At 40.4% G+C, this 104,748-nt stretch overlaps 9 protein-coding genes and 1 long non-coding RNA gene across 23 annotated transcripts; 3 read left to right on the top strand and 7 right to left on the bottom strand.

Moving 5' to 3' along the window:
- Positions 1-4,999: 4,999 nt before the first annotated feature.
- On the bottom strand, positions 5,000-9,107 carry LOC103707455 (probable mitochondrial saccharopine dehydrogenase-like oxidoreductase At5g39410). The gene is made up of 2 exons (XM_008791952.2): positions 8,336-9,107; positions 5,000-5,916 (listed from the first exon to the last, which is right to left on the bottom strand). Exons 1-2 carry the CDS (start codon positions 9,002-9,004, stop codon positions 5,224-5,226), a joined length of 1,362 nt encoding a protein of 453 aa, XP_008790174.2. The 5' UTR covers positions 9,005-9,107; the 3' UTR covers positions 5,000-5,223.
- On the top strand, positions 5,931-7,801 carry LOC113462745. The gene is made up of 2 exons (XR_003385793.2): positions 5,931-6,501; positions 6,532-7,801. It is a non-coding gene; the product is annotated as an uncharacterized LOC113462745 (long non-coding RNA).
- A 6,504-nt stretch (positions 9,108-15,611) lies between the features above and the next one.
- Positions 15,612-16,455, bottom strand: LOC103707399. Its single transcript, XM_008791866.4, has one exon. It carries the CDS (start codon positions 16,428-16,430, stop codon positions 15,933-15,935), a length of 498 nt encoding a protein of 165 aa, XP_008790088.2. The 5' UTR covers positions 16,431-16,455; the 3' UTR covers positions 15,612-15,932.
- A 2,055-nt stretch (positions 16,456-18,510) lies between these two features.
- Positions 18,511-30,299, bottom strand: LOC103707454. Its single transcript, XM_039134068.1, has 5 exons — positions 29,814-30,299; positions 25,881-26,066; positions 23,925-24,151; positions 22,791-23,613; positions 18,511-20,815 (listed from the first exon to the last, which is right to left on the bottom strand). The coding sequence occupies exons 3-5, from the start codon at positions 24,147-24,149 to the stop codon at positions 18,702-18,704; spliced, it is 3,162 nt and encodes a 1,053-aa protein (XP_038989996.1). The 5' UTR covers positions 24,150-24,151; positions 25,881-26,066; positions 29,814-30,299; the 3' UTR covers positions 18,511-18,701.
- A 9,015-nt stretch (positions 30,300-39,314) lies between these two features.
- Positions 39,315-41,487, bottom strand: LOC103707398 (UPF0301 protein TC_0483). 2 transcript variants are annotated; one of them, XM_026804789.2, is made up of 2 exons: positions 41,265-41,487; positions 39,315-40,290 (listed from the first exon to the last, which is right to left on the bottom strand). In XM_026804789.2, the coding sequence occupies exons 1-2, from the start codon at positions 41,413-41,415 to the stop codon at positions 39,539-39,541; spliced, it is 903 nt and encodes a 300-aa protein (XP_026660590.2). In that variant the 5' UTR covers positions 41,416-41,487; the 3' UTR covers positions 39,315-39,538. The 2 variants fall into 2 exon arrangements, with proteins under 2 accessions (XP_026660590.2, XP_008790087.2); XM_008791865.4 differs by having other exon boundaries at positions 39,315-40,272; positions 41,265-41,486.
- An 887-nt stretch (positions 41,488-42,374) lies between these two features.
- LOC103707397 (zinc finger protein 318-like) lies at positions 42,375-69,680 on the bottom strand. 7 transcript variants are annotated; one of them, XM_039134062.1, is made up of 5 exons: positions 69,472-69,680; positions 68,344-68,659; positions 52,392-54,043; positions 43,307-51,507; positions 42,390-42,773 (listed from the first exon to the last, which is right to left on the bottom strand). In XM_039134062.1, the coding sequence occupies exons 2-3, from the start codon at positions 68,401-68,403 to the stop codon at positions 53,063-53,065; spliced, it is 1,041 nt and encodes a 346-aa protein (XP_038989990.1). In that variant the 5' UTR covers positions 68,404-68,659; positions 69,472-69,680; the 3' UTR covers positions 42,390-42,773; positions 43,307-51,507; positions 52,392-53,062. The 7 variants fall into 7 exon arrangements, with proteins under 7 accessions (XP_038989989.1, XP_038989990.1, XP_038989992.1 ...); XM_039134064.1 differs by having other exon boundaries at positions 68,344-68,621; XM_039134063.1 differs by having other exon boundaries at positions 68,344-68,606.
- A 4,182-nt stretch (positions 69,681-73,862) lies between these two features.
- LOC103707396 (cell division topological specificity factor homolog, chloroplastic-like) lies at positions 73,863-78,498 on the top strand. 2 transcript variants are annotated; one of them, XM_008791857.4, is made up of 2 exons: positions 73,863-74,055; positions 77,706-78,498. In XM_008791857.4, the coding sequence occupies exons 1-2, from the start codon at positions 73,966-73,968 to the stop codon at positions 78,300-78,302; spliced, it is 687 nt and encodes a 228-aa protein (XP_008790079.1). In that variant the 5' UTR covers positions 73,863-73,965; the 3' UTR covers positions 78,303-78,498. The 2 variants fall into 2 exon arrangements, with proteins under 2 accessions (XP_008790079.1, XP_008790078.1); XM_008791856.4 differs by having other exon boundaries at positions 77,700-78,498.
- LOC113462743 (probable ubiquitin conjugation factor E4) lies at positions 78,278-88,383 on the bottom strand. Of its 6 annotated transcripts, none has more exons than XM_039134058.1 (5): positions 88,089-88,383; positions 80,596-80,801; positions 80,292-80,420; positions 79,939-80,209; positions 78,772-79,545 (listed from the first exon to the last, which is right to left on the bottom strand). In XM_039134058.1, the coding sequence occupies exons 3-5, from the start codon at positions 80,387-80,389 to the stop codon at positions 79,426-79,428; spliced, it is 489 nt and encodes a 162-aa protein (XP_038989986.1). In that variant the 5' UTR covers positions 80,390-80,420; positions 80,596-80,801; positions 88,089-88,383; the 3' UTR covers positions 78,772-79,425. The 6 variants fall into 6 exon arrangements, with proteins under 6 accessions (XP_038989988.1, XP_038989987.1, XP_038989986.1 ...); XM_039134056.1 differs by having other exon boundaries at positions 80,292-80,447; positions 88,089-88,376; XM_039134060.1 differs by lacking the exons at positions 78,772-79,545; positions 88,089-88,383 and adding an exon at positions 78,278-78,420 and having other exon boundaries at positions 80,596-82,261.
- A 4,803-nt stretch (positions 88,384-93,186) lies between these two features.
- Positions 93,187-94,212, bottom strand: LOC120113321. Its single transcript, XM_039134460.1, has one exon. The coding sequence runs from the start codon at positions 94,210-94,212 to the stop codon at positions 93,187-93,189; it is 1,026 nt and encodes a 341-aa protein (XP_038990388.1).
- A 1,795-nt stretch (positions 94,213-96,007) lies between these two features.
- Positions 96,008-99,528, top strand: LOC103709270. Its single transcript, XM_008794540.4, has 2 exons — positions 96,008-96,259; positions 99,243-99,528. Exons 1-2 carry the CDS (start codon positions 96,042-96,044, stop codon positions 99,376-99,378), a joined length of 354 nt encoding a protein of 117 aa, XP_008792762.1. The 5' UTR covers positions 96,008-96,041; the 3' UTR covers positions 99,379-99,528.
- The last annotated feature ends 5,220 nt before the right edge of the window (positions 99,529-104,748 follow it).

Below are 104,748 nucleotides of genomic sequence, written 5' to 3'. Positions count from 1 at the left end.
TATCAGAATGCTCTTCCTCTACTCATTCCAGGGTAGTGGCAGCAGGCGGTTGCCAGTTGTTCGACATATCAGTTCCATGGGCAGAGTTGCGAGCTGCCTGGGCAGGTCTTCGCCACGCGCGGCAGGTGTTGCGGGCTTGCTCGATCATCTTGGAGGGCGATTCGGCTACAGTTATTGGGTGGATCGAGCAGGGACCGAGTGGCGAGAGCACAGACCACCCTCCGATCTGGGACATCGGGATGATGGTGAGGGATGGCGCGGCCTTTCAGGCCACGCATGTATTCAGAGAGGCCAATGGGACGGCCGACTGGGTGGCTGCATACGCAGCCCACCACTCAGGATACGCCCTGTGGGCAGGAGAGAGGGAGCTGTCATTGGCACTATGTGAGATTGTGTATTTTGACTTTTTTGGATGTATTCGGACACGTGTTGTCTGAAGAACGCGTTAAAGCAAAAAAAAAAAAAAAAAAAAAAAAGAAAAAAAAGAAAAAGAAGAAGAAGAAGAAGAAGAAGAAGAAGAAGAAGAAGAAGAAACAAGAACAATACTTGAAAGGCAGCATACTGTGCCCTTGCATGATTGTTTGGCTCGCATATTTTCAATGTATGACCCAAAAAATTGAGTCATACTTCTCTGAGGATGAACTGTACAATTTGATAGGATGTAAGTGGCAATTAGTTTTGATTTATATTTTGCTATGCTTCTGTGGTCGGTTCTTTCTTTTAGGGAAATATTTTGGTCTTTTTCTTTGTTCTATTGTGGTGTCCTAAATTTATTGAATGGATTGTTTGGTTCTTGTTACTATGTTCCTTATAATATATGACTAGTTGTCCTGCTAGCTTTTATGATCAGTCATCTTTAAAGAAAATTATTTGGTCTTCTTGTTTGGTTCGAACCAGTGACCTATATTTATGAATTGATTATTTGGTAGCAGTCACAATATTCCTTCTAATATACAAGGTTTTCATTAGATAGAATTCACGGTTAGATATGCAGAAATTTTGTCAGCTAACTATATATTATTTAGCAATAATATCCCGAATTGGAAAGTATTATTGAACCTTTAAGTGATTTTTTTCTTTTGAGAATCACAATAGGTTTGTCATCACTTGAAACTGAACCTGAGACCTCTTGGATGTGGAGAGGAATGCTAAAGAACTGAGCTAAGTCTGCTCAGCTAATTAGGCAATTTAATATTCTTTTAGTTTTTATTACACATCTAGTGGGAGCTGCTGTTGACTCTATGTCAAACAATAATGAAGGAGAAAGGTACAAGAAAATTTAGTATGTATGGAATTTAATCTGATCAATTTAGCGTAGGTTAATCAATAATAGTATTTCAATTTGGAGAGTTCAATTTAGGCATGGATCTTGTGTGCATCCACCAAGAGCTACTTATAGATGAATTGTTGATTTTCACGTATTTCAACGAATCTTGTGAAAGTTCTGTAAATTAAATTTATTTTGGCTGCAGCATATATTGACAAGCAACCATGATTTGCTTTGCAAAATATCTACTATATAGGTAGTATTCTTGTGTCCCTTGCAATGCTTGTGCCTATTGAAAGCATATAGCTCTTTTATTTCATAATAATAGTAATAGTAACAAGATTTATTCTATATTATAATGATTTATATCATACTAATCATCATATAAAATGATTATAATTATTATAATGTTATGGTATTATTTTGATATAGTGTAATAATATAATAATTGCATCATTATAATGATGCAATAATTATTATTGTATTTTTTACAATGAAACATTTATGTATATCAATAATTATTATGATAAACTATTTACTAAATTAAAAGTCTTACAGAATATGTCATTATAATGTATTATTATTATATATCTTTATGTTAGCAAGTAGATATTATAAAATGTTATTATAGGATATTACATTAATAATATATTATGTTAATTCTAATATATTAATATATAGCAAGATCATGAATGTTGTTATATATAATTATCGTTTAGTGTAATAATAAATTATAATCAAATTATATAATATTTTAATTGTAATAACATGATAAAAATTATGATTATTATATAACTATTACTAAAGTCAGTAAATTGTAATGAGTAATATTATTATATGTCAAATGTAATAAAAATTAAATAGTTTGTCCCTTATATGGGGGTTAACCTATTCAAATATTTAGAGAATTACCACATCTTTGAACACAAACAACCAAACAGCTACAAATTATTTACAATTATCAATAATAGGCAACCAAAAAAAACACCGATTTGCATTAACAATTCCGATTGCAATTGTAGTTCCAACAATTGAAATTGTAGGCAACAAAATGACCCCTCGAGCCAACTAAAGATTATTAATATTTTTAGTGCTCAACATTAAATTTATGTGGATGGAGCTTGACAAAATCAAATGAAGATTCAAGCACATATTACTATAAATCAAGATGAGAAATGTTAATGAATGCCCTAGGTGTGTTCTTTAAGGTAATTTCCCCAATTAATCATTAGTGATGTATGTTATTCTTATTGCTTGTTTAAGAATAGTTAAATATACCATTTTAATTATCAATTATGTTTCAATATTTGCTCCCTGAAATTTTCTAAAGTTTGTTCATCTCAATCACCAACCCACCACATTAGTGATTAAGATTTATTATAGGAAGTGTACGTAGTAGAACTGGAGTTGTTAAAATTAGAAAATAAAGCTTGTGACTGATTTATATTAGGAACTCTAAGTTGCCATGAAAATCTTAAAGTAATCCATTGCAAACAAGAGTACCTGTCATTTGAGATAGTGAGGGAACTATTCCTAACCAATGACTCGGGGGCATTTGTTAAGGGGAACCAATGATAATTGTAAAGTATAAACTTTTTCCTTAGAGATTCCTTGTAGTAGGTAATCATCACTTAAGATGATATTAGACAAATACAATAGAGGGCTGTATACTAAGAAAAGAAACTCTTACTAAGATATAAATGAAGATCTTTTAACACATAGAAGGTAAAATTCTTTATATGATCTTACTAAACAAATAATTTATTCATTTTTTCACTGGGAAAAAAAAGAGATGAGGGATAGCCCCTCCTCCTTTAATTTACTAAGATTAAAAAAATAAAAGAAAAGGTAGGATACAAACAACTAATTGAGAGTCAATGAAACCAATAACCAAAATGATTATCTCTATACTCTCCAATGCCCAATAGCAAGGTATGCTATACCATACCGAACCAAATGATACAGAGCATACCATACTATATTGATTCGGTACTGGTATAAGAGTTGGTAAGACGTACCAAGTGATAGTAACAGTATAGCACCGGTATAAGGTCCGGTACCAAGATGGCGTATCTTGCTCTATGGTAAGCTTTCAGCCAAAACCTTTATACCTTTTTGAGTTACAAAGCACCCCTGAATCCTTGAAAAGACAAAAAAATAGTGGGCTCTTCTTAGCAAGTTTAGTTCTGCTCTTTCCAAATAGCCCAACAAACCACTATCAAGTGATCCCTCCGCAACTTAAACGAAACGGGCCCCCTTCTCCTTGACATGCTATCATGTAAGGAAGGATGTATAAGGTCAACATTTTGGGAATATTTTTATGGTTAAGTGAAGGAAATTTTGAAGAGAAAAAAGATACTCCACAAAAAAGATTAAAAGGATAGACGGAACTAAAAGAAAATATTTCCCAACTTCAAAACTTCCTTACTATGACATAACACAAATTATGGAATATTGGGGCCATACTGAATTTATTGTGTGTCAAGAAATTTTTCACAAAATCTCGGTTTGTATTGATATTGGACATCCATCAATATTTTCCTGTATCATTTTGATAGATGTTTTTACAAGTTATAAATTAATATTTTCCTGAATTTTAATATTTTCATCTTAAAATATTGGCTAAGATCCTGAAAAACCTTAGTTTTTTCCATATTCTCCATTTTCCCATCTAGGCCAAAATAAATTGACATAGTGGTTAATCTCGATCTGGGTCCTCTGTCAGAATAACCATTATCTCAGTTTTTAATAACATGGTGGGCACGGAGACGCCCCACCCAATTTATTCGGTTAATAATTTTTTAAGTAATATAGGGTGGGCTCAAATTAAAGGTGTCAGTAATAATCTAACTTTCATCAACTTTATAAACTGAACTGTTCACATATACAAGCTATAGGCTTAGCTGTTGCTGTTTTCTTTGAGCTTTTATCTTCATGATTTTGTAATCTGATAGAAAGAAAGAAATAAACAGATTCTAGTATACTTACTAGTTAGAAATTTAAGACAATGCAAAAAAATACATTTGCAAGTGAAGCTGAAGTAGATACATCAAACTGGTTACAACATATTACAAGGGCTTGAAGATTATCAGGATTATTTTCTGCCACGAGCAAATAGAAAAGATGAGATATTGTGGGAGCAAACTGAGGATCTTACCAGTATGGTTTCAAATCCTGGTGGGACATTCGGTGGGATGTGGATACCATCGAGCATAGGGATGCCATCATCCCACCATATTGTCTCAAACTTTCAAGACAGGATGGAACCACGGCATGTTCCGTTCCATAGAATGCAATCAGAAAAGCTGGCTCACGAGATTTAAAACCTTGCATATCAATGAGATTAGTAAATGTTACTAGAACTTTCATAGTGAGGCAGCATTAGAGAGAGTCACTTCCAAGCAATAATAATATTGACAATGGAAGTTAGAATGGCTTTGGTGAAGCTGTTTCTGGAGATTTACATCCTGTTTGAGATTGCTGTTGATAGTAAAACTTTTGGAAGTACGAGTTGGGAACTTGGTCCAAACTCGACTTGATTATTATCCTGGTCTTGCTTCCATGTCCTTACTATAGTATCCAAGACCCGCTTATCCATGGTCCGCTGTTATTCCCAGCTACCACCTGATTTGTTCTCACTCCATCTTTAGTATTTACACGGTGCCTTCCATGGTCACCATTATTATGGCCATGAAACAGCTTACCTCCTCTCTAATTAGATAGCACATGAGATTTAACAACACTATGGACCTCATGGCCCTGCAGCTGCTTCAAATATGGTAATAGCATCAACAGTAGCATTCCATTGCATAATATAACAACGCATCCCTAACATAGTTTAGGATTGAGTCCCATTGCAACATCATTACCTATAGGATTATAACAAGCTACCAGCATTATAACATAAACAAAAACGACATTGGCAAAGACTGACCTTTAAACTCTGAAACATGAGGTCAACGTGAGAGGCTCTTCTTTGAGATGATTTCAAAAGATATCCCATTTTCTTGGAGCCGTTCTTGGAGATCGGTTGGACCAAAAACAATCCCTGGTGGATAGACACCTCCTTTGGGTAAGTTAGCGCGCTGGTGCAGCACAATAAGAGCACATTGAACTAGGATAATTGGAGTGGTCAGGTATCCAATCTCGGGGCCTGATATTCTGGTGATTATTTCAGTATCTGGTTTTCCACCACCTTGTGATGCAAGGCTGCCATTGCTGTAGCCACTTCCAATGAACCACATCTTGAAAGAAGCACTTCTCACCTCTTCCTCTGTCGGTCCTGTCTTTCTGAACCACCCGAGAGAGAATATTTCAGGGAATTTTAGAAGCAGCGATCTCCCAAAAGCAAATGTACCAAAGAGGCCGATGAACAATCCAGTTACGATGAACCGCACGATGCCCAACAGAGATTTTGTGCCAATCTTCACACCAAAATGAGCAGGCTTCACCGTTGGCCAGAAATTCTTCCTCTTCTCAATGTGCTCTTCACTTTCATCAACACCCTGGAGACCATATGGGTTCTCTGTTAGAGCAGAAAGTGTTCTGCGGACAACAATGGCATCAGCAGAGGGGAGCTTGATTGCCCAAAGTCCAACTGACTTTTGGTGCTCTATTAATGGTCCTTTGGGAGGTGGGGGGCCTGGAATCTGCAATAAGAGTAGCATCTCAGAAATAGACACTAAATTTCTCATTTTATTTATTTTTTCCCTGCTCTCCAATTTTATTAACTTAGCATCTAATGCATGTTTGTTAAAAGATAAAAACATTATTGCATCAAAAATTTGACAAATAAATCTGATTGCATTGAAGTACCTTTCTGAACAGATTTTCGATCTTGTGAGTTAAATTTCCTTTCTTATATATGACCCAAAACAAACATAATTTTGCAGACATTGCATAAACCTTTTGTCAATTTAAATCAATATATGAACACGACCAAAAGGAGCTAATTCGAGCATATAGTCTGTAAAGCATCTAATGCATCTATTTTATGTAATTTGAGAAACAAGCTTTATAAAGACCTGAAAATTTATGCAGATCATGTGAATGACCGTGAGGAAGAGTACAGTGCTTGCACAAGGTAACCATCCGCCAGGCTTCTATTTATCTTTTCTAAGCAACCGATAATGTTTTTCTGGGACTTTTGTCACTAAGAAGCAAGCCCCAGTAGGGAACAAGCTAGTCTTGGAATTCATAATCCTAGACAAATAATCAGCTTCAAATGGTTCCAGGTTAATACACACAAGAAAGCTCTTATAAAGGTTACATTTAAGGCTGGAAATAATCTCAAAATTCAACAATAAGGCCGTTGCAGCTGACAAGCAGGAGGGTGTGGCACTGCAGAAAAGGAGGGAATCATCGATTAATTGTAGGCTTAAGAAGTTATCGAAGAGTCCACCAACATAATGGCCGACTTGTTAGAAGAGCTTGGTAAGGAAGTCAACGGTCAGGATGAAGAGGCTTGGAGACAATGGGTCGCCTCGACCTGTGAACCGGTTACTTAGGCATCTATCAACGAAGACATCAATGGAGGAGGAAATAAGGATTTAATCCACTAGATCCAAGTCTCAAGGAAGCTGCAAGCTTGGAGGAGGGAAAAGAGGTTCCAGTTTGAGGTTATCAAATGCTTTTTCGAAATCAAGCTTACAAAGAGCACCTTTGGTACCTGATTCTTTGTAGTATGAGATGACTTCATGTGCAAACAGGAAGTTCACAAGGATGAGTGACTCATGAGTCTGTCCTTGATGAAGGCAGACTCGGCTTCATCAACAAGAGAAAGAAAAAGTAGATTTAGACAACCTGCCATCAATTTTGTGATTCATCTTATATAACCATTAAGCAAATTAATGGGTCAAAAATCCTTAGGACAGACAGAGCCTTCCTTCTAAGGTATAAGGGATGGGCAAGCAAAGTTGAAAGGAGAGACGCTGAAGCTACCATTATAAAAATGCATAAAAAATTCACCAACAAATCATCCTTAACCAAATCCCAATAAGAATAACCTTCAGGGCAGACCTTCATGCTACCAAATCCAAAGACGACGCTTTTATTTTCTTCAAAGGTGAAAGGATCAAGGTCATGCAGCTGAGGCCCAAGGAGCTGCTCTCAGTTCAGAGAAACAGGCAGTTTGTTCTGGTCCTCGAACAGGTGTCTGAAGTAGGAGCCGAGATTCTGAGAGATCCCTTGATTGAAATATTCAAGACCATCCACCAACAATGACAAGATCTGGATCCTAGTCTTCCTAGCCAACGCAACCTTAGGGGAATACAAAGTGTTTCAATCGCCTTCCTTAAGCCGCTGGGACTCCTTCTTTCCGCTAGAGTTCCTCCTTGCCTAATATATCATCAACAGATGATTGAGATTGCTTCTAAGATTTAATTCCTCAATGGAGAGATCCAAAGCCTCTTCCTTCTTTTCAAGGTCTTCGCTGTCCAGCAGAATTTTCGACTTGGAATCATGGAGGCCTTTAAATGTCCAGACAGAAAGTTAACAGCAAAAGGAGTTAACAGTGTGCTTGACTGCTTCTGAAGAGCCTTGTTCAAAAAACCTAAAATGGGTATTATAAAAATTGGGCTCCTACAGCAGGGAAAACAATAAGAAAGGAATGATTAGTTGATTCTATCAATGGAGGAGAGTTGTAGCTGTACCAGCCAGATTGCACAGGATGAATAAATATAGAGATTACTGGGTGATTGCAAAGATGTATTTTGTTCAAGGTATGAAGAAACATGGAAGTGGAGTTTGAGGACATGAGAGAAGGAAATGACCTGGGCACGGTAATCAGTGCTATGTAACTCTGTCTAGATTACAGTGGATAAGAAGTAGAGGATTTGCATAAAAAAGCAATGAAGGCATGATGATGAAACAGCTGCTGCAGAAACATCCTCCTGTTATTTGCAAAATTTCCATTCCCCGCATGACACAAAGAAGCAGATACAAAGATATAAGCTTTAAAAAGAAGATCAGATTCCTCCGCTTTTTCCTACTTATAATATCTATTAGTCATAATACCAATCGAAATTTCGGTGTAGGTTTAACACTGATAGAGGTGAAGAATTGTCTTACCGCAGGCCTAGCTCTTTTGGGCCTAGACCTTCTGAGCTCCTGCAATTGCCCAGCATTGGCCACCCCGAGCACCGCCGACTCGTAGGTCCCCACGTTCCCAACAATCCTCGTCTCCGACTCCAAGCTCAGGTACGCCTCCACCAGATTCGGCACCGCCGGCGAGACCCACTGCCTCGAATTGAACATCAGCCCCATCTCCGCCGGCACCGAGTCGAACCCGCAGGCCGAAACCACCAAAGATCCCACCTTTACGGCCTTCTCTTGGTATTTAGCCTCCATCCTCTCCATGAACTCGGGCTCCCCGGAGATGTCGAGGTAGTCGACGCCGGCCTCGACGCAGGCGGCGACGACGGGGTCGCCATAGAGGCGGAAGGGGCCGACGCAGTTGAGGAGGAGCTTGGTGCGACGGCAGAGGGCGAGGAGGGAGGAAGGGTCGGAGACGTCGGCGGAGATGAGGGGGATGGTGGGAGGAGGGGAGGGGGCGACGGCCCAGGCGAGGGATTGGGCGAGCTTGGAGGGGTTGCGGCCGGCGAGGGCGAGGGTTTTGAGAGGGGAATTCGGAGCGCCGAGGAACTTGAGGGCTTCCCGGACGACGTATTTTCCCGTGAAGCCGGAGGCGCCGAGGATGACGAGATCGAAGGCTTGAGTTTGGGGGGCGGAGTCCGCCATGAATAGACGCGTACGAGCTCGGAGAAGAGAGCGCGAGGGCTCAGCCTCGGTTATATCGGGGGGTTGGGGAAGGGGAGCGAGACAGGTGTTAGGGGGAGACCGCGGACAGGCTTCTTGTGAAATAATAGGAACGCGACGCGTGGGGATTTGGATACAGGTGTCACAGTGGCTTCACGTTCAGCTGCGTGCAGATCGGGTTTTGCTTCCTGGGAAGCGCGGTTTTGATGAGCCAACTGCAAACGAAATTTGGTGGAAATTGGTGGGGTTTTGACAAGCTTCAGAGTCCCAATCTCAAAGATCAGCCCTGCTGCAATCATAAAATTATTTTATTATAACTTAGATATTATAGATCCAAAACATTATAGATCTCAAATATGAAGGTAACTTTTCTTTATGCATAAGGTTACATTTAATCCTTTCCATACCTTATATATGCTTGTTGTGGTTGAAATTTGGCCTGAGGGTGACCACGCCGGAGGAGGACGAGCTACCGTACGAGATGGAGAAGGGGAGCCACCTCCTGCGCTCTTGGGACCTGCACAAAGCCTTCGTCGGAATCTCGGCGAAGCCCTCCAATGGCTAAGTTAGTAGAGTTTTTGAAGAGTCTTTTTTGTAGGGAAGAAGAAAAAATGTTCTTGAGTGTTGTTGGTGTGGCCTATTTATAGTCCTCACAAGGACGACCAGGTGGCTGCTGTATAGATCATCCTTATCATGAGAAGGAATGATCTTGGCCAGGTGTGACAGAGTATCGCTTCTAGCAGGTGTGGCAGGATATGGCCCTTGGCAGGTGTGGCAGGATATGGCCCTTGGCATGTACTTGGTGAGGTCGGCTCGGCCCTTAGTGAAGTCCGAGGTCGGCCGGGCCTCTGGCCGAGATTGGTTCGGTCTTTGATAGGACCCGAGGTCAGCTCTGGCTGAGGTCGGCTCGATCTTCGGTAGGATCCAAGGTCGGTTCGATATTCGGTAAGACCCGAGGTCGGCTTTGGCTCTTGGCGGGGTCGAGGTCTGCTTGGCTCTTGGCGAGGCTGAGGTCAGCCTGGCTCTTGACGGGGCTGAAGCGAGGTCGTTGCCTGCAGTCGAGGGAGCCTCTTCGGCCTACTCAGTTCTAAAATTTGCTTGGCCGGAGTTGGGTGACTCTGTGCCGGAATAGAATAATCCATTTTGCCTCCCATCAATGCTAATATCATATGAGCCGATGAAGCTTTAAATAGATCGGCGAAGATTTGGAAGGTCAATACTCAATGCTTAAATTGTAAGCACACAAGTTATTCAAACTTGTGTCACCCTACAATTCGGCTTGACTACAGTTGTTGAAACCTAAATGATCCTGTTATCAAGTGGAGCCTAGGTTTTTGCTTTCACAAACTGAAACTCGCAACATTTCAGAATTGCCTCGTTTATAAACAAACCAAAACTTAAATGAGACTTGAACTTGAGCTTAGATGAGCTTGTTATTTTGTTGAACTCGAATTGTTTATGAACTAACTTCGGAGTGGGATGTTCTGAAAAGTATCATTCCTCTTTTTAGACAGAAAATTCTGTCCATATGAGGAATTTTCGAGGGCGATATCACTACGCATGCGGATGAGGCTACAAGCATCCAATGATTTACCTAAAGCAGAATGAATTAGAATAAAAGGGAAGATGAGGTACAAACGTTCCATGGAACTATGAAACCTGCGTAAGTGTGGGCCTTAATTATCATCGAATCACAGAAGTTTTATAGTTTCGAAATCTGTCTCAATATTTCAACATCAGTTCATTTAATCACTAAAACATGCCATTTAGAGAGTCAAACGGAAAAGAACATCAAAGCCTGCTTAATTAATGATCAGACACAATGGAGGAGTTTTCTTCTTTTCCTTTGACAACCATGAATCATAAATTTCAGGCAACAGTAGGATCCCAATGTTGTGCCCTCACAAAGAAGCATGTTGCATAAAACCTACCAGTATCTTCTCACAGGAAAGAATAACTTAGACAAAGAAATTTATGCTCATTTTTCTGATTAATGATTTCTACAATGAATGGCTTGCAGCCATCAAACTTATAGCATCTTTGGCCAAGAAAGGCATGCTTGCTACTGCAAGAGTCTCAATTATATGGATACAGTAATTAAATTTTCTTTTACATATTTTATCTCCTGGACAAGTTTCATTTAATTTTATCAAGAAATGCAATATCAACAACTTCCAGTCTCTATCCTAGAGCACTTATGAGGTAACCATTTGCATAATTTCAGAGGTAGATCCTACTCACCTAAATTAACAGAACTTCCTGTAACAATCTACAAGGTTGCTTTGCAAATTTATAACATAATGAGGCAGACCATATTTTAGTACATATTAGTGTTGCACGCCAGTGAAGAAACGCAAGGAAATATTATCATATTAACTTATGAACTTCATCACATTTTGTTGTGCGCACAAAAATTAAAATAACATAAAGTGAGAGTAATTATCAGAAGATTAAATAGTTCGTAGTGTTTGCGATGCATGCACACAAGAGAAACCAGGAAGTAAGATGAGGGATAAAGCACCAGTTACCTGTTGGTTCCCCCTGTCAAATATGCAATTGAAAAGAATAGCAACAAGTTCTACTTGGCTAGAAGATCTCAAGCAAAGAAATTCAGGACAGGATCAGGCAGTGCTGCTAATAAGAAACAATCTGAGCTGCATATATTGATAAAATTAAAGTGCCAAGAAGACCTTATTTATCTTCAAGTTTCAATTAATCAATAGATATTAAAATATAACACTTAAGACTATAATGTGCAGTATTCTATCTCACCTCAACCTTTTCTTTTACAAAATCCAAAGGAAAGATGATTCGCAACTGATGGAAATTCCAGCATGGTTGCACAATTTTAATCTAGCAGCTGTTTTTTCAAGGGCTTCATATCCCACAGACATTCTTCTGATTCTATTAGGCTATAACCAGGAATTTTTCTCAACCCTCTTTCTTTAGCTATGGTTCTCATTTCTCAAATTAACCGCTTCACCCACTTGCCAGCCTGAGCATATATATTTGAAACCAGTACTCATAATTGCTGGAGTTCACAGGCTCTAGATCTAGGAGCTGTCTTTCACTAAACTCCCCAAGTTTTGTGTTTCTATGAATTAATCCTGCAAGCAGCAAGTAAAGAACAAAATGCACTGGCCTTGCCTCTCAAAGGACAGCACTTCACATAGTCATATGCTTCTCAAGTTGACCCTCTCGACCCAATAAATCAACCATGCAACCTAGTGCTCTTCCATGTGAAGCAATGGAATACTCTAGCATTCATGGATTTGAAGACATGCCAACCCTCTTCAATAAACCAGCATGGGTGCAAGCTGAAACCACAGTAAGGCCCTGTTTGGGGGAGCTGTTGGCAATAGAGCTGTTGGAAGTAGAGCTGTCTGAAGTAGAGCTGTTATAAAAAGCTGTTTGTTGTTTGGTAACTATATTTTTAAAGTGCTGTGGCACTTTAACATATGTTTGGTAAACAAACTGAGAAAGTACTTTTATATGACAAAATTACCATAAAAGAAATTGCATAGTATTATACAATAGAGCATGATAAAACATAACATATATTAATACATAATATACGATATAGTATAATATTACTGTAATATAAAATATTATTATTATAATATAGTAATATGATATTGCATAGCATAGCATAATGGTAATATAATTATTAGAGTAAATTAATTTTCTATTATATAACATAATATTAAATTATTTAACATAACATATTAATGTATTATGATATAATGTAATATAGATTATATTTATAGTATAATACAATAATAAAGATATAAAATATTATAATTATTAGTATTAATTAATTTCTCATAATATAACATAATATTAAATTATTTAAAATAACATATTAATGTATTATGATATAAGGTAATATAATATAATATGTATAGTATAATACAATAATAAAGGTATAAAATAATATATTATTAGTATAAATTAATTTCTCATAATATAACATAATATTAAATTATTTAACATTACATATTAATGTATTATGATATAATGTAATATAATAATATATTTATAGTATAATACAACAATAAATAACCATTTATCTGTTTAACAGATTATCTCTTTATTTAACTATTTGCAATGGCGACAAATTCACTATACTTATCAATATCATAAGGATCAGATTATTTGCCACTCACTCATTATTTTTCTTTTTATTTATTTATTTATACGTTCATTCGTATATATATTTTTATTTATGCATTTATTTATTTATTATTTTATCCATTGAAATGTATTTATTTATTATCTTATTTATTTATTCATTCATTCATTTATTTATATAAATATTTATTTATTTATTTATTTATTCTTTTCTTTTCATTTATTTTATTTTATTTTCTTCTTTTTTTTTCTTTTCTTTTTTTCTTCTCTTCTTCTCCTTCCTTCCTCTGCCCCCTTCTACGTTCTTCTCCTCCCGCGCGACCGGCAGCACCGAAAGGGGGCTAGGCCGCGGCGGCCGCGGGAGGGGGCCGGGCCGTGGCCGGCGGCAGTCTCGGTGGCCGACGGCGCCGGAGGGGGTGCGGCACTACGGCGGCGGGGGAGAGGGAGGGGGTGCGGCGGCGGCGGGGGAGAGGGAGGCACAGCAGCGGCGGCGGCGGCAGTGCGGGGGGGAGGGGGGTGCGGGTGGGTTGGGAGGTGGGTTGGGAGAGGAACAGGCGGGCGGGGGGGGGGGGGGTGCGGGTGGGTTGGGAGGTGGGTTGGGAGAGGAACAGGAGGGGAGAGGAACAGGCGGTGAGACGGTTTTGGGGGAGGAATTTTTTTTTAAATAGGGGTATTTTGGTCAAAAATATAGCTTTCCGAAAAAGCTAAAACAGCTTTCTCCCAAAAGCTGTTTCAGCTTTTCACAAAAGCTGAAACAGCTTTCTCCCAAAAGCTGTTTTCAGCTTTCCGCAAAAGCTGAAACAGCTTTTTAAAAAATTTACCAAATACAGTTTTTCATCTAAAAGTACTTTTGGAGGGCCAGAAAGTGCTTTCTGGCCCTCCAAAAGCTCCCCCAAACAGGGCCTAAGTGAATGTTAACTTATCCAGCTTCAGATTTTTCGTTTTGCATTTGATTAAACAAATCAAGCACCTCTTTGCAGTATCCATGCATCCCATATGCTGTAATTATTGTGTTTGTTATTATAGAGATCTTTATTTGGCTAATAGGTATGGTTCTTATTTAATATGATTCTTTATCAAAATATAATAATATAATATCATTAATAAGAAGCACATTAGCTTATTAAGCTGTATTAAATAAAAAATTTATTAGTCTACTAAATTAATACAAAAATTAATGATACATTAATAAACATATTTGCTTGATATATACTAATATACACTTAATATTTGCTTATTAAATAAACAAATCAAGCACCTCTTCTATGGATACGTGTGACCTGGTGGGCATAATTTAAGTCAGAACAAGCTGAAAGGGCATTTGCTAAAGCGATTGAATCAGAGTATATGCTTACTTCTTGTTGCATAAGTGATAAAAAAGTTTGAGAGCCGCAGAAGTCTGCCCACAATGTATGAGTCCAGCAATCATGACATTCCATGAAGCATCATTTCTTCTTTCCATTTGCCTCTATACAGAAGCAGCAGAGGCCCTAGCACAATCTAGCATACCTATCTATTAGACTGGTCTGAAGAACTTCATCCGAAATACTTATTTCTCTCATGAGGGCATAACAATGGACTCATCAACCCTCTTTGACTGCTTCTGACTTCCTTCTGCCTGCAGCAAGCTCACCAATGTCACCCGGTTGGCATCCAATCCTTCTCTCTAAATGTCACAAGCTATTCAAACTGCCTTGCATGTACCGGGAAGCAGACATTTGTGCGTACCCTGTAACAATTGCTGTATAAGAAACAACATCCTTATCCAGGATCACTTCAAATGCTTGCTATGCATCCTCCATATTCCAACAGCTGGAGAAGAAACCCACAAGAGAAACCCGACAAATTAGTCTTCGTTAGACCAATCTTGAAAGCATCCACATGAACTCCTCTTCCGAAATCTACATTCCTGAGCTCAATACACAACTTCAAACCAAATGTAACAGCTGAACTATCAATACTCATCACCTGAGACTTCAAATTTAAATATAAACAAAGAGCTTCCTCGAAATAACTAGCTTCAAAATATCCAATGATGGCTGAATTGCAAAGAGAAAGGTTTCAGTTAATGAAATACCCATTCAGGTAAACCACCAAAACTAGCATACAAATTCAACAGCTTGGACCCCAGATAGATTCTATCTCCAAATCCATGCACTATGATGCGAGTATGAAGCCTCTGTAGAGATCTGATATCTAAACATGATTGCATACGAGAAGCAAACCTCTCCGCAGTATAGAGTTCTTAGAATGCTGACTCCTCTCCATGATATCAACATAGTATCCTTGGATGAAATCTACTGGGCACCAAAGGAAACATCTTTTTCATTGACAATCGAAAGCCAGATGGAAAAAAAAGGCATCTTTCATTCCATCACTGATGAAAATTAACTTGTTTGATCGAAATGATATGCTGACAAAGCTTTTCCTTGAGGAATGAACTGGATTTCTCAACAACTACACAAAATTCTAGCTTCTGTAACTGGAATCTGGTTTTCTTGACAAGGATTTATACATTACCTCAAAAAAGAAAATCATTTGGAACGCAACTAAAACCCAAACGGAAGAAGGAGGTATCTAATATCAATTGCACCAAATTCCATAAAAAAAAAATCAATTGCACCAAAAGAAGCAACTTTTTTATTAAAACGGACAAATTAGAAGCCAAGAAACTGTAAAAAACCCAAATTTTATCTGGTTATTACGAAAAGAAAATCCAAGATTTCCGACCAAATTAGGTCGAAAAACCCGGAGAATTCGGGATGACCACGGTAGGGAGTCACAGGGGAGCCTCCCTCCCCTTAATCCCCTTGATCCCCTTTCCCTCCCAGGCCTTATCGAAAGGGACCCCGACCGTCCGAAAGGGCGACGCCGGGAGCCGGGACGAGAAGCACCGATACCGGAGGTCCTCGGCGTTGGCAGCGAACTCGCTCTCCAACCCCTCGTCGAAGTTGAGGGCGTAGCTGAGTGGGTCGTACGTGAAGTCCGACGAGTGGTGACGGCGGTGGTGCTTTCCCGCGGCGTGGGAGGAAACGAGGGCGCGGCACTTCCCCCGGAGCTCCGGCAGCTCGTGAGTCTTGAAGCGGAGCCACGTGGAGGGGGAGCGGAGCAGCGACGCCCCCTGCCTCTCGCCAACGCCGTCGGGAGAGCCTGGCGCCCCGCCATCGCCGGCGGCGCCGAAGCAGGCGGAGAGGCAGAACGAGGAGCGGTTGTGGTGCTTCGACCTCAGAGCCCGCGGAGGCGAAGGAGAGTCGGAGCAGCGGTTGTCGGAGTCCATCCCGCTTCCTTAGGGCATTAGAATTCCCGAGGCATTAGAAAATATATTAAAAAAATTAAATATTAGATGCTATTTATAATTTACCAGCAAAAATTACAAATATTTTATACAAAATAAAATTATCTTGATGAGTCTGTGCTAATCCTATTTAAGGATCTGATGTCTGATTTAGAAATCCTCCTTTTATCTTTCACTCGTGTTAAGGGCAATCTCTAATTTGATATCCATTTTTGAATTAGTTAGAGGATTTTGCAACAAAAACATGATTAGTTTTATTATTTTTATTTTAATCTTTGAAAATAATTTTTTTTCTTCCATTGCATTTTTTTCTATCTACTGGTCATATATATATATATATATATATATATATATATATATATATATATATATATATATATATATATATATATATATATATATTAAATTACCTAATTTAAATTTAGAATTAACTTTCAATAAGTTTTTCCAATTGACCATCCAAATTTGTGTAACCCTTGCTAATGCCACAATAGCCAAAAAGGTGGCCTCCTAGCACTATTTTCCTTGGAACTCACTTGTTGCAAGTACCATGATGGCTGAATTGGCCACAAGACCAAATGTAGCAAGTTGGCAAGGGAGCGAGAGGGGCTTCCCTTCCACTCATTGCGTCGGTTGGGGTTTCTATTTGTGTTGCGGTTGCTATCTTTTGAGTTTACCTACCACCTTCGCTCATAGTATGCAATAATAGTAGTGTATCAAACACTCTATGATAACAGTTGGAATAGCTTAGGATGGGATCTTAGTTGCTGCAATGGGTACTTGTCTATGTTCATTGTTGCAATACTATTGTATTGCCATGATATAATTATTGATTTGTGTTTCTTTTTCTTAGTCAATTTTGACATGCATATCATAATTTTTAGGGCTATGGTTGTTGCTTTTATGTGGCTGTTAGATGAAAGCCCTTGAAACTACTTTTGATTTTAAAACTCTTCGATTGTTGCTGAGGAAGTATATAGGAAAGATCTCCGGATGCATAATTTGAATTTAGTCATGAGGCGATAATAGAATGACGCCTCCTTTAATAGTAGGTTTGGGACCAAAATGAATCCAAAAAGATTGAAAACAAGATCTATCTCGCATCCTTCATCATCTCCTTCCTTTCTCATCCCATTTAGGATGAGAAATGAACTTCTATTTTGAATATCGGCCTCGCACAATGCACATGTTATAGTTTTGTTCTTTTTTTTCAATTATTTTCAAATTTTAGTATAATAATATAAAAATTATGATAAATAAAAGAATTTAATAGATAAATTTCTATTACATATTAAGAAATAAACTTTAATAGTGGAGGAGCACATCAAAAGCGTCGTCACTAATATATGTTATATATTAAGCAATGAACTTTAATGATGATTAGCCCATTAATATCAGTATCCACATGACAAATGGAGAACTTTGCACTGAGTACAAACTCCCATCACCCATCATTAATACGGATATCATTGGTACCAACATTCACATAATAAACAAAGAACTCTGCACAAGTAGCTGAGCCTCTGTTGAAAAACTCCCATCATTAATACAAGCTTTGCACGATGCATGAGGTAGGATTTTTTTACCTTTTTCCAAATGTTCTTAAATTGCAGTATAACAATATAACTAATTATAATAAATAGAAGCTTTGGATAATCAAATTTCCACTGTACAATAGCCAATGAATTTTAATAATGATTGAGTACATTAATACCAAGTTGCATATTAAAAAAGAAACTGACCGGCATATTAAAATCAACATCATTAATACCGATATTCATATATATGGTGGATAGAGAGCTAGACATAAGCTGAGGCTATATTTTAGAAACATAAAATAAAATTCTTTATGTTTATGCACAAATATGAATTAACCATCTGAGACATATAAGCAAACTGCAATGCCAGAATTGATCATGAGGATGCATAGAATAATAATGCAGGGTTCCCAGACCCTTGCTCTAAGTTTATTATAGTCATCCCTATTCACCCAGACCCTTGCCTTTATAGCTTTCATAAAACATGTTCTGAGCATAAATTTCAGGTAAGTTATATGCTCTAATTCATATGAAAATAATTCGGCATTTATTACTATGAAATGTACAAGCTGTTTAACTCCAAAGCACTTAATCAAGGGCCCAAATTAGTGCCAACATGTACAAGACATTCCCTGTCTCTAACAACCAAACACTCAGAAAATTGCTATTCTGATGACTCTATAAAATTATGATCACATATGCAGCCCTCTAAGCTCTACTTCTGAGGAGCAGAGGCATTTCCTGAGGGAAATCGCTGCCTACGACATCGTCTTGTGGTCCTTCCCCACCCCATCATGCTCGTCCCTCCAAGCGGTACTTCAGTATAAGTAGGTTGTGCTGGCAGGTGACTCACATGAACCTCTTCCACAGTAACAGCCAAACTTCTTGGCCTCCTCCCCCTTGTTTGCCCGTTTCGACCTGTGCTCTGTCTAGCTGAACAAGTCTGCCAAGGCTTGCCTGATGCTCTCATCAGACCTCCAAGAATTTGAAGATCTTCTGCCACTTCATGCCTTGACAATGATGCAAGGCCGGGTAGAATATCTTTCTGGAAATCCTTCCTTTGCCTTCTCTTTCTTGCCTGGCCCCTCCGAGACCTTGTTAGAAGCAGTGGAGCAGTGCCTGATTGCTCATCCTTTGGTTTCTCTTGCTCCCATGTTCTGCACATGTATTCATCTTCCTTCATTGCCTCAAGCTTCAATGTCAAGGACTCGAACGAATCCGTCCCATCATCTGAATGTTCAGAGCAACCGTCTCCTCTTCCTTTTGGCACTCCTTCACTCCTTGCACTGGATAAAACTGCATCTGCAAACCATTGCAAGGAATCGCATGATGCTGGGGCCGATAAGCAAAATGTGATGCCATCGGAATGGCTGGAAACATCTAATGACATGGAAATGATAATCTCTGCTGCCACTCTAAGAGGTATATCACAAGAGAATTCTGTTTCGTGTGAACCATCTTTGCTCAAAGAAATTTCAACAGGCTTCTTGAGGTGATTCATCCCTATGATTTTACCCTGAGAACATATACTACCTCCTTCCCATGCATTGATTGGTGTTTCCAAGTCAATGTTGCAAGCAATTTTTGCAGTTACACCTGTAATGTAAAGTGATGATGGAGCCTCTGCCCCATATGTAGCACAGTTCAAATTAATGTTGCTTTCATTACCTAGACTATGATTTGTAGCACCCTTGCCTTTTTCACGGAACTTTGCATCATCATCTAAAGATTGTTTGTAACATGAGACAGGCGAGTAGTTAGCACTCGGTCGGATCATATCAAGAATAGAAGAGACAGGAATTCTTTTGCTATTCAGGCCATCAGATGCCTCATGCCTATGAATTTTGCTCTCCTTGATCTGAGAAGGCAATAGAGAATGCCGTGGAACACACAGAGAAAAACCTTTCTCCTTGTCTATTTTACTTGCATATTCTGGAGCCACATTTTCACATCTGGACATCAGCTGGGAACAATCCTTTGTGAAGCCCAACTCCATTTGAGGGGCACACAGTTCTTTGCCAGAAGATCCATTACAGGCTGACTTTGTTTTGAGCCAAGGCAACCCATTTGATGATCCATCGTGCTTCCCTGCTAGATGTTGTTTGGCAGTGAGGTCATCTATAATTCCATTCAGACTACTCCGATTCAAATTCACACCCCTTCCAGATTTATTGTCTATGCCCTGCAAATCCTCGAAGCACTTTTGCACTCCATGATTTTCAGGGGTCTGATATTCCGAATTATCACCACTATTATTGGGGTCTGGCTGATCCAGGGTGACTGATGGCAGCAGTGAACGTGTTGAAGATTCAGATTGCAAACCATGGCGAAAGCCATTCAGGAAGGAGGATTTACTCCCCAGTTGCGAGTGTGACTTCAAATTCCCATTGCATTGCAGTTTGCCAGAAGCATTACTAGGGTGTTGAGCATTAGAACTCTTCTGTTCATTCATCGTTACAGGTCCGTTGAAGCATGGAAGTGCTTGAACTGCAATTGGAATGTGGCTTATACTATGGGCTGGCTTTCTCCAAGATGAAGCTGGTGGAGATGCAACACTAGAACAGGCTGATTGAGAAACAACTGAAAGTGGACCGGTCATTTGAGGATACATCACAGCTGAATGGTTTGAGTTAACAAGGTGTGGAATTCTTCCAGAGATTTCAATAGATTGTGATGTTTTCTCCCTGAACCACCTATTTGTTTTTTTCTGATCAGGTAACTGAGTTTCATGAGCTTTCTTAAGCTTCAATTGAATTGACTCAGATGACATTGGGTATTTCTCATTGCATGAACCAGAATTAAAAGAATTCCCATTGCTTCTACTTCGGCCTATGACAAGCAAGAGCCACAAAAGAAAAGTCAACTGTCACGGTACCATCATCCTGAACCTAAGATCTTAACAGAAGATTGAAAAGGGGCTAAAATTTAGAATATGCGGTAGAATATAATAGCAATGAAGAAGAAGGGAAGGGGGGGGGGGGGGAGCACATAATCTAAAGTCCTCACTGCAGTATGGCAATAGTAATTTTAATCAATTAAGTTACCAAACTCAACACAGATTCATGCTAGCTGAGACAATAATTCTACAACATAGAGTATTCTAAAGCAACCAAACAAATATCTTAGATGTAAAGAACAAAAGCAATCATACCTTCAGCTGATCATCTCATTTTCTTCTTGTTCCTTTTTGCAACTTTGTTGACTAAATTGTTAACATATAAAATTATAAATGGGTCAATGCCATAGTAACCTAGCAGCATGACATCAAGAACCAGTGTTGTTCAACATACATCTCAGATCCTTCAGCAAAAGCATTCACCACTGTTATATGAACTACGATGAAAAAACTTGACTCTTCACCGAAACCTCTAAGGATCGCCACATTAAGCAACTAATAAACTTAAAGCTTACAATTAATTCTACAGGAAATTTGAAGCTCCAAACAGCAACATCTTTCAAATTCTTAAACCATTTTAGAATTTCATAAAGCCAATATGATTTTTCAATTCAACTCGAACCATCCTTCAATCACCTCTTTAAATTGGTAAAATTTTAAATCCAGGGAGCACTCTTGAGAAAGGAATTATCATGATAATGTCATTCAGTATAATACAAAACATATGTCATCATTTGATCAAGGCCAGGTCCGTTGAGACAATAGAAGGTGAAAAACCTATCAAGTTAAAACCCAATACAAATTCAAGCTCTTAAAATGTATACTCGGGCAGCAACAACTAGAAGCATGATCAGATTAGTTGTCCCCAGAACCCATTGAGTAAAGCTCAAGTTTGATCAAGATAATTTTTATGTCAAGAATTGGTTTAATTATTCTTTCTTTTTCTTGTCAAGTGGTCTATAAGATGTTGAACAAAGCAACAATGTCACACTCGAAGCATATCTGGTACAAAAGGCAGTCAAAAGGGGACTCATGTCTTCCATGAGTACTCTGCCATCTAAGGAGATAGGCGGCCAAGGAAGTGCCTCCACAGGAAAAGCAGATTTAAGTAATAAGACAAATGTTGAAATAGTTCCTACAAAACACTTAGTTGGAGACCATCATTCTTAACCAATAAAAGATATTTCCAGTTTGAGGCAATAATTTTGTTCATGCACATCAAAGTGCTTATGAGTTGGCAAATCAGCTAGCTACTTCATTTCATGGGTGTAATTGACTATTGGTGACAATTTATCATAAGCAACTTCATATTCCTCCACTCCCTGTGATCAACAATTTTGCCCTCGGTCCTAAAACTAATAGATGATCATGAGTGGAATCTTTATTTAGAGTTTGATGTGCTCCGTAACACCATCAAAGCTAGTCCAAACCCAGATGAAAAGGTGGAGTGTTGAAGCTAGGTTAATGGCCAGTCGTAGAAAGCATGTCGAACTAGGACAACCGTATTCCTGAATAGGTTCAGGAATACATGCCAAATGAGGATCCTTAAGGCTGACTCCAAAAAGTTGGGAAAGGGCTTGACGGTTGTGGTTATGGTCATGATCATTTGCTCTCCATATGTACACTTGAGGTAACCTATAACTTGGCAAAAGTGAAACAACTACATGCTTTTGACAAAGGGAATCATCATATACATGCTCAAAAGGACAAAATCATTATTAATGCTTTGGAGCCCAAAACATGTGGAGTTTGTACTCCTGAGAAAATGCATAAATGCAAGGTATCAAAACAACTGACATAAATAATATGCTGATGTAGACAATGTAAAATATCAGTTCAATTTGAAAAAAGTATTACTCACAGACATGATAATGATAAGTATCACTAATGTTGCCATAAAAGTCTTACCAGCATTATGTAAAGGTTGCCATTCTTCTATAATTTCCTGCTTTTCTGTGTTAAAAAAGTTTGAGCAACTTCCTTCATTTCCATATCCATCTATGAAAAAATCCCTGTGTACAAAATTTGTTCTCGATTTCATTGGTAACAGATGCCCTTGAACTTCTTTATGCTGGGTTCTCAAACCATTAGAAACTGAACCTGCAGCTCCCTTGCCATCTAAATCTTTGATGGGTTCATTTAAATCAGCCAAATGGTGAATAGAATGACCACCTCGTGAATGCAAATATGACTTCCAGCTACCTTCCCTGCAACTACCGTCATCACCGGTGACAAGAGTTAGCTTCACATTGTTCTCAGGCTCAACACCATGAATCTTGTTAAGAGTATCAGCAACCCTAACACATGAATCAGCAACAATTTCCTTTTCTGTTCTTTCAGCATCTTCACTATCAATATACACATCAGCAGGGAGATGAAGGTCAAACATTTTCTTTGGAAACCTTTGGAGTTTAGGGTCCAATGGTCTATCATCAAGAGATCCTCTATTTTCAGGTGAAATTGGATTGTACCGCATATCATTTTCCTTCAGAAAATTCAGAGTGGACTTCTTATTATCAGCATCTGGCGCAGTTGCCCTCCTATAACCGGTGTTCGCCAAAGGTTGATGAGGCATCTGCCATATCTTCCCACAAATTTCATGTGGCATGTGAGATGAAAATATATTTGAGTGGGATGCCCCCATTGGTGCAGAATATCTGTATGACTGTTTTCTCTTAAGCTCATCCATCAAGTACTTTTGTACTCTATAAAGACGGTGAAGTTCATAAATCTGGATTTGAACAAAGAATTACAATCGTGAAAAGAATCCAAAACATTAGCAAGACAAATGGAAGACATTGATTTTTCATCCTTAGAATACATGAAACACATAAGCAAGTATATCATCGTCTCATATGCCTCATAAAATGAAAAGCAAGATTTTCTGATCCAAAAGTTTCTGAACAAAACATCCAAAAAACGTGCCAATCAAGCTGCGCATCTAAAAGTTAGTAATGAAAAACCTAAGAAAAAGAAATGCCCTATGACCAGGTTTGTCATATTATTTTTATGATAAAAATATGTGGAAATATGAAAACCTACCTGCTTCCTAAACACTGCTTCATGTTCAAGCATTGTTCTCTTCAACAATTCTTTATCATATTCTGAATATTCATTCACTGGCCTCATCTTGAAACTATTGTAGATTTGCCCATTAAATGTTTTATGTTCATGATAAAGAGAGCAACTACTGTTTGAGTCATTGTTTAAATCCTTCATTGCATAGTATCCAGGAATGTAGCTTTTACACTGCACTTTTGCTCCCATTCCTGCAAAATTCCAGAGTAAAAGGAGAACATGATACTATTAAAAGAAGTCAGGAGAAAGAATACTACAAAAGATTCTTTAGTTCCAATCACTGTAGCCCAATTATTATTTATTACTCTGCAATTGTAAACACTGAAAGCCACCAGAAATATTATGCCTATACATATGATAACACTTCAAAAAACACAATTCAGTTTTGCTTATAGATAAGAAGCAAGCTGCTCAAGATAACAGTAGAAAATGCCTATTTATTAGGAGGATTTCAAGAGGCAGGATAGGGGAGAAGTTGAAAACCTATGATGGTCATCACAATGATTCTCCTTGCCATTTTCTACATCATCCTCAGCAAGAAATATGAAACAGAATCAGCAATGGGGAATAATCCGCAGGATTACAGTCATATTCTTGCAGTGATAATCCGAGATTATAGAATCATACTAAAAAAATAGTATTTAGATCATTTCTGTAAACATATAGCAATTTTCAATCTTATGCTACTTAAATTCTTTTACTTGGTTGAGGGTCCAATGATGGAAATAATATTCACATCTGTTATGGAGCATATTCTTGCATACATCTTCTGTATTTTGGGACTCTAAAACCTAATCCTAACAGAACTGGCATTGTGTCTTTTATGAAACCAACTAGATTCTTAAATACATTAGAGATGTTGCTATGCAAATCTGTCAATAAAAGTCACCTTACTTGCTGTCTGAATCACCCCATTTTTTCATAGGTTCCATGTGGAGTGGCTAGTGCGGTTTACAGAAAGTTTTGGCTGTGGTTCATGCCACATATAGATAGAAATCATCTAAACATGCATGTGGAGTTTTGAACCCCTCAGAACATATTAAAACATTAAGGCCCTGTTTGGATTCTCCAACAACTTGTCCATGGAATAGAGCAGAGATGACTGAAAATTTGAGAGTTTGAGAAGGAGACATGTGATGGGAGGGAGAGTTTTAAGAAGATAGGAAATTTTAGGTCAAATGAACAAGGACAATATAAATTGCCTTTTTTAGAGAAACCTGTATCCCATATTTTTGGCTTGCATGATCTGGGGACCTCCCGATGGATTAAAATGCTTCTCTTCCGACCGCTATGTTAAAGAATAAGCTTCCCACTAGAAGATCTTATCGGACTGATAAGATCTTCCAGCATCCAGACAGCCCCTAAATGTGTACTAAATTCTGAATGTAGCTATCTAACATGGAAGGCCTTGAAATACAATTCATATTGGATTATATATTATTAATGAACCAATTTCATCTATATGATATGCTTCTTTTATGGGTTCATATGTCATTTCTAGGTTAACTCTCATCATCATAATCATCAATAAAGTCATAAATTAATTAATTTTACTTGACTAAAACAAACTTTGAAGATATGGATATATGCAGACACCATACACAACCAAATATAGTTGTCTCAGTAAATCCTACTTCTCAAGATTTTTGAGTTTGAGACTCAATTCTATTATCTTACAGCAAAATTGACATGAGCATATGTCTCTAATCTAGGATTAAAGTATCAAACATTATTTATGTTTACCAAAAAAAAAAAAAATAAACCTTTACAAAGTAAAATTTATAGAATAGGATAAATAAGTTTTCAAACATTGCTTAACCACTATTACTAAGGAAGCATATTAGATTATCCAACATAACATAATTTATAACCATCAAGTATATACATTAATTAGCATGTAGAAGAGCAAGATGAAAGTACCAGTTATGGTGACACTTGATATGCAAGTGTCCAGCACAGCAGCTTGCAAACAAGGGTATAAATGATTAGGCCTGAAACTAGCATATCATTTTTTTTCCTACATCCAAGGCTCAGCTAAACATAGGATAAATTTGAGACTTAAGAAGACCACAACCCTGGCTCTTCGACACTCTATTTCCAGAAGACCTGTCACATGAGAATTTTCATTAAAAAAGAAAATATTATATATAAATACAGAGGTATTGAATGAAGTGCAAAGTTGATAAGCAAAAGAGGCATCAACTGTATATAAGGCATTATATAGTTCAAGAATTAGCCTGCTTATATATATATATCAAATAGATACTAATTGGTAAATTTACATGATAATGAGGGCATCTTATTTATTGTATTCATACTGTTGATAACTTGGTCCTCCCCGATATTGTGTTTCTTTTTTCTTTTTTTTGAAACAATCAGTTGATTAAATGTTGTTAATTAACATTGAGCATTTAATATTGCTTCAAACAAAAGTACATGTTATACAACAGGGTGACTTTAATTGATTAAATGATTAATTAGAGCTACATTTTGCTAAAAGAGTTAGAATCCCAAGAATAATTTTAGCATTTACTTGCTAGTGTTCAGGTGCCAACATGTATAAAGAATTCCCAAACAAAATACTCCATAATAGCGAGACTAGTTTCAGTACATTACGATAACAGTCTATTTATGGGGTTCCAAGCACAGAGTGCTTGATTGCATGGCTTACCTAGTTTGAACTTCTAAATTTATGAAGATTATATTTCCAGTACATTATGAAAGACTTGGCTTGTCCAAGAGTAAAATTTATCATAACTAGTTAGAAAGATGCAACCGATGCAAGGGGAAAGAGCAAAAGGCACAATAAAAGGACAAATTAGTCATGACTCCAACAAGATCAAAGAAAACACTAAAGAAATATCTCAAATGAAAACTTTGAAAAATCATAAAATCAGCTCAGGATTATGAAATACACAAAAATTGCACAACTTTAAGCCGCAATAACACATTAATACTGATAGTGACACAAAAGCTGATAGTCATAAATTTTTTAGAGTTTCTTTCTTTTATTGGTTACCTACAACCATTGCAACTTAGAAGAAGCAAATAGATGGTCTTATCTTCTTATAAGTTAATAAATATGAACTAGTTATTACTATATTAGTAATATCAAGAAGTAATAAAAGGATTATCTTTGTAACTTTACTATATAATTTTAGACTTATATAAATGATTGATTTTTCCCCAGATTCCTGTAATCTTCTTATCCTTCTTTTCCTCTTCATAACTCTCCATTATGAAAATATTTAGCAAGTCATACCATTACATACACACCTCCCTAGAGTATAATGTTGGTTATTATCAAATCTCAGGGCAATACAAAAGTTGACTCTATCCCAATCATAGTGATATTACGAATAGTAGTTCCTGAAAAAGATGTGAAAGCCATATACAGGAAAATCATAACATAGAGATCAAAAGTTAGAAGATCATTATAAAGAAGACAACCATAAATTATAACAGTTATCTTAACAAGCTAAAAGTTTGTACAGAACAGCCGCATCTTCCCTTACCAAGTCCCCCTCCACCTCAACCACCTCCATTTGTTGGAAATCATAAGAAGGCAATGTTTTTTATGTACATCATGCTTACATTTTCAATATGCATCAAGAGAAAGAAAATCAAGAATTGATTAAGGTCATAACTCAAAGCGAAGTGCTCTAGAGGGTTTCAAACATGTCATGCAGCTTCCTACATGCCACCCCTGCATGCTTAGATCATGATCGGCATGAATCGAGCAACAACAGAAGAAGCTACCATCAACTAGGAAATAAGCTTGACTCAGCACAAGAGATAAATGTAACACAAAACAACCACAGGACCCAAGAGTAGATTGGACACATCTGTTTGATTAAACAAAGAAACACCCACACAATTCAGAAATGTTAGTACAATTGAGGATCCAATCCTACTGGTGCAAAATCAATGATAGGCATTTTAAATTGAAGGCAATGACCAATGATGTGAATTCCCAATACTGCCTAACATTGATTTTACTGGTAGGATTGAGCCTCAACATAAGAAGATAATGGCATTTCAAGATAAAAGTTTTCTTGATCGAGAAAATAAAAAATGATCATCTGAATATGTAAGGCAATATGCATAATGTTTTTCCAACTTTCTTCGGTGCCCATGCTTGGAACATCAGATTTTCAAATCCAAGGAATTTGAGTAAAAGTAAATTTGAGATTAAAAGCACGAGATAAAGAGTCTAATTAGAAAACCTAAGCACTTATAGGACCTATGAAAAGAGGGTTCATGATCATGCAGATACCTTGTCTCATCAGATGCAGATGAAAACAAATATCATAATGATAATGACGTCTCTGCAAGCACTCAGATTATTCTTCTAAACCCTAAGCAAGTAGGATTTCTATAAAGCTTATAGATTTTCAAGCATCATTTTTTTAAAAAATTCCATGCATTTTAATGGACCAAATACAAATTGCTACAAAGAAGTTAGGCAGATATGACATATCAATCGATTGTAGCACACAAGTCAACGCACAGATTTTTGCCAGCTAAAAGTTATCCAACACCTGATATCTATGTCTAAGTTTAACACAATATACATATCAAGTCTATAACAGGATGAAAATAGATGCTCTAACCAAGCTCTGCATCATCTGCAAGTCTAGTAACATTGTCAACTGTGACACAGTATCATCATCATGGAGATATCACATGATCAATGCCTATAACGAAACATTATGGCGCTCAGATTTCATAAAGAGATGGAAAAAATATGCTATATGCTCAATGTAGTTTAAAAAACTTATGATGGTGAGAAAGTTACTGGAAAGGTATATATGATTAATAAGGACAAACAAAATGAGATTTAACAAAAAAATTAGGACTCAAAATTTCCCCAATGTCACTTGAAAGAACATCCGAAAACATGGCAGACAACATTGTACAATGTGGTGAAGAAAGAAGTAACATTTACCAGCTCGGAAAATAACTGAATGCTGGCATTAACAACCAAATCCTGTACAAATGGCTGTAGGATATCATTAATCAAACTTGTGAGAAAATCAGAGCAGGCCAACTCACATAAATCTAATCATGAAGCCTCACAAATAACCTACACGAGATGCTCTTTTATTACAAGCTACATAGAGCAGCAATGTAGGAGTCAGATTTTGGCAGGGATTCAACCTGGACGTATCCTGAGTATATGACAACAGGGATGACAATAGAAAAAAAACTACAGCACAGAGATAACAACTGACAAACTTCGCATGAGAGAGGATTCGCACATAAATGTGATGAACTACAAATTGGAAAACCCTGCATTCTTGTTACAGAACGCAATCCAGAATAGAATATATCTAATCACAACACAAAGTCAAATGCCAATCTAAAAGGAAACATCACGGGAATCTCGATTCTAGCCATAATTGAAGTATTCCTAAATAGGAAAACAAACAAACAGAATCTCCAGAGTAAATGAAAGACAAAGCTCTCAATCTCAAGTTAAAAAAAAAACAATAACAAAATGCAAATCCTAAATCTATGGAGCATGAACCCAGGCCACCCTAAAACCCAATCCTTGTACTGTCATCCGCAGTAAGTATCAAACATACAAGATCATAGCAAGGAAACATCAGGAATCCCAGACGACATCAGAAGATAGAAACTAAAACATTCCCCAAACTTAGAAACTGAAAATGATAAGCAAAGAAGACACAGACCAAATTGCCAAAATCACTCCTTTCCACAAAAATTCGAAAGAGAAACACCCATATTCAATAATCAAACCAAGAAAAAAAAAATACAAATAAACCACCAAATTAACAACCCCTTCAGACACAGAAAAAGAAGGAAAAAGCACAGAGAAACGTAAATTACCTCTACCATATCCCCCTTCTTTCGTGCCTCTTCTAAAAATTCTTCAGAGGACTCCATTCAACATCAAAGATGGCAACTTGGACGGTCCCTGAAGCCCAAATTCCCCTCCTGTATAAAAATTCTCAAGCGCTGTCACACGAAGAAGCCAAACCAACACGAATCATTCAACGGAGAATGATAAAGAGAGACAAGTGGGGAGAGAGAGAGAGAGAGAGTAGAGAATAGAGGAAGAGGAAAGGGGACTATGAGGCAGTAAAGGAGAACTGTGTGTCTCTCCGGGGCCATGGGCGGGAGAAAGGACTACAGATCGTCATCAGAGCGAAAGATTTCGATCCGCTGGGCCACAGAGAGAGAGAGAGAGAGAGAGAGAGAGAGAGAGAGAGAGATGGGGGGGAGGAGAGGGAGATCCCAGATAAGAAAATCTCCACAAGAACAAACGACCTTCCAGTAACAGTGACAGGAAACTTGTCAACATCTGGTCTTTTGATTCTCTCTCTCTTTCTCTCCCCTCCTTCTCTCTCTTCTTGATTTCCTTTTGATTTTTCTGCCGGCTTTTTTGGAATTTGTGAGCGCTCATACAATTGTATTTTCCCCTTTAATTTTCTAACATGCAAATTAAAAAATTGACATGCCCTCCCCCTTATTTTCCCTTGACCTTTAAAACCCCTAGTATTCCACCAATTCTAATAGAAATTGACTTTTTCTCTTTTCTTCTAATTTTTAATAAATGGTCTTGGAGATTGAGATTCTCCGGCTGCTATCACCCTAACTTTCTTGGTTTTGGTACAGAAAAAGAGAGAAAAAAAATAAAAATAAGAAAAGGCAGCTGAGAACAGCAACAGGCTCCCCAAATCTACAGAACCAGAAGGCTTTTCCTTTTTATTTACTGTATTTTATTTTGTTTTGATGAATAAAGAATTCTAATTTATGCTATTTATATAAGAAAAATAGTAGGGGTCCGTGGAATTAAAGTAGTAGGCTGGTGTGGGGTCCACCGAGGGGAATATGGTGGATTTAAGATGTCGAAGGGGAGTTGGTGAGAATGCCATTGTATTTGGTGTCTTATTACCAGAGTAGGAATGGTATGATCCCTACGGACCTTGGACTTATCACCAAGATTTGGAGAAATATCAGACTAGAAACTTCTATTGAAGTGCTTGTTTTGGTCCTTGTGGAGATAAAGAGGAGGTACCCAAGATTGGTGAGGAGAGATTAGGTGTCTTCGAAAGGGGAGATAGCTTAATCACAGAGAACAAAATTGTTGTTATGTGGGCTCTCCACAAATAATGACATACCAATGTCACATAACAATAAAATCCTCCCGGGACCAAACTACCTAGTCATTTCTCTGAAGTAGGTGGGCACGCAAAATGGCCGAATTGGTCAAAAGAAACTTGCTCATATCTTACATGGTTTAGATTTCGGCTTTTTTTTATTTTTTTATTTTTTTTTTGCTAAAAGCAGATGTATCATACATGATGGATACGAATACATTCAAAAAGATCAAAAGATAACAAGTTACGAAGCGCTCGGATAATTTCAGAATGGTTAGCCAGATAAGATTTTGCCTTTTGGATATCATTTCTAGATCAGATTATCTAGCCAATAAGGCCTTATGGTCGCGAGGAAAGCATCAGGCATGAGACCTGGAAGCCAACGTGGGGTTAAGATAGAATTACTAGTTTGCTATGTGTTTGTCTCATGAATGGCTACAAGCATATGGGCAAGGATTTGTCAAAATTTAACCGTACGAAGAATGGAGAAGGAAAGTAGAAAGCAGAGCAGGGTCGCTATGTATTGTTTATATGGGCCAGCATAAAAAGCTCCATTTATGATTCCTTTTCGTACGGTAGGGCCTATTAGATCATGAGGTGTATCTCCAATACCCTTGCAGTGAAAGCAACCAGACTTTGTCCTGGCACCCCCTGGGCTATTTCAGTTAACAATAAAATTTCTGCATCTTGTTACAAGTGACCTTATACATTATTAGTAGCAGAGAAATCTGTTTAATATATGTTATTTCATTAAAGATTGATAAAATGAAAGAAATTTCATATGGACTTTGAAATATATAATGACAATTTTGCAATTAGATGCCTTCGTTTATAATCTAGACATTTTCTCTTGTTCGCTACTCATTTAGAATTATTATCCAATATCCATGCATCAAACATGCCCCAAATTCGACTACGTGATTCAAAATTCATTACCCGACTCCCACATCTTAAACGACCATCAAGTTATTATTCGGGGCAATCCTGATTAAATTTCTATGTTATTTACGAACTTGTATCTCCTTTGCACATCTATATGTCATACATGTAATAGTAGACGACTATTTGTAAGTTTGTCCCTTCTATTTGGTAACTTGTTTATCATCTCACAAACGTTTTCTTCAAAGTGCTATATTCTCTATGATTAGGTTTTAAGCTACCATCATATGTGCCTTGTTTGGATAGTTATCCTACTTGACTTCTTGCCCAGCTCATGTTTTAATAAGAAGGGATAAGTTCATCCAAGTTGTTTTACTGTTTTGGAGCCTAGCTAGGTCCAGATTGCATCATTATGTGACCCAAAGTAAACTGTGCATATAAGATACTATTTAATAGGAAGTCTTACACAGGACTAGTCATTTTGTGTGCTATAAAACTAGCAAACCCTTGACTAATCAAATTCTACATCGTTATTGAAATTGTGGATTCACGGCTTATCATGTTTGATGCTTCACATGGTTATTGAAATTGCCAAATGCAAACCGCATAGGTTGAGAAATTTAATTGCAGTATTCCCTATTCATTTCATGCATTCAAATCTATAAGATATGCCATACCTTCACGATCCAAACCTTGTTTAGTTTCTTAGAGAAGTAAATTCTTCTTATTAATAGACCACCCTTTGTATAGACTGATTATTTAATAGTTTGGGCATCTTCTTTTGTAAATGGATATAAATTATATATCTAGTGTCCTCCGTCCCTTTACATTAGGGTGACAATTGGGTCGGGTCGAGTCAGATGCGGATCAGATCAAAAATTCATAAATCTGAACCTGATTTGTTTATTAAATAGGTTATAATTTCAGATCTGAATATGACATGTTTATTAAATAGGTAACCCAACCCTACCTGCATAACCTATTTATTAAACAAGTCAAGTTAGGCTGAACAGATTTTAACTGATTAAATGAATTTAAACAAAATAAATATATTAAGTAGGTTTTAAATAGGTTAGACAAGATTTAAACAGGTTAAATGGGTCGGGTTATAGGTTAAATAGATTTTAAACAGATTAAATGCATCAAAAGTCTAAACTTGAACCTAACCCATTTAATAAATAGGTCTAGATGGGTTGACCCGTTTATGACTCAAACTCGTTTATGTTAAACCCAAACCTATTTAAAGCGGGTCATGAACAAGTTGACGAGTTGGGTCATATATTGCCATCCTTACTCTACATAGGCTAAGATTTGCATTGGTGATCTTGATGCATGATTTGGTAGTCTAAGTTGCTAATCACCATATATATCTTAGATTTTGTAAGTTTCCATTGGAGCAATTATTTAATTGTTGTTGCCTTTTATGATCAATCATAAAATATCTATTCAGATCTTGGGGATAACTTATTTAGCTTCACCAAGTTTCCAAAAGTATCGTTAAGGTATTTCTTGTTAAGGCTAAAATCGGATCGAATACTACCATATCTATATCTATATTTATTTTATTTGATAAATATAGATACAGATATAGATGTTAGTCGGATGTAAAACTTTATATCTATATTTATTTTAAATAAGTGCGGATATAAATCGGAAACCAAAAATATAGATATAAATACGAATATAAATTAAATAATTAAATTTTATGACTATAGAATCAAATATATTACTAAATGGATAATAAATCAAGTTAATATCATGTCAACGTGGTCATTTATTTTTTTAAAAAAAATATAAGTGCTATATAAAATTAAATGGGGTTACAAATGAAATTGGATATTCGGAAACAGATCGGATAGCTATTTATCTATATCCATATTCATTTCTCATTGGCATATATGGATACGGATACAGATATTAGTCGGATGCTCAAATTTTTTATCCATATCTGAATAGATTTGAATATAAAAACAGATCCGAACGAATATTATCCGATCCGCTTTTACCTCCTATTCTTATTTCTCTAGGGAACCACTTATCCTACTCTTGCTTCAGGACTAATCAAGAGCCACAAATATTTACCATGGTCAATATATTGATCGAAATTATATAGGATCATAATCCAAACCCAGCACTGTATTTGAATGAATTAAAAAATAGATATTATTACATTTGATATTATCAAAATTTTGCTAGTTTGTGCTTAGCATTAACTCAATAGTACACCTTTTCTGCATCCAAGCAGGATTAAAGTCTTGAAATGATGTTATCTCTCAAATTTTGAACTTTTTTTTGCCTACAATTTTTTCTCAACTTATAGATCTGATACTATCCAAGATGATAATAGGATGCTCCTTTAGAGAAATTATATCATATTTAATGTAGTCATGCATCATGCTAATTATCTCATCTTTTTGTTATAGGCTAACTATCGGGATGAATGCATAATGAATGGAGTTTACAGAAATAAAACACGATGATTGTGTGGCATACGATCGTAGGATGCATCAAGCCAGTAGGGTATAGTTTTTCTAGTGCTTGGCTTGCCAATTTCCTTAAATGAGTAATAAACAAATAAAAATAAATGCATTGGAGGATTTCAAAACAGACACGAGTCAAACCTTCATCAAGCTTTCTTTTTCAGCGGTACCTTTGGTTCCACAATATAATTACATTGTGACGGTTGGCAGATGGGGTCAGTTTTGTAATTTTGGCAGATAACAAGTGCAATTCTGTTGTCCGTACGATGAGGCACCGAAGTCTTAGCGGCGAAAAATTCCTCTTTTCTCTCTCCTCATCCCGAGGTCGATCTGCGCCCATGAATCTTGGGCTGTCCAAACATTTGCTTCTTCCCTAAATAGCCCTCAGCCTGTGACCGAAATTACGAGCCCCGGAGTTGATCAAAAAAACGCCCCAATGTTTTGTCCGCTTGTGGACACTCCCTCGCCTCCAAAATCTATTGGATGACGTGACGAGTACCCTCGCATGGAAGAAAAGCAATTTCCTTTGGAGACCCAAGGTTTAACCAACGAACTTAACCCTGCTTTCACAACCATGGTAATGCGAAATAACAGATAAAAATTTGTCTTGTAATCACTATAATAATAAATTTTTGATTGATATGAGATAAAATTCTTTCAATTTTTTTTTGGGTTAGAATATAAACAAATATTAGAGTAATGAAGATCTTTAAGATAGATAGAAAAATAAACTCGTAATAGTATGTTTTGAAAAATATGATATAGATGCTATTAATAAAGTTTGAACTATGGTATGCAGTACTGATCTGAACCGGATAGTACGAGATGTAATATACCATATTTGTTCGGTATCGATATTCAGTACAGATTGCGTACTATGTAAAAAAATTTGTATCGTACCGTACTGATACTGTGCTAGTGTGGCACCGGTATGGAGTCTGGTACTGAGGCAACGAACCTTGGTTTGAACTTTAAGCCCTTAGACCGCTCTCAAATGGCAAGAAATGCCAAACCTGGCACATTGGTAGTAAGTTAAAATAATATAATGCTAATTAAATGAAATAATAAAACATTAAATTAATTGCTACTGTTGCTATGATTTCATGACTAAATATTGGTGATTTATTGGCTGGTATATACAGTATATCAAGGGGCTTCCTAAATTGTTATAGCAATTTCCATACTAAAGCTAATGATCGAGGTAATGAACGTTGCCAACAACATTAACTCAAATCACCCACAAATTTAAGTGCTGCTAATGAGCTAACCAAGCTAGCATTCAATTATTTATCTAGCTTGATCACATGTTCTTGGCTTCGTTGGAGCCATGATCCATCATAGTTGCTTAATCTTGGATTATGAGACATAGATAAGGAGAACTTTCTAACATACTTATCATTGCAAGTCAGCTAGTGCCCAAGCTTGGCCTATTTATGAACTATATATGTTTTGATATGCAATACGATATTTAGTATTTTTTTTCTTTTTAATCAAAAGACCATGCTTCAACAAACTTCTCTTGAGCTATTGTTGAGCTGCTTATAAACAGATCAATTGATTTTTGAGCATTAAGGACCAGGTTATAGCAATCCCACGAGAGACAATTTATTCTTGGTATCCTTTTCTTTTTCTGCGATAAGAGACTAGTAAGTCAACCCAGTTTGAGTCGCCCTAGTATTATCTTTGAGAACAACCAATTAGCATGGCATAAAGTGATCCAAGTTATTGTATTGGGGGAGGGAGTGGTTTGTCACCATTGCTGCTTCTTCTCATGAAGGCAATGGGTGCACTGGGAAATTAATCCATTACTTTGCCAGATAGGAACACTGATATAATGCCAAAACATATGGCGATAATTAGCTTCATCTAAAACATATTTCACAAGAAAAAAGAATCTCAACATCTTTTTTTCTTCTTCTTTGAGATAGAATCTACATTTCTCATCCTTCTTCCCTTGCATGCATGCTTTTCTCATATTCAAATTATAAGCATTACTCATATTTTAAATATTATTTCATAAATACTTGCATTTTAAACATTGTAGATGGAGCACCTTTGCACATATCAAAGAAAAATAGATGAAAATTACGTCCCACAATGCCTCTCCTAAGAGAGTTCACACATATCCGTCCATCTATCTGTCTGTCTGTTTGTCTGTCTGTTGGTGCGTGTATATCCATACCAGTGTACACTAGTTCATATCTAGAGGTTATAATCTCTCTCTAGAGGTGGCAAAGGATTTTGATACATGATGCCTGAGTTCACAGTGACACTTGTTTTAGGTTCCATTCCTAAAACAAAAATAATGAGTCATTTTGTCACACAAAAGACTGCAGTACCAAATTGCTGGGCACGAAATTTGGCCCTCTTGCTACTAAGAACTTGGTTCCTTGCAAACCAGGAGGCTAAAGCAGCCTTTCTGCTAGAGATGTCCAAAATCTATGATTTGACAAGTTCCAATTCTCCTGGGACCTGCCGGTGGGTAGATCTTAATTATATCACCTAAGACACGATTTCAAATATACGATTTGCTTTCGAGGTTGCGATGGCTATAAATACATACATACATACAGGTGGTCATATTCATCTTTTGCAAGGATCTCTTGAATCTTGATTTCTCTTATGTGTCCATGCTTTCATTAGCGATCCTATCGATCTCTAGTAATAGTTCTTGTCATGTGTAAGGTTGGTTTGTGGTATTTATTGTGTCTCACTTGCATTAAATTGGTGTTCCTCGAGCTTCAAATGCTCTCTCTGTTAATGCCAGTTGCTACAAGGCTACATCACTGGTTGTATGAAATTCCTAAGCAATGCAATTCGAAAGTAATTGGCATTTAACCAACGTTTAGATTATACATTGAAAGGTGAAGAAGGAGTACACTGCGATTACATAACTCTTAAGTATCATGAGGATGCATTCAAATATGTGGTCCCTTTCTTCCCTTTAAGCCATCATCCAGGCTCACAAGTCACAAGTTTGCCTTAAATGCTGTCATTTTCCACGCACCAACTGCCTTCAAGATCTCCAAATGTCTCATGTATTTAACTTCCAAGAGTGATATTCTATGCTTGTCACCGTTGCATGTAATGCTTCAATTGAAAGCATTAGGTTTATTCATGAGAACTATACCAAATCAAACATGCTGCTAATACTATGATCTGTGGCCGCATAACAACCCTTCGCCATACTCTTTCAAATAGACTATCCATTTCAAGACATTCAGCCTCTTTGCTGATCTTAAGGTCTCAAGTCCAATCTAGAACTACCATGTAATCATCAAACAAGAAAATTAATTAGCAAAAAAAAGCAGCAAACATAGGCTCAAATTATATAAAAAGGAATGGTGATGGCTCTTTCCTAATGTCCCATTCATGACTTGATACCACTCTAGATCTGTTGTCAGAGTTTGGACCATATGTCTTGTTCTTCCTCAACATTTAGGAGACAGAGGACGGTCTAGCTAGATATTCTTCTTTTCCTTTTTCTATTAGGGAGTGTGTTCTTCATAGATGGTTATTTCCATTACAAAACAACCATTTATTCTCCTAGACTTTTTAATGTACCTAAAATACTGTTGCAACATCAAAGTTCATGGTATAAGTTTTTCTTTTCCTAAGAAACCTTAGACTGCGTAATTTATATGCTGATATTTGGAGTAACTGCATAAGTTTGAACTAAGTGAAATAATATATGAATCATGGACCACATGCAAATGGTCAGAAATGTGTGCAAGGGCCCTTGTTCCAAAGTATGGAATAAGTTCCCTCTACTGTAGTAGGCATCCAGGTTTGCTTTCAAGGTCATCAAATCAACTACATTCTTACTATTCAAACCATTGGTAGAAAGGAAACAGCACAGTTCTATGTTTGGAATTTTGGTTTAAAGATAGATGGCTTGTGATGCCTGATTGGTTTCCCTCAGTTTCCAGGATTCTTCTGTTGGAAACATTTTCTTTTGCCAGGGAGTCAAGTGGCATACTTTTTGTTATTATCTTCACTGGGTTTTTTTTTTTTTTTTGCCATACTTTTAACATTCCAAAATTTTCAAATTTAATTCAATCTTTTCCTAAAGTTGGCCACAAGTGAAAATTTTCAAAAGTTGGATCATACTTTTCATCCTCCAATGGGATATCACATTGTGCATTCGTCTCCTTAAACACAAGCCTTGGATTCCAAGTAGAAGTTTGGAACCTTGAGTGGCTTGAAGAAGAGCTATTATTCACAAACAGCAATTATGATATCCAACTCTTGCTAGATCCATAAGCAATGAGAGGAATGCATGTCAATCTTCCTCACCATATTCCCCCAAAATTTTTCTGGATCCATGCCCAGCTTAAGTATAAATCAAGTCACAATTCCTTGGTTTGGATTTCAAAATATGGGTCAGGTTGAAGTTGTCCGGTACAGTCAAATCCAGTTCAACATAGATAGAAGCCCTAATCTTCCAAGAAGAAGAACAAGGAGTTCATACACCGATCGTTTTGATTATAAATGAAAGAAAAAAACTTTTTTTGATAACAATGATAACATGCATGTCAAGAAAGATGCATGAGTATCAGCTGAATTTGGTGACTCTATCATCTTTTTTTCAGAGAAAATTAATTCCCCAACCCTTGTTTGACTGTCCTTTAACTATTACAGCCCCACCATGTTTCATTGTAATCTAGGCTAGATTAACCTTACACACATTGAGCCTAGTACATGCAAACATTTTTAGACGCCGGTGAAAAAGCTAAAAATTCAACTACCGTCGAAACGAGGGACTGGTTGTTGAATTTTTTATCAACATGCCCTAATCATTAAGTGGTTGGCAAACCATGATCGAAGTTAGGTTGCCCTTCTCATGAACTCAGATCATTGGCCATAGATACCTGACAAGCTAGATTTATTAATTGGCGGTCAATCATGGGAATCCAATAATAACCAAATGAAAAGAATGCATGAACTACATCCAGTGAGATGGTCAAGAGTCTCACTTGACCTCATGGTAGGTAAGCAGATAAATAGACCAGGGCCCCTTCATTTCAAGAATCACTTGCAAGACACTTAAATGCTAAGAGCTACTCTTCTCTCTTCCTTCTTTTTACTAGGGTCACCACACCTTCCTTTCCCCAACAAGGCCCAAGACATCCTCCCACAGCCCAACACTTCCAACACTGGCCAGCCCAATAACCTTTGGGCTGCAAGCCACTGCCATCCAAAATCCAGCTCTTATTTCTTCCTTCAACTGCTCCTTCTCCCACCCACAGTACCCATCAAAGAACCTGAAGTCACCCACCCCAACTGCATTCCTCTTGACCATCTCAGCAGCACAGCCTACACTCTCCCTAGTCCCATAGTACAACCCCTCCATCACTTCCTCAAACACCCCACTCCTCCCCACCCCATCATCGCCACCTTGGGGGCCCACCAAGAAAAGGCTCTCCTCCAATGGCCCGCCGAAGAACAAGGGCCGGTTCGAGAACATCCCGTCGATGTCCAACTTTGTCCACTGGGTCTCCTTGATGGACATAAGAGATGGCCGGTTCAGTATGACGCCAATCGGCCCCAATGGGCCGGTCGAGAGAAGTAGTATGACTGTCCGTTCAAAGATGTGAACGCCGTCGAGCTTCTCGGTGGCGAGGAGGAGGCACCCCTTCTCAGGCTCATGGAGGGGGTGAGCCCATCTATCGCTTAGCGTCTGAGGTGATGGGCTTTGATCCATAGAATCTGAATAAAGTGATGCATGTTCACCAGCAACTAGTCTTGCTCGGAAAGATCGCCAGTCTGATTTGAGTAATGGCTCGACATTCTCGTCGTCCGGCAATTGTGGTCGCAGGCTGCAACCTGTGAGTTTGCAGTTACCTACATAGGTTAGAATCTTAAATAAAAGAAGAGGAAATACTACTTACTATCCTCAAGACCAAGCATGGGCTTTAGACTCACACCAACCATGTACGGGTGCAACCAATAAAGTCAAAAAAAAAAATAAATGACAGAGTGGGTAAAGAAACAACTCCTGATCCTCCCAAAAAAACTCTTACGAATGATATGCAACATATGAGGCGACATAGTCTATCACACTGTTCGCTTGTCGATACCCATGAGAAAGTTCGGAAGGAGCTAAACTCTCTCATGAGCCCGCGTATATCAACACCTGAGACATAATTAGTCTGGAAACCCAATGAATTGATGCAACTTATTTTATAAGTAACTGTGGGCACTTCCCTATCAATTATTCAAAAGAAAGTCAATAAACTGTGTTTTAATCCATTTCGAGGATTGTCCGAGTTCATATTAATTATTGGCAGCGACCTACTCCTATAGAACATGCTTCATTTGATCCAATCTAAATTCACCATTATTAAAAGAAAAACCATTTGACTATATTTTAATCCATCAAGGATCGCCTTTTGATAAGAGGTAATAACTATTGATTACTGATAATGCTCAAATTTTCATACTCTTGTCGAGTCTGATTATAGACTATTCTGGAGATATTAACTACACTGGACAAGATGGTTTATTTATTAATGCAAATGCAGCCGCTTGTGCAAACTAATCCTGAATACAGGTAGGTTTGGGAAGGGTTTAAGAGCATAAATATAATGATTTCATGGAGAAGATAGGAAGCAAGAGCAGCTAAGCTCTTAAACAAAGGCATAACCGTTACTCCCAAGAAAAATGGCGGGAAAAAACATAATTATAAATTTGTAAAATAAAAAAAAAAATATCAAGCTGCCTTTTCTATTAGGTCAAAACAAGTGAACAAGATGCCATAAATTAACATTCCATCAGAACTTTTTCCTTCCTAGCAAGATGGTGATTTGAGCACTCACAGGTTATGACAGAAGAATGGCCTCCACCAGTTCCATGGAGCCGTTGGCTGGACCTTTTCTTATGGAAGATGGGTAGTTTGGGCTTGAGGGATGGAGCCAGGTCTAGGGTTTTGTTGAAGGATTTAGAGGTGAGGAAACAGGATGCCTCCATTGTTGCTAGGAGATGAACTCTTTGATCCAGGTTTGTGTGGCCAAGGATGGAGAAGGATAGAGAGCTATAGATTTATATATGGACAGAGTCATTGAAGCTATACCACAAGAATTTGAGTCCAATCCAACTTGGATATACTTCACTTTTGGCTTTCTGACATGGACCAATGGCCAATGGGCATACCAGAGCTGTCAAGAATGTAAAGTTCCACGTTGGTGAAGCATATTTGTGGCTATCAGACCTTGGGGCTATGCGATTGCCCTCTAGTTTTCTGGATTTGGCTCATTTGTTGCGCCCCTTGTCAATGATGACATGGAATCAAGGCAGCCACCAAATATGGATGGTTGATCTTCCAATTGCTTCAATCGCCACTTAATATGGAACATCCAAATGGCAGGACAATTTGCATAAGTTATATCCAATTATTGGAAAGAAAATCTAAATAACGACCTCTCTACCGCACCTGTCTCTTCAGACATAAACTATAGGGTAGTACTTTTGGAAAGATAGAAGAACACTGTGTGAACATCTAAAGTTACGAATGTCCTCCATCTTTTTCTAAGAAAAAGTCTTTCATTTCCGTCAAATAACCTAGCCTCCATTGGTTCTTCCACCGTCTAGGCTCCCTTTCCTCCCTATGCTCCCCCGCTTGCGGCATTTTTGCCGGACAGTCTTTGCCAATAGTGTCATCCGCCCCGCATGCCATTTGATCCACCTCTTGCCGATGATAGTTGGCATCCACTATTAAATATTATTGGAGAATGATGCACACATTGCTCTTTATTGATATCTTACATATTTACAAAGAGACTAATAGAACTGCTGACTGAATAGAATCTTGCATAATGGGACCAACATTATGGTTTCTTCAGCTGATTTTCTGTTTAATTTTTAAATATTTTATTTTCTGATTCCTAAGGATGTATTTATTCACGTTTAGTATATTGTCATGCATCCGATTAAAAAAGAAGAAGAAAAAAAAAGAACATGCTCATTAGATGATAGAGATCATCTGATTGGTACAGGTACATGCAAGGTAGACTCGCAGGAGAAAAGTATATACTTCTTACTTACGATTTCATCCTGCAGTTCAGAAAGTAAACATCCTGAGAAGCAGCGGATTCAAGTCACTGATGACAGACTTTACAAAACCCTCAAAAAAATATAGTACTGTAGCATATATTTATAGGAATAATGATCACAATGATCCAAATGGGAGGCAAGCTAACAGACTGACGGCTCCATTTTGGACAGCTGAAAAACAGAAGCCAGATCAATTAATCCGAGCAATGAGAGAACTGGTTGCTCAGTATTCACTCAATTTTCTGCAGCGATGAGTTCTTGCAACCAAATGGTACCTGAAACACAGATCTGAGTTCAGTATAATTTGATAACGCCAGTATATGAGCATTACAAAAATGGGTTGAACAATTGGAAGAAAATCTTTAGCTATATGCCATAAACTCTATTGGTTGCAATGAAAGATTAGATTTGATAGTCAGAGTCAAATCTAATACGTGTTAGTACAATTCTTGTCCGTAAGGTCACTGAGCTGAAAAATGATCAGAGGGAAAACTGATCTGAATTCATGTTTACCATTAGATACACTTGAGATTATTTTGTGAGGGATGGTTGAGGCCACAACCAATGATTCAGCCCTCAATAAGAATGAAGGTCAGAGAAAGTAATAGATTGTTTTTGACATGACAATGATCAGTCATGGACAATTAAGTGATATTCATGCATGGAAGGAATAAAAAAAAAAATAGATATGATAATTAGCTGCCAACTTGAGCAATGATGGTTAAATAATCGAACATTGAAAAGCAATTATGTGTCTAAACTAAGAAATTTAACACAGGAAACACATCAGGATGTTAGAAATGCTTACAGTTTCTTCATCTTGTTATCCTTGTTCTCTATTGGAATCTTCATTCATGTTGGACCATTATTTCTAGTCTTTCCAAAATGTCATAGTTGATCCTAGATTACTAGATCCACCAGCAACCACACTGCCAGAAGCACCATTTCTTTTCCACTTGAAGAGCTAGGACACGATATGATCTCATTCATGCATTGGAGAATGCATTACTTACAAATACGATCTCATTCCCATTCAGTGCAATATCCTTGCTTCCAAAGACCTCACCCTGTTTGGCCTTGTGTTTTGGTCATTGACTGTGGAGCTTGAGATTAAAAAGACATCATCACAGTTCACCTTGCAAACATTGCACCAGAAAGAGGCTTTCGACTCCGTGTATGTTTTGAGGAAGGTGGTCTTACTTCAATCCTGGTGTTAAAGGTTGTCTGAAATTCAATGAGTGAAGAGGAGGCTCTTCATGTTGTCTCTGTTGCACCGAAGGCTCGCTGTCCTGTAACTGCTGTGGTGAAAGTCGAATTATTCGCAATTCTTGTGGTTGGGCCTGCCAATCCTGAAGTTAGTTTCACAGCAGTCTTGATCATTACTTCCTTGGAATGCCGGCTCTGGAAGGTTTCCAGTTGCAGCTTTTCATTTTTGTCCCAATAAGATCTGGCTTTGAAGGTGACTCCTAGAATAAGATGTAGTGCAACTAGCCATAAGAAACAAGAAGCATCCAAGTGGATGTTCACAAGCATATTCAGACAAAGGCTCATAGCAACAAATAAATCTTTAATAAGAAAGTGAGGCATGACTACCTTAGCTTATTCAAAATCAGAAACTTTCTAGAATGTAAATTTGCATAGTTCCAAAATTGAGAGAGCAAGCACCGACCAGTAACACATAGAGCATAAAAGCTAGTCATGTGAAAAAACATGGCTAAAGTGCGCAGTTGCCGAGGGCCTTACGGGATTTGTTGTTGTCTAACTTTTCTGGATGTATTTATATTAGAATGGTGTGATTCACAAAAAAAATAATAAATAAATAGATAAAAGAAAACAGATAGTGCTTGAAACAAATATGAACCAAGTGAACTCAAAGTCATGAATCTTCTATGATTTTGCAGTAGGAACAAATATGTTTTGATTATTGTGCAACTTCAGCACCACAAACAGAAAGCAAATTACATGTTTACATGATTACCATTGTCATGATTCCTTCCTTACAACATTTTGTGATGAGAAAAGACAGTGAAGTCTTGTGTTCCGATGTACATGAATAGCTCTAATCAGCAAATTGATTGAGAAAAATTAAACATACAGTATACAGGGAATGAATTCATGTGGAAGGCTATTATTAGTATGATTTATTTAAGCTAGTACCTTAATGAAATGAGAAACTGAAACAACTGCCTTAAGACTTCTTTTGCCCATATACACATACATAGGGTGGCAATTGGATCGGATCGGATCGGATCAGATATGGGTCGGATCAGATGCAGATCGGGTCAATTAATCCGAGAAATCGGAAGTTTCGATTTATTTATTAAACAGGTTAAATTTTCATATCTGAATTTGATTTGTTTATTAAACAGTAGTCCGATCTGATTCACATAACCTATTTATTAAATAGGTGAAGTCAGGTTAAACGGGTTAAATGGCCTTTTAACGAATTAAATGGATTTAAAAATGTTAAGCGAGTCAGTTAAACAGGTCAAAAACAAGATAAACATGTTTCAAATAGGTTTAATAGGTTTTATATAGGTTAAATGGGTCGGATAATGACCCAATCCAATTATTAAACGAATCAAAATGAGTTAGCAAAAGCCTAAACCTGAACTTAATTTATTTAATAAACAAGTTTAGACAGGTTGACCCGTTTATCAAAACTTGTTTATGTCAAATCCAAATCTGCTTAAAGCAAATCATTCGCAGGTCGGATTAACAGGTCGGATCATAAATTGCCACCCTTATATATACATAAATGTACATCTTTTGCCTGTTTTATAGCGTATAAGAACTGCTATAGAAAAGGCAACAAGATTTTACTAGGGAGACAATTGAAGGTTGGAACAGAGTCGTTTTCTCTCATTTCTAGTATTCATGTAGAAATTGGGGAGGAGGAGCGCGTTTGTTCGAAGACGAGCAAGGGAGAAGGAGCTCTTGAGAAACCCCAACCCTCAAAGCTAACCCTAATTTCGGTAACATTATGTTCACCAAACCGGGCATTTTTTGGGCTTTCATATGATTATGTTTCCATAGCTTCATATTGTAATAATCACTTACCATTTTCCCCACCTCTATTTTGGAGTACTCTTCAGTGCATGCATGGCTTTCATATGATTAAGTTTCCATAGCTTCATATTGTAGTAATCACTTACCATTCCCCCCCCCCTCTCTATTTCAGAGTACTCTTCAGTGCGTGCGTAACAGGGAAGATAGAGCTATAAACGAGTTAGTTTGTCTCTTGTCTGGTATCTAGACCCAGCCCACTTGGATCGAGAGAGGGATTGAGCCGAAGGTTTTAGGCCCAACGGGTCAGGCCAATCATGAAAAATAGACCCATTTAGTAAATAGACCAAGCTCAAAGTTGGGGACTAAAGCCTGGCCTAGCTCGAATTTTTATAGTTTTCTTGTATTCTTTATTTATATTTGATGTACTTGTAGATTTTATTAATAATTATTGTTGATATATGAACCTAATGATACAATAGATAAATTATAGATTATTAGTAATATTTAATTATTCATATTTAGTATTTTAAAATATTTTAAAGTATTTTTTATTTTTTTAAATTAAAAAAATGGTCATGAAGCCTGAAGTTTGAGTAAGGATGAGTTTGGGCCTAGAAGGTAAGTTCGAAGACTGAGTTAGGCTAGGGCTGGGCCCTCAACTTTACCTATTAAATTAAATAATTAAATAATATAAACTAGATTGTAGGATTAAGTATTGGAAAAATCACAGCAACACCCCTTAACTTTTGGCAAGAAATACTTTAACTCCAAAATTTTAAATAATGTTATCCATTTCTATTTTTTATTATATGTAATATAAATTAATATATCAGCTATCATGTGATATGATATTGATATATCTAAGGAGATATCCAAATCACCTTTTGATTATCTTCTTATTTGTTTAATTATTAAAAAATTAAATTTAATGTCTAAAACTATCACAAGCTTGTGTTTACTATATCTGCCCATCTTTTCATATCTGAATAAATACATATAACTATGGTTGTCCTTGAAAATTTCTTCAACCAAGTTAATGACGTTTAAAACTTTCAAATACTACCCGACAAACTCTATACTAAAGTGACAAGTCCCCATCTAAGGTGACACCTTGGAGAGTATTTTGGACATATGGCACCTTAGAGAGTGATTGCATGATGGCAACGGTAAATTCTCATTACTGCAATTTAGTGAAGAATCCTCGTGATACCTTTTGAGAGTATGTCGCTCACATGGTGCCTTAATTAGTGAATGAACCATAGTAATTGTCTATGTGTTGTCAATGGTACACCCATAGAAATCCAAGGCAACAAACTTTAAAAATTTTAAGTATTACCAAATAAACACTCACCATTGCAACCAAATGGTCAGGTCTCAGAAAAGATATCTTTTAAGAGATTGATGATGAACACCAACACTTAATAGCAAGGTTCGCTGTCTTTGTACCAAATCCCATGCCAAAAGCATCTAGTACAGTGTCAGTACGCTTGATAGAAGGGTTGGTTCAGTGCACTGACACTCGGTACGCCCCCCCCTGAAGCGCATGCTGGTTCAGTACCGGTATCGACCAATACAATGTACCATACTTAATAAGGTAAGTGCATGGCAAGTAATCTGTGGGTTGTGCTGGACATGCACTTTGGAGAAATCGACCTTTTGCTACGCTTGTCTACGCATGAGAGGGCTTTTACTACTATGACATGCCTATATGACCCTCTTTTCCATCCATAAATACTCCCTTGCTCACACACAAGTATTCAAAGAGGCTCCATTTAATTGATTTCTTGTTTGCACTTCTAGGATACCTTACTATTCTCCATTACCACTGCCTCTAGATTCTACTAATCCCTCAGCGAGATGATATTAACAGGTTTAATCAGGTCACAACCTTGATATCAAACTTGATCAATCTTCTGGTCTGATTGAACCATGCCAATATCATGTATGGCTACTTGTCAATTATTCCCGAGATTTTTCTTAGTTCTCCCTAATATCTTCATTTATTTTTACAAGTCTCTCTCTCTCTCTCTGTCTCTCTCTCTCACTCACTCATCTGTATTGCTCGCAGGAGGGACATGATATTGGCACGGTTCAATTAGGCTACAACGCTGATATGAAATCAATCTTGTGATCTGATTGAGCCGCGTCAATATCATATTGCATGCCCTCGTATTTGTTTATTCACAGGATTTATAGTTTTCACCTACATTTCTGTTGATCTTTATGGGTTATGTTTTTTCTTTTCTTTTTTCCTTTGGTATTTTTAGTAAGAGGAATTTGATATTAGGATAGTTCAATCAGGAGACCAAGTTGATGCCAAACTATATTAACCTTATGGTCTGGTTGAGCAGTGTCACTAGCAAGTGTCATGCCTTCTTGTTGTTTGTTTGTTAATGGATTTTTCGTAGTTCTCTCCCATGTTTTCATAGATCCTTATGGTCATGTTTCTTTTTCTTCTTTTTTTTGTTGGCATTGTTAGCTAGAGAGACATGATATAGGAATGGTACAAACCAGCTACCTTTTAATGCTAAGCTTGATCGACCTTCTAGTTTGATTAAGCCATATCAATATCATGTGACATGCCCTCTTATTTGTTTATTTATGAGATTTTTCATAGTTCTCTCCTATAGTTTCATTGATGTTTGTGGGTTAAGATGATCTTTTTTTGAAAAAATGGTACTAGTAGTAGGAGAGAGCTGATATTGGCATGATCCAATCAAGCTACCTTGTCATTGCCAAATTTACCAATCTTCTAGTCTGATTGAGTTGTGCTAATATTATGTGACATGTTTTCTTATTTGTTTATTTGTAGGGCTCTTCTTGGTTATTTTATATGTTTTCATTGATATATATGGGTCATGTTAGTTTTTGTTTTCTTTTCTTTTTTCATTGATATTGTCAACAAGAGGGACATGATATTGGCATGGTTCAATTAGGCTAGCATACTAATGCTAAGATTGATTAGTCTTGTAATTTGATTGAGCCTGCCAATATCATGTCATGTCCTTTTATTTGCTTTTCATGGAATTTTTATTTTTTAGTTCTCCTCTATATTTTTACCAAATTTTATGGGATTTTTTTTAGTACTACTAGCTTGAGGGATATTTCTGACAATTATGAAGAACATCTGGAAAAAAGATGCTTCTATATATCTTACTCAAATTTTCATCATTAGTTAGATGTGAAAGTCAAAATGCATGGATTTATCGAAATCATAAGATTAGATTTTTTTGACATGCTATTTGCTATATAAACAAAAGATTTAGTATTTTCTCAATTATAAAAGATCTCCTTTGACGATAAAAGCTTTTATCCATAAAAACTTTCTATGAGAGAGTTCCATGCTTAAGTGAAAGAGGGAGGAGTTAAACAGGATACGATAGCCTATGACCCACCCTAATTTGCATAGGGAACCTAAATTAAGGTTTAGACTTGTGACCGAAATAATGCTTTAATGGCAATTATTTTAGTTTTAGGTCTCTCTCTCTCTCCTTATGGTATTCTAGCATGTTGCATGTGGAGAGGCGACAATTTTTGACTCTAAATAAATTGAATAAATGAAAGGTTGCTTGGAAGATAAAATCTAGATGAATAAAAGGAGGGAGCAAGAGAAATGATAGAGTTGATTTGAAGATCATGGTTAAAGAACAGAAAATTAACATCACAGTTAGAGTTCAGCTATGAAAGAGAATTTTGGGTCATCAATGAGAACTCCAAAATCTTCTACCATTAACAAAGTAAAATTTATAAATAACTGTAATTTAAATAACTATTATTATTATCCATTATCTCATTATAATAGTACTATATAAAAAGGAACAATGTGTTTAACTTTTTCATTGTTTAGCCAATCAGACTTAGCTGACTTGCACCGCTTTCCATATGGGAGAGATCCTAGATTTTAATCCATGTTAGGGCATCACCACCACCTTCATATTTATCTAAAAAAAAAAATTTGAATTCATGTGGAGGCATCTCCACAACTTTTCTTAAAACAAGGAAAAATTAAAACCATTAATATTAATTCTAGAATTCTCAACTAAAAATTGAGGCGAGGGCATGACTCATACCCAATTATTAATATCCAACACTTAGTGACTTTATCGATTAAATTTATAGTTGCCACCCTCTGCATAAAATTTATAGTTTAAATTTGAATCTCCACCCCAGACTCTCGGTTAAAAATGCATTTTATATGGTTTTTTTTTTAAAAACAATGGCTTGATGACTGGCATTAGCAATGTGATAAGAGTTAGGATCGTGACATCGTGGCATGAAACAATCAAAGTTAAACAGACACAATGTCAAAGCTGCTTGTTCTGCTTGGAATCTGTTCTAGGTTCATCTTATCATCAATAAGAGAGTATACTCTTGGAGGGGAGCCTGCTTCATACCACCTTCCATCTAAGTATCTCCATCCAAGACCAAAAGAAACCTTCAAAAAGCCCATGTAGAAGAGAAATCTACCACCAAAATATCTCCATCCCTATCCCTTTCTTTGCTTTCTTTTTCCTTTTTCTTTTTGGAAGGCAACTGTTCTTTGCCAGTTTCATGGCTATGTCATTCAATACTTTAAAGCATCAATGACAAAAATCCGGCAAAATCCAGCAGAGGCACGACAACTGTCATAAGCTGTTGCATCATCTTGTATTGAAAACCTTTTGATTGCACAATTTTTATCATTTTATATGGTAACCACAGTCACAATTTTGACAAATAGTATAAATCAGCATGGGGCAGAGATTTCAGATTTGAAAAATTTAAGAATTCAACTTCTGTAATTTTCGAAACTTCAAAGATAAATGAATAATAAGAATAATGAGAATAAGACAACAGTCTATATCATTGTTATATATGTGAAAACTTAGTGTAGTAGATATGGACAAAAACACTAGCAGCAGAAACACCAACAACAATGCCAAATAGCATCTTTAAGATTTAACCTATGAATGTTTCTTCAGTTGGTCATGGATGATTGATGAATAAACTGTACAAATTGTGAATCATAAAAAAGCACTTGATTAATTCAAGTAACCAAGAAGAGCATGGAGAATCATATGCAAGAGTAAAATGTCGCAACAATTTGACATATTTTTCATCAATTAAACGATGTCATTACTATGATTAAACTAACTCATAAATCTTATTTAAAAACATAAAATACAGCTAAAGAAAAATAAGCAATGCTGGAATAACACAGAACCCTAACAAAGAATCCCTAGTTGTTCAGCCTCTAACCCTATTTCTTCAGAGTTGTTTGTGAGAATTGTATATTGTTTCAGCATTTTTCAAGAAAAGTTCTACTAACTGGATTGACAAGAATAAATCGATAACGGAATATTACCAAGCAGCAAAATTTGTGTATCATTCCAGAAGAATGAATGCTTAATGTGTATGATAACTAAACAATAGTATGGGCATACTTGTGAAAAAACAATGTGTATACAGTCAAAATTTTGTCTAATTTCTAGTATCAAAGCAACACTTATAATCCCTCAAGAGAGCAAACCATGACATCGCATCAACCATTACTGTTCTAGCATGACCAGCATGCCCCTTGCATCTGGCCAGCCTCCTACCTCCTCCAAGCACCTCACCCCACCCTTCGTAACCTGAACACCTCTGCCAGCCTCCTACCTCCCCTTCTCCCACTTGGGAGTCGTAACATGAGAGGGAGAACTAATGGCTTCAATCCTCTCGTTTGATAAAACCCTTGATGCATCAAATTGCAAGACAGGTTATTGACATCCTAAGAAGCAAACAGCAGTGACTGCTGATGAAGGTTTACATACTCCTCCAGAGTTACAGCATAATAAATGCTTTGACAGGAGTTGAGAGTACCCATCACCATGACCACAAGAAAGATAGCCTGCCAGATGGGCCGCTCTATCAGCAACAGTAGACAACAGCAGCCAGCTAAATCAATCCAAGGAGGAAAGAGACACATGGTATTCACTCCATTTTTCACAGTAATGAGTTGAATAATGAAAGCCTCAATACCTGAAGCACAGAGTTCGGAGTAAATTCATCATGTGAGTATATAACCATGCAAGAGAAAGGAGTTAAAAATCAATTAGACGCAGAAGATAAGAGTTGGCCTTTTAGATTAAACAACAAAAGAAAAGAAAAGAAAAGAAAAATGCTATGAAGCACAGCTCCATCACCCACTCAGTTATCTGTCCAACATGGTGGTGATGGCGCACTCCAAGGATGGACAGCACATATGTAGCACCAACATGCTCCTGCAATGTTGGAGGGGTGAGCAGGTAACATAGTGGCACTCTAAAACATTAACTCCCTGTCCACCCGCACCATCGCAACCCCCCCCCCCCCAACACACACAAAGCCTTGAAAAAAAACATAAAAAAAGAAAAGAAAAGAAAAGAAAAAGGAAGAACAGAAAGAGGTAAATAAATGAAAAGTAACATTAATACAGAAAAAATATCTCATCTATCTGAAAACTTGAAATACCTGTAGCTGAAGAATTTTGTAATTCAGATCTTGTAAATGAAGTCTGCAAGCTGCAGACTGGATGTGATATGACACACAAGGAGCAAATGAGGTCTGAACTAATCTTTGTTATTAGAGGTATGACCAAGGATAACATATGACCATGAATAAAATCCTCAATACAGTGAAAGCAGGAGTAATAAGTGGCAGAAGGGTTTCTATGTCATTGTAGCTGGTGATGGATGGTTGAAGTGGAACTCATTCACAAAATGCCAAAAAAGAAAGAGAGGGAAGGGAGGGGGGGAGGATTCAAGTAAAACATATAGCTGTCAGGTATTAACTTAGAAATAATGGTTGAATAATCAGCTGCTGAAAAAGGAATTATCTGTAAATTAAGGAAATCATATAAAGAATAAACCAAGATGCATGCTTACAGTTTCACCAATTCATGGTCCACATTTCTCTCTGGAATCTCTTTTCATGGTAGGTCATCATCCGAAGACTTGTGACTCTTCTTGAATTATTCCACATCTTTGAATCACAAATACATTCAAACTTTGCAGCCTCACCAGCAACAACAGAATCATAAGCACCATTGTTTCTTAATCTTTTTTTCTTTTGAAAAACCATGCAACAAGCAGCACGATTCTTCCAGCACAATGCGGAGCCACCAGCACTCTTTTCGCACTCCTTACACCATATGGCTTAACTACCATGCAGCATAGTTTTTCTTGCTTCTCCAACCTCATTTACGTTCGGTGCAGTGACCTTACTTCCAAAAACTTGTTAACTAAAAGCTAATATACACTCTTGATCCATTCCTCAGCAGCTTAAGCTTTTGGATCAAGTGATTCATTCCCATGATATCAGAGCTAAGCATGTTTCACAATCTCGGTACCGGAACCCATACTAGTACCATACTTATACAGCATCAGTATGCCCAAATACAGGGGCTGGTTCGGCATCTGCAATTCAGTACATCCCTTGTACCAAGTCTCGGTTCGGGTATTAAACAGTACAGGATGCCCAGTGTGGGGCGGCACAGGCCGATACGGCGAACCTTTGCTGGAGATCATGGGGTTCAAATCCCTTCCAAGTTAATTATTTACTTGATTAATTGGTTGTCCTGAGGAGAAGGCTCTTGAAGATGCATCAGTTGCACTGGGGTTCGGTGATTCTGTAATTGCTGCCATGAAGGTTGTCTTAATTGCAACAGTTGCAACGGGACCCATGAATCTTGAAATCGTTTTGGCAGCAGTCTTTGATCTTGACTTCCGTGGAACATTCCTTCTGGAAGATTTTCAGATACCGTTTCTTGTTTTATCCCAATAAAACTTGGCTTTGGAGGTGTGTTATTCTCGCTTCCATTGATCTCATTCCCATTTGGTTTGGTGTTCTTGATTCCAAAAACCTCATTCCATTTGCCCTTGTGCTTTTTTCCTTGAAAGTGGCACTCAAGGTTAAAAGAATTACCACAATTCACTTTGCAGAGATTGCACCAAAAGGATGTTACCGGATTTGAAGGTGACGAATTGTTGTTTCCATGCTGTCTGGTATTCTTCCTTCCTTTGACCTCATTCCTATTTGGCACAGAGGTCTTGCATCCAAAGACCTCATCCCATTTGGCCCTGTGTTTTTTCCCTTGGAAATGACACTTGAGATTAAAAGCATTGCCACAATTCACCTTGCAGATACTGCACCAAAAGGGTCGTATCTGATTTGGTGGTGGTTGCATACTGTCAGACTGTTTCAAAAATAATTGTTGACCCTGTGAATGCCTGAGCAGAGGTTGTTGATACTGTGTGCGCTCTGGGAAAGGTGGTTGATACTCCAATTTTCGAGTAGGGAGCTGTCTGCCATTCAAACACAGAGGAGAAGGCTTCTGATTCTGCAGCTGTTGCAATGAAGGATGCCAATTCTGGAATTGCTGCAGTGGAGGTTGTCGTAATTGCAGTTGGGCCCACCAATCTTGAAGTTGTTCTGGCAGCTGCTTTTGATCATGGTTTCCTTGGGATGCTTGGTCTGGAAGATTTTCAGATACCGCCTTTCGCTTTATTCCAGTAAGACTTTCTTTTGGAGGTAATTCCTATAAAAAAGGAATTAGCGTGCAATCAGGCATAAGATACAAGCAGCATGTTTCTACTAGGTTTTCCACTAGCATATCAAACAAACAGGTGCTCATAATACCAAGCAATGCTTTGAAGGGATAGTGCACTGTTTGAAATCAGAATCTAGGTTAGATATGCAAATTTGCATATTTCCAAAAATAAGAAAGTTGCACTGCCCAGTAACACAAGTAATTGAGCAATATACAGGTTATAGAACATTCCAAAAGGAAAGAAAACATGCATTTCTGTAAGTGAAATATTCAATAATTTAAGCTGTTCTTGGTTGCAAAGAAAGTGAGAGGAAGTTAAACAAATTTCAATTCCTCAAGGCTATCTTTCATTTTTGACAATGCAAGGAAAAGGAAAAGAAAATAAGATGAGAGTGATCCCAGACCTTCCATGTGACCTAACAAACAAGCATGATCCCACTCACATCATGGCAAATAGATGGTGTTAGGGGAAAAACTAGGTTACCCCAGAACGATTAGAAGGCGCTCGATTAGTGAACACTTAACCCGAAGGCGCCCGGGCTAGAGGCAACTAGCCCGGCTCGGCACCCGACCAGAAGGCGCCCGACCAGAAGGCGCTCGATCAGCGAACACTTCACCCGAAAGCGCCCGGGCTAGAGGCAACTAGCCCGGATCGGCATCCGACCAGAAGGCGCTCGATTAGCGAACACTTAACCCGAAGGCGCCCGGCCTAGAGACAACTAGCCCGGCTCGGCACCCGACCAGAAGGCGCCCGACCAGACGCCTGTTCCCAAGACGCCCCACCAGAGCAGCCGATCACAACCAAATCTCCTTCGGGAGCCCAACTTTTAAAATCCGATCTCTCCATTCGCCTACTGTTGTCACGTCCCTCCGTAATTCGGTCAGAGCCATACCCTATTTCGCCGCCTACAATTAATGCGTATGGCCTCTGCTGATCTCCGGTTCACTCAACAATTAATGCGTATAGTCTCTGCTGATCTCCGGTTCACTCAACCATTAAAGCGTATGGCCTCTACTGATCTCCGGTTCACTCAACAATTAATGCTCATGTCATCTACGGACCTCAGCGCCTCCACGGCAGGCAGTTGAACCACTCCACCACGTCTGATCAACCACGACGACTCACTGGCTCCGGTCTGACTCCAGTTTGATCTCCCACGACACCATTAATGCACATGATCGTGTTCAATTATGACAAAAAGAACAATCTGCCCCGTCACTTCACAGGTAATACAATACCCCTCTATAAAAGGAGGACCCCTCCACCTTGTAGGGGGGACTCAAAAAACTGAGGAAACACATCTCCTCCCTCCTTCTACATATTAGCCCCCTCTGACTTAAGCATCGGAGGGTCGGCGCCGGAAACCCCGGCCACCGGCTTCTTGCAGGTCTCCCGGAGGACGTCGCCCGCCAACCGACCGTCGCCCCCCGTCCGAAGCGCCGGAGCTCCTCCTCCTCAGCCGACGGCCGCCCCCGGGTCCAATTTCCAGCAACAGTTGGCGCTAGAGGAAGGGCCCGAGTCGTAGCCATGAAGTTGAGAAGTAAAGGAGCCTCCAATGCTTCTCGGCGTCTCCCACAAAGTCCCGGACACTCTGTCCGGAATTCACCACCCCCGGCTGATCCAACTCCTCAAGTCCAGCCAGAACAGTTCAACGTCCTGGTGCGGCAGGTCCAGGCACTAGCCGCCGCCGTCCAAAGCCTGCAGAATGAGGAAGCCCCGCCAACGCTACCTCCGCAGGCCCAGGTCCAGCCAATGCTTCCTCCAAATGGCCCAATCCCCCAGGGCCAGAATCTTCACGGCTCCTCCAGGGCTAACAATGAAGAACGAGCGTCTCCCCGGAGAGAATTGCCGGGGAGGAGCACAGACAGGAGGCCACAGTTTTCGGAAGCTGAGTCAGCCCCGGACCGCCGTGAACCGGAGCAGACTACTGTGGCAATTCCCCAGGTTAAGGAACTCGACAGAAAGGTCGAGAATCTTGAGCGCCAGATTGAGGCGCTCCATGGCAGAAGGGCAAGGCGTGAGGGTGACTTCGAATTCACGACGAAGTCCCCCTTCTCCCGTCAGATCGAGGACGAGCCGGTTCCGCCCAGATTCAAGATGCCCTAAGTAGAGCCTTACAACGGGACCACCGACCCCCTCGATCATCTGGAGAGCTATCGAGCCCTTATGGCGTTGCAAGGGTCTTCGGAGGCTGTGCTCTGCAAGGCCTTCCCAGCAACTCTTAGAGGAACTGCTCGGCTCTGGTTTTCGGGGCTAAAGCCGGGCACAATCTCCTCCTTTGAACAGCTCGGCAGGCAGTTCGCCACCAACTTCGCTGCCAGCCGGCGTCAGCGGCGAACGTCAGACTCCCTCCTGGACGTCAAACAGCGGAAGGGTGAATCTCTTAGGGAGTACCTCGACCGCTTCACCACTGCAACCTGAAAAGTTCGCAAGCTCAACCAGTCGATAGCCATGTCGGCGCTGAAGACTGGAGCTCGCTCCTACAGATTCCTCTTCTCCATCGAGAAGAGTTTCCCTACTGACTTCACCGAAATGCTGGCCCGAGCTCGGAAGTACGCAAAGGCTGAGGAGGCCATCTCCTCCAGGCGGGGTGCGATCGAGTTGGCTTCAAAGAAGCAAAAGAAGCGCCGCGAGGAGCGCGGCCGTCTGTGAAGCCCATCTCCTCGCCGAAACAAAATTTTGCCACGGTTAAGGAGCCCACCCCGGCAGCAGGGACAGCGCAGACCAAGGTCCCCACCCCGACCGAGGTCTCCAACACGGCCACGAGTTCCGCCGGAGAGGTATGAAAACTACACTCCCCTCAACGCTCCCCGGACGGAGATCCTCATGCAGATCGAGGGCCGGGATTATTTCCGGCCTCCACCACCGATAAGAGATCCCGGAGCCTACCGCAATCCTAGGAAGTATTGCCGCTTCCACCGAGACCACGGCCACAACACAGAGGATTGTTTCCAGCTTCGGGACGAGATCGAGGCACTCATCCGTCGCGGAGTACTGAACCGGTTTGTACAAAACCGGCACGAGGAAAGGAGGCCAGCAGAAAATGCCGAGCAACCCGGAGCTTCAAATGCCAATAAACCTATCGCAGGCACCATCAACACCATCGGAGGAACCTCGGTCGGAGGATCAGCCGAGGAGAGGGACTCCCCGAAGCGCCTGCGCACTTCTGAATCCATCTCGTTCTCGGACGAGGACTTGAAAGGGGTCGAAATCCCCTATGACGACGCGGTAGTAATTTCTATGATTGTAAATAAGTTTGATGTAAAACGCGTCCTGGTTGATAATGGAAGCTCGGCAAACATTTTGTATGATGATGCCTACCAAAAGATGGGGATGGCAGAAAACCAGCTTCGGAGACTGAATGCTCCGCTGGTCGGATTCACCGGGGATTCGGTCCCGGTAGACGGCGAAGTTAGCCTCTTGGTCACGGTCGGGCTCGCCCCCCGAGAAAGCACCGTAATGATGGACTTCCTTGTGCTCCGCCTGCCCTCGGCTTACAACGCCATTCTCGGACGACCAGGGCTGAATGCCCTTCGAGCCGTTGTCTCGACCTACCACTTGCTCGTGCGATTCCCCACCGACCAAGGAGTAGGTGAAGTTCGTGGGAACCAGCTGATAGCCAAGCAATGCTACATGGCGGCCTACAAAGTGAAGCGGCCGACCGGAGCATCAGGCCGGCAGGAGCTACCGGCCGAGGTGCCAACTCAAGCAATGGACCGCACGCTGCCCATCGAAACCTTGGAGGTGCAGGATCACCCTTGGAAGAAGCGGGTAGAACCTGGTGAGCTTCTTACTCGGGTTCCTTTACAGGAAAATTGCCCAGAGCTAACCGTGCAGGTCGGCTTCGGCCTGAGTTCGCTCGAAAAGGAGCAGCTGATCGGATTCCTCCGGGCCAACAAGGACATCTTCGCCTGGTCGCCCGCCGACATGCCTGGAATCGACCCCGAGGTCATGGTCCACCGGCTCCAGGTGAAGCCAACCAGCAGACCCGTGAGGCAAAAGAAGCGGGGCTCCGCCCCGGAACGACAGCAAGCAGCAGCCGAGGAAGTAGACAGACTCCTCGAGGCCGGCTTCATCCGGGAGGTCTCCTACCCGGACTGGCTCGCCAATGTGGTCCTCGTGAAGAAAGCCAATGGGAAGTGGCGTATGTGCGTGGACTACACCGACCTGAACAAAGCCTGCCCGAAGGATAGCTTCTCCCTCTCCAGCATCGACCAGCTCGTGGATTCCACCTCGGGACATCAACTGCTAACCTTCATGGACGCCTTCTCGGGATACAATCAAATCCGAATGGCGCCAGAAGACGAGAAGAAGACAGCCTTCATCACCGACAAGGGCACTTATTGCTACAAGGTGAGGCCGTTCGGGTTGAAGAATGCAGGAGCCACATATCAAAGACTGGTCAGCCAGATCTTTAAGGACCAAATAGGCCGAAACATGGAGGTCTATGTGGACGACATGCTGGTAAAAAGCAGGACAGCCGAGCACCATGTGGCTGACCTCAATGAAACATTCTCCAAGCTCAGGAAGTACCAAATGAAGCTCAACCCGGCAAAGTGTGCGTTCGGAGTCACCTCGAGTAAATTTCTGGGCTTCATAGTGACCCAGCGTGGAGTTGAAGCAAATCCCGAGAAGATCCGGGCACTACAGGAGATGGTGCCACCAAAGACAGTCAAGGAGGTACAGCGGCTCACCGGGCGGATAGCGGCTCTGGGGAGATTCGTCTCCAGGTCAGCCGAGCGGTGCCTCCCATTCTTCAAGATCCTCAAGAGACCGAAAGACTTCTTTTGGTCGGAGGAGTGCCAACAAGCTTTTGAAGAGCTTAGGCGCCTCCTCGCCTCTCCGCCGCTGCTCACCAAACCCCAACAGGGCGAGTTCCTCTACCTGTACTTAGCTGTTTCCCCGGTCGCAGTAAGCTCAGTCTTAGCCCGAGAGAAGGACAAGCTTCAAAAGCCTGTCTACTATACCAGCCGGATCCTCAGAGATGCTGAGACTCGATATTCTAAACTGGAGAAGACAATTTTCGTCCTGATTATCTCAGCTCAGAGAGTTCCGATCCTACTTCCAAGCCCACACAGTGGCTATCTTGACCGACCAACCAATGAAGTAGATTCTACAACGGTCGGACCGTGCCGGAAGAATCGCCAAGTGGGCAGTCGAGCTCGGGGAGTTCGATCTCGACTACCGTCCGAGGCCGGCAATCAAGGCTCAGGCGCTTGCTGATTTTATAATGGAGTGCACTTTGCCGGACGACCCCGAGCACCCACTCATGCCAACAAAAGAGACCCCGGGGCAGCCATGGGTCCTATATGTGGACGGCTCCTCGACCTCGGGGGGTAGCGGAGCAGGTCTTATCCTCACCAGCCCAGATGGAGTTGTCGCCGAGCAGGCTCTACGCCTCGAATTCCCAGCCTCAAACAATGAGGCAGAATACGAGGCGCTTATTGCCGGGCTCAAGTTGGCAAAGGAGTTGGGGGTAGAAGACCTGAAGGTCTTCAGTGATTCACAACTGATCGTGAGCCAGGTTCTAGGGGATTTTGAAGCAAAAGAGCCGTCGATGAAGAATTACCTCCAAAAGGTGCGAGACCTCACCTCTACCACAAGCACCTTCAACATTCACCACATCCCCAGAACGGAGAATCTCAGGGCCGACCAGCTGTCGAAATTGGCAACCTCCCGCATAAGTGAGCTCCCTAAAGCGACGGTGCTCGAATATCTTCGAACACCCAACACAAAAGAACCTGAGCCAGCCATGTGCATAGACACCGAGCCGAGCTGGATAGATGAGCTCGTCAACTATCTACAAAATGAAGTCCTCCCCAACGACGAGCTCGAAGCTCGCCGGATCAGGCGCCAAGCTTCCCGGTTCATACTGTATGAAGGCAAGCTCTATCGAAAGTCTTTCACCTCTCCTCTCCTCAGGTGCCTCCGCCCGTCAGAAGCTGACTATGCTATGCGAGAGGTTCATGAAGGGATATACGGGAACCATTTGGGAGGTCGAGCACTGGCCCATAAAATCTTGCGTCAAGGATACTTTTGGCCCACACTCCAGAAAGACGCAACGGACTTTGTTCGAAGGTGCGACCGATGCCAGCGAAACGCCAACATTCAGCGCCGACCTTCAGCCCCGCTGACCTCGATCAGCGCACCTTGGCCGTTCGCCCAGTGGGGCATCGACATCCTGGGACCATTCCCCCTGGCAACCGGGCAGAGAAAATTCCTGATCGTCTCCATCGACTACTTCACTAAGTGGGTCGAAGCCGAACCGGCGGCCCGGATCACCGAGCAAAAAATGCGGGACTTTGTCTGGAAGTCGATCATCTGTAGATTTGGGCTCCCCCGCATCCTTATATCTGATAACGGTCGTCAGTTTGACAACGTCCGTTTCAGAGAGTTTTGCTCCGAGCTCGGCATCGACCACCGCTTCACCTCGGTTGCACATCCTCAGACAAACGGAGAAACCGAGGTGACGAACCGCACCATTCTTCAAGGACTCAAAGCCAGGCTGGATTGATCCAAGGGGCAATGGGTTGAAGACCTCTACAATGTCCTTTGAGCCTACAGAACAACGTTTCGGCTCCCCACCGGCGAGACCCCCTTTAACCTGGCATATGGAATGGAAGCTATCATTCCTCTGGAAATTGGGCTCCCCTCGCCAAGGGTTAAACACTACAATGCAGCCTCCAACTCGTCCCAACTCAGAGAAAATCTGGACCTCATTGAGGAAACCAGGGAGGCAGCTCGGATTCGTATGGCGAGGTACCAACGGAAAACAGCGCAGTACTACAATTCCAGAGTAAAAGCCAAGCTCTTCAAGGTAGGAGATCTCGTCCTCAGGAAGGCCGAAGCTTCTCAGCCCACCGAACAGGAGAAACTAGCCCCAAACTGAGAAGGACCCTACCGAGTCGCGCAAGTCCAGCAGCCCGGAGCTTACAAGTTGGAGACTCTTGAGGAAATTTCTATCCCTCGAAGCTGGAACTCCGAGAACCTTCGGATGTACTACCAATGAACCCTCTGGAGGTCGTCGACAAACAGGAATGCAATTCTCCCTCCATTTATGATGATTTGTTTACGATTCTCCATTAATTATTTTATGCTCCTGACACTGGGACACTCAAATCCCAGAAAATCCCGACCAAGCTTGGATGCCCGGATCCCAGACCGAGCTCGGATGCCCAACAAAGTTCGGATGCTCGACGAAGCTCGGACACTCAGCTGCTCAGCAAAGCTCAAATGCTCCAGTCAAACTTGAAGCACCTCGCTACGCTACTATCGAGCTCGGTCTCGATCTCCCTCAAATACCTCGACAAAGCTCGGGATGCCCCGTGAGTCGATAGTACAGTCCCAAACTTTCTCGACCTCGGGAAGCGTCGCAGGTCGACAGTGCGTTCCCAGACCCCTCGACCTTGCGCACGATCCCTCGACAAAGCTCGGGATGCCCCGTGAGTCGATAGTAGAGTCCCAAACTCCCTCGACCTCGGGAAGCGTCGCAGGTCGACAGTGCATTCCCAGACCCCTCGACCTCACGCACGATCCCTCGACAAAGTTCGGAATGCCCCGTGAGTCGATAGTAGAGTCCCAAACTCCCTCGACCTCGAAAAGCGTCGCAGGTCGACAATGCGTTCCCAGACCCCTCGACCTTGCGCACGATCCCTCGACAAAGTTCGGGATGCCCCGTGAGTCGATAGTAGAGTCCCAAACTCCCTCGACCTCGGAAAGCGTCGCAGATCGACAGTGCGTTCCCAGACCCCTCGATCTTGCGCACGATTCCTCGACAAAGTTCGGGATGCCCCGTGAGTCGATAGAAGAGTTCCAAACTACCTCGACCTCGAAAAGTGTCGCAGGTCGACAGTGCGTTCCCAAACCCCTCGACCTTGCGCACGATTCCTCGACAAAGTTCGGGATGCCCCGTGAGTCGATAGTAGAGTCCCAAACTCCCTCGATCTCGGAAAGCGTCGCAGGTCGACAGTGCGTTCCCAGACCCCTCGACCTTGCGCACGATCTCTCGACAAAGTTCGGGATGCCCCGTGAGTCGATAGTAGAGTCCCAAAGTCCCTCGACCTCGGAAAGCGTCGCAGATCGACAGTGCGTTCCCAGACCCCTCGACCTTGCGCACGACTCCTCGACGAAGTTCGGGATGCCTCGAGTCGACAGTAGAGTCTCAAACTCCCTCGACCTCGGAAAGCGTCACCGGGTCAACAACAAGCCCGAGCACCTTCGACCTCAATTGTCCCTCAGCAAAAGCCAGGATTCCACATGTCGGCGGCAATTTTCCCCAACCGCGGAAACACGAGCTGGGACCTTCGCGGGCCCTCCAACCTGTAGAGGACATCACCTGCGGAAGCAGGTTACAGGCCAAAGAATGCCTCTTGAAGCCGATCGCAAAGCGGAATCAGCTATCTCGGCCTAAAGTGCTCGGTTCCAATGGTGCGAAAGGTACTTCCCACCTAGCACCTACATTATTGCATTTACCTTATGCACCAGGACGGTCGACAAAATCTCGGCCGAGCTTAGGATCTTCAAAACCAAGGTCGGGTACCCTACCGAGCCGAACACAAGCCAAGGAACGAGGACGGAGCGGCTACGGCGCAAAGCTCCGACCAAAGCTCCACCTCGTTCTCCCACATATGACATTACTCGCGTAAGCATCGTCTCCAGGCCAAAGCGCCTCTAAGAGCTGACTACAGAGCGGAATCGGCTACCTCCACATGGAGTCGGCTGACCGCAGAGCAGACTCCCAATGGTGCGAAAGGTACTCCTTGCCCAGCACCTATGTTATTACATTTATTTGCTTACACTAATGATCGACAAGGTCCCGACTGAGCTCGGAAGCTCCTCCGACCAAGATCGAAATGCTCATTTGAGCCAACCATAAGCCGAGGTCTTCCGACCTCAGGCATGCTTTCACCGCTAGTCTACAGGTTGATCTAAGCAGATCCCTGAATGGACTCGGCCGACTTTAGATGTCGGTCTAGGCTGATGCCTGCTTGCGGCGACGACCTAAAGCCTAGACATTTTAGCCGAGCCTAGTAACGCTGAGTCGTTATGTTTCGGTTCTACTAATTGGTATGCCAGCCGAATTTGGGGTTAGTCACCACGAAAGCCTTAACGATACCAGAATTCTGATTCACGGTCCCATCGGGGGCCTACTCTAAAATTTTCGCAAACCTACATCCCGAAAAGCCGAGCCCAGAGACTCCGAGCTCAAGGGCTCGGCAAGACTCAAAGCCGGGCTCAAAAACACTGGAACATTCCCTATTGGCCTATGCTTAACAGGCGCGAACGGGGCTCGGCCGAGTCCGAGAAACTTGTCGAAGGGGACTCGTCTAACTGATTAAAAGGAAAAGACAGAATAGATGCAGACTTGGAATAAATTCAGAACAAGCACAAGTTTAGAAAGAGAAATTTTCATTAATAAAAGCCCGAAGGCTAAGTACAAGATCGAGGTTCGGCCATACACTTTAAAGAGCCGACCTTGCTTGCACAGAAAAACAAAAACAAAAAGGGGGTAAACAAAAACCTAGGAGGCGGGCGCAGTCGAAGTCTCGGCCTGAGCGACATCGACAGCTCGGAGGGCGGGATCGGAAGCTCCTTCTGGATCACCCTCGGCGGGTACCTCACCCTCCTCGGCCGCCTGAGCTTCGACCCCAGCCGGGTCTTCAGGCGCCTCGAGCCCTTCGACTCCTGCCCCAGGCTGGAGCAGACTAAGGTCGAACCCGGGGCAGAGAACTTTAGTTGATTACCGAAGTCCTCGAAGCCGCGGGCGAGCCCGTTCACATCTTCCTCCTCCAGTAGATCGCGAAACTCTTCCGATTCTCGGAAGAGTTTCGACCCCGCGCTGAGCCGCGTGTCGAGCCTCCTCCTGGGCCCTCTCCACGCAGCCCTCGAGCTCCGCAGCCCTGAGCTTCGCGCCCTCCGCCTCCTGCTCGCACGCAACAAGCGCCGACTGGGCCTTGCTCAGACGCGACTCAGCGGCGCGCAGCTCCGACCTGGCCAAGGCATGCGCACCCTTCTCCTCCTCGAGCTCCTCGGTCCGCAACCGGAGCTCGCCCTCGACGGCCTCAACTCTTGCGAGCAGCTCCTCCCGCAAGAGCTCAACCTCACCAAGCCTCACCTCGGCCTGGCGAAGTTTCTTCTCGGCCTCCTCCTGCCCGCGTTGGTATCGCCGGCCCCGATCCCGATAGTCTGATGAAATGTGCATCAGAGTCTCGATCTCGTGGAGACCCTGTTAGCAAAGAGAAGAAATGAGTAACGACTAAAAAATTAAAAGACGGAAACAAAAATTCAAAGGCGAACTTACCCGGACTGCGGAGCAGTAGACCCCATCTATGAAGCTGTTGTAGCTCTGCAACCGGATCTTGGCCTGGTCGGCCGGGAGCAGCGCGACGTGAAAAACTTGCCGTGCTACGGCAGGATCGTCAAGGGCCGAGTCGCCCTCAAAAACCTCCCACGAGGGGAGGTAAAGCCTCCTCTCCGGCTGAGGATCGGCCTCTGGAAGACATGGAAGGCTCGGCCCCGCTGGACTCGGCGGGTTCGGGGGCGTTCTCGGAGCACCCGGGCTGCTCCCTGACTCAGGATCCGAGCGCCGCTGCTCGGGAGCCGAGCGACTCTGCTCGACGGGATGTTGACCAGGGCGCTGAGAAATGGGGACCGGGCAGGCCAACATAGCCGATGCCCCCGTAGATCCCGAACCCCTACGATCGGTGCCCGAGACCTCTTGGGCCGCAGGCCTGGAAGGCCCGACCTGGGCCGCACTCGTCTCGGGGCCAGAGAGTCTGGCCTTTTTCTTCGGCTCGGGCGAGGTCCCGCTGATTTCTGCCGCCCTCTTCCGGAAGCGCGCGTAAAGGGCAGCATCTTTTGTCACCATCTTCGCGACGTCTGCAGACAGGAGAAGGATTAGGTCAGAACGACAGAAAATAGACAAGCAAAAGCAACGTAAGAGGGAAAGAGAGCACCACCACCCTTACCCTGAGGGCGCGCCGAGCTCAGGCCTACATTGACCAAAGCGTCCTCGCTTATTAGGCCGTTCAGAAGAATGCTCTCCTCGAGGCCATAGAGAGCGTCGAGGATCTTCTGCTCGGACCCGGACAACTTTGGGAGTCTGTTAGCAGTCTTAAGTCGAGCCTGCCCCTATCTGGGGTCGAACCCCCATGTCCGCTCGGAGGACAAAAAGAAAAACTTCTCCTTCCACCCATGAATGGAGGTCGGAGCATCCCGGAAAAATGACCGACCGCTCCGAAGAGCAATGTACAGCCATTCCCCGTCCCCCGGGTTGGACTTCAATAAGAAGCACCACCGAAAGACATTGACAGAGGACGGTATCCCGTGCAAAAGGCACAAGGATAAGAAACCGATTATCGTCCTCCACGCATTCGGAGCGAGCTGCGCTGGGACAAGCTGATATGTCACCAGTAGCTCGTTCACGAATCCATGGAGGGAAAACCGCAGGCCGGCCAAAGCGTTTTCAAGTACACTCCGATCCGACCCGGCGGAGGCCTCGTTATCCTGTCACCAGGCCCCGCAGGTTCCAGACGGAACCCTCGCTGAGGGAAAAACCACTCCTCAGCCATCTCCATCTCCCCCTCACTCATAATGGATCCGAATTCATCCGGACCACGACCCATCCCAAAGAAATAATCAAAAAGAGGGAGGAATCCAAAAAACCAAAAACAAGAACTCTCCGAGCAGACAGAAAAGGGGGGGGGGGAAGGCACCTACTAAGACCTCGCCGGAGATGACGACAAGCGGCAGGGAAGCCTGAGTAACCGCTTCGGGAGGCCGCCGGAAAAGAGAACAAGGGAGTACTGGAAAAACACTAGGCTATGGCAACCAGATAGAAACCCTGAAACCGGATCAGGGGTTTATATAGGCCTCTCCGATGGCCCGGATCGGTGGGACAGAATCCCGCCTCTCATTCTGATTATGCCACGCGTCGGCTCCTGAAGTTCCAAGCGGCGTATCCCATTCAGATCGACGCTTTGAATACCGAATCAAGGCAGCGTCCCATCGGATCGTGGAGCCCCATCATGAGCCCACGACACGAGGACGTTTCAGATGGCGAAAAGGCGTCGTCCCACCTTCTCCTATTAATGACACCTAGAAACATGCGGAGCGCCATAAAAATTCGAAATTTTCTGGCCCCCACCAATACAGCATTAAATGACACGGAGCGCCGTTAAATCACTACTTCCCACGCCCGAGCTCGCAAGTGACTCGGACTAGGAAGTCGGGGGTAGTGTTAGGGAAAAAACTAGGTTACCTCGGAACGATTAGAAGGCGCTCGATTAGTGAACACTTAATCCGAAGGCGCCCGGGCTAGAGGCAACTAGCCCGGCTCGGTACCCGACCAGAAGGCGCCCGACCAGAAGGCGTTCGATCAGCGAACACTTCACCCGAAGGCGCCCGGGCTAGAGGCAACTAGCTCGGCTCGGCATCCGACCAGAAGGCGCCCGATCAGAAGGCGCCCGACCAGCGAACACTTAACCCGAAGGCGCCCGACCAGCGAACACTTAACCCGAAGGCGCCCGGCCTAGAGGCAACTAGCCCGGCTCGGCGCCTGACCAGACGCCTGTTCCCAAGACGCCCCACCAGAGCAGCCGATCACAACCAAATCTCCTTCGGGAGCCCAACTTTTAAAACCCGATCTCTCCATTCGCCTACTGTCGTCACGTCCCTCCGTAATTCGGTCAGGGCCATACCCTATTTCGCCGCCTACAATTAATGCGCATAGCCTTTGCTGATCTCCGGTTCACTCAACAATTAATGCGTATAGTCTCTGCTGATCTCCGGTTCACTCAACCATTAAAGCGTATGGCCTCTACTGATCTCCGGTTCACTCAACAATTAATGCTCATGTCATCTACGGACCTCAGCGCCTCCACGGCAGGCAGTTGAACCACTCCACCACATCTGATCAACCATGACGACTCACTGGCTCCGGTCTGACTCCAGTTTGATCTCCCACGACACCATTAATGCACATGATCGTGTTCAATTATGACAAAAAGAACAATATGCCCCGTCACTTCACAGGTAATACAATACCCCTCTATAAAAGGGGGACCCCTCCACCTTGTAGGGGGGACTCAAAAAACTGAGGAAACACATCTCCTCCCTCCTTCTACATATTAGCCCCCTCTGACTTAAGCATCGGAGGGCCGGTGCCGGAAACCCCGGCCACCGGCTTCTTACAGGTCTCTCGGAGGACGTCGCCCGCCAACCGACCGCTGCCTCCCGTCCGAAGCGCCGGAGCTCCTCCTCCTCAGCTGACGGCCGCCCTCGGATCTAATTTCCAACAACAGATGGCTAGAAGAGCATGGCTTATTGGTCAAAGTTATGATAAATGAAAGAATACTAAAGAGGCCTCAAATATATCAGCTAAGAGAACAAGAGAAGGCTGAAATGTAACATAAAGATGGTGGCCAGGAAATTCTGTGAACAAGAAAGGAGTTATGCAAAAAATGGGTGGAGAAGAGGGAGTGAAAGCATGGGAAAAATTGTACAATATTGAACACTTACAATATTCTTGAGCTGATCGTAGGAGAAAATCCGAATTGATTATAGTTTGACTTCTTTCTTTTGATGGAAAAGGAAGCTAAGCCAACCAGTTTATTAATAAAGTAAAGAATGCAAAAACAAGGAGCAAAAAGAGAAGAGAAAGGAAACAAGGAAGCAATAACTACAAGGTTCTACAAAAGATTGACCACTCGGTTGAACTCCGGAGCTTCCTATGAGCCACATATCTCCAGGTCGTTCAGCATTCCAGTTATCTTCAGATAAACCCCTTCAGCATTAAGATTTGTCAAGGAAGATCCTTCTACTTTCCTCACTCCAAATACCCTAGCAGATAGCCAGTGCTATCTGATCAATAAAATGTCAGAGGTTAAAATAAATTATCTTCTTTCACCAGCTCTTCATTAACTACGCTTTCTCTCAAAAACCTTTGGAGGATTATCCCGTTACTTCAAGCTCACGGACAACTGAATTTCCAGCTCTATGTCATCACAATAGAGATAAAAATCACCTAAATTTTGTGATCACATGAAATGCAAATCCCAAGCAAACCAAGTAAAAATAATTAAATAAAAACAAACAAAAGAAAGCAGGAAGGCTAATGGTGACAACAATGAGTACATGTTGAAGGCCTTGTTAATAATACAATATATTAAACCTATCATTCTAATGTGAGCAGAAACAAAAAGAACCGACTTCAAAACTTTACATAAAGACAAGTACAGATTTACAGTATTTATTACTGAACTATAAAAATGAAGAAACAGGTTCTTACTTGAGAGGGCATATGGAGCAACCCAGAGTCAATAGAAGATGGCAAAAGAGCCATTTCCATTCATTTCTCGTTTTCTAGCTCTCTTTTGAGTGCTTTCTCTTAGCTAATGGCAGCCTCCATCAAACCATTTGTTGCCTGTTCATTTTCAGTTACTTCATCTGCAACCTCCTTCTCAAGTAGCACAGTTGATGTTATATCTGAATATTGAGAATTCGGTGAATCTAGGACAGTGCATTTCTAAAGGAGACTCATCACATGATAAACTGCATCAAAAATGACTATCCAAATGATTCAATATATACTTCCTCCAACTTCCCTATCCATATAAATAATATAAGATCAAAAACGCTGCCTACAACTAGAGGGAAGAGGAGAACAAGTCAGAAATGAAAAATCTCATAAGAACTCCACACAGAACCGTCATAAGTCGGGCAAATTGCCTGAGCTGTGCAATGTATGCTAAGATATGTTCCATATTAAAATTCATTTCTTCATTCAAACAGCCTGCCTAAGAATAATCAGCGACACACAAAATCCTACCAAAACCTAAAGGAGCATGGAATCAGACATGTACTATGAAGATTTCTTTTTATATTTAGAAATCGATAACCATTTTATGAAAAAAGAAAGCAAAAGCAACGCGAAAAATTCCATAAAGGCAACAACAGCACAGTGATCTGACTAACAAGCATGTTGAAATCATGCATAAGAAACTTAATATTTCTCAAAACCGCATGATCGATCAACCTAGCCTTGCAATGGCTGCTAAATATGAGAAAAGATGGTAAACCAGTTCCTAGAGCAAGCTACAATAATATCAATACGCTAAAGATATGAACTTTGATCTGCAGACCAGCAATGCCTCACCAATAAAAGTGTAACCAAAACACAAAATCATGCAACATTTCGAAGTATCCCCCAAACCGAAATCGGTTTTTGATGGACAATCAAAAAACGTCCAAGATTCGAACCAAATGCAACAGAAAACCAGAGAGTTGAACCTTCGAACCAGATCGTCACATCAATTAGGGCACAAAGAGCATTTAATTTTCAAAAAAAAATTAACGCATTGTCGCTATAATTAGAGGCAATGAAAGGATCGAAAGGAAGGAAGAGGCCGAAAAAAACCTACGAACGGGAGCTACGCCATTCGATGGAATCATCTTCGGATGATTTGGATCGTGATGAGAAGAGAAAGAGAGGCGGAGGACACATAAAGGAGCACCCAAGGCGTTAAGAAACCCTAACCCTGGACGCATCAAGAGGGCGAACTGGTTCTTCTCTAATGGAAGGAAAATTGGAAGGAGAGAAACGAACAACGCGAAAGGCATTGCATATTCGCCGTCAGAAGCGTGGCATGCATAACGCCGTTACACAATTAAGGCTGCAAATCGGTCGGATTAACCATGACCCGACCGTCGGACCCACTTAAATCCGACCCGATCCAATTTTGATCCGATTTAAAAAACCCTTAGAGCCGGGTCGTGTTCTGAAATTCGGCTCATTCTATTTTTCGGATCGGATTTGGATTTACTAAATTCTGACCCGATCCAACCCATTTGATTTTTGGGGCAATTTTAGATTTCTCATCCTATGATCTGACTCGGACTCGGTACACCGTTAGAGCCTACAGGGATACTTAAGAATCTCTAACTCTCTATTTTCTAATTTCTTCTTATGTTTGAGGACGGGAGGAATGAAAGAGACTATTTTTATGTACTGTCAAATGGCATGAATGTTACATTAAGACTTAGGTGGTTAGTTATATCCTGACAGTTACATTTTGACAGCATGATCTTAACATCTTTTGATGTCATGCATCAAACACTGTAGTGCTCCCGCACATGTGGTCTCGCCACACGTGCTAATGCATGAGAACTAGATTTAGGATAAAACACAAACTAGGTTTTGGCTTTTAATTTCCGAGGAAAAACTTGGTTTCGCCCTTAGGAGTTGGGTAATTTCACACAGACAATATGCCTTAGAGTTTTTGTTTTTTTGGTAAATATAGTTTATTAAATCAATCTAGAATAAATATATTTGTGGAAATCAAAAAATAAAATATCAAAAAATTTAGTAGGAGTATCCATCAAAGTCATCCATAAAGTTGAAATAGTGTAATTAGCTGCATATGTCACCACTTCTCTATACAAAAACGTGTGACTTCGAAAAATTGTAGGCATGTTCTCATTTTTCAACAATTCTATCGAAATGAATAAAAACCATCTCTGAAGGAGCTGATTCAGATAACCATTTAACGACTATATTGTGTCAACCCTGAAAAATGTCTCCGTACCAAGCATTTCCAAGAGGAAACTCCAGCAAAAATATCTTCGACGGCAACAACATAGTATGCTCTCAGCTACTTGTTATTGTTAAATATAATTTTAGTGACCTATGCAGGGACCCACAAGCGATGCCTCGTGCCAAAAAACAATGTAAAAGATAATCTAAATTTCGTAAGCAACATATCATCGGCACCCTTTTTTCTGCTCTAAATATTGCCTCTCTTTCTTTTGGTTGAACCAAAGAAGCTTCAAGAATGGATGAATAACCAAACGGTGAGTTAGCAAACAAATTTTAATGTTACCTAATAATAGAATAATCGATTGCATATCTATATGATAGGTACTCCTTCATAATTTTTTTATAAAAATAATTCAAAAATTGTTGTGCAAGCAATTTCTTTTTTTTTTTGCGCAAACATCTTCATTGCTAGTGTAACAACCCAAGACCTCACCCAAAATGGCTAGCCGGAAGGTATTATTTGGGTTCATTGATTCTGTATAAATACCCAAAATCTATCCAGCGAATATCCGATATGGGACTAAACACACGCCCGCACGGATCCTCACAGCTAGTGTCTTATTATGGAGAAGAAAAAAAGACAACTCAAAAATATCAGCAGGCTTGCCAAGTGATTGCATATCTCTCAGTCTAGAGCTCTCTCTCTCTCTCTCTACAATGATCGCCGGAGCCGGCATGTCCCCCCGACCACCACTCACCTGCCCAGTAGCTACTGGCAATGTGCGATTTGTCATTGAGATTGCCAGAGCCAGCATGTCCCCCGAGCACCGCTCACTAACCCACTAGTTGCTTTGTTGCCGGTGGAGGAGGAGGACAGGGTTCGTAGAATGAATGGGGGCTAGGGTTGAGAGGACGATGGTGGAATCATGGAACAGAGACATACCTCAAGCTTATTTATGGCTTTCCTTGCAAGAGCATATGTAAGATAGCTTTGTGCGGACTACCTCCGCTTAATTTGAGATTTTTGTTCACAAATGTTGTAATGTCTACATATTTGCTTATATGTGGATTCACAAGGCATAAAATAATTATGTGCACATCTCCAAAACTTCTACTTTCTATACAGACCCCATTCATCGAAAAAAATCAGAAAAAATTATAGAGATACCCTTAAAATTTGGCTGGTTATACTTAGACTCTAAAATTTTTAAAAGTTTCAATCAACCACTAAACTTTATTTTTGTTGTAATATGATCCGACCGTCTATCTAGATCTGACACTCGTCACACAATTAATGGAGTATGAAAAAAACCAAAATACCCTTGATTTAGAGAGGTCGGATCGTGAGTTTCATACTATCTCAAAGTACTCTATCATTTATGATTCGCAACCATTTATGCTTCTCTCATTCTTCAGTCTACTTGCTTACTGCTAACCATGTTTTTAATTGATTACTATTTTTAAAATGAGCAAATATAGATCTCTTAAAAAATTTACCTAACTTAATCGAAGCTCGCTTTGTATAAATTTTACCCTAGTCTGCATCATACACTAGAAAACAATTTAAATTAAGATGGGCCAACGCCTGTATTGGCACCCTAGTATATGTCAATTACATGCTACGTACTATTATTTTTGTTTTACACTTTGTTGTACCATTTTGAAAACAATTCATATTACATCTTATTAAATCCTTATGTTTTCTCATTTTTAAAATTAGGTTAATCTCACAAATTATAGAAAAATATTTTTCTTAGATTGGATCATTAGAGAGTGATTTTCCCCCTCTTTAGCTGCAAAAAGAATAGTATAAATAACTACCTTATCCTAAAAAACCTACTTTTTCATTTATTTTACTTAGCAAAAACTTTTTTTTTTCAAATGTAAAAGAATTATGCCTTTTGTTTTCTTAAAAAAATAGAAATAAAATTGAAAACATAAGTGCCTTGGATAAAATAGGGATTTAAATTTCTTCTCTAATATTCTAAGTACTCTGAAAATTAGGAGAACATCATTCCCTTTCATTGTACCTTCTCAACAAATAAAAAGAGAAGAAGATGTGAAGCTCTCCTCATTTTCATAATGGCTACAAAATGCTCCCCAATATTCCGATTGACCATGATGCTCTTCTCCACAGGACTCAGGTCCTGTTTGGGGGAGCTTTTGGAGTGCCAAAAAGTACTTTCTGATCCTCCAAAAGTACTTTTAGATAAAAAATGGTGTTTGGTAAAATTTTCGTAAGCTGTTTCAGCTTTTGCAGGAAGCTGAAAATAGCTTTTGGGGAGAAGCTCCAATTTGGAGCTTTCCGAAAATACTATTTTCAGCTTTGTGGGGAAGCTGTTTTTTGGACCACAATACCTCCATTTAAATCTCACTTTTTTCCCCAAAATTCTCATCCCACCTCTTCCTCTCTCACCCATCCTCTCCCTCTCTATCTTCTTCCTCTCAACGTCGCCGCCTCTGTTCCTTCTTCCTCTTTTTTTTTTTGTTTTGGGAGCTCATGGCTGCCCACGGTGGCATCCATCATGCCGGCCACCACTTATGGCCGGCGACCCTTCTATATTTCAATAAAATAAAATAATAAATAAATAAATAACTAAATAAAATAAATAAAAAGAAAAATAATGAGTGAGTGGCAAATAATCTGATCTAAATAAATAAATAAATAAATAAAATTATTAGTAATTATTTAACCAATTTTATCATCTAGCTAGTTTGTTAGAGAGATAAATGGTCATTAAAGGATGAAAATTAATTTACACTAATAATTATAATATTTTATATATTTATTATTATATTATACTATAAATATTATATTATATTATATTATATCATAATACAGTGATATGTTATGTTAAATAATTTAATATTATATTAAATTATTATTCTATAATACATAATGTTATAGTATTATATTATAATAATATTATATTACATTACATTAATATTATATTATATCATATATTTATGTATTAATCCATATTATATTTTATTATGCTATGTTGTATAATACTGGTAATATCCTTTATGGTTATTTGGTCACACAAAAATACTTTCTCAGTTTGTTTACTAAATACATATTAAAGTGTCATAGCACTTTAGAAATATAGTTACCAAACAGCAAATAACTTTTTATAAACGCTCTGCTTCAGATAGCTCTATTTTCAAAAGCTTTACTACTAATAGCTCTTCGAGAAGGCCTCGTACTCTGTAGTGGGGCGCTTGAAAAACGAAAAAAAAAAAAAAGAAAAAAAAAAAAAAGAAAAAGCTGAATACCTCAAACAAGTATTGATCCGTACCAAATCCACTCGGGAAAAATAGGGCGAGATGGAGAGAGCTGGGTGATCGCTTGAGCACGTTAAAGGAGAAGAAGTCATGGCGATCTCTGGAGATCTGAAGGCCTTTGGGACCTTCTCCACTTATCATCCCAAGCATCCCTTGCGACCCGCCCTCTCTTCCTCTAAGGTCCGTTTCGTCTGTTCCTTCCAATCTCTTCTCAAGAAAAAAAGATCTTATCTTTAATCCTTTTTTTAACTTATTCTTTGATCCTTTTCATGGTAGTCCTTCTGATGACGAATTTCGTGACTCCTTGTCATTTTAGCTACAAAAAAAAATCCAATTCTCATCTTTTTCTCCTCGTTTAATTTGTTATATTGGTCAAAATCCTTTTTTTTTCCCGTCTTATTGCTTGAGCTGGTGCACATTTGAGGGGTTTTTATCATGTTTGGTTGCAGTGATTTGTGGTATTATTGTTGGAGACTCTGGCTGTGTTTAGGCGCAATGCCCATACTATAAAGTATAAACCCTATTTTGTCCTCCCAATGGAGTAACCATCTGAATCGCTCTATCGAAGTAAAGAAGCAGCGGTCGCCTTTTTCTGAAAAGAGGCTTCCCTGAATCGATCGTATCCATTCTCAAAAGAAGCTGACCTTGTTTTACGAGTTCGTCTGGCTTGCATCTTGGAGGGTGAGTGTTGGCGCAACGGCAAAGTTGCTCCACTGTGACCTGGAGATCATGGAGTAAGACTACGTTCATTTGACCCTCTCCAGACCCCACAATGACGGTAGCCCCGTGCCTGGGCTGCCCATTGTTTTGCATCTTGCTATGTCAGATTCATCATATGACCCTGTTTTTAGCCACCAATTTGAACCAGTCCTAATGCTCCAGCGTTGAAGCTGCTTTTGGACTCAAAGAGAAAAGGCAGAAAGAATTCTGTTTTGCATTTTTGCTACGTTCAATTTGGAGCCATGAAGTTTTTGTTCACTTGTTCAATGTATGTCTTGTTAGCACTATTATGACTTTTATGACTCCACAACTCCATGATCTTAAACTGCAAGATAAGTATCCACTGAAGAGAAAAAAAAACAAGATAAGTAGATCTTTTATTTTGCTGGTTGACCTTCTAGGTTTTCTTCGTACCTTGGTGTGCAGTCCCTACTTCATGTAAATGAGACAGGGCTTGTCTATCATAGCATTCAACACCATAGTCATCATCCCCAACTTCTATGTCCATCTCCACTCTTGCTTTCATCTTTGTCTCAGCCTTAACCTTCATTCGATCATCCTTACCCAACTACACATTTTCTTCAGCATCTAATGCTAGAAAGTCCATCTCAAGTGCCTTCTCTTATGGTGATAGTCTATGTCCAATAGCCTATTCTCATCTTTTTCTCTTTTTTGGTTCCTTTACTAAATATAATGTTATGATGGCGAGTTTTTAGCTTGTGCAACATGCTTTTGTTCTACCCTCTTCTAAACATTTTGTTAAGAAGTTTAAAAGATTTACAACCTTTAGATGTGATGCTAATGTCAATTGTAGAAATCTGATAAACCTTGGGCTTGGTTTCCAGATAATCATTTGAAGCATTCTAGATCCAGTGGTTAGATTGAAGAAATTGTTGATTCACAGGATACCAAATTGGGTTGCTCTTGGAACTGTTACATACATTTCTTCTGTGTTAACTAGATCATTGTTTAGTTTAAGAAAAATCAAAGACAGAATCTCACTCTAATGTTCTCACAAAGAGTCTTAACACGGGGCAGCATTTTGTTCTAGGATAAGCTTTCACTGGTTCAATCACCTACGCAGGTTGTAAGCTGTGTATATTGATGGGCATTGTCAACTTTTCTCATTTAGCTGGCGCAGTATATGCAAGTGCAAACCATTTGATATCAGTAAAAGAAAAACTCTAAGGCATTTCCTTTTCGTTCTGTCTATCTTATACTTGTCTTTACTACTTTTTTGCATTTGAAACGCATGACTGGCGAGATTTGTATTTGGTAGAACCTACAAAGGCACAAAAAAAAAGTTACGCAGTTACCTGCTTAAACAGGAAAAGTCTCAATTGAACATTCAATATATAACTGACAATCGCCTGGTCATCAGAATGTAGTTATTTAGGGGGCTAAATCTATCTACTATCATGATAAATGAATCAAAGTAACGCAATGATTTAGTTTATGTTTTCCTGCCCCCCTATTTCAACTTCTCAGTTTTACTTTGAGTTTGCTTTGATTTTTCATATAAGACTAGCACATTGCAGTAAACAGACAGCCCCTAAACTTTTTTCTTTTAATATATTCTTTGAACTTATCATTGTTGATAAAGATCCCTGTGATGGGCTGAAAGTGTTAAAAAAAAAAAAAAGTTAGCTAGTATTTTCAACAGTTTGCCTTCCTTTCCTGGCAGTCTGGAACGGTATAGTATGTGCTTTTTTCAGGCATATAATTGGGTGAGCATGATATGTAATAGCCAAGCACTGTTTCAATTTGTCATTTTCACCTATGACTTGCGTGTGACTCCCAATTTGATACTCATCTATAGTCTGTACAGAAGCCATGTGCACCTTTTTGCTGTGAAGCTTTTCTTGGCCACTCTCATCAGCTTGTTGTTGCTCTACTTGGCTGCTTTACCCATCAACTATTTGTGCATGATACATATATCTTTTCATTTTCAAAATCTCTTTAGGTGAAACTATGTAGGAACATATAAACTGACCAGTTCACAAGCTTTATTTATTTAGATGACAATGAATTCACATATGAATGCTTTGTGGCATTCAATGATGTGATCACGTATGACAACACCTCATGAAGTTCTCTTGGAATTCAGGTGTTCTATCTGTCACCGCTCGTGTGTTAGTGTCCCACTGCGACATAAGGAAGAATTTTGCACTCAATATCGGGGTTAACATACTAAAAATTAGGGTTTTTGACTAATGGAGTAACTTTTCCATTACTGTGCCCCGATTGTTAAAGAGGCATCCGATAAGCGCTTATACAAGTAATGAACTGATTGAACTATGAGCATTGGAAGAGCGAAAATTGTCCACCTATTTCCCTAGATAGATGGAATAATAGGCCTGTTATCAATTTGCTCTTCTGACACTCCTAAGTTTAAATATTCCTTCAGGTCTCCTTCCAAATTATGAATTCCTGAAGTGATGCAGATCATATACTTTTTAACCTATACTATTGTAGAAATAAATTGTGAATGCATACAGAGTTAACAAGCTTGGATCAAGTTGTTCATGACTAACTAATTTATGTTTATTTGATGTTCCTTTATTTTTTTGTTTAGGAGCACAATCATAAAATCCCAAGATGATTCAATTTCCATATTTATTTGTTGAATACAAAATTTACTGTATTAGTTTTTTTTTAAAAAAAATTTTGATCGCATGACTTTTGACCAGAATTACACAAGCTAATACATCTTTCATAGTATTTGAAGTTTTGTTAGTATTTTTTTTCAAAAAATAACTGCATTACTGCATATGTAGCTAAGTTTAACCATGCGTTCCATTCTCTGTTTTCAAGAAAAAAAATCCCTATAGAAAACCATATATTGATGCAATCAATAATTTAAATGCACATTAAAGATTTAACAGGCCATTAATGGCACAGAATGTACATAAACTGAGGTTTGCTTTTCTGGGTTATACTTGACTGGTTTCTCTTTGTCAACTGTATTTCTATACTACTAAGAATATGCACAATTGTCACCATTGTTGAAAATGTAAGAGTGAAGAATCTCCAACTTGTCTGCTTCTGTCGTTGTAGTATATAAAAGTCATTGTTGCATTAAAGTGGTGATTGTTGCCATGTAGGTACAGCTTGGCAGATTTCTCAATGCAGGATCTAATGATCTTAGGATCACACCTAAATGGCCATATATAATGACCCCAACTTCTAATACAGTTCACAACAGTCACCGGTGCTTTGTGTTTGGAGGAAACAAACTCTCCTCGACAACCATCACTCAAGATGCTGAAGGAATTCTTCTCGATGCTATCAACATGAACTTCTTTGATCGTTTGAGCTTGGCTTGGAGGATTCTATTTCCCACCAGAACTGCAAGAATAAATTCCAATGCAAGGATTGCAAAGCAGAGGCTTAAGATGATCTTATTCTCTGATAGATGTGCAGTCAGTGATGAAGCAAGGAAAAAGATTGTTCGGAATATCATTGAAGCCTTGTCTGAATTTGTCGAGATAGATTCTCAGGATAAAGTCCAACTAAATGTCTCAACAGATGCAGACCTTGGTACGGTATACTCTGTGACTGTCCCTGTCCGGCGGGTGAAGCCAGAATACCAAGATTCCGAGGAGGATTACCAGGGGAAAATAACGGGCATCGAACATAAAGACACTGGAGAGACTTCCGGGACTGTTGATGTCACATTTGATTTCTTCATCCCCAGTGGGAAATAATTAGTTTTGTTTGTTTGTTTGTTTCTTTTCCTGGAGAAAGAAAATATCATGCTTCGGGGTATTGTTCTTCACGTTTAGCCATTGGAATTTTCTTGTAACCTTTTGAACTCTTTGGAATCTGCAGGTTGTAAATATATTTGAAATTTGTGACGGCGAGATTTATTTGGAAATGCATGCCATCCAACATTTGGACAAATCATATGTTTTACGTGTGAACTGGAAAAAAGGAACTCTGATGTAACATGTGTATCTGCATGAATGGTATCCATGTTGGCGTTGACATATTTGCACCATGTTTACATGCATATGAATGGCCTCAAGTGCATAAAATTTTCATATATGCATGAACATATTCCATGTGTATCTTATATTCTTTATAAAAGCTTGTGAGGGGTATGTGGAAGACTCTGCAGCATAATGTATCGAGATACTGATGCTTAATGCACATCTTACCTATGCTGATGTCCAGTTGAAGTAACATTGGTTTTGTTGCATAATCTTATCAATACTGGAAGCAACACGATCATGTTAGTAATATTGTGCAATAGAGAAATTTGCAGCAGATTCTAATTTTCTCCAATGCAGAACACTACCTTTACCCAGGTGGTTTGAGGTTCTCATTGAACAAAACTAAGCAAATACTAGCGTACCAACTAGAAACTTGCTTCTTGGGAGTTCTCTCACTTTCAACATCATCCACTTGCTTTTAGAGATCTATAATATAAGATTTTATGAGTTCAGGAGTTTCCTTTTGCCTAGCAAAAGGGCAACCTAGTCTCCTCAATTATTATTTGGATTTCTTGTCCACTGATCTTCTCCATGTCCATAGAAAACCATCATACGTTGCATCGAAGAGTTGCCTTTTTCCATGAAACAAAAGCGTAGTCCAAGGATGTATGAAACGGATCGGTGGCAAAGCAAGGGTAAAAGTGGATTTATATATAGAATTCGCAAACTATTTAAGGAACTTAACAAGATCTTTCATGAATTCGGTAGCTTCAGGCATCAAGTAGATTGAGATGGAGGGTAGGTGTTGGTTAAAGCAAGGGTAAAAGTGTTTTTATATATAGAATTCGCAAACTGTTTAAGGAACTTAACAAGATCATTCATGAATTCGGTAGCTTCAGGCATCAAGCAGATTGAGATGGAGGGAGCTGTTGGTTAAGGCACCAATGGAGATTGAGACGGCAGTAGTCACTAACCGATCACTGAGGTTGGCCTGCTCTAGCGAGGTCCTGATGTTCTGCATTGGCATGAACATTGTTTCCAGGATTGCTTTATCAGTAATTGATACGCCTCCAAGAGCCCCAGACATGCAACAAACTCGATTTAACTGATTAGAAAATGCTAGTAAAGACCTGTAATTGTGAGTCTTGTACTTTTAGTATGACAAAAGTGGGTTTGGCTTCAGAAAAGTCTAGTTTATCATTATATACTCTGAAACATCTAATGCCACCCACACCTTTCTTGTCATATAATTTATATGAAAATTTGATACCAGCAACTATAAATATCATATTTTGCAAGTTCTACAATTAATGCCACCATTTAAGAAAAGGCAAAATAGTAAGAAATAGAGGATGACCAGGAGAAGTTGAATGACATAAGCCAATAATGCAGATACTCTATAGCATACCTGAGCAAGATGTTTGAAGTCTGACAGTGCTTTCCTAAGTACTCTTGCAGTCAGAAAGAAACACTCGCATATAAATGAACATTTATTCTTTCTTGAACAACCCATCAATGGCTTTTCTTTAGAAACGGCAACACTCTCACTATTACTACCAGAGCTGGTAGCTTCTTGGGATTCTAATACACGGTTGACATGCCCATCAGTCTTCTTGCAGTTTTCATTACCTATCCATGCTGCAACCTCTTCAGATGATGCATGCATTGCTGTCAATTGTCTAATATAAACAGTGGCCACTAATTAGAAAACAGAATAAACAAGTCAACAATAAAAATAGAGCAAATAGTTAACAGACTCACCTAAATTCTAGACGATTGTTATAACATAAATATTTTGGATCAATTTTGTCCCTTTTTGTTGTGGCTGCATCTAGAAAGGGTTCACAAAGCCGAAGCATTACTGCACTAAGATTCACAAACGTTCCAGAACTGGCACATAATATTGGATATATCAACCTATGGCACGATTACAACCAAATCAACAAAAATGAAACATGAAAAAAAAGTGGGGAGGAGGGGGGAGGGGAGGGGGAAAGCACATAACGTAAGATATTGAAGTGCATCTATTATATGTTCTTATCAATAACATTTTTTCGATCATTACCTGCATGCGGGACCTTGCTGAGCTTCTTTTAATTACCTCAGCAAGATCTTCAAGAACTTCTTCCCATGTATCTACATTTTCAGTACAGCAAGAAAAACTTCTCCAAGGCCATCATATAAAACATTCATGACTGTTCTGATTGTTGTGTAAGATGAGATAATAAATCAGCTGGTCGACGCATTGATGCTTCAGAGAAGCATTGCTGGCTGTTAAATTATTAAAAATGGAAAGTAGTGAGGAAAGAGGAAAGTCATGTATAATAAGAATGAGAACATGTATATTAGAGAGCATTGAACTAAATAGATGATGTTGTCTTGACAAGTGGAAATTCTTATATTTTAAAAGCAGGTTATTTGGAAATGATAATAAGTTTCCTTCATGATTGGCTCCACATTAGCCAGAATCAAGCCCCCACTCACTAGCATGCATTCTTAAAAGAAAAGAAGTTACCTTATTTTTGTTAAGATTTATGTCGCGCCAACCGCCACACACCCGTAGGAAACTCTCCCCACGAGCATGCAAGGCATCTTCACCAAACATCTCAATTTTATAAATCTAAATTAATTTAACTGAATAAATGCAATCTTATTCCATTGACTGATTCAAGTCATAAGGTCTCACAGTTCTAAATACGCAACGGAACAATAATTGACCAACATGCAGAAACCTAATTCTTAAAATGACAAAACCTTGCAAAGTCCAATAATCATGATAAATGTCCATAATAATCAATTCAACTTAAATAACCCTAATCTAAGATAATTTGGGCCACAATTCTTCTAGTCGCTCTCCCATTTTGAATCCCCAATAGTCTAGTTCTCGGAATCTGTAAAACAACAAGAGATGGTATAATGAGCTAGACATCCCAGTAAGTGATGAACACTCTAACTAGATAAATCAAGCAGTAATATGTGGAAAATAAATATAAATGCAGTTCCAAAGTACAAGTCCAATATGTTTTGAATTCATAAGATTCTATTCACGGTTTCGAGATTCTTTCACATATTCAATTCATCTTATCGATCCTGGACTATGACCACATGTTTCTATGGCAAGGTCATCAACACCGACTAATCTTCTTGCGGTGAGTCCTTCAGGATAATCAATTGCCAACGTATCTGCCCCCATCGGCGGGGTCCTCAACATAGCCAGGTCGAAGTTCAATTAGTTCTCTATTTCATAATTCAGTCATGAAAACATGCAGTGTCAAAACCAAATATTGTTCATATCTTATGTTATTTCAATTTATCAGATTCAACTCAACAGCCAGAAACTATGGCCACATGTTTCCTGTGGCAGGGTCATATCACCGACTATTCTTCTTGCGGTACCAATGTATTAGCCCCCATTGACAGGGTCCTCAACATAGCCCGACTGCAAGTCTAAATCTATTTCACGTCTTTATCTTTTTTTTACATTATGTTCAGTGTTCCAAGCCGAAAAGTACAATATCAGAGCAATTAAACACAATTCAAATCAGAAGCAAATACGTTCAATCAGAGTCATACAATATTCTAAAAATATACATATAATCCATGCATCAAATTCGAAATCATGAATAATTCGATTCGTAAAACATACCTATAGTTTGCTGATAAATCTAGAAAAGAGGTTACATCACTTACCTTGCGAACGCGATCCACAATAAATCTAATTAATTCCGCAAATTCCTCGCAGAACCTAATATTCAAGAACCATTTTCTTCTTTTAAAATTCATCACAATATATATATATATATACAAAAACTTAAATTTTTAATATCCTCCCATGGGTGGCCCTGCAGGAGTGCCAAACCCCGAGTTTGGGCTCATGCCCGTAAACCACCCCCTCTCTTTATTATTATATTTATTATATTTTTTTTTCTTTTTTTTCTTCTTTCTTCTTTTCTCTTTTCTTTTTTTTTTCCTTTTTCCTTCTTTGCTTTTTCTTTTCCCTTCCTCTCCTTTTCTTTTTCTTTTCTTCTCTTCTTCTCCAGAAACTTCTCCCGACTTCTTTCTTCTTCTCTCTTCTCTGTTTCTTCTCCTTTCCCCGCTTCTTCCTTTCTTCTTTTCCTTTTTCTTTTTTCTTCTTCTTCCTTTCCCGATTCACCTTCTCTTCTCTCAGCTCTCCCCTTCTCCTTCGGCGAAACAGGGGATCCATGACCCCCCTGCCGCCCCCTTCTTCTTTCCTCTCGGTCGATCCTAAGGGCGGCCGCGGTGGCTGGCCTTGGCAGCGACAGGAGGTGGCAGAGCAAGCCCAGCCACCCCGGCGACTGGCGGCAGCGAACACGCCGACGGCTAGAGCCGAAGCCGTTTTGGACCCTTGGCCGGCTCCAACCCACAACATGTGATAGCCAAGCAGTGAGAGAAGAGGAGAGGAAGGCTAAGGATTCTTCCCTCCGCCCCGACGTCCGACGCCTCTCTTCCTCTCCGGCAGCAAAGGAAGAAGAAGACCACTCAATGGCCCTCTCTCTCTCTCTCTTTCGGCAGCAACACGAGGAAGAAGGAAGAGCTCCAACCCAAGGGAAGCTCGGGCAAGGTGGCTACCTTGGGTGGCCTCAAAGGAAGGAGATTGAAGCCCTAAGAACAGGGCTTCCTTCTTCTTCAGGAGAGAATCCCACTTCTTTGTTTGCCCTCACGTGAGACACACGTGAGGCTGAAAGGCTTGGGTCTCACATTCTTTCCCCCTTAAAATAATTTCGTCCTCGAAATTAACTCACTTAAGGCTTCGAATTTTGAATAATGAAAACATCATATCATTCTCGAGCTTCTAAACAATCCCCATCTCGAAATGCAACCTCACAAGATTTTGGCAAAATTATGGCATCTTAAAACTTAATTCTTTCCATCTATGATTAATAGCAAGTTCTTTTGATCTCTTTCAAAATAAGACTAACCTTCCAGCCTTGGATTAAAATGTCATAATTCTTTTTTTTTTTGAAGAAATTAATTGCTCTTGATTAATTCTACATAGAAATTTAATCAGTTAAATGTAAGTAGGAGAAAGCTTTAGTATCAAATGCTCCTCTCTTTTTTTTTCATGATATAATGATCAACCTTTGTCTTAGAAAAATCTCAAGCCCCTTTCAAATAGCCAGATTAACAATGTTAGAATTAGGAATAGGAAATCCATGTTAAAACTTTCCAGATCTAAGTCCAACCAAGTAACCATCAATCCGTTAATACTAAATTTAAGATGCCGAAGATTCTCCCAAGAATTGTCAACAATAGAAAACCCCACTGATGAAAATTACATAGCTACCTCCAGATTATTCATAGAACCAACAACATTCTTCTCTACTAGAAGACTAACCCAAGTCTTCCAATAGTTCTACTTATCAATATAAATTCATCTTATCATAAGAATAAGGTCCAATACCTCCAGATTTGGTTCTTTTTATAGATGATGTAAATCAAACTTTTCTCTCTCATAAATAAAAATCAACGTCTTAATTTTGAATAAGAACATTAAGTTTCTTTGTCAAAATATCAACTACTCTTGATTAATCGATCTATCACAAGATTAGATCATAAACAACTCTAATCCACCCCTAGTGGAATATTCGTCAAAGTCACTTGACAACCTCAAGTTTTTTTTCAAATAGAGGGTTGATATTAATTGAAGAAGTACAAGCTTCAGATTTAGAAGGAAAGAGGTCTACACCAAAATATTCTAGATCCAAAATCAAATCAATGATCTATTAATTCTAGTCTCAAGATGTTAATCATTTCCTTAGCATGACATAAAATTAGAGAACCTAAGATAGTGCAGTGATATCCAAAAATTCAAAATCAAATCAAGTCTTTTGTTATTAAAACTTGCCGAATTAAAGGGATAATACTTCTGACCAACTTAGAAAAATAGTTCAGACCACTACGCTTTTGCTGCGCACTCTGATTCAAACCACCATTTTTTTTTGAATTCACTAATAACTTTTTTTTAATCAAAATACTACTTTGTATTTTGAACTAAGGAGATTCAAAATTTTAATTTCCAAGTAAAGCCCAAAAAGAACTTTTGATTTCGTCCTCTAACTTCCCCCGAGTACATCCATCTAGACTGATCCTCGAGTCAATTGATACATTCAAAAACACCATATAGGCTAGTTACTATAATTCAAAATAATTAAATCTTAATTCTCTCATCTACTCAACTGGACGATTTCAAGTCAAACTCTTACAAGTAAAAATAACTAGAAAAATGTTCTCAATGCTCCACCAAGTTAGAAGACCTTAAATCAATAGATATAAGTAAAAATGACTCGGCGATCTCTTCTAGAGTTTTCTTCATCAAGATCTATAGCATTTATTAAAAATCTTCTATTATAATCATGTAAGCCTCTAAAATTCAAATTTTTTTATGCAAACTTAGATTTTATCAGCAACTGCAACAATATTGACAAAAGACCCTAGATCAGCTTATAAATCCAAACTTTGAATTGAAGTTTCATATACATTACATAATTTTCGATAAACATGAACAAGATCTATTATTTGAATCCAAAGGTGATAATTTAAATTATTAATAATTTCATTGAGATGAATACTTTATAATCTCCAATAAAATCAATTCTTCGAGATTGATATTTATCCTTGATTTCTTTCGAAAGAATAAGCTACAAATCAAAGAGAAAATCAATCTATACTAAATCATTCCAAATCCAAGATTAGCTAATGCAGGAACTATTAATCTTAGACTTAGAATGCCAGATTTCTCTCTCTCATTTTTTTTTTCATAGCATATAGAAGAACCTACTAATAACATGATAATATCCATATCAGTCAAAATCAAAAACAATATTCTTTTCTTTGACAACGAAATTCTCCTTAACAAGGAAACCCATCAGAAAATATTTTCCAATCATAGAGTTAATATCGTTGATCATCTTAAAATAATTTAAACAACCAGTATTCTCATAATTTACTAAATTACTTCCAATCAAAATCCCAATCTATATTATAATTTAAAAAGATCTAAAATTTCAAATTCTCAGTAAAGCCAAATAATAATTCTAGAATTTTATCCCAAATATATTCTCCATCTACACAGGAGTTTCATACATGATCCACATATAGTTTTCAATCCTTAAAGAATATTTTGATCAAGCACTGCAAAAAGGTTTCATAGCCCAAATCTTAAACAACTTTATATAAATGGATCTTAATTTGCCTCTAAAAAAATTATCTTCAAAATTAAGCAAAATCATAGTATACCTCCATATCAATTTTTGAGTTTACAAGTTCACTTAAATAATAAATAATCATAATGTATGATAATATTCCATGGCCAATCCTTTTGCACTTAATTTAGATCCAAATCTAACTAATTATAACTTGATTCATAGATTGCCCAACCTTCCATAATGTATCAAACTTCATAAGTAAATTCAATCATTATTTCCTAGTAACCTTCTCATACATAATCTATCACAAGGCTTAATAAAAAATCTTGAAAGTAGCTTGCAATGCAATTGACGTGGATTCACGTCCAATGCCCTTAGTGTTTACCCACCTATACTCATCTTATGTCAGATTTTTTGTCTTAGATTTTATCCAAGTCCGCTCTGATACATAAAAGTTGTCACGCCCCCGACCTGAGATTGCGAACCGGGGGTCGCGCCAACCGCCACACACCCGTAGGAAACTCTCCCCACGAGCATGCAAGGCATCTTCACCAAACATCTCAATTTTATAAATCTAAATTAATTTAACTGAATAAATGCAATCTTATTCCATTGACTGATTCAAGTCATAAGGTCTCACAGTTCTAAATACGCAGCGGAACAATAATTGACCAACATGCAGAAACCTAATTCTTAAAATGACAAAACCTTGCGAAGTCCAATAATCATGATAAATGTCCATAATAATCAATTCAACTTAAATAACCCTAATCTAAGATAATTTGGGCCACAATTCTTCTAGTCGCTCTCCCATTTTGAATCCCCAATAGTCTAGTTCTCGGAATCTGTAAAACAACAAGAGATGGTATAATGAGCTAGACAGCCCAGTAAGTAATGAACACTCTAACTAGATAAATCAAGCAGTAATATATGGAAAATAAATATAAATGCAGTTCCAAAGTACAAGTCAAATATGTCTTAAATTCATAAGATTCTTTTCACGGTTTCGAGATTCTTTCACATATTCAATTCATCTTGTCGATCCCTGGACTATGACCACATGTTCCCTGTGGCAGGGTCATCAACACCGACTAATCTTCTTGCGGTGAGTCCTTCAGGACAATCAATTGCCAACGTATCTTCCCCCATCGGCGGGGTCCTCAACATAGCCAGGTCGAAGTTCAATTAGTTCTCTATTTCATAATTCAGTCATGAAAACATGCAGTGTCAAAACCAAATATTGTTCATATCTTATGTTATTTCAATTTATCAGATTCAACTCAACAGCCAGGAACTATGGCCACATGTTTCCTGTGGCAGGGTCATATCACCGACTATTCTTCTTGCGGTACCAATGTATTAGCCCCCATTGACAGGATCCTCAACATAGCCCGACTGCAATTCTGAATCTATTTCACATCTTTATCTTTTTTTTACATTATGTTCAGTGTTCCAAGCCGAAAAGTACAACGTCAGAGCAATTAAACATAATTCAAATCAGAAGCAAATATGTTCAATCAGAGTAATACAATATTCTAAAAATATACATATAATTCATGCATCAAATTCGAAATCACGAATAATTCGATTCGTAAAACATACCTATAGTTTGCTGATAAATCTAGAAAAGAGGTTACATCACTTACCTTGCGAACGCGATCTACAATAAATCTAATTAATTCCGCAAATCCCTCGCAGAACCTAATATTCAAAAACCATTTTCTTCTTTTAAAATTCATCACAATATATATATACAAAGACTTAAATTTTTAATATCCTCCCATGGGTGGCCCTGCAGGAGTGCCAAACCCCGAGTTTGGGTTCATGCCCGTAAACCACCCCCTCTCTTTATTATTATATTTGTTATATTTTTTTTTTCTTTTCTTTTTCTTCTTTCTTCTTTTCTCTTTTCTTTTTTTTTCCTTTTTCCTTCTTTGCTTTTCCTTTTCCCTTCCTCTCCTTTTCTTTTTCTTTTCTTCTCTTCTTCTCCAGAAACTTCTCCCGACTTCTTTCTTCTTCTCTCTTCTCTATTTCTTCTCCTTTCCCCGCTTCTTCCTTTCTTCTTTTCCTTTTTTTTTCTTCTTCTTCTTCCTTTCCCGATTCACCTTCTCTTCTCTCAGCTCTCCCCTTCTCCTTCGGCGAAACAGGGGATCCGTGACCCCCCTGCCGCCCCCTTCTTCTTTCCTCTCGGTCGATCCTAAGAGCGGCCGCAGTGGCCGGCCCTGGCAGCAACAGGAGGTGGCGGAGCAAGCCCAGCCACCCCGGCGACTGGCGGCGGCGAACACGCCGACGGCTAGAGCCGAAGCCGTTTTGGACCCTTGGCCGGCTCCAACCCACAACACGTGATGGCCAAGCAGTGAGAGAAGAGGAGAGGAAGGCTAACGATTCTTACCTCCGCCCCGACGTCCGACGCCTCTCTTCGTCTTCGGCGGCAAAGGAAGAAGAAGACCACTCAATGGCCCTCTCTCTCTCTCTCTTTCGGCAGCAACACAAGGAAGAAGGAAGAGCTCCAACCCAAGGGAAGCTCGGGCAAGGCGGCTACCTTGGGTGGCCTCAAAGGAAGGAGGAAGAAGCCCTAAAAACAGGGCTTCCTTCTTCTTCGGGCGAGAATCCCGCTTCTTTGTTTGCCCTCACGTGAGACACACGTGAGGCTGAAAGGCTTGGATCTCACATTCTTTCTCCCTTAAAATAATTTCGTCCTGAAAATTAACTCACTTAAGATTTCGAATTTTGAATAATGAAAACATCATATCATTCTCGAGCTTCTAAACAATCCCCATCTCGAAATGCAACCTCACAAGATTTTGGCAAAATTATGGCATCTTAAAACTTAATCCTTTCCATCTATGATTAATAGCAAGTTCTTTTGATCTCTTTCAAAATAAGACTAACCTTCCAGCCTAGGAATAAAATGTCATAATTCTTTTTTTTTTGAAAAAATTAATTGCTCTTGATTAATTCTACATAGAAATTTAATCAGTTAAATGTAAGTAGGAGAAAGCTTTAGTATCAAATGCTCATCTTTTTTTTTTTTTCATGATATAACCTCAACCTTCGTCTTATAATACTTCTTCTTCTTCTTCTTTCCCTCTTTCTTCTCCCGTAAGGGGAGATCGGGCTCGAGAGGGCCGAGCAGTAGCCGGCGACACCCCCTCGGTCGGCTGGCGGCACCCGCGATGCCTGCGGCCGGGCCTGCGGCACCCACGGTTGCGGCCGTGGCCGCACCCGCGGCCTCGCGGCCCGCGGCCGGCGTTTCCCGGCTTCCGGCGCCAGTAGTTGCAGGCCGCACCTGCGGCCCGTGGCCGGCGTTGCCCGGCCTCCGATGCCGCAGTCGCAGGTCGTGCCTGCGGCCGGCCTTCCCCGGCCTCCGGCGACGCAGTTGCAGGCCGCGCCTGCGGCCGACGCCCACGGTGAGTCCCCTCCCCTTTTTTTTTTCTTTCTTTCTTCTTTCTTTCTTCTTCTTTTCACCCAGGGAAAGAGGCGAGAGTCGCCCCCTTTGTCCCACCAGAAGGAAGAAAGGGAAGGACTCTGACCCGACTGCAGCCCCCTCCGACGACTGGCGGTGGTTGCGGCAGAAGCCAGACGATACCTGTGACCGAGAGCCGGCAAGCTGACGATCATAGATACGCCTTTTTCTCCTCTTCTTCTCTTCTTTTATTTCATTATCATAGGGTAGGAAGGACATAGGGTTAAGGCTTACCTTGCTACGAAGAAAAGCTGCGGTTACTCCCTCCGGCGGCACTGATGCGGGCTCCAAACCCTAGCAGCGGAGGAGGGAAAGGGTTAGAGACAGAGTAGGGTGGAGAAGGAGAAGTGCTTGGTGGATCTCAGATGCAGGTCAATGGAGGATTTTAGAGAGAAAATTTTCAAATTACCTCTGCGATTTCAGCGGCGGTTGTGCGGGTTCATCGGCCATTCAAATGGCCGCCGCGGATCTCGCCCCCGTTACGCTCGAGAAGGTGCAGCCGAGGATTCCGGCCTCTTCTTCGGCTTGGGCCTCACATTCTCCCCCCCTTAAATAAAATTTCATCCTCGAAATTTACATACCTGAGACTTCGAAGAATTGCGGATGCCTCGCACGCATTTCATCCTCAAGCTTCCAAGTTGCCTCTCTTTCTGAATGGTTGCTCCATTGTACTTTCACATATGGGATGGTACGCCGCCTCAAAACTTGCTCCTTGCGATCGATAATACGTAAAGGAAATTCTTCATAAGTCAAATCTTCATCAACTTGCAATGGCTCATACTGTACCACATGACTGGGATCCGAGATATACTTCCTCACTAAAAAAACATGAAAAACATTGTGTACTTTAGATAGCTCGGGTGGCAAGGCTAATCTGTAAGCAACCTCTCCAACTCTGTCCAGAATCTCAAAAGGGCCCGATGTAGCGTGGACTTAGTTTACTATGTCTTCCAAATCTCATGATACCTTTCGAGGGTGAAATCTTCAAGAAAACAAAATCACCTGCTTGAAATTCTACTTCTCTCCTCTTTTTATCTGCCCAACTCTTCCGTCTATCCTGAGCTGCCTTGAGTCTTTGCTTGATCAACAAGATTTTCTCCCTGGCATTCTGCACTAATTCTGGACCCAATAACTTTTTTTCTCCAACATCATCCCAATGCAGAGGAGACCTACACTTCCTCCCATAAAGAGCTTCATATGGTGCCATCTTGATGCTAGAATAGTAACTATTATTATAGGCAAACTCCACCAAGGCTATATGATTATCCCAGCAACCTCCAAGATTAACTGTACATGTTCTCAGCTTATCCTCTAAGGTCTGAATCGTCCTTTTTGACTGACCATCGATCTGAGGATGGTAAGCAGTGCTGAGCCTCAATTCAGTACCCATAGCATCTTGAAAACTTCTCCAGAATCTAGATACAAATCGTGGGTCCCGATCAGATACAATGCTCACCGGTACCCCGTATAGGCGCACGATCTCATCAATGTACCTCTGCGCCAGCCTATCAAGTGAAGTGCCAACCCTAAAGGGTAAAAAGTGAGCTGACTTTGTGAGGCGATCAACAATCACCCACACTGCATCATTTTTCTTGACTATCTTGGGAAGCCCAATAACGAAGTCCATGGTGATGTGTTCCCATTTCCATTCTGGTATCTCCAATGGCTCCAACAATCCGGCAGGTCTTTGGTGTTCAGCTTTCACTTGCTGACATACCAAGCACCGAGCTACAAACTCGGCTATCTCTCTTTTCATACCATTCCACCAAAAAAATGTTCCCTTAAATCTCTATACATCTTAGTACTACCAGGATGAATAGAGAAATAGGATTGGTGAGCTTCCTCCAAAATCTCTTTCTTCAAGTCAGCATCTTTAGGTACACACAGTCTACTCCCAAATCGTAGAGTACCATCTGGGTGAGTCCTGAGTTCAGATCGCAACCCTCTTTCTGCATCTTTCTTGAGCTGACACATCTGTGCATCTGTTTGTTGGGCAGCCTTAATTTTCTCTATCAAGGTGGGTTGTACCATCAAACTAGCCAGCATGTTCCCAGCATCCTTGGTAGTCACCTCAATCTGCATCATGTGGAGATCTTTCAAAATTTGCTTTTGAGTAGTGAGCAAAGCTGTTGTGCCCACTGCTGACTTCCTATTGAGGGCATCTGCTACCACATTAGCCTTTCCCGGATGATACTTAATATTTAGATCATAATCTTTCAGTAGTTCGAGCCATCTCCTCTACCTCATGTTTAACTCTTTCTGGGTAAAATTGTGATCAGAAAATACCTCACATGGCTCTCCATACAGATAGTGTCGCCAAATTTTTAAAGCGAAGACTACCGCTGCCAATTCCAAATCATGTGTCGGATAGTTCTGCTCATAGGGCTTCAACTGTCTAGAGGCATAAGCCACTACTTTATCATTTTGCATCAGTACACAGCCCAACCCTTTCTTAGAGGCATCACTATAAATGGTGAAACCCCCAGTATTAGACGACAGAGTGAGAACAGGAGCAAACACTAACCTTTGCTTTAACTCCTGAAAGCTTCGTTCACAATCCTCGCCCCATTCAAACTTTGCTCGTTTCTGGGTTAAACGAGTCAAAGGAGTAGCTATCCGGGAAAATCCTTCCACAAATCTTCTATAGTACCCAGCCAAACCCAAGAAGCTTCTAATCTCAGTCACATTTGTAGGATGAGGCCAGTCCACCACTGCTTCTATTTTCTTTGGGTCCACTGATACCCCTTCTTTGGAAATCACATGCCCAAGGAATGCGATGTTGTCCAGCCAAAACTCGCATTTGCTCAATTTGGCATAGAGCTTCTTCTCTCGAAGAGTTTGCAATACCCTTCTCAAGTGATCTTCATGGTCTTCCTTACTCTTAGAATAGACCAAGATGTCATCTATGAAAACAATAACAAATTGGTCCAAATATTGTTTGAAGGCCCCGTTCATTAAGTCCATAAAGGCAGCAGGTGCATTGGTTAGTTCAAAAGACATAACCAAAAATTCGTAATGGCCATACCTGGTTCGAAATGCAGTCTTAGGCACATCCTCAGCTCTTATTTTTAATTGATGATAACCGGATCACAAATCTATCTTGGAGAAAACTTGGGCACCTTGCAGCTGATCAAATAAGTCATCAATGCGGGGCAAAGGATATTTGTTCTTCACTGTCACCTTGTTCAGCTCTCGGTAATCAATACAAAGCCGCATACTTCCATCCTTCTTCTTTACAAATAGTACAGGAGCCCCCCATGGAGAAACACTCGGACGGATGAATTTCTTCTCTAGAAGCTCCTGTAGCTGAACTTTCAATTCTCTCAGCTCCGCAGGGGCCATCCGATAAGGAGTCTTAAAGAATGGTCCAACACCCGGTATGAGATTAATTTCGAAATCAATTTCTCGATCAGGAGGTAGCCCAGGTAGCTCCTCCGGAAAAAACATCTAGATATTCCCTCACAACAAGAATATCATCCGGTTCTGATTCTTTTTGAGTGTCCACAACATAGGCTAGATAGGCCTGACACCCCTTTCCTAGTGCCTTCCTTGCACTCATAGCAGAAATAATATGCAAAGAGGGCTTAATGGTGGGTGCATCACCTTGGTAGAAGAATTTCAGTTCATCAGGTATCTGGAACACTACCTTTTTGCCATAGCAGTCGATATGAGCATGATACGCGGACAGCCAGTTCATCCCGAGAATCACATCAAAGTCATGTATATCTAATTGTATCAAGTCTGCTATCAATTCTCTATCTCCTATCTGAATTATGCAGTTCTTAAAAACAGAATCAACCACTACTGTTTTCTTAAGAGGAGTAGCAACATATAGTGGCTCATCTAGCTTATCAGGTATGCGATTCAAAGAGGCAGAAAACTTGGAGGATATAAAGGAATGAGTAGAGCCAGAATCAAACAATGCATAAGCACCTACAGTATTAATGGGAATCATACCTGCCACCACTTCGTCGCTGGCACTAGCATCTTGCTGTGTTAGTGCAAAAACCCGTGCACCACCCTTCTATCTTTGATCAGCAGGTCTGGCAGGTCCAGAGTCATTCTCCTTTCTATTCGGACAGTCACGTGCCATGTGCCCCGGCTGCCCACAAATGAAGCAGGCTCCTGCTTTCTTTAGACAAGGTCCAGCATGAAATTTATCACAGTAGTAACAAGCTTCAAATCTCTTCTTATTTGAAGGGCCTTCATAGTCTCTTGGCTGTTTAATTTGATTTCCTGTAGGCTTCTTCTGGCCACCTCTTTCTCTTTCTGATCTAATCAGTTCAGCTTCAACCTTCAGAGCCCTGTCTAGTACATCCCTGTAACTATTAAAAATTAGAACTGACAACCGAGATCGAATCCCGTATCTCAAACCTTGCTCAAATCTGTTGGCCTTGCTTTGATCATCCTCCATAAGTCGAGGACAGAACCGGCCTAATTCATTGAACTTGTTGGCATATTCCAACACCGTCATGTTCCCTGACTGCCTCAAAGATAGGAACTCATTCTCCATTGATAGCCTCACTGACTTAGGAAAGTACTGATCATAGAATATATCCTTGAATTCATCCCAAGTCAGTTGTTCATCATCACCCTCGAATGTAGCTTTCATGGCCGTCCACCAAAACTTGGCATTCCCTTTAAGCATGGGTATCGCCAGTCTGATCTTGACATCTTCGGGAAATTGTAGTGCATCAAACATTTCTTCTATTTCCCGAATCCAAGTCTCGGCAGCTAAATAATCAGCTCCACCATCAAACATAGGAGGATTCAGCCTCTGGAACCTCTCATAACAAGAGTCCATACGTTGTGCAGGTTGGACAGTGGCTTGCACCTGCTGTTGCATCTGTTGCTGTATCAGTTGTTGCATCTGCTGTTGCTGCTGAAGGAGCTGAGTCATCACCTGACATACTTCAGCAAAATCTGTTTGGGTTGCGGTCGCGGTAGGAGCTGGCTCAACTGGTTGGCTTGTAGTTCTCCGAGAGGGTGCTCTTGTCCCCCTCCTTCTAGCTGCAATATTCCTCAAAACTTGTTCCTCTCTGTTCCTCATTTTTACCTATTAGAAAGCCAACGTTTATTAGTTTCCATAATTGAGCAACAGTAGGATTATAAAAAAAATCTATCTACTTTTGTTTAACTAGTTAGACCCAACTAAATAAGACGTAACCATCTATTACTAGACTCTAAGTGTGCCCATTACCAAGCTCTAACTTCTATCCTTGATCAAACCTATTGCTCTGATACCACTAAATGTCACGCCTCCGCCTCTGCGAGGCACGTTAGGCACCTAGTGCCCACGTGGGGGCCACATGAGGGGGGAACATGGGGCTCCCCTGCCAGATATTGTCCTGTTCTGGGGCTTCACGCAAGCGTCCTTCACCCTCCCCGGTTTTGTTTTCCTCCCAAAACGTGTCTGCAGGATTTGGAGTCACCCGCCTCATATACCCAGGCTCTGGAACGAGTCTTTCCGATGTGGGACTATTGGGCCTCACACCCTTCCCACCATCGGACAAGAGCCGTCCTCGGCTCTGATAGAAACTAAATCTTAACTCTATTTCTGAAGATAGTGAAATTGATCATTTCATAGAATAGATTAATAAAACAGAAACTATATATCCTCACCAGAAATGCTTCCATTTCAGTTGCCACCATATTCAGGAAACTGCAACAGTCAATTGGAACTGCATGTATAGCATATATAGAGATGGGCATCGGGCCGTGCCGGGCTGGACCCGGGCCCACCGGGCCACAGACTAAACGAGCCGTGCCTGGCCCGGCTTGTTACTAAACGGGTCGTGCCTGGCACGGCCCACTTAGCCTAAAGGCTAAGCCCGGCACGGCCCTAGGCCCGTGGGGTGGCGGGCCGTGCCGAGCCCTGGCACGAGACGGGCCGTGCCTGGCACGGCCCATCATGGGCCTAGAGACGGGCCGTACGTGGCACGGCCCGTCTGGCAAAAAAAAAAAAAAAAATAGCCGTTACGCATAACGGCTATTTTTGGTTTTTACTCAAAATACCCCTCCCAACAGTCATAAAACGGCTAATTTGAGGGGTATTTTGGGGAAAATACCCAGTCCGCGGGCCGTGCCGTGCTTGGCCCACGAATCGTGCCAGCCCAGGCCCTTATGGGCCGTGCCGGGCTCGGCCCGCGGGCCAGAAATTCTTAACCCAGGCCGGCCCCCTTTTATGGGCCGTGCTAGGCACGGCCCATTACTGTAGCAAGCGGGCCGTGCCGGGCCATGGGCGGCCCGGCCCAATGCCCACCTAAATACATATACATACATACATACATATATATACATACATACATATACATATATAAATACATACATACATATACATATGTACATATATACATACACACATACATACATACATACGTACATGCATATACATATACATACATACATACATATATACATATATACATACATATATATATATATATATATATATATATATATATATATATATATATATATGTGTGTGTGTGTGTGTGTGTGTCTGTCTATATTATCTCTGTACGCACGTGCATGTGTAAGTCAGCGCCATGATCGGTGACTTGCATAATTTTATGCTCGATAAGACTAGGGTATTATTTAATATATCAATATTTCGTCTAAAATATAAATATTAAATTTATTAGTTTATCTAGTTATGTTGGGTTCAAGTTAAAACTTGTTTTAAGCTTAATCCTAAGGATCAAGTTAGGATTTTTGAGCTCAAACCCCACCCAGGTTTTAGATCCTTGGCCAAAACCTGACCCAGTGAGTGGATTGAGCTGATTGGTTTCAGATTGGGCCCCACCTAAGTAGCATCCTTATCCCCAACGGTTTTATCAAAAGACACCAAAGCTCTGCAGCAGACAGAAACAGGTCATAATGTCAAGGTTGGGGAAGTGCATCATCTCTTCTTTCAGGCTCTCACCTTTGCTTCCTTACTGGAGTAATGGGAGGCAGTTCAGACCCACAAGAGCAAAGAAACCAAACATAGGAGGAAACTCTCAAGCTAAAAGTCCTACCTTCTCTCTTAGAATTTCTAAAGCCTTTGTAGCCAGATCTGCAGTTGCTGTCTTTGCCCTGGGATTCCTTGATGCTGGGTGAGTACCTTATCTCTTCTTGTCCATATAATCCTTTCCAATCACTGTACCAAAGCTCTTATGCTTCCATCTGAAATGATCATTGTAGAATTACCCAATAATATTGATTTGACTCTGAGTTGAAACTCCTATGCCTTTTGTCTTCCCCCAGTTTATGCAATAAATTATTTCTGTGCAGTTATAAAGTATACTTGGTAAGGGTGTTTCTCACCATGAATTGGATTTCTATTGAAATTGTGAAACCAAGTTCCCTCGAGACTAAAATTCTACACCAATTAAGGGGTTGATGCTAGCTGCAAAATTTGTTTCTTTATATTTTTACACTACCAATTTGATGTTATATTATTACTTCGGAAACGGAAAAATAAAGTATCAAACACAAGGGAATGATGACATACTTGACAAATTGCGACAAACATCCTTTATCCCTCTCAAAGCAATGCTATATTAGGTTCTATTCATGTTTCATGACCATTGTTTATGAGAACTATTACTTACATATTGTCAATGCTTTTTTCTTTTCTTTTTCTTTTCTGTTTTTTTTTTTACTTGACAAGTGGGCACCTACTATTGTCAATGAAATCAAGGTAGAGAAGGAAAATATTAGATTCATTTCCACTATGCATTGATCCAAAGCATATGATCTGCACCACAGCTGCCTATAGAAGTTCTTTCATTGATTTCTTCACTTATCATCCAAGCATTTTTCTTACCTCCTCATAGAACCATGTATATGCATATGGCTGTCGCATAATTTTGACTTGTATCTAAATGTTCTTGGTTTAGAAAAGACAGTGAAGACAGACACAACTCCACATCTAATGTAAAGCTTGAACCCAAACAATTTGATTGCATGTATAGGAAAATGAATCTTTTTTGTTGTTTACCGAGCGCCGAGAATATAGCCAGGATATGCACAAAATATGGCAGGATGATCAAACATTCCTACTACACTGCATGAATTATATGATGCACAATTTTTAGGTGAGCCTTTTGAGGATTAAACATGATCAGCCACAAAGTCATGGATAATGTCCAATTAGTTGCTATAAGATATATGAGACACCATACGACATGGCAATAAAAACTAAAAGCAAAAAGTTCAGACAAGGGGGGAGGCAACCGGCTTCTGAGCTGGTTACTTACTAATTTCCCTCTAACTTTTCATGTTACTCCCACAAACACAATAGTTATTGATATCCACTTGAGTTAATTGTAGAATTTAGCACTTAAAAAACATGTAGGAGTCATTGTCAAAAAGTTGCTCTATGTGGTCTCTTATTTATTTATTTATTTATTTTGAAAAGCTGAGATGAATCATATAAATTCTCTTATGAGGGTGTAGAGGAAAGCTAGTAAAGACCTGCATAGGAGCCGGTGGCCACATATTTTTTGTCTTCTTTTCTTAAACATCGTGGTTAGAGTAGTCAGAGTGGTGGTTAGAATAATAATAATGATGTAAGCATATGGTTAGAATGGTTGGACTAGTGGAGTTTTTTTTCAACAATGGTTGTATCTTTAATCCAATGTTTGGCTCTTTGATCATACGGCAGATTTGAGTTTCGGGAGCCTAGCCTTCTATCCTCAATTCGCTCCTTTTCCGCTTAAATTTCTGGCATTGTGAGCTTCTAGAGATCTCCATTCCTCCATTAATATTGTTCTTCTTCTCTACCCCATTGCAGGTGCTTCTTAACCCCCAAGAGAAGAAGGAAGAAAGAAAAAGAAGAGTCCAGTACCCTTCCCCCCCTCCTCCAATTTGCCCACTCCTCTGTCCAAATGCTCCACCCCGCCCCCTTTTCAACTCCATCTCTACAACCCTACCACCCATAGTATACCGTACTGGCCGGAACCAGGCGGCATAGAGTGTACCGCACCGGTTCGGTATCGGTACTTAGTATGAGTGGCGTACTGATATTCGGTATGCCAAAAATAAACTCCGTACTATACTGTACCGACACTATTGGTATAGAGTCTAGTACCGAGATGGCAAACCTTTTTACCACCTCTCTCTCTAGCTCCACCTTTGGGCACCCCTTTGCCAAATCTGGCCCTTCTCCCTATCCTCATCGAGTTTGGATCCTCTCTAATTCATTTTAGAATTGGAGGGGTGTAGTGTGTAGGTCATTGCTTCTTATGTCATGCATGACAGCCCGCATTCGCACAGGCCCCATGTGGTACATCAGGCCGCATGCTATGCATGGCCCAAAGCCCATCTCTCTCTCTCTCTCTCTCTTATCTTACACTATTCCTTGTGCTATACCACTATTTCATTGAAGAATTTGCTTTTCATCAACAAAGCCTCTAGGAACTTTCTTTCCTTTCATCAGGTCTTTGGACCTATCTTGCTATTGCTTTTATGTTTTCAGACATCAAACTTTTTAGATTTTTTCAGCAGATTAATTGGTTCTTGAATTTGTATTTAAGCTGATTTTGTTCATTTGGTGCTTTCTACCTTCCATTGTGTCGCTGGTCAATATGAACTTATTAGGATTCTCTGTGGTTTTTCTTTTTTTGAGAAACAAAAAAATGGTAAAACTTCTTCATGGTGTATTTTTATGTATAAATTGTTGCCTTCTCTTTGTCTGAATTTTTAAAAGTTTCTTAGAGCTATTGGATTGCACTCTCATTGCTTAAACTTGTACTGCATAAGCAATAAGGTAATTTTGTCTACCCACCACATGGCCTTCTATGTTTCATGGCAAATCCCTTTCACATAAAATTATCTTATTTATGAAATCAACACTACGTTGCAAAGAGTATATGTGAGGTTGGCAGCAGGCAAGTTTCAAATATTTGCAACTGCTTTTTTACCCTTCTCTGTGCTTCTCCATGGATCCATGGCACTCTTTAGGATAGAATGAATACCAGTAGTATAATTTGCTTAAGCACAAGCATATCTTGAGAAGTAGTACTTTATGCTTATGCTGATTTCTGTAGTCTATGGGTTTTGACTTCCTGGTTTCAATCACAATGTGCTGTTCAGGTATAGCGGGGACTGGTCTCGCATAGGTGTGATTACCAAAGAGACTGAAGAGTTGTTAAAGATTGCAGCTTACTTGATAACACCTTTCTGCCTATTTCTAATTATTTCTATTACAGATGGAGATAAGGCTCCATAAGGAAACTGAGGAGGCTTCTTCAAGAAACACTTCTTATGAAATTCCAAAATCATCTTTTGTAACTCACTGTTGCAAGTGTTAAATGATACCAATGAATCTAAGAGATGCAAAAGAAGTTAAAGACTAATTGAAAAGGTTTCTAGTTTTTAATTTGAGATGTCTCCACTTTTCTATGCCTATCTTTGCCTCTTTTCTATGACTATGCATCCACTTTTTTGGATGAGCAGCCGATCTGCTAATGGAGAAGGGTGCATACATCATGGCGATAAGTCTAACTAAAGCTAATTGTTATTTGTTACAACAATATGTACATCAATATATAGCCTAACAATAGGCTAATAAGAAAAGTGTATCGAGTGCAAAAGAAGCTGGTTCATAAACAGTAGGCTTAAGAGATGGCAAAGTATCACGATGAAGAAGTGATGCTCTTACTAGTTCAAACTCATCTTGAAGAGCTATGAGAAATTGTTTCAAGCGCATGTGATCTCTATAGGAAGTAAATTTCTCGGCATCGCCATCATGGTCCTACTTAGGCTTGTACCGAGTTAAATGATCCCATATAAGATACATCTAAGAAAGAAACTAGTGGATAGATTGCTTGCTTTATGTGATGCACTTCAAACAGCAATTGATATTGATGGGCGATATCGGAGGTGGAATGCCATTTAGCCAGGATATCCCAAACCTCCTTAGCTATTCGAAATCGATCAAATTGAAGATGAATACAAGGAACTGAAGTATTCCTGAACCATGTAATGATCTAGTGATTTTTACTATCCCAGTCCTCAAGCCAATTATAAAATTCTTCTTCATTCTGATCTTGTTTTTGAATAGGCCGATGGATGTCTCTAGTAACAAACCACCGGAGTTTACAGCCTTTTAAGAAATTAGACATCTCTTGTATTCAAAAAAAATTAGTTAGATCCATCCAAAACAATAGAAATAGGTAGAGAGACATCAAACTTACCTATAATTGCAAATATGCAATGGTGAACTAGTGAGAAATAAATGAAGTAGATATAACTAACAGAAAGAACCCAAGCAAGAACAAAGGTCAACATTGCAAGAAAATATAAAATATATAAATATATCTATTTCATCCTATCAACTTAAGTTTTTGGGACAAGTTGTTATTTTAACATGGTATCAGAGTAGAGGTCCTGAGTTCGAACTCTGTCTCTGTACTTACAGTAATGCAATGATAAATATACTTAACACTAAAAATGCTCCACACCTAGCCTAAACCCAAAGGAGGCCAAATTTCTTATGCGTCGTCGCGTGCAATAATTAGTAAAAGGGTATCCAATGCCATGAAGAGGGACTCCTTATGATTCACATTTAGTTCTTGCCGCTTGGATACACCTCCCTTTCCAAAAGAGTACCTTGAATATCTTAAAATTCTTCTGATATATTATGGCTTTATAACCAAGGTGCAATGAATGGCTCATTATATATTCTTTCTAATTTATACATGTATTTGAGGATCACATGACTTCAGTAACTCGTTACTCTTCTTCATTGATATTACTTGCTCTCTCTCTTTTGCACCTATATGTGCCAGACTCCAGAGACAAAAATTCCTATGCCACAGGTGAGCATGGTACATGTCCTTCGTCTTTGAAGACAATTTTAACCTATTGGAGAACAATAGGGCTCGTGAGCTGATATTTTTATAAACGAGAAGATTTAAATCATTGATCTGTTATTTTTTTGCAATGTGGTTCCTATCAAATGCTAAATCCTTTGAAGTAATAGAGGAGTCATCATCTCATGCAACTGCCTTCTCCGGCAATTTTGGTGCACATAACCTATATAGAGGCATGATTTTTCAAATAAATGTTCATGCGTCCATGGAGGTTATTATTATTAGCTGTTATATCAATTCCCATATTAAATTCAGCTAATTAAAACAGCTACAATGTTATGAAATGGCATCATCGACGTTGGTCTGTATGGACCTAAATCTTAAAATTATGTCATGTTTAGCTTGGGTTAGGTTTTTTATGGTTTTCTACCCAGAAGACTAGCTCAGTCCTACAATTATTTTATCACAAGTATTACCAATTCTTTCGAGTCGAAGTTTTGATCCACCAAATCAATATGAACCACTTTGGCCACAACAAGCAGGGCTGGATAGGGTCAGGAGCGAGATCCGCCATATCAAAAAGCTGAGTCACAGACCTAACTTCCGGAGGCCATAACTTGGTTGTACAATGTTTGATTAGAATGATTTTTTTGTTAAATCGAGCATATTTTCAAGATCTATGACATGAATCAAACCAATTTTTTTTTTGGATAAGACTTTAACGAGGCATAGCTTTTTATCCGAGAAGAATTATGTAAAGCGATAGAAAGTAGAATAGATGTAGAAGTCGAGATCTACCTTCTTAAGAATTTTAGCTTTTTCTAGAAGATTTCTACTAATAATGTCTAGTTTAGGAAAAGAATCTTATTAAGATTAAGAAGAGATATCTAACCCAAATTATATAAGGACGGATCTTACTATTATAAATAGAGGCTATATACCTCGATTTTTTAATCATCAATGAAAGAAAGGGGACTTAAGCTCTATTTTTGCAATTCTTCTATCTTCTTCTAGTTATTTTTTAAGAGATTCAAGTTGAGTGGGTTAAAGAAAATCTTCTTTTTCTCCGATCGGATCAAGTTTAGGCATGTGAGGCCCAATAGTCCCACATCGGAAAGACTCGTTCCAAAGCCTGGGCATATGAGGCGGGTGTCTCCAAATTCTGCAGACGCGTTTTGAGTGGAAAACAAAACCGGGGAGGGGTAAAGGACGCTTGCGTGAAGCCCCAGAACCGGACAATATCTAGCAGAGGAGCCCCGTGTTCCCCCTCATGTGGCCCCCACGTGGGCACTGGGTGCCTCGCGGAGGCGGGGGCGTGACATTTGGTATCAGAGCCGAGGACGGCTCTTGTCCGATGGTGGGAAGGGTGTGAAGCCCAATAGTCCCACATCGGAAAGACTCGTTCTAGAGCCTGGGCATATGAGGCGGGTGTCTCCTAATCCTGCAGACGCGTTTTGGATGGAAAACAAAACCGGGGAGGGGTGAAGGACGCTTGCGTGAAGCCCCAGAACCGGACAATATCTGGCAGGGGAGCCCCGTGTTCCCCCCTCATGTGGCCCCCACGTGGGCACTAGGTGCCTCACGTACCTCGCAGAGGCGGGGACGTGACATTTGGTATCAGAGCCGAGGACGGCTCTTGTCTGATGGTGGGAAGGGTGTGAGGCCCAATAGTCCCACATCGGAAAGACTCGTTCCAGAGCCTGGGCATATGAGGCGGGTGTCTCCAAATCCTGCAGACGCGTTTTGGATGGAAAACAAAACCGGGGAGGGGTGAAGGACGCTTGCATGAAGCCCCAGAACCGGATAATATCTGGCAGGGGAGCCCCGTGTTCCCCCCTTATGTGGCCCCCACGTGGGCACTAGGTGCCTCACGTGCCTCGCAGAGGCGGGGGCGTGACATTTGGTATCAGAGCCGAGGACGGCTCTTGTTCGATGGTGGAAAGGGTGTGAAGCCCAATAGTCCCACATCGGAAAGACTCGTTCTAGAGCCTGGGCATATGAGGCGGGTGTCTCCTAATCCTGCAGACGCGTTTTGGATGGAAAACAAAACCGGGGAGGGGTGAAGGACGCTTGCGTGAAGCCCCAGAACCGGACAATATCTGGCAGGGGAGCCCCGTGTTCCCCCCTCATGTGGCCCCCACGTGGGCACTAGGTGCCTCACGTGCCTCGCAGAGGCGGGGACGTGACATTTGGTATCAGAGCCGAGGACGGCTCTTGTCTGATGGTGGGAAGGGTGTGAGGCCCAATAGTCCCACATCGGAAAGACTCGTTCCAAAGCCTGGACATATGAGGCGGGTGTCTCCAAATCCTGCAGACGCGTTTTGGGTGGAAAACAAAACCGGAGAGGGGTGAAGAACGCTTGCGTGAAGCCCCAGAACCGGATAATATCTGGCAGGGGAGCCCCGTGTTCCCCCCTCATGTGGCCCCCACGTGGGCACTAGGTGCCTCACGTGCCTCGCAGAGGCGGGGGCGTGACATTTGGTATCAGAGCCGAGGACGGCTCTTGTCCGATGGTGGGAAGGGTGTGAAGCCCAATAGTCCCACATCGGAAAGACTCGTTCTAGAGCCTGGGCATATGAGGCGGGTGTCTCCTAATCCTGCAGACGCGTTTTGGATGGAAAACAAAACCGGGGAGGGGTGAAGGACACTTGCGTGAAGCCCCAGAACCGGACAATATCTGGCAGGAGAGCCCCGTGTTCCCCCCTCATGTGGCCCCCACGTGGGCACTAGGTGCCTCACGTGCCTCGCAGAGTCGGAGGCGTGACAAGGCAAAGCCAAATCAATTTTATTAAGCAAATGAAAGACTATCATGCTAATCTAAGAATCATTTCCAAATTGTATTTTACCACAAACTTGATGCAATAAAACTAAGCAAGATCCATGATATCTCAGACCACGCTAGCAAAGAAATAATTGGTTTGACCAGGTCCACCAGCTCAATAATAGATCAGTCCAACTACAAAGCAGCGCGCACGCGCATGGACAAAAAAGGTATAGAAGGGAAAGGGCACAATACAGATGCATCACCTTGTGGTTGGATTGGTCCATTACTAAGCTGGCGGATATGGTCCAACCGTTTATTTCACTTGTTAGCATGGGTGCAACCTTCATTTATGCAACTTGCGGACCATTGTGTCATGAAAACTTTTATTCCAACATAAAAGTGAGTTCACTGAAAAAAGACAGCATTGAACATGTCAATATTTTTCTCTCAAATGTACATTGAACCAGTTGGTCCTCAATTATCCATTACAATAAGTTTGTGGCCATATTTTGGACTTAGAAACATGCAAATCAGCTACAGCTGAGGCCAGCTTGGCTTGCCAACGATACACGTCAAATCAACATCATAATTGTAGGTAAATACGCACAAAACTGCTACATCAATAGTGCTCCAAAAAAAAAAAGCCTATAGGTAATATAGTAGCCTTGGTCCTTGCTGTATATCTTGAGCTAACCTGCAGCTCTCTTTGGGTGTAACTTGGTAAAGAGCACGAAAACCTACGGGCTCGTTTGGTTCGCGGAAAGCATTTTCCTTCCTAGAATATGATCCTGGGAAACAAATTCCTAGGAAGAGGATGCTAGGAAAGTATTTTGGCATGTTGGTTGACCATGGGAAAGTGACAAATTCCAAGTGCTTATGTTGGTTGGCCATCCACTTCCTAGGAAATTATATATAATTCTATTATGCCTTAATAAAAATTAGGTTTTAATGCCTCTTTAATGCTTCTTTATACTGAAGGACTTTTTGGGAAAAAGTAAAAATGAAGTGATTCCCGCCTCAT

The sequence above is a fragment of the Phoenix dactylifera genome, chromosome 15, assembly GCF_009389715.1.
Source record: "Phoenix dactylifera cultivar Barhee BC4 chromosome 15, palm_55x_up_171113_PBpolish2nd_filt_p, whole genome shotgun sequence".
Classification (NCBI taxonomy): Eukaryota; Viridiplantae; Streptophyta; class Magnoliopsida; order Arecales; family Arecaceae; genus Phoenix; species Phoenix dactylifera.
This window is presented reverse-complemented; position numbering and strand designations above follow the sequence as displayed.

Excerpts from the sequence above, each read along its gene's own strand:
- LOC103707455 (XM_008791952.2), bottom strand. The coding sequence starts at position 9,004 with ATGGCGGACTCCGCCCCCCAAACTCAAGCCTTCGATCTCGTCATCCTC. Across the intron at positions 5,917-8,335 it reads CCAAAAGAGCTAGGCCTGCG|ATTCCAGGCCCCCCACCTCC; the intron begins GTAAGACAATTC and ends CTCTTATTGCAG.
- LOC103707399 (XM_008791866.4), bottom strand. The coding sequence starts at position 16,430 with ATGGACTCCGACAACCGCTGCTCCGACTCTCCTTCGCCTCCGCGGGCT.
- LOC103707454 (XM_039134068.1), bottom strand. The coding sequence starts at position 24,149 with ATGGGAGCAAAAGTGCAGTGTAAAAGCTACATTCCTGGATACTATGCA. Across the intron at positions 23,614-23,924 it reads AAGCAGTGTTTAGGAAGCAG|ATTTATGAACTTCACCGTCT; the intron begins GTAGGTTTTCAT and ends GTTCAAATCCAG. Across the intron at positions 20,816-22,790 it reads GCAACCTTTACATAATGCTG|GCCGAAGTAGAAGCAATGGG; the intron begins GTAAGACTTTTA and ends TGCTTGTCATAG.
- LOC103707398 (XM_026804789.2), bottom strand. The coding sequence starts at position 41,415 with ATGGAGGCATCCTGTTTCCTCACCTCTAAATCCTTCAACAAAACCCTA. Across the intron at positions 40,291-41,264 it reads CCATTCTTCTGTCATAACCT|GTAACTGCAAACTCACAGGT; the intron begins GTGAGTGCTCAA and ends TAACCTATGTAG.
- LOC103707397 (XM_039134061.1), bottom strand. The coding sequence starts at position 68,403 with ATGGAAATGGCTCTTTTGCCATCTTCTATTGACTCTGGGTTGCTCCAT. Across the intron at positions 54,044-68,343 it reads TGCTCCATATGCCCTCTCAA|GAATTACCTCCAAAAGAAAG; the intron begins GTAAGAACCTGT and ends CCTTTTTTATAG.
- LOC103707396 (XM_008791856.4), top strand. The coding sequence starts at position 73,966 with ATGGCGATCTCTGGAGATCTGAAGGCCTTTGGGACCTTCTCCACTTAT. Across the intron at positions 74,056-77,699 it reads CCGCCCTCTCTTCCTCTAAG|GTACAGCTTGGCAGATTTCT; the intron begins GTCCGTTTCGTC and ends GTTGCCATGTAG.
- LOC113462743 (XM_039134058.1), bottom strand. The coding sequence starts at position 80,389 with ATGCTTCGGCTTTGTGAACCCTTTCTAGATGCAGCCACAACAAAAAGG. Across the intron at positions 80,210-80,291 it reads AACAATCGTCTAGAATTTAG|ACAATTGACAGCAATGCATG; the intron begins GTGAGTCTGTTA and ends TGTTTATATTAG. Across the intron at positions 79,546-79,938 it reads ACTTCAAACATCTTGCTCAG|AACATCAGGACCTCGCTAGA; the intron begins GTATGCTATAGA and ends ATGCCAATGCAG.
- LOC120113321 (XM_039134460.1), bottom strand. The coding sequence starts at position 94,212 with ATGAGGAACAGAGAGGAACAAGTTTTGAGGAATATTGCAGCTAGAAGG.
- LOC103709270 (XM_008794540.4), top strand. The coding sequence starts at position 96,042 with ATGTCAAGGTTGGGGAAGTGCATCATCTCTTCTTTCAGGCTCTCACCT. Across the intron at positions 96,260-99,242 it reads CTGGGATTCCTTGATGCTGG|GTATAGCGGGGACTGGTCTC; the intron begins GTGAGTACCTTA and ends TGTGCTGTTCAG.